This window comes from Stegodyphus dumicola, chromosome 3 (assembly GCF_044657685.1).
Source record: "Stegodyphus dumicola isolate Sdum_Otavi_A_Nest chromosome 3, ASM4465768v1".
Lineage (NCBI taxonomy): Eukaryota > Metazoa > Arthropoda > Arachnida > Araneae > Eresidae > Stegodyphus > Stegodyphus dumicola.
The window spans coordinates 135,659,898-135,792,801 of record NC_140770.1 but is presented as its reverse complement, the minus strand read 5'-3'; the positions used below and the strand labels follow the sequence as shown (position 1 = coordinate 135,792,801).

The 132,904-nt window shown below is 34.2% G+C and overlaps 1 protein-coding gene across 4 annotated transcripts; it reads left to right on the top strand.

Annotated features, from left to right (window-relative positions):
- Positions 1-39,982: 39,982 nt before the first annotated feature.
- On the top strand, positions 39,983-105,140 carry ari-2 (E3 ubiquitin-protein ligase ari-2). 4 transcript variants are annotated; one of them, XM_085813340.1, is made up of 15 exons: positions 39,985-40,452; positions 42,793-42,971; positions 45,652-45,855; positions 47,571-47,714; positions 52,548-52,698; positions 60,896-61,017; positions 61,110-61,219; positions 68,760-68,877; positions 73,187-73,237; positions 81,434-81,479; positions 84,231-84,358; positions 86,563-86,706; positions 91,614-91,679; positions 95,114-95,197; positions 99,984-105,140. In XM_085813340.1, exons 3-15 carry the CDS (start codon positions 45,652-45,654, stop codon positions 100,053-100,055), a joined length of 1,440 nt encoding a protein of 479 aa, XP_085669466.1. In that variant the 5' UTR covers positions 39,985-40,452; positions 42,793-42,971; the 3' UTR covers positions 100,056-105,140. The 4 variants fall into 4 exon arrangements, with proteins under 4 accessions (XP_085669467.1, XP_085669468.1, XP_085669466.1 ...); XM_085813341.1 differs by lacking the exon at positions 42,793-42,971 and having other exon boundaries at positions 39,983-40,452; positions 99,919-105,140; XM_085813342.1 differs by lacking the exon at positions 42,793-42,971 and having other exon boundaries at positions 39,984-40,452; positions 81,437-81,479.
- The last annotated feature ends 27,764 nt before the right edge of the window (positions 105,141-132,904 follow it).

Sequence of the window (132,904 nt, the reverse complement as noted above, 5' to 3'; positions counted from 1 at the left end):
TTGCCGTTCAACGTGCGTTCCGATTAAAGTTTAAATGTGACCCCATGTGACAGAAATATCCGCCGATAGTATCGACAATTCGAAACGATTGGATGTCTGTGTAAAGGTAAAAGCCCGGAAAGACCCAAAGTTTCTGTAGAGAATGTGGAACGTGTCGAAGAATCTTTCCGTCGTAGTCCGCAGAAATCTGTTCGAAAAGCAAGTCATGAACTACAGTTGCCAAAGACGACAGTCTGGACGATTTTAAAAAAACATTTACACTTGCGTCCATACCGATTACAGTTGGTACAGCAATTAAAGCCGAATGATTGTGCAGTACGATTTCGTTTTGCATGTGAAGTTCTTCAACGGCACAATGACTTTCTGCACCATGTGGTGTTCAGTGATGAGTCGACGTTTCATACAAGTGGGAAGTTAAATACCCATATTGTTCGTATATAGGGTTCAGAAAATCCTCATCAACTTGTACAACACGAAAGAGATTCTCCAAAAATAAACGTTTTCTGTGCTGTTTCACTACGACAAGTATAAGGTCCATTTTTTTTCGCTGAAGCTACAGTAACAGGGGTTTCTTATCTGCATATGCTACAACAATGGCTCTTTCCCCAATTAGTAGAAAGTGAACCTGCAAACTTTATTTGGCAACAAGATGAAGCCCCTCCTCATTGGAGTCTCTTTGTGCGAGACTGGTTAAACTTTGAAGTCCCTGACCGTTGGATTGGGAGTCACGGTCCAGACGACAGAGTTCTGTTACCCTGGCCGCCTCGTTCACCTGACATCACGCCTTGTGATTTCTTTCTTTGGGGCTTCGTAAAAGATCGGGTCTACGTTCCACCCCTACCCCACGATTTACCAACCTTGAAAGGCAGAATGGCACAGGCTGTTGCTTCCGTTACTCTGGACTTGCTGCAGACAGTATGGGAAGAATTGCATTTTCATTTGGATGTGTGCCGTATCACTGAGCACTTATAGAAAAAACTAGGTTAATTTTCCTTCAGTTTCATATTATGATTTGTTATATTTAGTATAAAATAAACTTCTGTTATATACCATTAAAACTCGAACATTCTTTTACGGACACCCAGTATGATAAATTAGAATCACATCTAAGAGCCTTGGAGTCCATACGCTTAATATCCGATACATATTCAGCTATACTTTTCCCTCTTGCAGAATTTGTATTTCGGAAGACATTTTTAGAGTTTGGTTAAGAAACCCTATAGTTAACAGCATATTCGATTCTTCTGAAGAAAATGCGTATGGGGAGAAATTAAGAAATTTATTATTGTTCCTGAAAGCTGAAGTTGAAGTGAAAGAACGCATTCGTTTAGCAAAGGGATTTGTTAGTAAAGAACACAGATTTTAGAAGGAAAAAATACAGCGTTCTGTTCCTAGTAATCCACCGATGCCAGCAGATTTGTTTGCGGGAACAACAGAGAATAAAAGAAAAAAATGTTTGTATATTTTGTGACAAATCCACGAAAGTAAAGATTGCTGCACGTAAACTCAAGTTTAAAAAAAAAAAACAAGAAATTTTAAAAAACAAAAAGGCCTGTTTTGTCTGTTTAAAAATTGGACATCGTTCTGAATTTTGCAAGTTGAACATCAAATGTGTTCTTTGCAATAAAAAACATTCGATTTTGATGTGCCCAGAAGTCCCTGGAAATAAGGTGAAAGGTGACGTACAAGAACTTGAGAAGACGTTGTCATCTGATGTTAGTTCGTCTAACTTATGCAGTTCTGATGAAGTAGTTTCAGATATAAAAAAGGCCTTTTTACAGATATCTGTGGCCAAAGAAAACCAAAATTTTCTTACATTCATATGGTGGGAAGATTATAAGGAAAGAAAACAAAAAATTTATCGTCACCAACGAGTAGTGTTTGGACTTACGAGCAGCCCTTTCTTGCTAGCTGCCGTTCTAGATTACCATTTGGGACAAAATGAAAGCCATTTTCCTGAAACCATATGGGGTTAGATATGGTTTCCTGAAACCATATAGAAAAGCTGAGGTGTCGTGAACATTGTGAGTTTAAGAGAAAATAATGAGCGGTTTGTTAAATTTAGATCAGATGAAAGATCTTTTAATATATAGCATTTTAATACTATTTAGCACAGTGTAATAGGTTCATTTTACAATACGCAACATCCACAAAAATGATCGTTACAACGCAGTTCGATCATCCATCTTTTTGAACAACAATCTCTCTCTCGTTGCCATTCCGTAACAGAGAAACTTACCTCTTTTGTAGTTTGATCGTGGCGCGACATTCTCCCCACCTTGAGTTTGGGGATACAAACTCAAAACAATAACATAATGATAATACATACATACAATTTCAGATAACAATAATGTACAAATAATAATAGAAATATTTCAAAATATTAGAATGCAAATTGAAAGCAATATTTTAGAGCTCAAACACAGAAAGTTCAAAAGTTTGTTTAGAAGTTTACAAATCCAGTCTTTTAACTGGTTTTATTTTTCGTCCTGAGCGAGACACGCGAACAGTTTCATTAGAGTCAGCATTAAGCTCAGGAATTTCAGCTACCACTTTTGGAACCTTCTGAGGTTCAGATACGACTTGCTCGTAATTTGGTGTCAATTCCAAAGGGTACAGTCGTTGGATCGGTCTTAATATGTTTCCCTTTTCAGTTCGCAGTTTCACAAGTCTGATGATTCCATCTTTTCCTGGAAAGAGTTCCAGTACTCTACCTAGCAGCCAATGGAGCCTTTTTTTATCATCTGTACCAATTAACACTGTGTCACCTACATGTATTTTATCTTCTTTTTTGTTAACTGAAGAACGAAGAAAACCTAGATACTTCCTTTTAAACCTTCGTTTTAGATTTTCACGAACCTTTTGAATATGTCTGCATCTCAAAGCAATATTAGTCCTTTCAATTTGATCCAAATCAGGAACATCATTTAATGGAATGTCCTGAAGAAACATTGAGGGGGTCCAGGTCTTCAGATCTTGTTCCTCGGATATGTAAGTTAACGGTCTGCTGTTCATGATAGATTCGCATTCACAGACGATAGTCTGCAATTCCTCGTAAGACAAACAGGAGCGTCCAAGATTTTTTTTAAAAAGATCTTTCAAAATCCCAATCAAGCGTTCCCAGAAGCCTCCCCACCATGAAGAGGAGGGTGGGTTAAACTTCCAACGAATTTCGTTGACTCTAAATTCTCTTTCAATTGTAGTCCAATCTAATTGTTTCAGAGCGTTGTTTAATCCTGTAAAATTAGCACCATTGTCTGAATACATCACAGAAATTCGTTCTCTTCTGGCTAACTGCAATGAAATTGACTCTAGCTCTGTGTTACTAGCAGAGATGACTGACTTTCGTTTCTCCATCTCTACTTCTTTCTTGTTAATATTTACAGCTAACTTTGGCCACTGCTCCTTCGAATTCTTCAATCAGGCTGGCCCTTGCCACCACTTGCGTTTCTGAAGTTCCTTAGGTCCACGATCTCTTGATAAAATGTCTGCTGGATTCTGGTCAGTTGCCATATGGAACCAATCTTCCGAAATTGTCAATTTTCTAATTTCACTTATTCTGTTTGTAACGAATACTGACCACTGTTCTCGACGAGTTATCTACACAAGAACTGTGGAAGAATCTGTCCAAAAGTAAGTCTTGATGTTGGGAAGTTTCAAAGCTTGCTTTACAGAACTAAACAGCGTAGCACCTATGGTAGCGTCCATTAATTCAAGACGTGGTATAGTAATAGTCTTCGTTGGAGTTATTCGGGATTTGGCTTGAAGTAATTGAACAGTCACTGAACCCATACTGGATTCACTTAAGAAAATGCATGCCGCATAAGCTGTCTTACTGGCATCGACAAAAGTATGGATACTTAAATTGGATTCCTTCATCACACCTAACCATCTTGGAATTTTTATATTTTTGAAGTATTTCAGCTGTTTTCCCCCACTTAAAAAATTTCTTCTTTATTTCATCATTCACTTCATCATCCCATGATTCTTTGCTCCTCCAAGCGGCCTGCAGCAAAATCTTAGGCTGAATCATAACAGGTGCAAGGAAACCTATGGGATCAAATACTCGACTAACTAGTGAAAGTATTTTCCTTTTGGTTACCTTTTCTCTTTCATCAAATTTCAAAGATTCGGTATCTATTTATAAGGTATCTAAATCTTTGTCCCAAATCAGTCCCAATACCGGTGATGTTGTACTTTCTGAAAATGAAGGAATGCCAGAACTTTCCCATCCTCTGAGATCAAACATTCCTTCTTTCATTACATTAGTTGCAGATTCGATGAATATTTCTAGTTCGGCATTATTTTGTACACTAGTTACGCAATTATCGACATAAAAACTATCTTGTAGTTTTTTAAGAAGCTCTTCAAGAATATTTTTCTTTCCACGATTCTTTGGTTAAATGATGGTCAATAACCGCCATTAGAAAAAATGGACTACAAGTAATGCCAAATACCACACGGATGTGAAAAAATGTCTTCATTCTACCTTCATCATCATACCAAAGAAATCGTAAAAAATCTCGATTTCTTTCATTTAGAGATATCTGTAAAATAGCTCTCCTGATGTCTGAAATCACACCAATTTCATGTAAGCTAAATTGTGTTAGAATAGAAGGAATAGTTTCAGTCAAATTAATTCCAGTCTCTAAGCAGTCATTTAGAGATGGCTGATTAGAAAGCTTTGCCGAAGCATCAAAAAACGGGTCTAATTTTCATGGAAGATAGTGAGGACGTTTCTTTAATGACTGGACGATGTGGGAGGTAATGAACAATGGGTAAAGACAACTCCTTTTGAGGAAATTCTTCAATCATTCCTTCCTGCAGCCATTCATTAAAGACTTCATGATACCTTTCACGATATCCAATTTTTTCCAACTTCTTCGTAGTAGATTCGAGTCTTTTCAAAGATAGGTCATAATTGTCAGGTAAGACTGCATGCTCAATCTTCCAAGGCATATCATCCTCGTATCTACCATTTTCTAATTGACGAACTGTTTCTTGGAAATGAATCATAATAGCTCTTCTTGACTCTTCTTTAGTTTTTTGTTGAACAGGATCTCGGATACCCAATAATTCTAAGTCCCACAGGGATGAAATAGGCAGGTCTTCTTGAGATAACATAGAAACTATAGTCATATTTACATTGTGCTGATGTTCGGATTGAAGTACTTTACCCATCAAAGTCCAACCCAATTTTGTTTCTACAGCCACTAAACCTGTTCTTAGTTCTTCTCGTTTGCCAGTAAATAACTTGCCTGCAACGTCTGCCCCTAACAGTACTTCAATAGGGCCTGGATTCCCTTGGGTATCAGTTAAGCGCATTCTTTTATTTCCTAATTCGCGAATCCACGAACCGTATCTTATGCTTGAAATAGCATTACAAATAATATCATGGTCCACAGCATCTAATTTACACGAATAATTATCATCAAGGCTACTCAAATAAATCTCGTAACATTTATGTTTATAAATTTCAGTTTTCGTTCCACCAAATAAAGAGTGACTAAATTCTTCCTCCCACTGCAAGTCAAAACCCATTTCTTCTGCGGTAGACTTTAAAACATAACTTTTTGAGCTTCCCGTATCAATCATTAATCTAACTTTACGCCTTTTATTCTTACCCTGTATGTTTACAACCAGGGTCTGAAGAAAAACTTCATTCGTAGCACGCGAATGCAAAGAATCGATTATTTTCTCTTTTTTCACATCATTTCCCTGGTTATGCATTTCACTAAACTTATTACATTCAAGACTAGGACAAAAAAATTTGAAATATCTTTTTGAACAGATCTGACACTTAACATTTGATCGACACTGGTTACTGAGGTCACCTTTAACCAAGCTGCATAAACCTTTCTTTTTTACCGCAGACATTTTTTCATCTAACGGAATATAAAACACCTTTTTACAATTACGCGTTTCATGATCTTTTAAACAAAGCGAACAAGAAGGAATTGCTACATGATTCACCAAATCCGACGCGGAAGGAATATTTTGGTTAGTTGCCAAGTGCTTACGATCAGACACAGAAAAAATATCCGCTCTGCTTAATTTTATTTTTTTCCTCTGACTGAACTTCGCTTTTCAGAAATTCAATTATTGCATCAAGACTCGAAACGTTTCGTTCAGATTCAATAATTTTTCGTTGTCTTTCAAATGATCGCAATACATTGTAAGGATCTTAAGTTTTACTAACGTTTATTTTATTTTAAATCTTTACTATCACTTCTTATTTTCTACTTCCGGCCGGAATTAAAAGCTTTAACTTATTTATGCAAATTTGTCTTGCGAACGCCAAGTACTTAAGTTGTGGCTTTTTGCCAAGCAGGAGAGAGGAAGGAGTGATTAGGAGCAGGCCGCTTGCCATAGCAGTTTTACTCTGTTGCTGGTTGCCTTCAAGGCCAGACGTTTAATACTCTTGAAAATTTTAAACGTATTGTAGTGTTAACAGTTCTCTGTACTACATACGGCCTTTCTGTTAATATACGGCCAGTCTTCAAGTAGGCAATTGTTTATTAATCCAAAGTTAGTTTAGTTAGAGTTTAATTAATATTTTTATATTCTTACGTTCAGACCACAAGTGGTTGGTCTCTGTATTCCGAAGTCCGGAAATCGTTGTAAAGAGAGAAAAATAAAGGGTTTCGTATACCCTTCCTGTGTATCTTGTCTACTTCCCACATTTATTGAACATAGCTTTAGTAAGCTCCCTGTTCGAGTCAGGTAATTTAATGTTCCCAAAGCAAGTAAGGAGGAACGCTGAACCTGATAGTGGCGCCCGACGAAGAAGAATAACCATGGCCGAGTTTCAAGAAGAACCTGTGCTGCCTGCAGAAGCGGCTCAGAATCCAGAAATGCCAGCTGCCGCCCTGGAAGGATTTGGTTACATCGTCCAGACCATGCGCGCATCGATGAAACCAGAAGCAACATTTAATGGAAACTCACCGGTAACCAGTTTTTTGGAAAAATTGGAGGACCACTTCATGCTGTATCCCGTGCATGAGTTCCAGAAAGTCACCTTATCTACCAGCGCTTTGAGGGGCCAAGCGCTTAATTGGTTCAAATGTATCGGCAGAAGCCTCTTGGGTCAAGCGGGAAGTCCCACCTATACTTACGAAATTTTCAAGACTGCCTTAGTAAAAGCCTTCCCGGTCGTAAGAGGTCGTGCAATATTAGAAGCGGAACTTTTCAGCATATATCAGCAACGAATCGAAAATCTCTCAAGCTTTATTTTAAGAAAAATTCACGTCTTCAAACTCTTGTATGGAAACCGTCCGGATCCTGAGATAATTCAAGTGATTTTGCCGAGGTTACTTCCCCAAGTACAAGACTTTATTGAATTAAGGAATCCGACTACACTGGAAAAGTTATTTGAGCTAGCAATCCAGTTTGAAAGTAGAAGAACTGCGGACATTGAAAGAAGACGCCAGTATGAACAACGAAACCAATTTGGTGCGCCAAGACCACAGCAAACTCAAGCACACGGCTACGGAAGCAAAGCGAATCAGTGGGCAAGGAAACCCGAGCATTCAAAAACAGCCGGCGAACGTCGACAGTTCAATAGCAATCCAGGAAAAAAACTCAAGGCCAGTGGAAAAAGAAGGAAAGCACGGAAATGAAAAATAATTTAAACTAAAACGGATTTCTACTGACGGGAGGGTGCGGAAATCCGAAGGCCAAGAAAACCCCTCTTCCTTCAAGTTAAATACAGTGATGGTGAAAAATTTGACTCTTCCAAAGATTGAAGTGTTGGTGAATAACATCCCAGCCACCGCACTCCTGGATACAGGCGCGCAGTGTTCCTGTGTGGCTGAAGATTTTTTAGGAAGTATTTTCGTAAATACCGCATATATAATTCGGATAATAGGGCAGTGTTAGCTGCGCAGGGAGAAAGATGCAAGTGCATAGGTAAATTACCGCTATACGTTCGTATCAAGGAGGAACAAGTAAAGATTATGTTTTTTATAGTAAAGAATTTGCAAGCACATATCATCTTAGGGATAGATTTTCTTTCAGAGGCAGAAGCAACGCTGGATTTTAACGAAGCGTCCCTTAAGCTGACGATGAAACCAGTTCGAGAAGAAAAAACAGAACCACCAATGTTAAACCTTGACCACCTGCCTAAGGAAGAGCAACAAAAAATTCGACAAGTGGTAAGTGAATTTGCTTCGTTATTTAGTGATATTCCCGGATTTACTCAAGTTACTAAGTTAGTATCGACACCGGAGATTCACTGCCAGTTCGCCACAAACCATACCGATATGATAAGAATAAAGAAAAAACTATAGAGTGGCACATTAGAGATATGTTACGTAAAAAGATCATAACGCCCATCTCAAGTAGTTATGCTAGCCCGGTTGTTTTATGTAAGAAAAACAATGACTATCCAGTAACACATCCAAAAAGGTGGCGTTTTGCGATTGACTATCGTAAATTAAACTCCATGACTAAATATCCGGTATATCCGTTACCTATTATTGAAGAAATTCTAAGGAACATAACGTCTACCAAATACATGACGACTTTAGACTTAACGACTGGTTATTTTCAAATAGGGGTTAGACCGCAAGATGTGCCTAAGACTGCTTTTATAACCAAGTCTGGCACTTATGCATTCCTGCGTATGCCGTTTGGCCTTTCATGGGCACCGGCAACATTTCAGCGATGTATGGACATCGTGCTAAGGCCTGTTCTTGGAAAGTCCACATTTATCTATTTAGACTATATCATTAATACTAGTGATAATCTGGACCAACATGTACAGGATTTAAGACAGGTGTTTTCATTATTAAATGAGGCCGGTCTAAAAGTTAATGTCGAAAAGTGCAAATTTGCAGCCCCTGAATTAAAATACTTAGGTTACAAAATATCTCAGAAAGGAATCGAGACAGACGAATCAAAAATAATTGCTGTGCAAAAGTATCCGCCGCCAAATACGGCGAAGAAGCTCTCTTCTTCTCTAGGACTTTGTTCATATTATAGATCCTTTATAAAAGATTTTGCAGCTATTGCTGAACCATTGTTAAAATTAAAAAGGAAAAAGGCAAAATTCTCGTGGACGGCCGAAGCCAATAGTGCTTTCGAAAAATTAAAGCAAGCATTAACGCAAGCCCTTGTTTTGAAATTTCCTGAAAAGGATGAGAATTTAGAAATTTCAGCGGATGCTTCGGATTATGCGGTAGGAGCGGTACTTTCGCAGCAGGCCGTGGCATTTTTTAGTCGAACTTTACATCAAACACAAAGAAATTATTCCGCGACCGAGAGAGAGGCACTTGCATTTCTGTTAGCAGTGCAAAAGTTCCGAATCTATTTTGGAAGGGCGCCAATAACAGTGCATTCTGATCATGCGGCGGTAACTAGATTGTACTCAGGGAAAAACTTATCCCCAAGGTTAATAAGATGGGCACTCAAGTTACAAGAGTGTAATCTGGTAATCAAGCACACCCCCGGAAAGGAAAATATCGTAGCAGATGCCCTATCCAGAATAAAAATAGATGAAGAAGGTAATACTGTAAAGGTGGCAATGCTCACAGCATGTACAATAAATTCCCGAGAAACTGTAATAACCGAACTGGGTAAGGATCCTGAATTTAGAAACATTTATGAGTATTTAAAGGATCCTGAAAATTTTAGCCACCAAGATATTGTGGCGATAAGAAATAGGGCGGCCCATTACGAACTAATAGATGGTCTATTATTTTATACAAAAACTACAAATTCCAATAACGAATTTCGACCTGTTATCCCAGCTAGTCTTAGATTAAATATCCTGCAGAAGTTACACGACTGCCCTTTAGCTTCTCATGCTGGTATTCGAAAAACTTTCCAACGCGTACGCGAAGCAGTCTATTTTCCTGAACTGCAAAAGTTAACAATGTCCAGTCCTGCCCAACATGTCAAGGCGTATGTCCAGTCCTGCCCAACATGTCAAGCAGTTAATTATATTAATTTCCGTCCGGCCGGGTTTTCAAATAGCATTAAATCGGAATTTCCAAATGAAATAACTGGCATCGATTTATTGGGCCCTTTCCCAAAAAGTCAGTTAAATAAAAGTCGGTATCTCTTTGTTATGGTTGATCATTTTAGTAAGTGGACCGAAATTGTTCCCTTAAAACGAGCCTCCGCGAAATTAGTTACTGATTCTATTTTAAACAAATATATTTTAAAATACGGGGCGCCCCTAAAAGTTATATCGGATAATGGTCCTCAATTTGTAAGTAATATATTTGAAGACATGTGCCAAAAACTGGGCATACGTCATTTAAAAATGGTCTCGTATCGGCCGCAATCAAATATAGCGGAACGGGTCAATAGAAATATAGTGAAAATTATCCGTAGTTATGTTAAAAATTTTCATAAAAGCTGGGGTAACTATGTCAATGAATTAGCTTTTGCCCTTAGGACCGCAAAACATGATACAGCGGGCAAAACTCCTGCTGAGTTATTTTTAGGCAGAAAGATTATAACGCCATTAGATAAATTATTTTATGTTCAACAAAAAGCCCCAGAATTTAAAATGGGTGATATAGAAAAATTAATTAAAGAAGCAAAAAAGAACACTGAAGTAGCACAAAGAAAACAGAAGCTCTGTTATGATTTGAAACGACGGGGAGTAACTTATAAAGTAGGAGATGCAGTATTAAAAATTAAGCATTCACTTTCTTCAGCACCAGAAGATAAAACCGCCAAATTTTTGCCACGATTTGAAGGACCATATGTCATAGAAAAAATAACTCAGGCTGTAGTGGTGTTAAAAGCCAGGAATGGTGAAACATGCTCCGCAAACATTGACCAGATAAAACCATTCTATGACCGTAATAAAATGCAAATACTTAAAGATCTTTTGCAGGATCCGGAACGGCAGGCACTGCAGGCACAAGCTCCAGAGGTGGAACAACGACAATCACAAGGGCAAGCCATTAGGAGGCAGGAGCAATTGAAAAGAAAGTTTCCCCGTTGGAAAATTGAAGGTAACAAGAAAAAGAAGCCGTTCCACCGACCAGAAAAGAGAGCGCACGACCACCCCCAGAATGAAGAAGGGAGAAGTACGACGAATGCAAAGAGAGCCAGGAGAAATAACGGCAACTATAACCCGGCTCACAAACGGAAGATCTACCCATCGGACAGGAGTCTAAGCAGCAAATGTCGACGAATTGATGAAGGAACACCAGCTGCGGAGGCAAAGAAACAAGGAAAATTTGAACAGCCAGCAACGAGATCCAAGCAGGAACGAGAGAGAGTTGTCCCGGTTCCGCCAAGACCAACTGCCATCAAACGGCCAAGACCACAGGCAGAGGCTAAAAAGAAGGTCTTCAAGGGTGACCGAACTGGAATGAAAAGAAAGCTCATAGAGGAAGGAACTGAAGGGCGAACCCGCACAAGAAGGAAGATAAACCAAACGCTAGTCTTTGCTACCTTGCAGGACTGGGCAGAAAAAAGAATGTCCGAATATCACAAAGATAATAAAACTTTATGTTACTTTGCAACCTTAAGTTAATCTTTCATTCTTACTGCAAGTGGCAGAATTCAAGACGTGAGGTCTACCTTTATCGCCAAAAAGGCGAGAAATGAGTTGTTACCTATTTTGGTATTATGTTTTTCAATTACTCGCGAGTAAAACTAAAATTAATATATAATAGGAATGTGTAAATACTTGAATATTGTAAAAGTTATTGTATAAAATTTTATTTAAAAGATTCTGGCAAGAAAGAAGTTTTAATCTGAAAGACTTTTGAAATGTAGTATTTCACTGTAGAAGAATTGGCACTTGCTTGGAAAAGAATAGAAGTTAACAATGTACTACTAATGTATGTTTTCAAATGTGTAAAATTAACGGCATGTTGATATGTTCTTATATACATGTGAACTGTTATTTTAAATGTTAAGAAATACCGTGATATGGTAAAAGTGAAAGTAATGTTAAAAATTTGTTATTCGTGTGACTGTAAAGATTAAATCATGGCGAATATGTGTTAAAGGTTGAATGATGTAGTTAGGCTCTCTGACGCTACACTTTAGAGTTAGCCACTTTTAGAATAGTACCTCAGGGTTTAGAGTTGAAATTAGGGTGTGTTAAGAGGTCTCGTTATGTTGAATTTTAACACGTTAGTGTTTTGATTGTAGGAGGAAGTGTTGAACACTTGTACATAAACACGTTCGTGTTTGGTGTTTTCTTTTACAACACATGTCAGAGAGCACGGGGAGAGAATTAAATAACGTCATGAATGAAATAAGAATGTTAAGAGAAATATAAATATTCATATTACTTGCCATTTAATTGTGTAACATTTCATTAAACTAGTTTTCCTTCCAGATCTCTGGAAGGAACCAGATTTCAACTAAGAGCTCCTGTTTAGATGCAGTACAGATGAAAAGTAATTGTCCATGAAGTTGATAATGTAAAAAACGATTTTTTTTTTAAATTTCTAGTTTCTAGTGAGAAATGTTTGTAAAAGATTGGCCTCGAGTTAGATTCTAGAGCTAAAGGTTTTCAACAAGGTCGTTTTAGACCTCAGTTTCAAACGAATTAACTCTGGCGGGAAGTATGTAAGAATCTTAAGTTTTACTAACGTTTATTTTATTTTAAATCTTTACTGTCACTTCTTATTTTCTACTTCCGGCCAGAATTAAAAGCTTTAACTTATTTATGCAAATTTGTCTTGCGAACGCCAAGTACTTAAGTTGTGGCTTTTTGCCAAGCAAGAGAGAGGAAGGAGTGATTAGGAGCAGGCCGCTTGCCATAGCAGTTTTACTCGGTTGCTGGTTGCTTTCAAGGCCAGAGGTTTAATCCTCTTGATAATTTTAAACGTATCGTAGTGTTAACAGTTCTCTGTACTACATACGGCCTTTCTGTTAATATACGGCCAATCTTCACGTAGACACTTGTTTATTAATCCAAAGTTAGTTTAGTTAGAATTTAGTTAATATTTTTATATTCTTACGTTCAGACCACAAGTGGTTGGTCTCTGTATTCCGAAGTCCGGAAATCATTGTAAAGAGAGAAAAATAAAGGGTTTCGTATACCCTTCCTGTGTATCTTGTCTACTTCCCACATTTATTGAACATAGCTTTAGTAAGCTCCCTGTTCCGAGTCAGGTCATTTAATGTTCCCAAAGCAAGTAAGGAGGAATACTGAACCTGATAACATGAATAGGAATAGCACTTTTCACAAAAGGATATAAAATTGTTCCACACTGATCAGTCGTTAAACCAAGACTGCTCAGGGCTCTAAGTTGTGTTGAAAGTTTATTATACAAACTACTCAAAGAATCCTGCTTCTTTTTCGCTGTGTTATCCAAAACAAGTTTTATTAACTCTCGAACATAAAAATCAATTAAAAGTTCTTTACGGCCATATATCTCAGTGAGGGTTTCTATAGCCAAAGAATAATTTTCGTTCGTGACAGGAAAAGATTCTACAATATCTCTAGCTTCTGATTTAATTTTTGTTGACTGTATCAAATAATGGAATTTGTCTGCATTCGTTAAGTTATTAATTTCATGTATGTTTTTAAACTGATTCCAGAACGTAAGCCAATTTTTTAAATCACCTGCGAACTTATAAAGTTCTACTTTCGGTAGGCGTTGGCACAAAGTTTTACATGTATTTTCATCAGTAACTAATTCCTGATTACTCTCTGATGCTGTATTTTGGATTTCGTTTAATTTTCTCTTAATATTATCGAGAAATCGTTCCGATTTTAACTGTATCCTAACAGCCTTTTCTCGATAATCCTCTGTTATTTCAAATTCTGTTTCGAATTCTTTATCATCAGTTATAGTATCTAAATAAGCACTGTGCGTCAATTCTAATGTTTCTGCCTTTTTCTTGAACAAATAAAAACACATTTCTGCTTCTTCATAATCAACATTATCATCATTTAAAAGTTCATCTAGTCTTTTATATGCTTTAGTAAAAGCTGAACGTTGCGCAGTTTTGTTTCTTTTCATCACTTCCATTTTGTCATAAAAGTTAAAAATATTCAGATAAAATTAGGCAAGAATAGTATTTTAAACTTCAGTAAAACAATAATCAATAACTTCAAAACGGAAGTATAAGGTAATCAACTTACCCTATCTATTCTTTCATCCAACATGTTTCCAACAAACACGCCCACCCGGGGGCGCCAGAAATGTCGTGAACATTGTAAGTTTAAGAGAAAATAATGAGCGGTTTGTTAAAATTTAGATCAGATGAAAGATCTTTTAATATATAGCATTTTAATACTATTTAGCACAGTGTAATAGGTTCATTTTACAATACGCAACATCCACAAAAATGATCGTTACAACGCAGTTCGATCATCCATCGTTTTGAACAACAATCTCTCTCTCGTTGCCATTCCGTAACAGAGAAACTTACCTTTCTTGTAGTTTGATCGTGGCGCGACATGAGGAATGCATTCTATGTGGATAACTGCATAACTTCAGTAACTAGTCAAGATAAACTTAAGAAATTCCTTTTTGAAGCAAAACAGATTCTTGCTATAGGTTGTTTCGATTTAAAAGATTGGGAACATGCCAGTCAAAAAGGTGAAGAATGTCAAAAAAAAAACTTGTTACCCTTCTTGGATTATTATGGGATAAAACTAAAGACGTTCTATTTTTCGATCTTGAAAAAATTTATTTCAAGCAAAAACCCATTACTAGAAGATATATTCTTTCGACAGTTCACAGCATCTTCGATCCTATAGGAATTCCGTGTCCAGTAACGATTCGTTTGAAACTGTTAATACAGAATAGCTGGAACCTGAAGATTGTTTGGGATGAAACCTGTGTAGAAGATATTCGCCTGGGGTTCAATAAATGGCTTGAAGATTTACATCTGTTGACAGAGAACAAAATTCCAAGATATGTCCAAAGCAATGTCCCGGAAGAAAAATTGAGTTTTCATACTTTTTGTGATGCGAGCAAGTCCGCCTATAGCGCAATCGTATTTCTACGAAGCGAATGTGAGAAAGGGGTAAAAGTTTATTTGATTGAAGCTAAAAGTAGAGTGGTTCCTTTAACAAAGATAACGATGCCGATGCCTCGATTAGAATTGTTAGCATGCTTGATCGGAGCTCGTCTCACTGCAACAGTGAAAGAAGCGATGGATTTAAAGGGAATATCAAGTATCTGTTGGACTGACTTCTCTACCGTTATGTTCTGGATCAAGCATGAAGATAACTGGGGAACATTTGTAAATAATCGAGTGAAGGAGATAAGAAATTTAACATCAAAGGAACAATGGAAACATATTCCAGGAAGAGACAATCCGGCTGATCTTCCATTCAGAGGATGTTCCGCTTGACTTTTGCTCAGATCCAGATGGTGGGAGGGTCCACCGTGGCTTAAACAGCCTGAAGATAATTGGCCCGTCTCTGAAATTAAATTAAACATGGAAGATGTTTCTAAAGAAAGAAAAAAGAGAATAACTGCCTTAGCTACCTCAAGTGCTCCTAACGAAAAATGGTACCTGCATCGCTTTTCTAAATATTCGAGAATCATTCGGCTGATAGCTTGGATTCTGCGATTCTTTCATAATTCTAGAAATTCCGGTCACAAACTGAAGGAAGAATTATCTGTTCAGGAAATAGAAGCAACAGAGCAAAGGCTTTACTTAATTGTTCAGAAAGAATCTTTCCAAAACGAATCTACAAAATCAAAGTTGAAAACTATTTGCATTTTCACTGATAAAGAAGGTTTAATGAGACTCAAGACAAAAATCCATCGAAGAAATGATACAGTTTATTTCGTGTCCCATACATTTACCTTCTGATCATCAAATTAGTTAATTTTCGAAAGACATACAGTACTTTCACACGCTGGAGTTCAAATGGTTTTGACGGATATTCGTCAACGGTTTTGGATTTTAAGAGGACGCAAAACAGTTCAAAGGGTAATCGCAAAATGCATTCGATGCAAAAGATATAATGAAAAAAAAAAAAAATCGGAACAGTTCCAGCCCCACTGCCTGAAGATAGGGTCCGAGACACTCTGGTTTTTGAAGTAACTGGAGTAGACATATCTGGACCTCTTTATCTAAAGGATGGAAAGAAAGTTGGATACTTTTATTCACCTGTGCTGTTTATAGGGCTATACATCTTGAACTGATACAAGGACTTTCCACCAACGATTTTTTGTTGGGCTTCAGAAGGTTCATAGCCAGACGTGGACGACCAAAAACTATGTATAGTGACACTGGTACAAACTTTGTCTGGACTAAAACCCCTTTCTTTCACTCAGTTGGAACAAAATTATGCAAGAGTGTTCTATTTTGAAGATTACATGGAAGTTCAATCCCCCCTGCAGCTTCGAGGTGGGGGGTGGGAGCGTATTATTCAGATGGTTGAGAAAATTTTGAGAAGAATATTAGGAAGAGCCTGCTTGAGATATGAGGAGCTGTGTACCATTCTCTGCGATACGGAAGCTATAATAAACGCAAGACCGTTAAATTATTTGTCTGAAGATCCTGAAGATTTAATGCCTTTAACACCCTCAATGTTCATTCAGGACATAAGAACGGTGGGAGTTCCGGACATGAACCATATAGATGAAGTCAATATCACTAAGAGATATAGATATCAACAGAAATTAGGACAAGATCTCAGAGAAAGATTTAGAGACGAATATTTGAGTCTCCTAATTTAGTCTCGAGATAATAAAGCTACTCGAAGACAAATATATTTAGGAGATGTGGTACTTGTGGGAAGTGACAACAAAAAAAGGATTGGACTGGCCATTGGGTCGAGTTATTGAAATATTCCAGAGTCGAGCAAAACCAATTTAACATTCCTGCGAGTAAAGAAATTAACTTTAAACCTCCTGATAAGATAATTTAAACTAGATGTGGTAGAACTATTGTAAAACCTTCGCGTTTTAATTAGTTTTTCCCTTTTTTGATTGTACTAAGTATTGGTTAGCCTCGATATTAAGTATATTGCATTTTGATTATGTTCCGCCACCATAAATCAAAAGGTGGGAGGAGATGTCGCGAGCATATTCACAAAGTCTACAGACAGTTTCTGCTACTGTTTGCTCCGATTGGTTAAAACAGGAAACGTAAGGTTACAGAATCTTGTACTTAGCGACTTTTGCTTCATCGCCTATAACATTTGTATATCAGCCTCGTGTACCGAAAAGTATGCGAAAGCCAACGGCGAAACCGCAGCTCAACGGTAACGAGAATGAAAAAATATCTTGGACTTCTAGATCTCCGGTTTTATCCCCGCTCGTGAACTTTTACGAACTCAGTCCTGGACAGATTTGTTTTTATCCTCACTTTATTGAATGATTTTGTCATTATTGGTCTTTTTGGCTTCGGATGCGGTGTTAAGAATTTAACACCTTCATTTTCTTTATTTTTGTTAATGCTAATTTTTCTTATTTTTATCTATTGGTTTGTACTGTTTGTAGTACGTACCAGTAGCAAGATTATGATCCAAGATCCCGAAAAGCGTTTCAATAGAAACAGTGCATGATGGCATAAATATAATTTTAGTTATACTTACTCATAATTTAGGTTAAAAGAATAGGTATTTGACGCCCTTAAATGTTTATTGAATTGATTGATTTTATTGATTGTAACTATTGATTGTAAACACTTTTTCTTGCAAAACAATTATCGTTAATACGGGTAGCTTCCCTTTAATTTTTAACAGTTTAAATTCAAATACAAATAAACTATTAATAAGATCAGTAGGTTATTTAAAATATATTCCACACAATTCCTCTTAACTTTCATTTATAAAATAAAATATTATCGAATGAAATAATAGCTGTTTCTCCTCGCTGTAGTTGAAAGCCTACAAGGTTTGTTTGGCGTTAATTACCACGCCTACAAGGCAATAACTAGCCATTCCAAATATGACCGACAAGCAGATGTTTCATCCAATGAGAGCAGACAGTAGTAGAAATGGTCTGTAGGCTTTGTGAATATGCATGTCGCGAGCAACTCGACGGCTGTATAAATGTAATTTCTTTAAAGGTTAAATTTTACGGTTTGGCAACATTGTATCGTTAATTTTTATGTTTTAGAATAAAAAAAATACACCATGCTTTTGCATTAAGGTGGATTGCCTGTTTTATATTGAATTAATTGGGTGGTATTACTTAATTATAAATCTCTCTTTATGTTTCTTTTAATAGAATACCGACTGAATGAACAAATTTCAGGTAGAGTCTAGTAACAACGTGTATACGAGCCAATTTTCTTAGAAAGTCCTCCACGAAGGCATTCTTCCCCTTAGGCAGATAGCCGTCGAGGCTTTGCCATAATCACACACTAAAAACATGTAAGTGCAAGTTTTATCCCCTTTATCCCGGCCGATGCTATTCGCACCAACATTCACCACGCATGCTCATTGAGTTGTCAGATCCGTCAATTGAACCCCATCGAAAGGAACGGATTCTACGTACGCGAACTGTTGTAGTGAATCTTTTTTTTTTTTTTTAAGGCGGGTTTCTATCTTGGCGTAGTTTATCATTTTTTAAGCGTTGGCGACTTTCAAAAGTTTAGAAAGGAAAATGGGTTCCTTTTCTTATAAAAAGAAGGAACACCTTTCCTTCTATTAAAGTATATATAAAAAAGGGCAGACTTTTATGTTCGCAATGTTTATCATTTTCCTGAACGGTTTGAATAGTTTAAATGTTTGATGGGGGGTGACAAAATCTTGTTTACATTTTGGTACTTCTTAGAATACATTTAGCTTTAAAGATGTGTTTTGCGCAATCAAGACTTCATTCCTCTTTGAAAATTTTCGTCCTATAAAAGATACTAAAAATTAGACAGAGGATTTCTGTGTAGAAAATTTAGACATGAAATAAGTTAAAAACGATTATATCAGCTATTAAATGAATTATTATGTATGCCTGCTTATTTTTTTTTATGGAAATACTTGGCATTTTCAGTACACAAAAAGTGCTTCAAAGAACTTTGAAATATTAGTACAAACACATTAATGAATTAAATTGAAATAAATAATGGGATGTAATTTAAAAGGCAGAAATAATATAATGTAAGAGATTTAGATTTAAAAATTTTTCGTACATAAAGGATTTATCAGATTTTGTAAGGTTTTATTTCATAAATAACTTTGATTTTGATATATGGCATTTGAACCTATAAACCTGTGGATACTGAAAAAGTGATGAATATATAAGAATATTGTTATTTTCAGCTGTGGCGTAGCTAGGGTGGGGCAAGGAGGGACATCTGTCTCCGGGCGCAGCATCCAAGGGACGCCAAATTGATGCTACGTAATTTTTTAATAAAATGGTTTTCATTCTTGACACACAGAAAGGGGCGCAGATTCTTCAGTTGTCCCCGGGCGCTGGAAACTCTAGTTACGCCCCTGATTTTCAGTAAGTTTTCTTATTGAATTATAAATTCTGACAGTCCTATGCTATAAAAATAGGGTCTCATAAAAATTCCTCTGTTAAATAAAATAATTTCAGTAATTTCTGTAGCCTTTTTGTCGATACACTAAAGAATTTTTTAACTACTTACTCGTCCTCGCTTGCAATTAGAACCATCATTAAATCCCTATTTTATCTAATCATTTCCTGAACATTATCATGTATATAGATTGACTTCGTCTTTAAAACTGATAATTATTACTTGCAAATTATTCTCTTGCTGGTGAACTATTACAACCCTTTCTATTGCTATTTTTCTATTAGGGTTAACAACCTTCGCTCTCACTACCGCCTACCTTATACGGAAATCGGAGTAAAATGGTGGTACTTGGGCTGATTGTGCGCATGCGCGAACGTAGGTGGTGTGAATAGCCTGTTGGCTATTCGCACCGTCGGTGTGATTAGACGGGCGGCTAAAACCCGCCGGGAACTGAAGAAATTTAACCAATCAGAGAGGACCGTTGCGTCAGGAACTTTTGGCATCATTTCTCTTTCGCCAAACGCAATTTTAGTGCAAAACTGGTATACCAGAAGGTGCTTGTTAATGTTATTGTAACTTGTTCTTTCTTCTTTCGTAGTAGATAGATCATTTGTTTCGCTTATTATTTTGAGGAAGCTGATGTGATTTAATATTTAATTTACCATAGAGGCGATAAGTAATGTACAATATTTATTGGGATTACTAAAAGTTTATTTATTGGGATTACTCGTTTCTAAAACAAATACAACTGTAAATTCTACTCAACTTGCTATCCCGATACCGAATAACTTTTCGATTTTCTAAGACCCTTTTAAATAAAGTAATAATTGATAAACATTACTGTATTGTAAAATTTCTTGGCTCTTTGTGTATTTGAAAATGTTTGGTGATATTTAGGTTTCTTATTATTTCATGTATTGTATGTACATAAAATTCGATAAAGAAAATATTTTAAGAATGTGTTTTTTTTTTTTTTAAACAACCTGATCTTAGAAATCTCTCTTTTGTGTATTTTTCTGTAAGCAAAACTATATTAACAAAAGCGCCTACTGAAATACATAAAATGGAGGGATTATTCAGAGAATCTACATATTAAAAGGGTATGGGATAGCTCATAAAATTTCAGCTGACCCAGTAATTCCCAAAAGAAAAAAACTAATAGATTATGCATTATTCTGTATCTAAATAATTCTGTTTCGTTTCATTGTGTTATATAAAGATGTAATTATTAATATAAAGATGTAATTTTTTACGTCTTGCAAAAACGCAGCATTAGCACATTCAAGTAAGTTTTATTCATGATAAATCCGTGGATAATTTTACACTATATGTGTTGGTTTGTACATTATTTTCTTTTATTGTCAAGACTTTTCTGAATAATATGAATTAATTTATCACCTTAAGTAGTCTTCAGAGTTTGTAATTATACATATTTAGAAATCACAGAATATTTAATCTGCAATTTTAATTTCATTTACTTATGATTGCTGTAAATGATTAAGATTTCGGATGTCATATAGTAATCCCTAGCACAAATTCTAAACAAATTTTCTTGAAATCCCATGCATTTTCTTTTTCTGTATAAATAAAATATTCCAATAAAACCTACCACCATTAGATGACTATAATTTTTTTTTTGTAAGCAGCAAGAAATTTTATACTATAGCCTACACATCTACTGCCTATGTGCCTATAATTTGCTATCATTTCTGATGGTGGAAATGTGATGAATTTCATAATTATGTAGTTTTTCAGTATAAATGTAAATAAGAAAAACTAAATTTGTTGTTTTTTGATAAATAATTTTTTTTGTTCTCTTAAACCAGAACATGCATAAAAATATTTCTGTTGATAAGAGATCGTACAATCCCCCCCCCCCGAGTTCTATACCGATGGTAGAAAATGAGAATGTTTTCTTATTTGCTTAACTGATTTTTGCAAATCATGAAAACAGTATCTTCTTGAGCGAAGAAGACTTTCATGAAGTATATTACAAGAAAATGACTTATGTTTCATGTGACACACAAGAAATATCCTAAAAAGCTAGCCTGTCTACCAGCGTTCAACCTGCCAGTGCACCTTAGCCTTATCCACTCGAACGAATACTAATCATGTGAATGAATACTAATCATGAAAGATGATAATAATTTTACTTGTAGGAATTTTATGTTCATTTTATAGAAGGTTTCTCAGTTTACTCTGCTGTAGAATCTTCGGATGAAGTTACCATTACATGATGTATCATCATTGTTTTTTCTTCATAGCAAAACTGATTTAGAAACCGCACTTTTTTTTCATTTTTAATAATTATGCCTAGTAACAGTGTAAGGATCTTAAGTTTTACTAACGTTTATTTTATTTTAAATCTTTACTATCACTTCTTATTTTCTACTTCCGGCCAGAATTATAAGCGTTAAGGTTTTTATGCAAAGTTTGTCTGGCGAACGCCAAGTATTTAGGTTGTGGCCTTTTGCCAAGCGAGAGAGAGGAAGCAGTGAGTCAACGCAGGCCGCTTACCTTAGAAGTTACGCAGTTGCTGTTTGCCTTCCAGGCCAGAGGTTTTAATCCTCTTGATAAATTAAAACGTATTGTAGTGTTCACAGTCTCTGTGCTACATACGCTTCCTGTTATTATAAGGCCAATCTTCCACGTGTATTATTCTAAAGTTAAATTAGAGTTTAGTTTTATTTTTATACTTTTACGTTAGACCCCAAGTGGCGGGTCAGTGTATTCCGAAGTACGGAAGTTATTGTATATAGAGAAAAATAAAGGGTTTTGTATACCCTTCGTCTGTATCCTGTCTACTTACCACAATTAGTGAACATAGCTTTAGTAAGCTCTCTGTTCCGAGTCAGGTCCTTGTATGTTTCCGAAGAAGGTTAGAAGGAACATTGACCCTGATAGTGGCACCCAACGAAGAAGAATAACCATGGCCGAGTTTCAAGAAGAAACTGTGCTGCCTTCAGAAACGGTTCAGAATCCAGAAATGCGAGCTGCCGCCCTGGAAGGATTTGGTTACATCGTCCAGACCATGCGCGCTTCGATGAAACCAGAAGCAACATTTAACGGAAATTCACCGGTAACCAGTTTTTTGGAAAAATTGGATTACCACTTCATGCTCTACCCCGTGCACGAGTTTCAAAAAGTTACCTTTGCTACCAGCGCTTTGAGGGGCCAAGCGCTTAACTGGTTCAAATGTATAGGCAGAAGTCTCTTGGGTCAAGCAGGAAGTCCCACCTGTACTTACGAAAATTTCAAGACTGCCCTACTAAAAGCCTTCCTTGTTGTAAGGGATCGTGCGAAATTAGAAACGGAACTTTTTAGTATATATCAACAATAATCGAAAACCTCTCGAGCTTTATTTTAAGAAAAATTCACGTTTTCAAGCTCTTGTATGGAAACCGTCCGGATCCTGAAATAATTCAAGTGATTTTGCCGAGGTTACTACCCCATGTGCAAGACTTTATTGAATTGAGAAATCCGACTACACTGGAAAAGTTATTTGAGCTAGCAATCCAGTTTGAAAGTAGAAGAACGGCGGACGTCGAAAGAAGACGCTAATATCAACAGCGAAACCAATTTGGTACGCCAAGACTACAGCAAACTCAAATAGACGGCTACGGAGAAAAAGCGAATCAGTGGGCAAGGAAACCCGACCATTCAAAAACAGCCGGCGAACGTCGACAGTTCAATAGCAACCCAGGAAAAAAGTCTCAAGGCCAGGGGAAAAAGAAGGAAAGCACGGAAAGGAAAAATAATTTAAACTAAAACGGATTTCTGCTGACGAGAGGGTGCGGAAATCCGAAGGCCACGAAAACCCCTCTTCCTACAAGTTAAATACAGTAATGGTGAAAAATTTGACTCTTCCAAAGATTGAAGTGTTGGTGAATAATATCCCAGCCACCGCACTCCTGGATACCGGCACGCAGTGTTCCTGTGTGGCAGAAGAGTTTTTTAGGAAGTATTTTCGCAAATACCGCATATATGATGCGGATAATACGACAGTGTTAGCGGCGCAAGGAGAAAAATGTAAGTGCGTAGGTAAAGTACCTTTGTATATCCGTATCAAGGACGAACAAATAAAGGTGATGTTTTTTATAGTAAAGAATCTGCAAGCACATTTAATTTTAGGAATAGATTTTCTTTCAGAATCCCAAGCTACGCTGGATTTTAATGAAGCGTCCCTTAAGCTGATAATGAAACCAGTTCGTACTGAAAACACTGAACCGCCGATGTTAAAACTTGACCACCTGCCTAATGACGAGCAAGATAGAATCCGACAAGTGGTAAGTGAATTTGCTTCGTTATTTAGTGATATTCCAGGATTTACTCAGGTTACTAACCATAGTATTGACACCGGAGATGCAATGCCAGTTCGCCAAAAACCATACCGGTATGATAAGAATAAGGAAAAAATTATAGAATGGCATATTACCGATATGCTACGTAAAAAGATCATAACGCCCATCTCAAGTAGTTATGCTAGACCGGTGGTTTTATGTAAGAAAAATAATGATTATCCTTTGGAGCATCCAAAAAGGTGGAGATTCGCTATTTATTACCGTAAATAAAATTCCATAACGATATATCCGGTATATCCGTTACCGATCATAGAAGAAATTTTAAGGAACATAAAATCAACCAAATTTATGACGACTTTAGACTTAACGACTGGTTATTTTCAAATAGGGGTTAGGCCTGAGGACGTGCCTAAGACTGCTTTTATAACCAAGTCTGGCACTTATGCATTTTTGCGTATGCCGTTTGGCTTTTCAAGGGCACCGGCAACATTTCAGCGATGTATGGACATTGCGTTAAGGCCTGTTCTTGGAAAGTCCACATTTATCTATTTAGACGATATCATTATTACTAGTGATAACCTCGACCAACATGTACAGGATTTAAGACAGGTGTTTTCTTTATTAAATGAGGCCGGTCTAAAAGTTAATGTTGAAATGTGCAAATTTGCAGCCCCTGAATTAAAATATTTAGGTTACAAAATATCTCAAAAAGGGATCGAGACAGATGAATCAAAAATAATCGCTGTACAAAAGTATCCGATTCCAAACACGGCAAAGAAGCTCTCTTCTTTTCTAGGACTTTGTTCATATTATAGGTCCTTTATGAAAGATTTTGCGGCTATCGCGGAGCCATTGTTAAAATTAAAAAGAAAAAAGGCAAGATTCTCGTGGACGGCCGAAGCCAATAGTGCTTTCGAAAAATTAAAACAAGCATTAACGCAAGCCCCTGTGTTGAAATTTCCTGAAAAGGATGAGAATTTAGAAATTTCAGCGGAAGCTTCGGATTATGCGGTAGGAGCGGTACTTTCGCAGCAGGCCGTGGCATTTTTTAGCCGAACTTTAAATCAAACACAAAGAAACTATTCCGCGACCGAGAGAGAGGCACTTGCAGTTCTGTTAGCAGTGCAGAAGTTCCGAGACTATTTTGGAAAGGCGCCGATAACAGTATACTCTGATCATGCGGCGGTAACTAGATTGTACTCAGGGAAAAATTTATCCCCAAGGTTAATAAGATGGGCACTCAAGCTGCAAGAATATAATCTGGTAATCAAGCATACCCCTGGAAAGGAAAATATCGTAGCAGATGCCCTATCAAGTATTAAAATAGACGAACAAGGCAATACCGTAAAGATGGCAATGCTCACAGCATGTACAATAAATTCCCGAGAAACTGTAATAACCGAACTGGGTAAGGATCCTGAGTTTGGAAGCATTTATGAGTATTTGAAGGATCCTGAAAATTTTAGCCACCAAGATATTGTGGCGATAAGAAATAGGGCGGCCCATTACGAACTAATAGATGGTCTATTATTTTATACAAAAACTACGAATTCCAACAACGAATTTCGACCTGTTATCCCAGCTAGTCTTAGATTAAATATCCTGCAGGAGCTCCATGACAGCCCTTTAGCTTCTCATGCTGGTATTCGAAAAACTATCCAACGCGTACGCGAGGCAGTCTACTTTCCTGAACTGCAAAAGTTAACAAGGGCGTATGTCCAGTCCTGCCCAACATGTCAAGCAGTTAATTATATTAATTTCCGCCCGACCGGGTTTCTAAATAGTATTAAATCTGAATTTCCAAATGAAATAATTGGCATCGATTTATTGGGCCCTTTCCCAAAAAGTCAGTTAAATAAAAGTCGCTATCTCCTTGTTATGGTTGATCATTTTAGTAAGTGGGCCGAAATTGTTCCCTTAAAATGAGCCTCCGCGAAATTAGTTACTGATTCTATTTTAAATAAATATATTTTAAAATACGGGGCGCCCCTAAAAGTTATATCGGATAATGGTCCTCAATTTGTAATATATTTGAAGACATGTGCCAAAAACTGGGCATACGTCATTTAAAAATGGTCCCGTATCGGCCGCAATCAAATATAGCGAAACGGGTCAATAGAAATATAGTGAAAATTATCCGTAGTTATGTTAAAAATTTTCATAAAAGCTGGGATAACTATGTCAATGAATTTGCTTTCGCCCTTAGGACCGCAAAACATGATACAACGGGCAAAAGTCCTGCTGAGTTATTTTTAGGCAGAAAGATTATAACGCCGTTAGATAAATTATTTTATGTGCAACAAAGAGCCCCAGAATTTAAAATGGGTGATGTAGAAAAATTAATTAAAGAAGCAAAAAAGAATACGGAAGTAGCACAAAGAAAACAGAAGCTCTATTATGATTTGAAACGACGGGGAGTAACATATAAAGTAGGGGATGAAGTTTTAAAAATTAAGCATTCACTTTCTTCAGCACCAGAAGATAAAACTGCCAAATTTTTTCCACGATTTGAAGGACCATATGTTATAGAAAAAATAACTCACGCTGTTGTAGTGTTAAAAGCCAGAAATGGTGAAACCTGTTCCGCAAACATTGATCAAATCAAGCCCTACTTCGATCGTAATAAAATGCAAATCTTTTCAGATCTTTTGCAGGATCCGGCACGGCAGACACCGCAGGTACAAGCTCCAGAGGTGGAAAAACGACAAGTACAAGGGCAGGCCAATAAGAGACAGAAGCAAGTGAAAAGAAAATTGCCCCGCGGAAAAATTGAAGGTAACAAGAAAAAGAAGCCGTTCCACCGTCCAGAAAAGAGAGTTCACGAACACCCCCAGAATGAAGAAGGGAGAAGGACGACGTATGTGAAGAGAACCACGAGAAATGACGGCAACTATAACCCGGCTCTAAAACGAAAGATCTATTCATCCGACAGAACTCTCCGCAGCAAAAGTCGCCGAACTGCGGAAGGGCCATCAGCGGCGGAGGAAAAAGTACAAGGAAAATTTGAACGGCCAGCAACGAGGTCCAAGCAAGAACATGGAAGAAGTTTCCCGGTTCCGCCAAGACCAGCTGCCATCAAACGGCCAAGACCACAAGCAGAGGAGAAAAGGAAGGTATTCAAGGGTGGCCGAACTGGTGAAAAAAGGAAGCTTCCAGAGGAAAGCACTGAAGGGCGAGCCCGTACAAGAAGGAGGATAAATCAAACTACTATCTGCCGTAGCTTTAAAGACTGGGCCCAGAAAAGGATGTCCGAATATTACAAAGATAAGTAAAATTTTATGTTACTTTGCAAACTTAAGTTAATCTTTCATTCTTACTGCAAGTGGCAGATTTCAAGAAGTTTTACCTCATGCGAGGTCTACCTTTATCGCCAAAAGGGCAAGAAATGAGTTGTGACCGATTTTCTTATTATGTTTTTCAATTACTCGCGCGTAAAACTAAAGTTGATGTATAATAGCGTTGTGTAAAGACTTAAATATTGTAAAAAGTTATTGTATAAATTTTATTTAAAACATTCTAGCAAGAGAGAAGTTTTTAGTCTGAAAGACTTTTTGAAATGTATTATTTCAATGTAGAAAGAATTGGCACTTGCTTTGAAAAGAATAGAAGTTAACAATGTACTACTAATGTATGTTTTCAAATGTGTAAAATTAACGGCATGTTGATATGTTCTGTTATTTTAAATGTTAAGAAATACCGTGATATGGTAAAAGTGAAAGTAATGTTAAAATTTGTTATTCGTGTGACTGTAAAGACTAAATCATGGTGAATATGTGTTAAAGGTTGAATGATGTAGTTAGGCTCTCTGACGCTACACTTTAGAGTTAGCCACTTTTAGAATAGTACCTCAGGGTTTAGAGTTGAAATTAGGGTGTGTTAAGAGGTCTCGTTATGTTGAATTTTAACACGTTAGTGTTTTGATTGTAGGAGGAAGTGTGGCACACGTAGACAGAAACACATTCGTGTTTGGTGTTCTTTTACAACACATGTCAGAGAGCACGGGGAGAGATAATTAAAATAGTCATGAATGAAATAAGAACGTTAAGAGAAGTATAATTGTATATGTTACTTGCCATTTCATTGTGTAACATTTCATTAAACTAGTTTTCCTTCCAGATCTCTGGAAGGAACCAGAATTGAATAAAAGCTCCTGTTTAGATGCAGTACAGATGAAAAAAGATTGTTGTATATCCTGGGAGCTGCTATTGTAACAAATTTCTTTCTTTTAAATTTCTAGTTTCTAGCGAAGTATGTTTGTAAAAGATTGGCCTCGCGTTAGATTCTAGAGCTAAAAGTTTTCAACAAGGTCGTTTTAGACCTCAGTTTCAAACTAATTAACTCTGGCGGGAAGTATGTAAGGATCTTAAGTTTTACTAACGTTTATTTTATTTTAAATCTTTACTATCACTTCTTATTTTCTACTTCCGGCCAGAATTATAAGCGTTACGGTTTTTATGCAAAGTTTGTCTGGCGAACGCCAAGTATTTAAGTTGTGGCCTTTTGCCAAGCGAGAGAGAGGAAGCAGTGAGTCAACGCAGGCCGCTTACCTTAGAAGTTACGCAGTTGTTGTTTGCCTTCCAGGCCAGAGGTTTTAATCCTCTTGATAAATTAAAACGTATTGTAGTGTTCACAGTCTCTGTGCTACATACGCTTCCTGTTATTATAAGGCCAATCTTCCACGTGTATTATTCTAAAGTTAAATTAGAGTTTAGTTTTATTTTTATACTTTTACGTTAGACCCCAAGTGGCGGGTCAGTGTATTCCGAAGTACGGAAGTTATTGTATATAGAGAAAAATAAAGGGTTTTGTATACCCTTCGTCTGTATCCTGTCTACTTACCACAATTAGTGAACATAGCTTTAGTAAGCTCTCTGTTCCAAGTCAGGTCCTTGTATGTTCCCGAAGAAGGTTAGAAGGAACATTGACCCTGATAGCAGAATAACTATATAAAAAGTGTTTATAATTGTTATTTTCCAAGCAAATTTAATAGTTTAACATCATTCAATTTATTATTACCATTGTTATATAAGAGTCAAAAATGGTTTATGTGCATTTAATTACATAATTAACATTCATTTATTGTTTTACAATGGTTTAAACTAATGTTATGTTTTCACAATATCTAATATATTAAACAGCAAGTCTATTTTGCTTGGTTTAATATTGGTTTCCTAGGGACCAATGCAATATTGTGTTAAGAAATTACTGATGAAATGTTAAATGGATAAAAACAACGCATTTGTATATAGAAAACAAACAATTGAAATATTCCAACTTCAAGTTATATTTTGTAATTATGCATATGATCCATGTGCAAAAAATATATTTGAATGCAGTACTAAAAAACTTAATATTTACAGATTTTAAGAATTTATAAAAATATTCATATTATGCAACATAATCTGATGTTTTTGGCAATATATATTAAATTGTAATTTATCAACCTAAATAAAATTTTGATTAAATATTAGCTACTAAAATATTAACAAAGAGCTCGCGCTTTATTCCATGAAACAAAATACCAAATTATAATTAAATGTTTTAATTTTTACAAACACAGAAAACAAATAACTGTGCATGAAAAAAAAAAAACCGAAATAAAGAATATTGTAGAAATTATCGAAAATATCGAATAAATTTCATGACATGCAAAATTTATGCCAGAAATTGCCACTCGCTATTTTGTTCTCTCACCTCAGTTGATCATTCGAAAAGTTTTAAGAACGAAGCTCAGATTTTTCAAAAAGTTTTTACATTCTGCTAGATGTTTCCACATTTACAATTGTCTTTAAATTTAAAATTTATTGCGAATGTTAAGAATCTTACTGTGGAAATACTATTCATCAAGCTTAAAGACTGTTTAACTTCACCTATAAGCAATAATCTCCATAATGACTGTAGCTTCCTTTACACAATTAGGAATTTCATTATGCAGTTTCCATGCTAAAGCCATCTCGATGAAAACGCCAAAATAATTAATTTTTATTTCATATTTTAATGCAAAATTTAATGTTTGTTAAAGTATGGTTACAACGTGTAAGACGTGTTTTTCCTGAGATAAATAATAAGCAACCAGAAAGAATACATGGTTTGCAATTTCGAGATAAATTTAACAAAGGACACATGCAAACTACCACTGAAGGTATCATAATGTACTTTTTTGTACCTCATTTTTAATGTTACAATAACCTAATATTACTACTAGTACTAAGAATAGACTAAAGAGATTTTACTTATATTAGGGCTGTATTTGAAGTCAAAGAGATTTTACTTATATTAGGGCTGTATTTGAAATCATTTTGAGAAACTTCAAGACACTTTCAACTAGAGGAATTTTCAAACAGGTTCCCATTATATAACTGATGGTAATGAAAAAGCTGATTTCCTCACACAGAAGGAACAATCTGGTTTGAGAGTATTAGTTTTCACTTTCTAAAGCTTTTGGCGAATTTAGTTTGTAGATTTTTCATGCAAAATCATTGCAAATATGTAATCAAAGAACTTGGAATGCTGTTTGAACAAATCCACCTGCAAGCATATTCTCAAAAACATATAGCTGTCACAAAATATAAAATTCTGACAGGTCATCAATTTAAATGTTAAAAATAAATCAAAAAAGCTTAGACTGAAGAAGAGTTTGAATAATTCTTATTAATTTTAGAGGGCTATCTCATATATTCACTTAAAACCCCAGGAATAAAAACCTTAAAATCCTTTTTTTAGTTTCTACTGAAGAAGCGGGACCTACGCCAGTTAACTCTTAAAACTGATACAAGATTTTATGTTAAGCTGCTGTTTTTGCCTTACTTTAATTTTACATGTTTTTGTCAGTTAAGTCTGACATACTTTTATCTGCTCTTGAATGTCAGCAATATTAATTTTTTAAACTATGGGTTGTATCAAAATAGAGTATTTTGAAAGTAGATTTATGCAAAATAAGTATGTTTCACAGAAGATTCATAAGTATGACAGAAATATAATTTCCAATCATATTATCAGTCTATAACTTTAAAACACATACCTATAAATGTTTGGTTATATGATACCTACCCTCATACTGCTTGAAAATCTAGCTGATCTATTTGTGTAATATCTACAACACCATATAACAGTTTCACTGGTATGTCAGTCTCCACAGCCACAGTAATCTTATTTTGCAGATCAGGTATTATATTGGGTACAAATACGACATTTTTCATTTAATATTTTACAGAAAACGTCAGACCAGATAAGCTGTGCAAAATGTGTCCAAAAGCATATTTTATAAACCTAACTATCAGTATTCAACAGTCTTACCACTCACGGGCCTCTTTTTCGAATGATTATAAACTGCATATGTATAGTACATTATAAAGAAAATCTTCACATTTTACATTCCTCATGTTATGCTACTGACATTTTTTCTAAAAATCTATTTGTTATGTGAATTAATCCTTCACACACGTAAAGTCTGTAAAAGTATTGCAACTAATCTTCTGTGAGAAAATACTATTGCGGAAATCAAATACTTTAATAGAACTGAGATTTACATATACAAATTGGAAGACTTTCCTAATATATTATTTAGTGTTGAAATTGGGAGAGAATTCCAAATTTTATTAGATAAATAAAACAATTTAAAAATTATATATTAAGCTTTTCAAAAATACAGTATATCTGAGAATTTTACTATCAATTTATACAATCTAATGTGTTACATTTCTTGAAAAACAAACATCACACAAAAATGCAATACATTTTAGAAAACGTTCAAATTATAATTTGTTAGTATTTAGAAACTTTCTGAAAAAAAAAAAAAGTATAAGCTTGTGACTTTGTGAGCTAAACTTAGCACCCAGTATTGAAGAAAAAAAAAAAAAAAAAAAAAAGCAACATATCTTTTGCGCACGAAAAAGTGAGAAAGCCTTTTTTATGTGCATTTTTTGCTTGGTGATAAAAAAAAATGCTGTCTGTAATTTTCAGCTGTAAAAATGAAGCGGAAAGTTCTATACGGCAAATAATTTTGCGATATACCACCTTAAAAAAGACACAGGTGATTCACTAACACACTGTTTTCGCTAGAAATTTTATTACACATTTCACATGAGAATCCACCGAATTTTCCACTCCGTTGCCTTTTATAAAAATAAAAGTTACAAATCTAAACAAAAAACATATCATCAAAAGATACGAAAAATGGAATATGAGGAGGAAATGAATCCAAAGCAAACTCTTCAATTATTGGCATAAAAATTGGCGGCCAAAAGCAGTCTCCGACGGTGGCTTATTCTGATTGGTTGAATTTCTTCAGTTCCCGGCGGGTTTTAGCCGCCCGTTGTGATTAGCCACTGCGCTTTACGCGACGTTAAATACAGACTTATTCCGTGCTTTTCCCAAGGAGGTTAGAATAGATGGAGTGAGCATGACGTCACAAAATTGAAGCCGAAGAAATGTCAGAAACGTGACGTCACGACTGATAACCATGTCCGCTGTGTAGCGTGGGGATAGACGAAAGTGTTGTTTATATTTGCATTGAAACTGCTCGCCCGCTTTGTAGCGTGGGGATAAGACGAAAGGTTTCGTTTATAATATTTGCATTGAAACTGCTCAGCGAAATAAAATGGATCAGTGCACTGCTCCAGGACGCAACAATCATTCCGGCTATTCACCATCTAATGTTACATTTCATAGGTAAATGCTATAAACTGATTATTTTACTATTTCTGCATATTCTTGAAATTCAAAATTTTGAAGGAAAAATATGCAATCGATCTTCGGAATACATACCAGATGATTTAGTTTTATGCATTAAAAGTGCATAAAACTGTTTTAAAGATAGCTCTTCAGAATACTTTATTGCTAATTCTTAACAAACCAGAAGTAGTGTAGATACTGTTTTCACTGTCACTATAAACTTAACCTTGTTAAAAAAAAATGACTTTTACATTAGCAATACAGCTTCAAAAAACTGATTACTGATTACATAAAATAATATGATTCATATAATATAATGTAAAGTTAATATATTAAGTAATTTAAGAATGAAAATCCATCTGCTGTGTTGTATGAAGAGAGAAAAAAATATTTTTGGAGCTTCCGAATCAAAAATAATAACTGCAAAGTATTCTATCAATTTTAAAGTCTATACTAAATATATACTACAGTTTTAAAGTATAAAGCTTAGTGAAATTTAAAAATAAAGCTTAACTTACAGAAATAGGAATGAATTGAATTACGGTGATCATTGTCTTGCGATCTAACACGATCCATCTTTATATATGATAAATTCTTCGAAGCTTCTAAAAGATTACCAGTACGACTGCTGATAGAATTCCTTCGCCGGCACGCGGGTTTGTTTACTTCTGAAGTCCGGTCGTATTTATCAGTCGTGACGTCACATTCGTGACGTTTCATGGCTTCATTTTCATTGCATGGGGATATACGGAGAAGGCTTACTCCATCTATTCTAACCTCCTTGGCTTTTCCCCACGATAACAGTTCACTTGCGCATGCGCAGAAATATGGGGTTACTTTAAATGTGTCATATTTGGCGCTTTATCTCGAAGAAAATACGTTTCAGTTTATTTAGGAAAAATGAGCAAAGCATTGCCGAGAGAATGAATGATCTATACTACGTTTATATAGCTTTTATTAATTTACGTTATTTATTCTCATTTTTAGAGCCTTTAATCCAAAAAATTGTTTGAAAATTTCAGGCTGTTTATGTCATAGAACATAAAATTTCGTTTCGGAAAGAAAAATAGAGAAAATTAACAAACTTTTGAAGATGCTTATTATTAATTTATGGTAACCATTAATTAATAATAAGCATCTTCAAAAGTTTGTTATTTTTCTAATTTTAATTAATAAACTCATATGAGAATAAAGTGAATTTTTATAAAAAAGGAATCGTTTGCCTAAAGAAAAAAATTACTCATGTATTTAGTAGTAAACTTGAGAAACTTTATTTTCAATCAAAATTTTATGTCAGTATGTATGTAAAAGTAAACCAAACAGAAAACGTAAAATACATTCAGAAAGTAAATATGCATGATTTGTATGTATAAATAAAAATATATTATCTATATTTCAGGGGCGTAGCTAGAGTTTCCAGCGCCCGGGGACAACTGAAGAATTTGCGCCCCTTTCTGTGTGCCAAGAATGGAAAACATTTCATTAAAAAAATTCGCAGCATCAATTAGGCGCCCCTTGGATGCTGCGCCCAGGGACAGATGTCCCCCTTTGCCCCACCCTAGCTACGCCACTACTATATTTTGTATATATACATTTCTGAATGTGATCCCAATAACAGAAGAGCACAACTCTGATTTCTATAAACACTGGAAATGTAGAACTCAAATTCAATATTAATTTTCCTCAGTTGAGCTTTACATTACTCTAATTTTTTAAACACTCTGTTTAGTTTCAGTTCATGAAAAACTGTATTTTTCTGTACAATTAAGCTTTTGATTGTAGATAATTTTGTCGTTTACTCTGATTTCCCCCCCCTACAGACAAATAAATATAAGTAGCCACACATATTTCCATAAGATTTCATTCTTTATATTTATATATTGCATAACATCTGAAAGTACCAAGAATAAGCTGTGTAAAGCAGAGTACTTTTTAAAAAATTTATAGTTTAAATTAAGGATTCCCAGGCTTTTTCTTTATTAACTCTTTTATATTTTTCTCTATAATATATAGCATACAACATATCAATACAAATAATTGTGCATACATAGCTTAAGTATTATTGAAGTAGATTAAGAATACGCATAACAGATTCGGGGAAAAAATGATTTTTTAGATCTATGCTTTATTATTATTTTGAACTTTAGAGATATAAACAAGATGCAAAATAAACTTGCAAAAGATCCAAAATCATAGATTTTAATTGCCCCAGAATTTGATTTTAATGAATGTAATGGCTGCACTTGATGTATTGTATGATTTTTTTAATATTTGGCATAAAATTGCTTAATTCTTAAATCAGCTCGTTTAGAAATATTAAGGTTGTTTCTTGCTTTCCGTAGTAAGTTGTTGACTTAACTAAAACTTCTTTCCAGTAAGTAAGAGGAAGAAATATTCTATAATATTGGTTTGGTAATGTCTTTAATTTTGGGATATTTCTCTCTGATGATTTACCAAACTTAATGCACTCGTATGTTTTGAATATAACTTGATTTATTTGTATAATAAGGTTTTATATCAGTGTACAATTACTTATCTTTTTTTATGAATCCTTTTTTTGACAGTCAGTGGAATCTTAATTGTGCTGATCAATTGTCATTGCATATTTGGGTATCGAGTTGTTGACCATCATAGAGACCCTTTAAAAATTTATCAAGCCAAATGACTTGGTCTAAAGTCTAACTAATAAAAATTATTTTAAAACGTTTTTAATATTAGAATTAATTTTAAATTGCTAAAGGTTTGCATAATATCTCTTCATAAAACATTTTTATAAAAACCTTTTAGTAATTATTTTATGTAAGATCAGATTGGATTGGATTATGGTAAAGCACTTAAAATTCCTATTGAGAATAAAAGTATTTGTGGAAGACTTTTTAAGTACAATGTAAAAAGGACAAAATTGAGCCAGCCTATTTATTTGCCAGAAATATAATTAATGCTGAACTACCAATATTTCAATACTTTAACCATTCCACCATTTAAATTTACATCAGCAAATATTGCTAAAGATAAAATTTAAAATAATTGCCCAACCTACTATACTTATCTCAGTATAAAATATGAAGAATGTATAATGAATTAAATTATTTACAGATTTGGATATTGTATTCTTCAAAGAATGAAACCAGTCTATACTGTTTATATGACAATTAATGCAGCCTGCAGTTTTTCTGTCATTGAATTTTCTTTGAATCTTCAATCTTACCTTCAGTTCTAGTATGGGCAGAGACCTGTTGCAGTTACAGGATTTCTTCAATTAACAAATGATGTCAGATATTACTTTACTTCATAGGCTGCTTTAGAAAACTGAATGTTATTATATATTTCCTTTATTGAAATGTGTTAGATAGAGATTTGAATAAGTTAACAGATGTAGATTGAGGCAATGTACAGTGCATCAGTTTTCTTATGTATTATTTTTACTTCTTTGTATGCAGTAAAGAAAGTACTGTAATCACAAAAAATGTCAAGTATTATATTTCAATAGAAATATCACTTTAGATAATTTTTTTACATATGGACAGAATAAAGGATTTTTCTCCTCCAAAACAGAAGGGAATGTTTCATGACATCTGTATGCACATACATGTCTGTCATAACCAGAGTCGTAGCTAGGGTTTTCAGCGCCTAGGGACAACCGAAGATTTCGCGTCCCCTACTGCTTGCCAAGGATGGAAAACATTTAATTCTAAAATGTCGTAACATCAGTTTGGCGCCCCTTGGATTCTGCGCCCGGGGACAGGTGCCCCCCTCTAGCTACGCCCCTGGGTATAACTAAAAAATTATTGGCCGTAGGACATTAAAATTCTGTATACAGGACTGCTATAACATCTACTTGTGCACATCTTTTTTACTGCAGTCGGTAAAACTGAAATTGCATCTCAGCTTCAGTCGGTAAAACTGAAATTGCACCTCAGCTGAATACACCATAACCGGTGGGTGTATATATATATATATTGAAAGATTTTGCAGAGCAATAATGAAAATTATAAATACGAACAAAGATAGAATTGTAATTCGGCACCGAGACTCATATTTTGGACTTAATTTTTTTTTCTGGCCAGTCCCATTTTTTTATCATACGGCTGGCTTGTGCTGGCTAGGAGGATCCGGGCTGTGCCCTTATAATAATAGTAATAATAATATATATTCTGAAAGCATATACCATACTGAAAGTGTATATATATCTACCTCTTACCGGGCTTAAAAGTACCTCCCCAGTCTATATTTTCACAGTCGTTGGTCATAGTCATAAACTTCCAATGACAGAAGTGTATATGACAAAAATGTTGATGTTTTAGCAATGTTAAACTAAAAAATTAATTTTCAACAAATAACGAAATCTAACTAAATTCATAACAGTTTATGCATGTTGTTAGTTTAACAATAATTAGCATCAGTTTATTGTTCTAAATATCTAACAATATTTAATAGCAATTTATTGTTGCAACAAAAAGTGTATATAATTAAATAGGACAAATTAAATAGTGTGTACAAGGGAGTGATGTGCTGTCCAAATCAGATTTTTTTAATTAAGTGACATGAAATGCATCCCATTTCATTAGTGCATGCCATTGTAATAATTATTCACTAAGACATCATTGCATTCACTAATGAGATTCCTATATCAACGAGTTTCATAATTTTGGTGTTTCAGGAAGAATGAAAATAAAATGTGCAGAAGATACATACTTACTGTACACATACACAATAAAAATGAGGAAATACCCTCTTGTCTGGATAGCATATGTTTTCACAAGAACTGAAGCCATGCTTTGTGTTCTTGTTTAAAATATTATTTAATTTCTAGACGATTTTAGCCAAATAAAATGTAAAAAATATATTGAATTTTTTTATACTGTAAGGCAAAGCTTCCTTGGTGATCCCAATTACTCGAGCAAATGTTTGCACACCTGAGTACAAAGCTATATATAAATTAGGAAAATTAATTAAAACATCTGGGGATGTTAAATCATTAAAAAAATTATTCCATAACACATGCAAATCTAATTTTAAAGGCAAAGTCAAATATTCATATTAATGAGTTTAAATTGATTGAAAATCAATTAAAGAGAAATAGAAACCAATAATATTGATGATTTTGTATAAATTCTTTCTGTTATGGAGAGCACAATGCATACTTATAGTCCAAAGAAAGGCGATCAGGTGTAACATTTCGATAATATATATTTAGATTTAAAATATTATTGAAATAGTCTCAAAATAATCCTAAGGTTATGTTAATACCCTCTGTACTTGTATCTGACACTGAATTCAAGAACAATTTTTATGAGACTGTTAATAAAATAGAAATTATTTTGCATAAAACAGCCTTATTTTAAATTATTTATTTGGTTTCTTAATGGTATATTTCATAAAATGTTTTCCGTGAAATACACGTCTTTCAAATTTCAGTGATAATATTCTGAATGTTCTACATATATTCCTTTTATTGCACGATACATATCCAAGCAGTACTCCAACTCAGCTTAGATGTATTGTAATATTTCCTAGCTGAAACTGTAACTACAGCTGTTGTAAGTAACAATAAGGCATACAGACTATCTCCCTATGTCAATAAAATGCCACCCAGATGGGAAAATGGTTAATGATGCTAACTGCTGTAACAAAGGTTCCAGTTTCAAATCCTAGGAAAGACATGAATGTTTGTAATCGTTTTGAATGCACCTGCACACAAAGGCACACTCAAAGTACATGGTAAGCTGAAGTCTTATCGAGAGGTTGATGTTGGAGACCCTCGGACTGCAACCTAGGATGCTGTCCCTCCAAACTCTATCCGGGAGAGAAACTTAGCAGTTAGCAACTGCCTAACTGTATGCACAGGTGCCAGCTTTGTTTCAGCCTGTACTTGTGTCAATAAGATGTTGCAGTAAGTAATTCTGAAGAAGGCATGGATTATTGTAAGCATATAGTGATTGTGTAGTAAGGGTACACTCAACACACACAGCAAGGATAAATCTCCTTAAGAAGTTGGTGAACGAAAGACCCTCGGAATTCCATTCACGGTGAAGCTCAGCAATTAGCAAGACCCCGCAATGCTTAATATGCCTACTTGGATGCAAAGTGCCAGTCTTGCTTCAACCTGTGTTAATAAGGTACTGCATTTTCTTACTGGAATATGAATTTTCAATCATCTTTTATTTGAGGAAACAGCCACAGTTATGATAAATAATAAAATAAACTTTTTCACCTCAAACTGCTGTGAGAAGCCATCAAAATAAATTATTAGTCTAGGCAGTTGATTTAATACGATTAAAAACTATAGTCTTATGTGATAAAGATACTGTATATATATATTTATTATGATAAGAGTATATGTACTTATGCACATGTAAGTATTTATTTATAATAAGAGTTATGTATTTTATGTATATATTTAGTTATATATGTATTTATATGATATGAGTTATGCATTTTGTGTACAAAATAAAATTTTTCAACTCAAGTTGCTGCGAGAAGCCATCAAAATACATTATTAGTCGCGGCAGTTGATTTATTAAAATTAAGAACAATAGTTTATGTGATAAAAGTACAGTACATATATATATATATATATTCATTAATACTACACATTCAGCTTTTGTGATAACAGTTATGTATACATTATTGCAGTAAATGGAGAAATCAATAAAAGTATCTCATTTACATTTCATACATTCAGTTTTTTTTCTGAAAGTACTATGAACTCAGAAAAAATTTACATTTATATTTTATTAGTATATTTATTGAAGTGCATATATGAAACTAAGCAGTTCAAAGGTTCACTTTTGGAATAATTTATTAATATTTATTAAATGATTAAAATGTCTTACAGATGATAATATATACAAAGCGTTCTGAAGAACAACGGTGTAGACTTATTCCTTACCAACCACGGGGCGAACCAACATCAATAAAAAGAAATTGAAAGGAAATCCATAAATTTATCAAAAAGCAGCAGTTAACACTTTTAAAATCTTAAATACGATGAGGAAGTTCATTTATGAAGACTTTATTTATAAAAAATGAGGAAGTTTATTTATGGTTCACACGTGAACGCACTGTCATTTTGAATGAAACGTTTTCAGATAATCTTGAAATACTACTTGAAGATTTCCCAGACAGTCTGTTTCCAAATTCCATATTCATTTCATTTAGATGAATTATAGCCGATTTATAATTTCTAGCTTTGCAAACGCAAAAATACGATTTATTTGCACGTAATTTCTCATATCAATCACGCTTCGCATCACACCGTAATACGAAACTGGCGGAAAAATGAGACTCTTTTGGCGCAATATATGGCGAAATTTCGTACAAGGGGAAAGCAAGGATCAAGTCTGTATTTAATGTGACCGCTGCGCTTTATCCCAGTCAAGGAGGTTCTCCTTGATCCCAGTGCACTATTTAGAGGACGAACCAGATTTCTTATATAAAAATATAAAAAATTTTCTAAGTTTGTTATATTTGGTTTTTTTAGGTTTATTTAACCTTAGAAAATATCATTCTTTTCAAATTTGGACAAAATAAATAAATTGGGATAAAATGGGTTAACTAAACTTTTTTTCCATTCTGCTAATATTAGGTATCACTTCCGGCATCGTAATTTTTAATGCATTGGCAACAGAGTTCTCATTGTCACCGTCCATTACATGTGAAATGTTTGAATATGTTGTGGATGTTTTAATTTTGAAATTAGGTTCTTTGTTCTGATTATTAAAGAATGATGCTAGTAATACCGAAGGCTTTCAGTGAAGATACGTTAACAGTTTAGGGTTTAGTATTAGTACGTGTGTAAATATTAGCAATAAAATATGCGTAAAGGAAATCATTCATGAGACGTTTGTGTGTAAATTCCAAATACGCATTCTGCTGGAAATTAAATTTTTAATTTATTGGTATTTATATTATTTTTTGTCTATTGACTACTTTTATGAGAGGCTACGTTTACTGCTAGGTTTTTATTATTAGAGTAGTTGTATGGCTGTGAGTTTCCGAACTTGAGTTAAGTGTTTTCTACAGCTATTTTTTAGTACTTATTTGCAGTTTTTGTGCTGATAAGTTTGTGCATTTCAACATTCTGTAGTTATTATTTACGGTATGTATAATATTTAGATTTTGTTCTAGATATCTGTGTATCTGTTTTCATATGCCTTAGATAAATTAGTAGTGTATATTGGGATATTCAGCAATTTCCATCGTTCCCCTTTTAATAGAATGCTTAATGAAGGGAAGTAATTCTGCTTAGATTGTAAATAAAAATAAGTAACTAGCGTGCACAATTTAATAATTTTGTTACGTATGTGTCTGGTTAAGTATTAAAAGAGGAAAAGATATGAAATTTTTAAATTGTTCACATGTAAAATTTATAAAGTTAAAATATGAAATAGCAATTTATGAAATAATGAAGCATTTATGACCTTAAGTAATCAAAATTTACAAAAAAAGAAAAATGTATTTTTAACTAAACAGTTATCTCATCAACTTTATGGCTTCAGTATTTCAACTAGAGAACAACTTGTCACAAACCAATACTTTCTCCCACTAAATACAACAACCCTATTACATTCCATCACTGAGTACATTTACAGCCATATCATTTCAAATTTTGTGAATAGGTAGGTTAATTTTGATTTCCTTTCTGGCATCAATTTACACCTAAATTTGTATTTAAATACATACTTTTGATTTTGCATTTAAATCTAAAAGAATGTATTAATTTGTACATATCTATTGTTTTCAAATATCTTCTTTTGTACATATTTTAATATTTAAAATTAATTTGTACGAGTCTCATTAGTGTTTTATTATTTTTACTATACCGTGAAAGTGTTGAGGAATGCTTTTTCAAAAGTGAGGGTCTCGCTTAATTCATTTCTTAAGAAGTACTTTAAAATAAAAAGAAAATCTATTTTTTTGGTTTTGTGTATAACAAGTATTTTAGTTCAAGAAGAATAATTATCTTTCTCTTCTTTGAATTTTGTTTGTAGCTTATGATTTAACTCTAGCAATATAACTAATTAGTTCCTGGTAAAATCCTAGTATACGGTGCAGCCTTGGCCCGACTTTGAAAATTATCGCACCAAAAATGATCCAAAGAACGTCTATATATATATATATATATACTATATACTATGTGTGTATATACATAGCATATATACTATATACATAGTATATACTATGTTTAAATATATATACATAGTATATACTATGTTTAACTATATATTTTCTTTGAATGACCTGTTAACTACTCATCGCAATGTCTGGTTTTTACTGCTCATCATAAAGTCGCCAAAAGTAGCCAAATCCCGTGTGCACCGGATACTAGGATTAAACCAGTTCCTTACTTGAAAAAAAGGCAAAACACTTTCACTTGACTTGGTTATTGTTATTTGATAGTGGATTGGTTTGTTTTCCTTGACATGTCAGTTAATCTACTGTCAATAACAATGGCTACTTTTTTAGTACTTTAAATTTTACATTTTAATATTACTCTTTATAATTTTTCTGATTTAAAATAATATTTCTATACAGCCTATTAAAATATTTTTACTACAATAGAAATCTAAATTACTTACTTGAAATACTGACTCAAATTTATTCCAATAATTAAATTTGTTTCTTGGAGGTGATATATAAAAAAACTTTTCTAATAATAAGTTATTGATTTATTACTTGGCTGCTTTAGTGCAAGTATTCAGCTTTTTAAATTACTCATTTACTTAGAATTTTCATTATACACACACACACATATATATAATAACAAAACAATTTTTTTTAAATAAAATATAAGTTTGCCTAGTATTTTCGCACATTAAGCTGCTGAAAAATTATCAGTAAAGACATAAAGTAAGAAATTTAGAACTAATTTTTCACAAAGACCAAAATTGAAATTCATAATTAATAAATTTCAAATAATCCTATAAATGCTACAAAAATTTTAAAAATGTTAAAACCAAAACTTTTCAAACAAGCAATACTCTAATTAAAAAAATTAATGAAATGTGAAGAAAAATGAATAAAATAGAAGAGAAATTCTATCAACTTCAATGCCACTTCGTTGGGAGAAGTAACACTGAAATCAATTGAAATTTCCCATCTACAAAAATCATTGCTTTTCTGTATCCAGAATTAGCCGATGAACCATTTCAATGTATTTATTATAATAATTTACCCGACAATTTTCTCTCTTCATATCTAATGATCTGATGTAGATGATTTGTTGATTCTCAGCTGTGTGTGTAGAATGACAAAGCTGTGACAGAGCTTGAGCATTAGAAGATGCATCTGATGACACAACAGTGGAGAAGAAAAACTTAAGTAGAAGTGGCATTGATTCATACATAGTTCTATTCTTATAATTAAAACAGATTCACATATCACCAATATAGGTGCTCTATGCACCCATACAATTTTGAAATTTTAACATCTTTTTTAGATAAAGGACAATGGTGGGTAAGAAAACTATATGTGGCTAACAGAAGCAAGACAAAGCAGGCAAAAAAGGATGTGGACTTTGTAGCAGTACAGTCAAAAGTCGTTAATCCGGACTCGTCGGGACTTCGGCGATTCCGGATTATCGATTTTTCCGGATTAAAGATCATCAGTTTAAATCTCGTAAGATGGCATGCTGAAATTCTAAAATTAAAAATATGAAACCGTAATTTATGAAATAAAAAACAATTATGATCTAAAGGGTATCAAAATTTGCAAAAAGAAAAAGCTTAATATTTATTTCTTTACTTTATTAAACATTTCTTTCAATGTAAGTTGTTTAAGTTTTGCTTTGTTTCATGTGATAATACTTTCTCCTTAATTCTATTAAACACATAATTTCTTGTTCAGTTACAAAGTTCCGCTGTTCAAGTCCTATAATTGCTGTGTCAAGAACACCGACTAATTTGTCAATCGAAATTTTTTCGTTTTCAATAACCTCTGTTACTTTTCTTCGCTATCGGAAGCGAATTATAATGACGAGGAACTTATTTTAAATCATATCAAAGACGGAGCATATCGAGATGAAATACTACATTTGGTAAGGAATTATAAGCCAAATAAAATAAAAACATCTGCACTGAAGATAAGGATAGTGCTGACAAATCAACTTACAATTCATTACGCGCCCGCCGCGGCGTTCCCCCCCGCCGAGCAGCGTGAAATTGATAAACAGATTTCGGATTTCAAAACATACTTTCGCTTTAGATCCTTTACATATTAACAAATATATATCGGAAATTCTATTTGATATAATCAAAAGTTTAAGCTTGCTTTTATAAAATTGCTCTTACAGTCTGCAAAAAATAATAAGCCGGATCCAATTCGAAAATTAAGGAACAACGCAATCATCAACATTAACTGAAATAGATAATTTTAGCTTATACGTCCATTATACATAAAACGCGCACGCAAAAACGTATTCTGCACTTGCGCACACTCATATGCGCTGTCGTAAAAGGTCTTATGCGCACGCGTAAACGCCTATGCGCATGTGTCAACGCAGCGCATGCGCAGAAAGTTTTTAGTTTTGAGGTCCGGATTATAGATCATTCCGAATTATGGGTGTCCGAATTAACGACTTTTGACTGTAGTATATTTTATCTTAGAAATTTCTTTATTCTTGTTGGCTGTGAGCTATACCGCATTGCCATGATTACATAAAGAAATGAATTTTGAAAAATGTAGTTTTGAGAAAGTTATTACTATTTTTAGTAATAACTTTCTCAAAAGAGAGAAAGTTCCTGAAATTAAAAGAGGGAATTAAGAGTCTGTTGCTAATTTAAAGTATAATTTATAGTTGCATGTTTTCATTAAAATATGGTAATTTTGAATATTGCATAAATGAGAGGATCACATAAATGAGAGGATATTGCATAAATGAGAGGATCGCAACATAGTTAGGTCTAAAACATAGCTATTAAATGATGAGATACGTAATCTGCATCCTAATTATTTGGAGAGACCCTCAGTATGTAAATTCACAAAAAGAAATAAGGGCGGCAGCTTTTACCAAAAGAATGCATTAGTTTATTTGTGAACTTTTTATGATATATCATTTTTGGTTCTGTGATGCCCCCAATACAGTTTGTATATAGCAGTTTATATCTTAACAGTGAACAAAGCGGAGCACTGTGAAGCATGTTTGTTAGCTACAAAAGCAAAGCAGAAAAAAAAAAGGCATGTACAATTAGTAGCAGCGTATTTATAATAAAAATTTATTTAACCTGATCGGCTGAAATTTCATCGCAATGTGGGCATGATTATATAAACAAATTAATTTTCAGATGATGCATTTAAGATTCAAAGAGAAGACGGAAACTTATTAAAAGGGCCCACTACCAAATTAAGTTACTAATTGTTATTAATTTACTTATTTTTATGATATATCAGTTCATAATTTTCATTTTGAATTCTTTTACATTAATTGTGTTTGAGGAAAATAATAAATTGGTTTTTATTTTCTTGAATTGATAGTAAATATAGCTCCTACGCAAATAGAAAATCGTGCTGATAGTACAGAAGTTGTGATGGCATTGTATGTAGCCCTCAGAAAGTTTTACAAAATTTATTATTCCTAAAGAGCATTAGGCCATGAATTATCAGGGTAAAATATAAACTTGTAATGTGGCGCCATTTACTGTCAAACTTGTTAGTGCAAAATCTAATGAGATCGCAGACCACCCTAACAAGTGCACGAAAGGAATGACTATTTTGTTAAATCCAAAAAAGATACAAAAGATAAAAGCAAATGTAAAACTGATTTCAACAAATTAATTTCATATTACACAGCAGGTATAAAACTACTAAAAATGTTTGCATTCTTTAGCGTGGTTTTCATTGTATAAATTTAATGAGATAGGAATCTAGATAATTGCAACCAGTGTAATGTTTATGTAAGGTTTATCATTCTATGCATGACATCTCGTATTAGGATTTATAAAGTTGTATTTACAATGTTGTTAAGTTGCAGGGGTTCATATGCAATAGCTGCTTGTTCATTCACTTAAGAACTGAAAATCTAGGCCAGAAAATTCCAAGATTGATGTTAATTTTTTTTTTTTTGCTTATTTGCAATATTGTGCAGCAATTCATGAGAAAATATACAACATTTAATGATTTGGACATTTGTCAGTTGACATTGTTCTAACAGAAAAACACCTGAAATTTTAGTTATCTTTAATTAAAAATTATTATTTTTGTAAATTGTTTTTCTTGGGAGTTAGCATTAAAATCTTGATTAAATATTACTACAAATCACTTAAAAAGCTGTACTATATATAATTTTTCTTTCATTAAATAGATGTCTGCTGGAAATTCTGATGTTGAGATGGATGAAGGGAGTGATGATGGAGGATATTCTGATTATTACAATTCATCAGATGATATGGAACCAACAGATCCTAGAAAGTCTGATCCTGAATATTTTGAATTTAGATGTCTTACTATTGAAGATGTAGGAAGGCTTTTGAATGAGTATGTCGAAACTCTGTGTGCCAGTCTGCCGGTAAGAAAAGAACAGATATATTGTTTCTTGTATTTTCTCCCCTCCCTGTATGAAATAGTGAATGATTTAAAATATTAAACAAAAAATCTATGTAATGTTTTAAGTAACTATTATTCTTGAAATTTATTTAAAGTTGAGATATATTTAAGTTTTTTTATACATTTATGTAAAATTATGGGTAAGAAAAGAAGGTGCTCATCTCTTATATATTCTGGATATATATTCTTGGCGACAAGTACCAAGGAAAAAATAGACAACAAAAATAATTCAGAAAAGCTCAGATTTTTTCTGAGGAATTACATGCTAGGCAGAAGAAGCAATGGAAAAGTTCTTTTAAAGTTTATATTTTTGCTATTTCATGTAATTGTACAAAATCGAAAAATCATGCTATATGGTTACAAGTTGGCAACATAAGATTTTCAAATATGTTTTGAGGTAATCTATGGCATGTAATTGATACGCCGGGATATCTGGAAACATTTTAATACAAAAGTCTCGTCAATGAAGCCTAGCAGTTAGTGACTTAACAAGGACATAATTCACCTTGGAGGTAATTATGGCCAAACTGGATTGCAGACAAAAGCATTTGAGCACCCACACTTAGGATGTGTTTTATTATCTATCTCTAGGCGAAACCGTGGATTAGGAAGTTAACAATGAACGCATGTTAAAGGTGCTAGAGGACCATAAAAGTCTATATGATATGAGCTGAACAAGAAAGAACTACAGCAGATTCAGAAGCATTAACAAAATAAGATTGTAGATATGTCTTCAGAGAAAGAAAAATGATCCTAGTTCTCTGGTTTGCAAAGTGGAGTAAGATAAAAAGTTTTCGCAAAATGACATCACCCTACAAAGTAAAGTTACAGTATAAATATTTACAATGACATTAGGTCTCAGTTTCGAAACATTTTAAAATATAGGTACAACAAATTAACATTAAGACAGATTTTGAGTGAAACAGAGGCCCTGTGATTCTCAACCAGAGTTGAGTCATGGTTAGAGACAAAGATTGTATTCATAAAATTTAATGAATTTGTCAGCCAACTCAGTGACATTTTTTTTTCATGCAAAGTAAAATCTCTTCATAGCAGGCTAATTTTTTTATTCTTTACTTTATAGCTAGAGCACATTTATCATAGCTTATGTTGTACAACATTTGTAATCTTTTTTGAGTTTGGCTAAATCTTTCTGTCCAGCCTACAGTTATATGATTTTCACGTGAATCTGGATCTGAGGTGCCTGTCAGCATCTTGAGTAGTGATTTGCTTGTGCAATTCCATAATTTCATGGATTGTGAGCTTTTTGTGATGTGAATCTTACAGTTTACTATTATGTTATTATGTTAGTGCTATCAGACCAAATCTAATTGCTTGGCAGTACTAATAATTTTTGTTACATGAATGATTTAATCATTTCTGGCAATGTTTTCCTTATGCTTTTAAAGAATGAACAACTTTTCTTCCAGGTACCGTTATTGATATTTTTAGAAATTTCATTCAAGATTTTTCAGTGAAAATAAAGAATGGCATAACTTTGCATTAGTCAGGATATTACTGTATTTCAAAAATGTTAAGTGCTCATATAAAATTTAACACCACTTAAATGTGATAATATTTATTTATACTATATTAAAAATGGAAACTGGAGAATTTTTCACACTGGTTAATAGTAAAGCTGTGAATTCCACTTTAACTCTTTTTGTTATTTTACAGGTGAAACCGTCTCTTGCTAAGCTACTTTTGCATATGCATAATTGGTCTACACCTGAAATAATTTCAAATTATAGGCAATGTGCATCAAAGCTTTTGATAAATTCAAGGATAAAACCGGCAAAGCCTCCTGAAGTTGATATTCAGGTAATATCTAATGTGGCTGTAAAATTCTTTATAGGTGTAACTTTAATTTTTGTTTCTGTAAAGTATCAGTGAAACGACTAATATTATTCAGGGTTCGTACGGTACTTAAGAGTCCTTAAAAGTCCTTAAGTTTTTTGGAATTGATTTTTGGTCCTTAAAAGTCCTTAATTTTGACCAAAATCAGCAGAAGGTCCTTAATTTTAATCATCTGAAATTTCTGTCTGTTTTTACGACTGCCATTTTGGGTGTGAATTAGCATTTTGCAGGAATATTTTTGGTGATTCACTGAAAAATATGGCTATTTTTTAATGGGTTCATGAGTTATAATTTGTTCCTGTTTGTAATATAAATAATGGGATACTTGAGTTGCTGAGGAAGAAGTGAAACATGAGCATTTCAAAATTATTTCATTTTTTGTAATGAAGAGGTCTCAAACAACTTTCCGCTTTTGGGGATGTGAATTCTTTTATTGAATGGTTCTAAACTTGGTGATTATCAACATTTTGGCGATTTTATGATCGGTTTCTATAGAAAATTTCTAATTCTGATATCTGGGAATTTTTTATGCTTTTTTAGAACTTTCTAACATTGATAAATTTTATTAAAGTAATGGTAATATACTGGAATTATATTTAAGAAATAACATTAAAATAAGGAATTTTTATTCTTCACTGTCATATTATAAAGTTCCATTTTGGCCACATATACAATTTTTTGAATCTGAAAAATAAGCAAGGAATAATGCTATAAAGCACAGTTTACGAAACAGTTTTTAGCAAAAGCAAAATAGCTATGTAAATTAAAAATGTCTTTTTAATTTTTTCATGGTAAGAATTTTTCTCATTTCTCAGAATGATCAGAATTCTCAGAATATGCATCAGTTTTCTCTATAAAATTAATTTCACACTTTTTTCCTCCGATTTTTTCTAAAAACACTTCTGGATTTTTGCTGTTGCAGAATTGGTAGGGTTAATTTTTCTTTAGGATTTTAGACATTAAAGCTTGGAAAGTTTAGAAAGATTTCAAGGCAAATTTATAGACCCACGATTCTAAAAGATTCCAGAAAAATGTGATAAAATGAAAAATGTCTCCATGGCAGTAACACGCAGTTTCTTACATTTTGGAGAACATCTGGAAGAACAATGAAAACATAATAGTTGAATGTTTTACTTCTGATTCTAGAATTGCTTTTTTAACATTTTTGTCTTCCCTTTATTTTCTCTACTTTTCACCGGATACAAGCGTGGAAAATATCAAAAGTACTAATCATATCATATGGACTGGCATTATAGAAAGGAATTCTTTTATTAATAAAGATATTGAGAATTTAAAATTTAAAAGATTCATCTAATATGTCTTAATGCATCACACACTGGGCTGGCACTAGGCATTTTCCCATCTGATGCCGTCTCTGTGGATTGTAAATTCTGCTGCCTGGTGCCTTTCTAAATTCTGCTTCCAATGCCTGTTCTAAATTCCAAACGTTTTACCATTTCTAGACTTTATTGCTCAGTGTGTCACTAAATTTAAAAATTATGCCACACCAGCACTGTGACCAGATCTTACCATATGTATTTCATATTTCTTCTGAATCTTCGTATGACTAAAAAAATAAAATTAGCAGCTTTTTCCATACATTCTAAATGCATTTAGTCTTTTAGAATAACAGAAGTCTTTAATTAAATCCCAAAAATTTAAAGTGAAAAGGAAATGTGTTGAAAAAGAAAACTAAATATGTAAAGTGAAAGAAAATTATTCTTCAAAGATATGTAGAGTTATTATGTAAATTACCCAGTTTACAGTTTCAGACTTTACTATAATTTCCCATTTCTCATCAGAATGCAAATCACTTAGACAGTTTTTAAACTGAGTTTTTTGGAGTGTAAGACGAATGTTTCTGAACTCCACTTGCTCCCTGCATCAGTTCCTGTCAGCTCTGATGATTTGTAATTATTAGTCTTTCCATTATTGCTGCTGACATTTGAGTTTGTTATGACAATAGAGTTACTGAACCAGATTAAATTGAAGTTAAGAGTTACTGAACTAGATTAAATTAAAATTAAGTTGTATAGTTTTTGACCACTAGTCCATATTTTTAGTTTGAATTTCACTCTTCTTGTTTAATTATATCACCACAAACTGTATTTTATTTTGTTAGCATAAGAACATGCCTATATGTTCCAAGTTCTTTTTGAATAAGAATCTTATTTAAACCTTTATTTAAATTTATTATTTGATTTATAGTTACTTTCAGACATAGAGATAATTTGTTTCACGTCTGTCGGGGGAGGGGTCGGACTATTTAACTTTTACCAGATCAATTAAACCCTCATAGGTAGTACATTGTAAAGAGTTTGGCAGTTAGGAGATAAAACGCGCAGAAACCAAAGAGAACATTGTTTTGCATATTGAGACAAATTTCTAATTGTTAGAAAACATGCTTAAGGAGAAAGAAATCGATATAAATTAGCCAAAATGTCTGGGCAGGCCTTCAAATTAAAAAGACGCATAATTATTTTGTTGAGTTTTATGTTTTGTAGCTTTAATGTGTAATTATCCTAATATTGTTTAAAAATCAGTGTCATAAATTGCATGTATTTTAAACTATGAAATTTTATGAGATTGTGATATTAATAGGGTTTTTTAACAAATATTATTAAAAAATAAATGTAATTTAATAGTGGCCACGTAAATCCATAATGACTAAGGTTATCTAAGACCTAATTTAATTATAACTAAATGTATAACTAAATGCATTCCCTTAAAAATGATCTCTCTATATTAAAGCAAGTTATTGCCTTTCATTAACACGCTGAGCCACTTTCGGTCCCTGGGGACCGGCACCAGAATTTTCGTTTGGCTGGCGTCGGTCCGCGGGACCGAAAGTCTTAAAGTTAAGAAATAAGTACAGTCTCAATGAAATGTGATCAAATGTAGTTTTAATGAAATTTATTGAAACATTCTAAACAAAAATACGGCTTAGCTTTACACATATTACAATACGAAACAACTATTTAGGTAACATTTTGGGCTATCTTGCATCCAAATAGTTTTGAATTGTCATCATAACATTTTGAACGATACTTTTGGACTTTATGTGCGTCTCCTTCCTTTTTGTATACTTTATGACTAATTTAAGTTGGCAATATTGCACCACTTGATCGCTTGCTGCCGGCTGAACGGAAAGGACAGCAAATTCGGCGCCGGGCTCAACGTGTTAACCTTTACCGTGGTCAACACAAAAATATAAAAATTCATGTGAAACTTATTCTTTGCATCTAATGAGACTTAATGCAAAACAACTTATCACCACTAATGCTTTAGTGGCTTAACCTTAAAGTATATTAACTAAGTTACAACCCCTGGAACTCTACACGAAGCTACGAGGCTAACAGCGTCAGACAGAGGTCAGCTAACTTTCAAAACTTGCTTAGCTGTGCCTACATCAGGCCTTTCAGGTTTGTTCTGATCAGCAGGTTTCTCTATAGGCAAGCAGAAGTGGTGACAACAGCCAGTCTTTTGTTATGAATCATGCTGATTATGATTTTAATGCTTATTTTAACCTATGCTGCTTGACATAAAATCTCTTGCTATTTATTAAACCTCTAGACTGAGCAAGTATGTGACAAAATGAGACATTAAAAAAAAAAAAGCTAACGGTTAGTAAAACGTAACTAAAATGTCACTTATCTTCTTTCAAATATGTCCAGTTATTATAAGTGTAAAATATTTAATGTTACTTGATAAATTTCATAAAATTAATTTTATTTTCAAACTTATTAATAATTATGTTAATTAAGTTATGTTTATTAATAATGTAGCCTACTCACGTTCAGGCATAGATATAATATTGTTGCGTTTTCTTCTTTTTCTGACACCAGTTACGTTATGTTATTAGAATTATGTTATTTTCTTCATACACGTTCGTACGGGGAATCGTAGATTTGGAGTGAATAACGACGACACTCGATGAAGTATCGAAACACACTTTATTTAGCCAATATTAATCAGGACAGCTCCAAAGTCACTTTTTACAGTCGTCGAAGATCTACTATAAACACGCTGGAACAATCAGCGACACACTGTCAGGCAATAACGGTGGAGACAGCTTCCTGCAAAGCACCCAACTCTGTTTTCCGGAGTACAGCTCCCGACTCTGCTTGGTCGTTCTCAGAACTTCACGTACTCTTGATACTCTCCACGCTACAATTCGCGATGTACTCGACGACACGCGAGCACATCTCCCGACTCTTCAGTTCAATCGTTCCCGGAGTTCAAAACGCTCTCTCGACGATACACTAACAGACTCCTTTGGTGCACTCGACGACCCACTCGGCACTCGCTGCCCGGCTGTCAACTCGATCGACTCCTCACGGACTGACTCGCTAGACGAGACACACTGTCAATACTACTACTCTCCACGTACCAGCAGGGTTTATATAGCTTTTGGCTGTTGTTCGAGAACATTCTGGCCTAAATCGGTAAGAATTCGCTCCAGAAGGTTCTCCATCCGTCCATGGTATATTGCCAATTTTCTCGCCAAATGGGCGATTTCTTGCGAAATGTGGCAGCCCTAAAACTGCTTTGCGGGGAAGCCATCTTACCGCGCATGTTCATTTCGTAACAATATTTTAAATTGAATTTACGCAGTTCCCATTTGCTAATAGGTCCTTAATTTTTTTCATTAATGATCCTTAAAAGTACTTAATTTCCATGTGCAGAAATGTGTATGAACCCTGCTATTGTGTGAATTCTGCTAATTCTGAAAGAATACTTCTTTATGTATGCTTCTTGATTTTTATTCATGTACTAATGTAAATTTTTCTGTTACAGCTTATTCGTAATTCTAAAACACTATCCTGTTCTGTTTGCCTTGTAACTACTTCTGTTGAACATTTCCGTGCATTAGCATGTGGCCATTATTTTTGTAAAGAATGTTGGTCTGCTCACTTTGAAATACAAATTTTTCAAGGTATAACTACAAGTAAGTTGATATTACTTTTAATAATTTAAATATTTAATTACATCTGTTTTCTTTCCTTGAGTAAAACAATTTGTCATTTGGTTAACTTATGTTTCATTCTGCAGACATACATATGAAAAAAAAAAAAAGGTAGCATACGTGCATGCTATACGAGAGAAAGTATTTGTGACATGCCTTTGAAGGATTTTGTCCCAGCAAATTGCTTATCCTTTTTTATGCAAAACTCTATTTGTATTTGCTTTGTCTGAAAAACTGGAATAGAAATTTTTATTTTGCATAGTTAAAGTGTGGGTAAATTCTTCTCAAAGGCATAACTATGCGTTTAAAAATTTATTTTGGCTTATTTCCTTGGCACCAAGTGTAACTTAGAGATTGAACACCAGTGATGATCACAACTTAATTAAAAGAAACTAAGTTGCCAGAATAATATCAATGAATGTAAGGTTATTACCATCATTAACTGATAACAAAATCTTCAGTTTTGTCATACTGCCTTAGACTAAATTTCTTTTGCAAATTGAGCAGATTTTCTCCCATATTTTGACGTTTATTTTCAAAAACCTTAACAACTCTGTTGTTTTGCATGTTGTAGTTTCATATATCATATATATATTTAATATATAAATACATGAAGAAACTTAATAAGAGGCAAAAATAAAAAGCAAATATATAATATATGTAATATATATATATATATTTAATATATATATATATATATATATATATATATATATTTAATATATAAATACATAAAGAAAATAAAAGGCAAAAATAAAAAGCAAAATTTTAATATATGAAATATATATATATTTATCAGTAAAGACATAAAGTAAGAAATTTAGAATGTAATTTTTCACAAAGTCCCAAAATTGAAATACTTAAGTAATAAATTTCAAATAATCCTATGAATGCAACAAACAATTTAAAAAATTTTAAAATCGAAACTCTTTAAACGAGCAATACCCCAATTAAAAAAAAATCAATGAAATATAAAGAAAAATGAACATAATAGAAAAACTATCAACTTCCCTTCGTCAGGAGGAGGAACATTGACATCAATTGAAATTTCTCTTCCACAAAAATCCTTGCTTTTCTGTATCTAGAATTAGCCGATGAACTATTTCAGTGTATTTTATTTATAATAGTTCACTAGAAAATTCTGGCCCCTTTCCCAAAGCAAGGAAAAAACGAAGTAAATTCTTAATTAGCACCTCGTACCTTAAATAAAGAGAATTCTATTTAAAAATTTGAAAACGTAGATAAATTTTTATAATGTGCCTACTTTGTTGTATTTTGTGATAAGCACATAAAATTATTCAGTTATTCATACTTAATTTGAAAATAATTTTTATATTTGCTTGTGGAAAATCAAAGAAATTAAAAGTTGAATTTCAGTGAGAATATCATATGCAATTTCTTCATAATTTATAATTACTCGGTTTTTGAATTGGGAACCTTTCACTTCCTGAATAATGGAGTAATTTTGTAATGTAGGTTTTATGCAGCTCTCCTAAAAAATGCAAATTAAATTTTATATGAATATGCTGCCCAAATGGGAAACTGTTTAGTGACTCTGACTGCCATTCCAAAAGGCCTGGGCTCGAATCCCGGAAAAGGCATGGATGTAAATTGTCTGTCCTTTCATGTGAAGTAACAGTGGCTGCATATGAGGTACCTACAATAATAAAATGACCACCCCATGTGGCCTTAGTAGTGGCATTAACCTAAAATGGCTAGTGCCAGCCATAAAACAAAGAAGAAAAGTTTTTAATGAATATTAAGGGATTTCTTAAAATCTTTTTAAATATACTTACAAAAGAGGAGTTATTAAATATACAGTACAAGGTCCTTGTCGGGACTTTGCCGATTCCGGATTTGGGATTTTTCCGGATATTAGGTCAACAGTTTAAATCTAATAAGATGGCACGTAGAAATTATAAAATTAAAAATATGAAATTGTGATTTATGAAATAATGAAGTATTTATGATCTAAAGGGTATCAAAATTTACAAAAAAAAAAAAAAAAAGCTTAATTTTTATTTGTTTACCTTATTAAACATTTCTTTCAATGCAAGTTGTTTAAGTTGCTTCGTTTTTTGTGCTGATACATTCTGTTTAATTCTGTAGACAGACATAATCTCTTGTTTAGTTACATTATTGAAGTCCTGTAACTGGTATTCTGAGAATTCCAACTAACTTGTCAATCAACATTTTTTTGTTTTTAGTAACTTCTGTGTCACTTTCTTCACAATTGGAAATGGTATTTTCTGGATCTAGAACCTTACTACAGATTTCACCATTTATTAATTAATTGATGATTGAGAAGCATTTTCATCACAATGAAAAACTTCTTTTATATCATCTTCATTTATTACCGCTTCTCCACATTTCTTTACAAGATCCGTTAATTGGAAAATTTCACCGCTGTTTTGCGATATCTGAAAACCTCTAAAATTAGCGGCATCATCATCAAATTTAGTATCCTTCACTATATATATGTATTTGGCTATGCATCATGAGCTTGGCAACAAATGACAAGTTGTTCCGTTAAATTCTGTCTTGCGTCTATTGCGCACTGAGACAATTAAGCTTGAATGGTATTAGTATAGTTATTTATTATACTTATATCTAATTCTTGCATATGCTTAAGGCCTATCAGAGTTCTGAATAAATAAATTCCCACATATACTTAAGCCTTATTGAGTGCCAATGCTAGATATCTTACCGACTGATGCAGTTTCCGTGGGTCCTAAATTCTACGGCCATACAAATCCTGGTGCTGGTTCTAGGTTTACTATGTGAATAACAAATCAGTTTTTCTTAATTCAAATAGTCCTAACTGTAATCTTTCGGTCTATGAATATCATCAACAAAATCTATTTTTAGCATATGAAAAAAAAATTTTGATAAATTTTTCCGTGGCAACATTTTTTAGCGCATTTAACTTAAGTCTCTAATCATCGGCAAGCGTAATGTCAACATAAAAGGTTTCCATAATCCTTTATTATTAAATTACTAACATAAAAAAATTGTTTAGGCATAACTACATGAGTCATTACTCAAGTTCTCATGTTTTGATAAACATACGGTGATGAACGGAAAGTATAATAAATAATGATTCTGTCGAAGTATAATGAGGTTGTCGTCAATTAAACAATGTATCTACGAGGAATGTTTCGGTTTGAGATGTGTGCGAAGCAGATACGCAGCTAAGAAGCCAAATTACTGATCGTGCACATTTGTGCTAAAATAATTGTTTCTTCAATAACAAGGCATTTTATTTAGTGTCGAAGTGAAATTAAGAATCGGACTCTCCAGATGTTTTATTATGCGTGGAGGGAGGGGAATTATATGCGCATGCGTAAAGCCTATGAGAAAATGGTGGTGGTGGTTTTGAGGTCCGGATTTTAGATCATTCCGGATAATGGATGTCCGGATTTCGAACTTTGTACTGTATATACATAAGCCGTATTGTGAATGATACATGATAGTTTAGTTGTAATATAATTTTGCAGGTGTACTATAGATTCGGAACATTTTATGAAATTATTTGAATGCGTCCTAATTATCTATAATCCTCACTGAAAAGCTGCCAGATTGTTATTGGCAACTAATTTTTTGCCAAGCCGAGAAGCGTAACAGCCATTTTGAAAATGGTGGTGCTCTAAGAAATTTGTAAAAGAGCAATAAATCGTTAAAATAAAATAAAAAAAAATACTTACCTTTTCAAGATATTGTTATATCTTTTTTTCGTTGCTGTTCTCCCCACATACACAGCAATCCGTTTTTTCTTAAAAAAAAAAAAAAAAAAAAAAAAAAAAATCAGAATTGTGCACAAACTTTGAACATTAAATTTGATTGTTTAAAAGTACAACTTCATGAAATATGAATTTTTGCATTCTCTAACTATTGAACAAAACATATTTTTGAAAAATTTAACACTTTCTTTTTCATCATCTGGCAAGCTCGACAGTAATATCATAATACGTAACTAGGGGGGATGTACTCAATGCAAGAACAAACACTAATTGCAAAAATTACTATTGAATTTAAAGCTGCAAGTATATGTACTTCTGTTGCATATGCATGCGTACCTAAGTTGCTTCATAAATATATTTTTGCTTATTTTGGCATTGTAATTCATTGCCTCATGAATACTTTCCAGTGGCTGGTAATCAGAAAGAGCCTTTTTTTTAAATCAGTAGTGAATCAGTTGTAATTTGGAGAGGTGGATTATAAATTTGTTGACTCTGTTTTCAGTCTATTTAACACGTTGTTGGGCACTTCGCGTCAGTGCGTTATGGCGGGAGTGGGCGATTTTTTTTGAAAAATCCTCGTGAATTTTGTCATTACGTAAAATCACTATAAATTGAAAACTACTTTGAGATTTTTTATAAAACTGATTTTCTTGACTTGGAATGTATTCTTCATCGTTTATGAAAGATACGGCACTTTTTATATAAATGAATATAGAATATATAGTTAAAAATACAAAAAAAGGAAAAATTTGATTTTTATCAATATTTATTACCAAAAGTTTTCAATAAACAAATAACTTTATGAAGCAAATAATGAAGACTGATAATGTTTTATAGTGTGATAGCGCTCAAAACATTTACCTCTATGATAAGGTAAGCTGCAAAATTTACACATAAAACAAGGTTCACTTTGCACTTTTTGAGATGCACACACTCTATGTTATCTTTGCGCAAATTTTTTCTTTCTGGTTTCAACAATTTTTTCTAGAATGTGTTTTTGTATATCCATCGACAATCTTCCGGGTAGATCTTGTTTAAGTGCCCTTTTCCTGATAGTAGATGGTCCTGGCTCTTGATTGTTATCTTCAGTTCATACCGAATCAGTAACCCAATGCAAAGCTCCTTCATATAAAAGTTTCTTATATTTTACTTTGTTGCTTTTTGTTGAATTATATACAACAATGGAATCAAACAATGCACAATTTATCATGTACATTGTTATTCATTTTGTCCATTTCGTCGTCTTTCGCAGTGTTGAATAGTAAGACAAATACTGATCTGCACTGTTGACACCTTTTCATAAATTTGTTATAATCAAGTGATGCATTTGGTTTAGTTATTTTTTGGCGTGTTGTTCTGTCAATATTGTGACTCTTTCGTTTCGGCCGAATGAATAGACGAAATAAGGCCCACTTCTTTTTTTGATTGCCAGATTTGAAGTAAAATATCCCCTTTACGGCAAAAGATTGTCTGTCCTTTTCTGAGATTTGAAACCTCTATTTTTTCTGATGGTTCCACATATCCTATTTTTTTCCAAAAAGGGCTTGAGTGTTATCAACACTATTATAATAATTATCCATATGCAGATAGTGCCAGACAATTGTATATGGAGATACAACTGTCTGCATTGTGTCTATCAGCCGTGATCCCTGACTAGAATAAATTGCAAAATTACAGATGTATCCTGTATTGCTCTCGCATAACATTCTCACTAATATGCCGTATTTTGTGAGTTTTCCCACATTATAAACTCTAAAAAATAATCATCCTCTCCAAGGTATAATGCCTTCATTCAAGGATACTTGCTGTTTAGGTTTGTATATGTTCACAAATTTCGGGACAAAATATTCAATTATGTGCCTGACTTTAGTCAGTCAGTCTGATTCATTGTTGATATTCTTGTTATTGTTGTAATGCCAAGCCTTTCGTATTTGCTGAAGTCTATCTCTAGGCATTGTTTTTGCAAAGAATGGTGTTTCTGTGCAAGGGTCTGTGGTCCAGTACTCGTCTCTTCCATCTTTTTGAACTTGCCCCATGAAAATAATTAGTCCACAAAACTTTTTCATTTCCGATATTATGATATCCTTCCATTTCACACTTTTATGAGGTATTTTGAAATTATTTATATTTTGGTAATAATACCTATTCAGTTCTTCTACAAAATGTGTGAACAAGTCATCTCCAATAAACAAGTTCAACTCATCGGTTATGGATTCGGGAACAGTATCCCAGGGCGATCAAAAAACTTTTCTAAGATTGGTGGATTATCAGTCGATGACCATTCTTCTTCATGTTCATCAGAACTTGATTCAGACTTGGATGGAATAGTTCGATAGATTAGTCTTCGAGGTCGTGGAATAATGTCTTCATCGTCACTCTCCTCCTTCCTCTGCCTATCGATATCACTATCACACGAATAATCTGAGAAATTGTCTGTACAAATTTCCTGGTCGCTTTTGTCATCACTGTATCTCATTTTATCAGTATTAGAGTATTTATATATAAGAAATAACTATACTACTTCCACAGGAAAAGCAATTATTGAAAGAGTTCAATAACAAATTTGACTCAAGATAATTATAAAAAACACAAAATATCACTAAAAAACTCGCTATTTTTGAAAATAATACAGGTTTGAAAATAATTAGGAGCTCCAGCATCGGAAATTCTATTTGACATAATCGAAAGTTCAAGCTTACTTTTATTAAATTGCTCTTACAGTCTGCAAAAAATAATAAGCCGGATCCAATTCGAAGATTAAGGAACAACGCAATCATCAACATTAACTGAAATAGATAATTAGATAATTTTAGCTTATACCGTCCGTTATACATTAAACGCGCACGTGAAAACGTATTCTGCGCTTGCGCAGATGCATATGCGCAGTCGTAAATGTCTTGCGCGCACGCGTAAAACGTCTATGAGCATGCGTCAACGCGGCGCATGCGCAGAAAGATTTTAGCTTTGAGGTCCGGATTATAGATCATTCCGGATCATGGGTGTCCGAATTAACGACTTTTGACTGTATAAAGTTATGCTTAGCTTTTGTTTGGCTAGAGAAGGAAGGAGCTACAGGGTGTTTTGTTACTGGATGTGTGAAAAATGGAATAATTGGTCTTATTTTTGCCTTTGAAAATCATAGTTGATAGATTTTTTTTCCTCCCAGATGGAAGGACTGGGAGAGAGTTCGTTTTGGGCTGCAATTAAAACTATCTTTTTGTGCAAGAGGATCTTTTTGTTTTCAGAAGAAAACTGGTTTTGAATCATTCGTTTGGGTGTTTGGTGTTAAGAGGATAGGCTTTGTGACAGGAGTTGCATTTCAGGTTTTTTGGGGAGGGGGATGAAAATAAAAAGAAGTAGAGTAAATTCATTCTGCATTGATCAGAGCTTAATTTTATGTTAATTTCAACTTGTAGTATTTAAGTGGGTATGGAATTTCTTTGAGGTTTGTGCGAGATTAGAATTCAGATCTGCTTGAAATTTCAATGAGGAAAACAGAAGTCAGCTTGCCTGTGCCGTGGAGTTCTGTGTAAAGCTGTGTTGATTTCTCTAGCAGATGTGAGATAAAAGAAAATTTTAATGGAAGATGGATCAGATGACTGAAATGTTTAGATCTTGATGAAGGAGATACACATGACTAATAAATCCAGTGAGAGGAAAAGTGAAAAGTTCATAAATATTTTAACAATTTTCATAATGAAAACAGGTGCATTCAACTCCTGAGATAACAATTTAGAATATCCGCTTTTGGGCTCCGAATGATGTAGATATTGATCATGACATTGATACCTGTTAGAACATCAGCTTCCTGTTCCAGCTGGGGGGACGATTATTCTTGTCGATGATTCATGTTTAGGAAATGTTGCCAAGAGTCTCTTCTGAACTAGTATTTAGCATAATGGATAGGATGGCTTCCTTCTCGAACACTACGAGCTAGTAAGGACAGGGTTTAGGGTAGGGTCCTTATGTAAATGTTCAATGTGAATTTAGTATGACATAATGTTATTATCCCTTAAGATAATACTGTAGGGATAGTCTGGCCAGCTATTTTAACTAGAAATAATTGTTTTTGTTTAATCTTGTATGTATTATTATTAATTTGTGGGTCTATTTTATCTTTCCAGTAGTTTGAACTTATGACAGCCTGGAGATGATTACCTGGGCTAATTTATAAAATACAACACAATAGTAATAAGAAATTTTGATCATATGAGTTGCTGAGGAAATCGTAAAACAGTTATTGTATTTATTGATACATTTTTTGTGTGAACTGGTGATTTGTCCAAAAGTGGTAAATTATTTCATGTGTGGGTATTTCTTCTCTGCTGTTTTGAGGATTTTTTTTTATTTGCATTTCATTCAAATGTGTGTAGTCTTCTTTAATGTATATTTGGTGTTTAATTTCTTTCTGTTTTTTAAAACTGTTAATAATTTTTCAGATATGGAATGCATGGGTCAAAACTGTAATCTTTTGGTTCCAGAAGATTTTGTTTTGAATATATTAAATAAAACTTCCCTCACAGAAAAATATCAAAAGTTTGCATTTGCAGATTATGTTAAAGTAAGTTTTAATTGCTTCTCACAGTGTTTCTTTCTCAATTAAATGAGTACTGGTAATTAAACTTTACTTAATAATTGTATTTTTCATTACAGAGCCATCCCAATCTGCGATTTTGCCCTGGTCCTAATTGTAATATAATTATTTATGCCAAAGAATGCCAGAGTAAACGAGTGATATGTAAAAACTGCAAGACATCTTTCTGGTAATGCTTTCTTCCCTCATGTTCCTTAATTTTTGTATTTCTGTAATTTTCCCCATTTCTATTTATAAATATTATTGAAAAAAAAAATATTTTAAATTTATGCCTAGAAATGTAATCATTAGCCACGCATAAAGTAGGTAGATATTTTTCTGTTAAGGCATACACAAGCACATAAACTTTTGTGGAGGATCCAAAAAACATTCCACCATATTATATTGGTGCTTCCTTAAAGAGGTACTTAGAGTTTATACAGCTTGCATCATAAATTCATGCAAATTAAAAAAATTCTTAATAAAAGAAGTAATTAAGACACAATAACACACCGAACAAATACTAATTCACAAGTCAAGCAACAAAAATCAGCATTATGTTTTCAAATTTTCACAGAAAAAACCATCGAAACTAGCTGCAAAAGCGCAAATGAATGAGATAGGATATAATGATAAGATAAGAAAGCCTGGACAGAAAATAAACTATTGGCGCCATCTAATGATATAACTAGAATTAAAATATAATTTCTTTAAGGGATGAAAGCAAAGATTGATTGGAATTAGGATCATTAACTAGAACCGAAAGATTTTTTTTTGAATGTGAAATGCTTCTAAAAAATCAAGTTCTCCAATGGAAGATGTTTTTTGAATAATTTTGGCAGCAGAAAAATTTAAAGTGTGATTTTCGGACCAACAATGCTGGGCAACAGAAGACTTTTGTGTTTCCTTTTTTCTAACACATGCCTCATGTTCCTTGATGCAAAATTTTAAGGCTCTCTTAGTTTGGGCAATGTAAATTAAACCACACTGGCAAGGAATCCTATAAATACCCCAGGATTTTATATCCGGAGTGGGGTCTTTGAGTATGGAACTCGGAATTTTATTGATGGGAGAATAAACAACCCGAAAGTTAAATTTTTGCAAAATATGTGCAACTTTATAGCTAATTGATGGAAAGAAGGGAATGACAGCAGAATTTTTATATTCTCCTAAAACAAGAGTGTGCCTTTTATTGTGTTGAGATGAGTGTTGAGATTTCTAGATTTTCAACTCTATTAGACAATAACATTTACACCATAAAAATTTCAATAGAGTTTGTAAAAAAGGTTAAAAGCATTTTTCCTAGAAATTTACTCATGGTTTCTTTTGATGTAAAATCATTATTCACCAGTGTTCCAGTGCATTAAGATGTCTAGAAACCAGACTTCACGAATTTCATTTCTCTTGCATCCAAATTGATGAGCTAATTTCTATCACTCAACTTTGTTTGAAACAAACACATTTTGTTTTCCAAAATAAATATTACAATCAAACTGAGGGATTAGCCATAGGAAGCCCCCTCAGTCCCATCCTGACTGATATCTGCATGCATTATTATGAATCAAAATTGTTTGAAACTTTAAACTTCTCGGTATGGTTCCGCTATGTAGACGATACTTTTACCCTGTTTGAAGGTAATAAAGATGATTTAAATAAAGTTCTTTCAACAATGAATTCTATTGCTATTCAGATCCCTTTTGAACTTGAGACTTGCAATTCTCTTCTATTTCTCGACATTCTGGTCACACGTAACACATCCAACTTCAGTACTACAGTTTACCATAAAACTTCATTGGTTGGCCTTCCACCACACTTTAAAATCATGTCATCCAACTAAGCAAAAGTTAGCTTCATTTTATTCCTATGTTTTCCATGCTCTTCAAGTTTGCTCCTCCAAACTATCCCTTGAAGAACTATATTATTTAAAAGCAATAGCTGTTGACAGGGGCTTTTCACCCAACATTAATCAAGCAGTTAAAAAATTCTCATCTCAACACACTAAAAGGCGCACTCTCGTTTTAGGAGATTATAAAAATTCTGTTGTCATTCCCTTCTTTCCATCAATTAGCTATAAAGTTGCACATATTTTACAGAAATTAACTTTCAGGTCGTTTATTCTCCCATCAAAAAAATTCCGAGTTCCATACTCAAGGACCCCATTCCGGATATGAATTCCTGGGGGTATTTATAGGATTCCTTGCCAGTGTGGCTTAATTTACTTTGGCCAAACTAAGAGAGCCTTAAAATTTCGCATCAAGGAACATGAAGCATATGTTAGAAAAAAGGAAACACAGAAGTCTTCTGTTGCCCAACATTGTTGGTCTTAAAATCACACTTTAAATTTTTCTGCTGCCAAAATTATTCAAAAAATATCTTCCATTGGAGAACTGGATTTTCTAGAGGCTTCACATTCAAAAAAATCTTTCTGTTCTAGTTAACGATCCTAATTCCAATCCATCTATGCCTTCGGCCTTTAAAGAAATTATGTTTTAGTTCTGGTTTCATCAACAGATGGTGCCACTAGATTATTTTCTGTCCAGGCTTTCTTATCTTATCATTATATCCTATCTCGTTCATTTGCAGCCATCGAAGCTAGTCTTGTGAAAATTTGAAAATATATTCTGATTTTTGTTGTTTGACTTCTGAATTAGTAAAAGAAGTAATGCTTGGAAAAAATTTTGGTTTGCATGAATATGATCAGATGGACATAATTTTTTTGCCCGTGTGTGTTTTAGAACTTTGTATGCTTATAGAAAATGTTACGTTTTGCAAAATGCAAACTTGTATATATCATTTTAAAGAGAATTTATTACTGAATTCAATACAAAACACAAAATTCAATTATTTGCAATACAAAAAAAAAGTTATATGTGTTTTAATATAAATAAAAAACACAGTTATGAAGTAGTTTGTAATGTCTAGCTTTCCTGGCCATTCACTGTTCTTGTTCTGAAAACCAATGAAATGTTAGTAACTGCCAGTAGAAACTGACATCATGTTTACACTTGAAACACTTCATTATTTTGCTTTGTTCTGTAGAAGGAGGACCTGTTTCTTATACACTGCAATTACAAGTAGAAATTTTTGTAAAAATTTTTATATTTAGTCAAGAAGCAATGACATCAAATAAAGGAGTAGATTGGACACCTAGAAAGAGATGTAATATTACAAGAAAGTGGTCTTTCCTATGCTGAAATTGCAAGACAGGTGGGTGGTTCAGTGACTACATCTGGAGTCCGAAAGTTTTGTTTATGATATCAGGAGACAAATTCAATAAAAAACATAGAAGGAAAAGTCTGAAAAAGGTGCGCCACATCTATTGATGACAGAAGAATAAAAAGTCTATGTCTCCAAGATAGAAAAATGTCATCAGCAGCCATCAGAAGTGATCTGAATGATGCTGGTGTTTCTGTCAATTCAAGAACAATCAGGAGAAGATTAACAGATGTTGGACTGAGAGGTAGAATTCCACGAAAAAAGCCTTATCTTAATTTTCAGCAACGAAAAAAAAGACTACAGTGGGCAAAGGAACACATTAATTGGACAGATGATCAGTGGTCACAAGTTATATGGAGTGATGATATCGTTATTCCGTAGTGATGGGTGAAAATATGTAAGACGTAGAATAGGAGAAGAGCTACATCTTGACTGCATTCAAGCAACTGTGAAGAACCCAGTTAGTGTTATGATTTGGTCATGCATGTCAGCAGATGGTATTGGTTGTCTTCATGTCATAGATGGGACACTGAATGCCAGAAAATACATTGACACTATTCTAGAACCAAAACTTCTACCTTCCATCAGAGATCTCTTTTCCAACAATGCTTCGTTTATTTTTCAGCAGTATTCTGCTCCTTGCCACACGACCAAAATATCGAAAGAATGGTTTCGTACAAAGAGCATTAAATTGTTATTGTGGCCAGGAAACAGTCCTGACCTCAGTCCTATCAAAAATTTGTGGCTCGGTTTGAAAACTCTTGTCCAAATGATGTGCCCATCAAATAAAAGGGAACTAATTGAGGCTATAATTGTTTCCTGGCATCATGTAATACGAAAGAAGAGCTTAAAACTCTTGTCAGCTCAATGAAACGTCAATATGAAGCTGTAATAAAAAATAAAGGGTACCCTACTAAGTATTGATAACTCACTGCAATCATCACTATCTAATGTATATCGATAACTATTATCGTTTAACTTTTTTTGTATTGCAAATAATTGAATTTTGTGTTTTGCATTGAATTCAGTAATAAATTCTCTTTAAAATGATGTATACAAGTTTGCATTTTGTGAAACGTAATGTTTTCTATAAGCATACAAAGTTCAAAAACATAAAAATTTCCAAAAGTGTCCACAATTTTGGCCACCACTGTATATATATATATAGAGAGAGAGAGAGAGGATTCCAAAAGTAACCAAAAGGTAACTCACACATCATACTGAAACGTTTTCTGCAAATCAGGCCAACAGTAAAACACTTGTATAGAAATCGATTGATCACTCTGTGCCGGCAGCATGCTATCTTTAACAGACAGCACTGGTGGTTAAACTTTTATACAAGAATTGTGAATGCACAAGTATTGCATTGCAAACGTTTTGCATAGAAAAAGGATTTAAGACATTAAAAAGCTCCATTTTATTTAATGTGATACTGAATTTAGTATGACGTTTGAGGAAATGGGAAGTTTGGAAGTTTGAGGAAACAGGGAGTCCACGAAATGGCAGGCCATCCTCGAGTGTGGATCGCATCCATGTTGTAGAAAATGTCTTAAAAGAAATGACTTTCGAGATATCAACGGTATGTAGTAGTGCATCTGAAATTGGGAGATTAATGGGAATTCTGGAACCATTGATTCAGTGTATTCTGTATAGAATCTTGAATCTGTACAAAATACAGGCACTTCACCATTTAATTTAATTGCAGACATAGATGAAAGACAAAACTTTGCTATGTGGGCACTGGCACAAATGGAACAAGGTTGATAAATGTTAATTTGGATGGATGAAGCTCACTTTTCACAGCATGGTGATATCAGTATGCAAAACAATCACATCTGTGTGGTGGCAAACCCTCATTTTGACTAGCTGACAAAGCCGCTGCATTTTCTTCATGTGACTGCCATGGTTTCACCACGTCTTTCATTCTGGGCCTTTTCTTTTTTAAACATTAACCTGTATCTCACTGGAAAAACCTGTACACTTATTACAGAATGGTATGTTATGCTATTGTGTGACTATGTCGCGCGTGCATTGCAGAAAAGACAGGTTACCTGTCGTCACCTTTATACAAAATGGTGCCCCAGCCCATGCTGTATGTGAAATCAAGAATTTCCTGTTGGAAACCTTCACTGAAGACCAAATCATAGTTCAGGTTATAAGTTAAAGGGGCTGCCATGATCACCAGACTTGACTGTGGCAGATTTTTGTTTGTAGGGATACTTAAAGTCGTGTGACTGGGGCTCCCCACTCACTTGGTGCAAATGAAGGATATAATTTGACAGACCGTCGATGGCATCAGTGCTAACATGCTATACTGAGTTGTAAGTAGTCGTAGGGACTTGCTTCATTTGCCTAATATCTTATGCTTGTGGTCATGTTGAATATCTTGTATTCTCTACATATAATAAAACAAAGAGTCTGTGTGTGTGTGTCTGTGTCTTTCGTTTGCGCTGCGTATAAGCTAATAGACCCACGGCTACGAAATTTGCTACATAGGTGCATCTAGACAAGAGCCAGTGCACCTCGAAGCGATTTTTTTCGAAATTCGAATTAGAATTTTTTAAATTTTATGTTTTGTGATGAAATCACGTCATTTTGAGACATAATGGGCTATAGGAAAGCGAGATTTTACTCTACGCACTCCATTTTCACATCGTTGTGAAACGTAGGCACTTACCTATTTTACAAACTTAAAATAAATTTCGTGTTTCAATAAATCGATTAAATATGAATTTATTTAACAAAGTGAGCTTAACACCTTTTCAACAGGATTTTTTCTAAAAAAGTTTGTTTTTAAAAATGTACAGTTTATTTTTCTTTGATTTTTGGACACATTAAACTTTCATCCTTGCGACTGCCTTTACAAAAAGAATTTTGGAAAAATGATAATATTTTGTATTTTTAAGAAATTTTTTAAATGAAGCTTCCGAGTACACTTTCTCACATCTCACATCTTTAAGAATGTGATTTTGGCAACAATTTTTCTTTCTTATTGTTGTTGATAGATTTTTGATGAAATTGCATCATTTTGAATAGTTTCATTCTTTTAGAAATATGGGTTTGGCAACAATTTTTCATCGTATTTCTTATGTCACTGTTTTTAAGAGATTGGCATATTTCATTGTCATTTTTTTATATATGTAATACATTTATTTTTTATTTTATTTTATTTATTTATTTATTTTTTTGATAAAGTTCTGCAGAGCGGAATTTTTTGTTTTTTGAGGTTCTTTCATGTTATTTTTTGCTAATTTCATTATTTGTAAGGATTTTTTTTTCTTCAACGGAAAGTTAGTTAATTTTTTTATTAGGATATATTTGCATTAAGGAATATACCTTATTTCATTGTAATTTTTTTCTCTTGAAAATATATCATTAATTATACTTTGCTTTTCAGAATTTTTTGTTTTTGTATTCTTTTATGTTATTTATTGCTCATTTCACTGTTTTTAAGATATTGAAAAGTTTTGAGTAATTTTTTTTTTTAGGAAACAAAATTCTTAACCTCCTTTATACCATTTGAGTTCTTAAGATTTTGCAAAGGGAAGTTGGTTAATTTATTTATTAGGATAATTAATATTTGTATTAAGGGATATTGCTTATTTTATTGTAATTTTGTTATACTAATAACTTTTTTTATGAAGTTGTTCTGTAGAGTAAAATTCTACGCAAATTTTAAATTTAACGCTTGGTGTTTCCTTCAACCATTTTTTACAGTAGATTTAAAAGCCAGACGAAGGCTGGCAGCAAAGCTGCTAGTTTAAAATAAATGCATAATGCCATGTTATTGTGATCTGTTTCATTGTCTGATTTGCATAAAATGTCTCAGTATGACATGCGAGTGTCCTTTTTTGGTGACTTTTGTAATAATATATATATGTATGTCCCCTGCTTATGTCAAAGATTACAGGACATTATCCAGGAGATGCAAAATGGATTTTTGGCCATAAGATCAACTCTTTAGTACTTCTCCCCCCTTAAAAATATTCTACTATTTTTAAAATACTGATGATGAGATTTCAATTTTGCATATAGGGAATTACTTCAAAACAATTGTTGTCGATATAATCACAGTATTTTCTATGCAAATGGTATATTTCATGTTTTAAACTTGAAGCATGTATAGCTCCCTCCATATTCATATTAGCCAGTACTGACTAGTGGATTCAGTGAGCTACTCATGTATAAATAAGGATGCAGTTGGTCATTTGTACAGGTTTAGAGGGTGTCTAGTTGCAGGGCAGTTGAGTAAAATATTGCAAATAAGGTTTGTATCTATTATTGGTGTCAGTGATTTTATTATGCTGAATATTTTATATTGTGTGTCTTTTGCTATAATATCTAAATAAACATTTATTTATGGTCCAACAGAACCTCTGAAGTTATTTATCTCAGATCAGAAATAAAACCTTGCTGTCCTAAAAATGCAGCTAGTTATGTTGTTGTTATTATTATTTTATTTATTTATTTATTTATTGGTAAATTGCAATCACCTGATAAAATTTTTGTTACAGCTTCAAGTGTGGGACAGATTATCATGCGCCAACAGACTGTGAAACAATTAAGAAATGGCTAACAAAATGTGCAGATGATTCGGAAACTGCAAATTATATTTCTGCACATACAAAAGATGTAAGGTTTCTTTGCATTCTTTATTTTTAAAAGGTGTTTTCCTGTGCCAAAATTTTATCAATATTGAAATTCTTGTGTTTAAATTTCAAGCTTCTAAGAGTTAAAATATTGTGTGATTTCCACATTGTCTTGTTTTTCAAGAGATTCAGTTTACACATTTTTGTAAGTAAATTTCTGTTGCATATATGTGCTCTTTTGTAAAACATTTAAAGCATCAACCAAGCCTTATTTTTGTTTGCAAGTTTATCTCTTGGGATTCAGTTCAGTGAGTTAATGCATCTGAGTTAAACATTCCATGGTAATAATATTTGATGATTCCAACACTCTATGACCATGATACATATGTATCTCAAAAGTAAGGGGAGGGGAACATGGGTAAACAAAGAAAGGAAAATGTGAGTTGAGGCAGATAGAATTAAAACCCAGGTAAAAATTTCACCTTTCTTGGCTGAATCTCTACTTTTGTAGCTGTTGTAAAACTTTGGTCAAAAACAAATAAGAAACCCACAAATTCAAGTCGTCGAATTTCCATCTCCATGGTAACGCAAGAATATTTTTTGCAGTGCTTTGCTGAATAGGTAATCTCATAAAGCATGTAAGCATACATTGCAGCACAAATACATAAATTTTAAATAGTGGCAGACAGCTGTGTAATTCTTATGTTTTATCACAAACAAAAATGCAACAGAATCTAAAGGAGGATTGGTTCCTGCTAGCTGAGCTTCACTAGCTGAGAGCTTGAGGCCACTGAATACAGGTAGTTTGAACCCAAGTAAATGGATTGGCTGTATGGTTGGTTTTCATGGTTTTCCTCATGTGTAATGTAAATATAAGCCAGTTTCTGTAGAAACTTCTCCACAAAGACATTCCTTCCTTTAGTGTGGGGTTTCTTAAACTTTTTTCAGTCGCGACCCCTTTCTATCATGGAGATTTTTTCGCGACTCCCAGGACCCCATAATATTTACAAAAATTTTATGGGGCCCCGATAAGTATTGCGCAAGTCTGACACACACGTGAGTGAAACTCTCAAATTTTTTCACTTGTACTGTAATATACTATTTCAGGTCATTAACTTTAATTTCTAGTTTTAAGACAGAGCAGTGTGAAAATTTTAAATAAGTAACAAACAAAATGACAGCGTCACGTGCAAAGCAAGGAAAATGAACATTTATATTATAAAAAGAATGCGTCGAAACGTTTTCATTTTTTTCGTTGTCTGTATTGTCTTATCTTTATCTATTTTCAGATACATTGTGTAAAAATATTTGGTAATTGTAAAATTATTATAATTAAAGAAATATCAAAACTGAGACTCCCCCTGCTGCAGATCATGACTCACAGTTTAAGAAACTCTGCTTTAGAGTGTTAGCCCTCGTGAGGTTTGCCATATTCAAATAACTTATCTGAGTTCAAGCAGGATTACACCGATGAAAGTTTGCATGAGACTTGGAAAAATCTTACTATGAAATGTTGAACAACTCATTGCTATGCTGTTTTGTTTTCAAACAGTGTATTTGTATGAAAGTGAGAGCATTGAAGATAAATAGTGTATAAAATGTGTTTCAACTTCAAGAAGCAAGAGCGATATGGCCATTTCAAGTACTGAGAGGTAATCAAATGTTTAAGAAAAAGTAATTGTTCACTGCTGTTTTAAAATTACAAGCACATTGTTCTGAAGGTAATGTAATGCTGATTGCCATACCAAAGAGCCCAGGTTCAAATCTGTGATAAGGCAGGGATAAGGGGGTGATCAAAAAATACATGGCAGGCTGAAATCTTATTGAAGAGTTTGTTTTAGGGAAAGATGGAGGGAGACCCCTCAGGGGTATTCTTCCTTGGAATCTGACTGGGTTGGAGACTTGCAAGGCCCGGCAATACCTGATGTTCCTAGATGGATGCACGGGTGCCAGACTTTCTTCAACCTGACCTGCACTAAGGCAATGAGTAGTTCTTTTATAGACTGGCTGTTGTTCTTTTTATGTTGATAATGACCTTCCTCTTTTTCATTTAGTGGTTTTTAGGAGAAATGACTGTAATATGTTTTGAAAAAAAAAAGATATTAAGTTGATGAGAGTGGTAATGGAATTTTCAAAACTGCAGGGGGGTGGGAAAAGCATCAATTGATAATTTTAACTTTTTAAACTTCAATTTAAAATTAATGTAAAATCACTACTAACACAAACAAAATTACTTAACCAGTTAAACTGTAATTGACGAGTATACTCGTCATCCGTATAATGAAATGGAAAGATAAGTGAGGTTTATTTAGTAGGTACTGTACATAATGACAACATAACAGAAACAGAGAAAAGAGAAATAATAACAAAGAAACCGGAGCTAGTGATTGATTATAATAAAAAAATGGGTGGAGTGTATATGAGCGATGGAATTATCATAGCGTACTCCACAGAAAAAAAAAAAAAAAGACTTAAAAAGTACTACAAAAAGATATTTCTCCAAATGGGTGGATATTAAAAAAAAAAAAAAAAGGGTGGAGTGGATATGAGCGATGGAATTATCATAGCATACTCCACAGCAAAAAAAAGGACTCAGAAAGTACTACAAAAAGATTTCTCCATTTTAGACATTATGTGTCTGAATGCATTCATATTATATAAAAAGAATAATGGAACATTATCGCATATCAACTTTTTGCTCAAATTTATTGAAGACACTTTTGCGACGTATCCAATTGAAAGAAATAAATCGACACAAACTTGGCCATTTAGACCTAATATAAGCCAATTAGGCAGGAATCGTGTTCCGGATTATATACTCAGTTCCGAATTATATACTCAGAGCATCGGAAAAACCAACCCTATGCGAAGGTGTTCGCATTGCTACAAATGTAAGATCAGGAAGGAATCGCGTTACTGGTGTTCGATTTGCAAAATCCCATTGTGTATTATACCGTCTTTTTCTGAAAATAAGACATCCTCCAAAAATAAGCCCTATCGTGATTTTCGGAACTTTTTGTAAAATAAGACATCTGCCGAAAATAATCCCTAGTTAAAATAATGTGACAAAAAGAATTCGTTAAAAAATGCTGCTGATTTATTAAGTATAGGTAAAATATGTTTAGCTTTCCTAATACTCGTATTTCAGAGAAATGTTTGAAACAAAATATTCCGAGAAATTAATTGTTTACCTCTACAGTTCGTTTAAAATTAATTCTTGGAATTTATTTTAACCAGTTCACCGTTTGCCCCGAGAGAGGTACGTTCACAGGAAAGGCATCGTCATCCGTTAGCGTCGGCAGACTCTCATCGGGGGGAAATTTGGGCTAAACCATAACCCCCGAGACACATACGACGCCGCGACGATAGCTATATCGCAAGACATGAGAGAATCGGACCAATGATTCAACAGGAAATGGATTTGGAAGAAAGTCAGAATATAATTCAGAATTTTATTTATGACGATGTTCCAGAAGAAGATGACATGACTGTAATTGAATAAATTTAAATTTCTGTATTCTGTGTAAAATAAATATTAAATAAAAATATATAAATATACTTTTATTTTTGCCCTCCCCCGAAAATAAGCCCTAGCACGTATTTTGGACCAAAAAAGAAAGTAAGACAGTGTCTTATTTTCGGAAAAAGATGGTAGTACCCCGTTTCGCTCAACAGTAGGAATTTAAATTCTTACTTTAATATGTATAATATTTAATTTATTGCGTTTTTAGTTTAATGTATATGTAATATATGCTTATTTAATCAAATAAGTAAATATTAGTAATACTATATTCAATTTTATAAAATAAATTTTTTTTCATCCAATATCTTACCAGTGCCACTTACTTTGTGATTGACGAACATATTCTTCATGGCTCGATTCTGGCGACACAAACAGTGCACACTCCTAAACGAGAGCGCCACAGTTAACTGGTTAAAATATTCAAATCTACTGATTATATGTAAACTGTAAGATGTGCAGGTATATTCATAATTGTTGACACAGATTGAGTTCAGTGAATGATTTCATTAGACGTTACAAAAGCTATTGTATCATTGCATAGGCAGAGTGCGAAATCATGTTATAGGACTTCATATTATATTATTAAAACAATTTATTTATTTTCCTAGACATTCCCACCCAGAATAAGGGTTGGGAAAACATGCCAGTATTATAACACGAGTTGAATAAATCTTTATTGTTCAACAGTGATTTTATTCTCTGAGTTCAGGAGAATGAGTAATTATAAATTTTTACTTTTTCTGGAAACGCTACATGATATATGTGTTAATCTCTTGCTATAACATTTCTGATGTTTGTAATAGAAATTAATATTTTTTTCTGTTTTTAGTGCCCAAAGTGCAATATCTGTATAGAAAAAAATGGAGGGTGCAATCACATGGTAATTTCATCTGTTTCCTTATTTTATTTTTACATTTGTTTATTTTAAGTACCTTGGCAGTTGAGCATTTTAAAATAACTTACAACACATTAATAAAAAAAATCATATAAGAAAAATATTTCTATTAATAAATATATTATGTTTTAGTAATAAATTAACTGTATTGATAAGCTTTTAGAAATTGAAGCATAAATTTTTATTTTCACTTTTCAGGAAAGGTGTGTTTTAATATTATTTATCTTATTTATATGGCCTACTAACAGTCAAACAGATAAGAACACTGAACATTGGTAGCTTACTGAGTTTAATTCCCAATGAATAAGATGATTATGTGAGAATTTCCATGTTTATCTGCATGTATGAAGTCAATTTCTTTTAGAAAAGTCTTCCATTAAGGCATATTTTTCCTTAGGCAGGTAGCCCTGTAATCAGTTAACCTGACTTTATTTAAGCATTATTAATTTATATCGATTTCCTGTATATGTAAGCACATTATAATTTGGGACTGAAAAATTCATCTATTTTAATTTATAATTTAGTTAGAATCACTTCCAAACAAATTATATAAAATATTTTCCATGTAATAAAAATATGCATTTTTTGTTGAATTTATTTAAATTTAAACCAGTTAACTGATGGTATAATAACTAATCCAGCAGTACTGTGATTGATTAAAATTAACTTATTAACTTAAGGAATTCCTCAGAAATTTTTCCATTTGATAACATATATATTTTTGATGAAAGTGATTACAATGCATTTAATTTTTACCAGTTATTAACTAAGACAGCAGTTAAGTATTTAAAGTAAGCTTTTATATAATCCACAATATTTTGCTAAATAATAATATCAGGTTCAATGTTTCTTCTAACCTTCTTCGGAAACATACAATGACCTGACTAGAACAGAGAGCTTACTAAAGCTATGTTCACTAATTGTAGTAAGTAGACAGGATACAGACGAAGGGTATACAAAACCCTTTATTTTTTTCTTTATATACAATGACTTCCGTACTTCGGAATACAATGACCCTCCACTCGGGGTCTAACTTAAAAGATATCAAAATAAAACTAAACTCTAATTTAACTTTAGAATAAGATTGGCCTTATAATAACAGAAAGCGTATGTAGCACAGAGACTGTGAACACTACAATACGTTTAATTTATCAAGAGGATTAAAACCTCTGGCCTGGAAGGCAAAGTAGCAACTGCGTAACTTCTAAGGTAAGCGGCCTGCTTCGAACTCACGGCTTCCTCTCTTCTGCTTGGCAAAAAGGCCACACTTAAATACTTGGCGTTCGCCAGACAACTTTGCATAAACTCCTTCACGCTTATAATTCTGGCCGGAAGTAGAAAATAAGAAGTGATAGTAAAGATTTAAAATAAAATAAACGTTAGTAAAACTTAAGATCCTTACATACTTCCCGCCAGAGTTAATTAGTTTGAAACTGAGGTCTAAAACGACCTTGTTGAAAACTTTTAGCTCTAGAAACTAACGCGAGGCCAACCTTTAACAAAAAAATGCTTCGCTAGAAACTAGAAAAATTTAAAAGAAAGAAATTTGTTACAATAGCAGCTCCCGGAATATACAACAATCTTTTTTCTTTTTCATCTGTACTGCATCAAAACAGGAGCTTTATTCAATTCTGGTTCCTTCCAGAGATCTGGAAGGAAAACTAGTTTAATGAAATGTTACAGAATGACATTGCAAATAACATATAGAATATACTTTTCTTAACATTCTTATTTCATTCATGACTATTTTAATTATCTCTCCCCGTGCTCTCTGACATGTGTTGTAAAAACACCAAACACGAATGTGTTTCTGTCTATGTGTTCAACACTTCCTCCTACAATCAAAACACTAACGTGTTAAAATTCAACATACGAGACCTCTTAACACACCCTAATTTCAACTCTAGACCCTGAGGTACTATTCTGAAAGTGGCTAACTCTAAAGTGTAGCGTCAGAGAGCCTAACTACATCATTCAACCTTTAACACATATTCACCATGATTTAATCTTTACAGTCACACGAATAACAAATTTTTTAACATTACTTTCACATTTACCATATCACGGTATTTCTAAACATTCAAAATAACAGTTCACATGTATACAAGAACATATCAAGATGCCGTTAATTTTACACATTTGAAAACATACATTAGTAGTACATTGTTAACTTCTATTCTTTTCAAAGCAAGTGCCAATTCTTTCTACATTGAAATAATACTACATTTCAAAAAGTCTTTCAGACTAAAACTTCTTTCTTGTTAGAATGTTTTAAATAAAATTTATATAATAACTTTTTACAATATTTAAGTCTTTATACAACGCTATTATACATCAACTTTAGTTTTACGCGCGAGTAATTGAAAAACATAATAAGAAAATCGGTCACAACTCATTTCTCGCCCTTTTGGCGATAAAGGTAGACCTCGCATGAGGTAAAACTTCTTCAAATCTGCCACTTGCAGTAAGAATGAAAGATTAACTTAAGTTTGTAAAGTAACACAAAATTTTACTTATCTTTGTAATATTCAGACATCCTTTTCTGGGCCCAGTCTTTAAAGGTGCTGCAGACCGTTGCTTGGTTGATCCTCCTTCTTGTACGGGCTCGCCCTTCAGTGCTTTCCTCTGGAAGCTTCCGTTTTTCACCACTACGGCCACCCTTGAACATCTTCCTTCTGTCCTCTGCTTGTGGTCTTGGCCGTTTGAAGGCAGCTGGTCTTGGTGGAACCGGGAAACTTCTGTCGTGATCCTGCTTGGACCTCGTTGTTGGCCGTTCAAATTTTTCTTGTACTTTTTCCTCCGCCGCTGATGGCCCTTCCGCAGTTCGGCGACTTTTGCTGCGGAGAGTTCTGTCGGATGAGTCAATCTTCCGTTTCACAGCCGGGTTATAGTTGCCGTCCTTTCTCCCGGTCTTTTCCACATACGTCGTCCTTCTCCCTTCTTCATTCTGGGGGTGTTCGTGAACTCTGTTTTTTGGACGGTGGAACGACTTCTTTTTCTTTGTACCTTCAATTTTTCCGCGGGGCAATTTTCTTTTCACTTGCTTCTGTCTCTCATTGGCTTGCCCTTGTACTTGTCGTTTTCCCACCTCTGGAACTTGTACCTGCGGTGTCTGCCGTACCGGATCCTGCAAAAGATCTGAAAAGATTTGCATTTTATTACGGTCATAGAATGGTTTTATCTGGTCAATGTTTGCGGAACAGGTTTCGCCATTTCTTGCCTTTAATACTACAACAGCGTGAGTTATTTTTTCTATAACATATGGTCCTTCAAAGCGTGGGAAAAATTTGGCAGTTTTATCTTCTGGTGCTGAAGAAAGTGAATGCTTAATTTTTAGTACTTCATCCCCTACTTTATAAGTTACTCCCCGTCGTTTCAAATCATAATAGAGCTTCTGTTTTCTTTGTGCTACTTCCGTATTCTTCTTTGCTTCCTTAATTAGTTTTTCTATATCACCCATTTTAAATTCTGGGGCTCTTTGTTGCACATAAAATAATTTATCTAACGGTGTTATAATCTTTCTGCCTAGAAATAACTCAGCAGGAGTTTTGCCCGTTGTATCATGTTTTGCGGTCCTAAGGGCGAAAGCAAATTCATTGACATAGTTATCCCAGCTTTTATGAAAATTTTTAACATAACTACGGATAATTTTCACTATATTTCTGTTGACCCGTTCCGCTATATTTGATTGCGGCCGATACGGGACCATTTTTAAATGACGTATGCCCAGTTTTTGGCACATGTCTTCAAATATATTACTTACAAATTGAGGACCATTATCCGATATAACTTTTAGGGGCGCCCCGTATTTTAAAATATATTTATTTAAAATAGAATCGGTAACTAATTTCGCGGAGGCTCGTTTTAAGGGAACAATTTCGGTCCATTTACTAAAATGATCAACTATAACAAGGAGATAGCGACTTTTGTTTAACTGACTTTTTGGGAAAGGGCCCAATAAATCGATACCGATTATTTCATTTGGAAATTCGGATTTAATACTATTTAGAAACCCGGCCGGGCGGAAATTAATATAATTAACGGCTTGACATGTTGGGCAGGACTGGACATACGCCCTTGTTAACTTTTGCAGTTCAGGAAAGTAGACTGCCTCGCGTACGCGTTGAGTAGTTTTTCGAATACCAGCATGAGAAGCTAAAGGGCTGTCATGGAGCTCTTGCAGGATATTTAATCTAAGACTAGCTGGGATAACAGGTCGAAATTCGTTGTTGGAATTCGTAGTTTTTGTATAAAATAATAGACCATCTATTAGTTCGTAATGGGCCGCCCTATTTCTTATCGCCACAATATCTTGGTGGCTAAAATTTTCAGGATCCTTCAAATACTCATAAATACTTCCAAACTCAGGATCCTTACCCAGTTCGGTTATTACAGTTTCTCGGGAATTTATTGTACACGCTGTCAGCATTGCAACTTTTACGGTATTACCCTGTTCGTCTAATTTAATTCGTGACAGGGCATCTGCTACGATATTTTCCTTTCCGGGGGTATGCTTGATTACCAGATTATATTCTTGCAGCTTGAGTGCCCATCTTATTAACCTTGGGGATAAATTTTTTCCAGAGTACAATCTAGTTACCGCCGCATGATCAGAATATACTGTTATCGGCGCCTTTCCAAAATAGACTCGGAACTTTTGCACTGCTAACAGAACTGCAAGTGCCTCTCTCTCGGTCGCGGAATAGTTTCTTTGTGTTTGATTTAAAGTTCGGCTAAAAAATGCTACTGGCTGCTGATTTTGCGAAAGTACCGCTCCTACCGCATAATCCGAAGCATCCGCTGAAATTTCTAAATTTTCATCCTTTTCAGGAAATTTCAACACAGGGGCTTGCGTTAATGCTTGTTTTAATTTTTCGAAAGCACTATTGGCTTCGGCCGTCCACGAGAATCTTGCCTTTTTCCTTTTTAATTTTAACAATGGCTCAGCGATAGCCGCAAAATCTTTTATAAAGGACCTATAATATGAACAAAGTCCTAGAAAAGAAGAGAGCTTCTTTGCCGTGTTTGGAGTGGGATACTTTTGTACAGCGATTATTTTTGATTCATCTGTCTCGATCCCTTTTTGCGATATTTTGTAACCTAAATATTTTAATTCAGGGGCTGCAAATTTGCATTTTTCGACATTAACTTTTAGACCGGCCTCATTTAATAAAGAAAACACCTGTCTTAAATCCTGTACATGTTGGTCTAGATTATCACTAGTAATAATGATATCGTCTAAATAGATAAATGTGGACTTTCCGAGAACAGGTCTTAACACAATGTCCATGCATCGCTGAAATGTTGCTGGGGCGCCTGAAAGGCCAAACGGCATTCGCAAAAATGCATAAGTGCCAGACTTGGTTATAAAAGCAGTCTTAGGCACGTCCTCAGGCCTGATCCCTATTTGAAAATAACCATTCGTTAAGTCTAAAGTTGTCATAAATTTGGTTGATTTTATGTTCCTTAAAATTTCTTCTATAATCGGTAACGGATATACCGGATATTTCGTTATGGAATTTAATTTACGGTAATCAATAGCGAATCTCCACCTTTTTGGATGCTCCAAAGGATAATCATTATTTTTCTTACATAAAACCACCGGACTAGCATAACTACTTGAGATAGGCGTTACGATCTTTTTACGTAGCATATCGGTAATATGCCATTCTATAATTTTTTCCTTATTCTTATCATACCGGTATGGTTTTTGACGAACCGGCAATGCATCTCCGGTGTCAATACTATGGTTAGTAACCTGGGTAAATCCTGGAATATCACTAAATAAGGAAGCAAATTCACTTACCACTTGTCGGATTCTATCTTGCTCGTCATTAGGCAGGTGGTCGAGATTTACCCTTGGCGGTTCAACCTTTTCTACACACACTGGTTGCATCGTCAGCTTAAGAGACGCTTCATTAAAATCCAGTGTAGCTTGTGCGTCTGAAAGAAAGTCTATTCCTAGTATTAAGTGTGCTTGCAAATTCTTTACTATAAAAAACATCACCTTTACTTGTTCGTCCTTGATACGGATGTACAAAGGTACTTTACCTACGCACTTACATTGTTCTCCTTGCGCCGCTAATACTGTTGTATTATCCGCATTATATATGCGGTATTTGCGAAAATACTTTCTAAAAAAGACTTCTGCCACACAGGAACACTGCGCGCCGGTATCCAGGAGTGCGGTGGCCGGGATATTATTTACCAAGACTTCAATCTTCGGAAGAGTTAAATTTTTCACCATTACTGTATTTAACTTGTAGGAAGAGGGGTTTTCGTGGCCTTCGGATTTCCGCACCCTCTCGTCAGCAGAAATCCGTTTTAGTTTAAATTATTTTTTCTTTCGGTGCTTTCCTTCTTTCTCCACTGGCCTTGAGACTTTTTTCCTGGGTTGCTATTGAACTGTCGACGTTCGCCGGCTGTTTTTGAATGCTCGGGTTTCCTTGCCCACTGATTCGCTTTTTCTCCGTAGCCATGTGCTTGAGTTTGCTGTAGTCTTGGCGTACCAAATTGGTTTCGCTGTTGATATTGGCGTCTTCTTTCGACGTCCGCCGTTCTTCTACTTTCAAACTGGATTGCTAGCTCAAATAATTTTTCCAGTGTAGTCGGATTTCTCAATTCAATAAAGTCTTGCACTTGGGGTAGTAACCTCGGCAAAATCACTTGAATTATTTCAGGATCCGGACGGTTTCCATACAAGAGCTTGAAAACGTGAATTTTTCTTAAAATAAACCTGGAGAGGTTTTCCATTCTTTGTTGATATATACTGAACAGTTCTGTTTCTAATTTCGCACGATCCCTTACAACAGGGAAGGCTTTTAGTAGGGCAGTCTTGAAATTTTCGTAGGTATAGGTGGGACTTCCTGCTTGACCCAAGAGACTTCTGCCGATACATTTGAACCAGTTAAGCGCTTGGCCCCTCAAAGCGCTGGTAGCTAAGGTAACTTTTTGAAACTCGTGCACGGGGTAGAGCATGAAGTGGTCATCCAATTTTTCCAAAAAACTGGTTACCTGTGAGTTTCCATTAAACGTTGCTTCCGGTTTCATCGAAGCGCGCATGGTCTGGACAATATACCCAAATCCTTCCAGGGCGGCAGCTGGCATTTCTGGATTCTGAGCTGTTTCTGCAGGCAGCACAGGTTCTTCTTGAAACTCGGCCATGGTTATTCTTCGTCGGGCGCCACTATCAGGTTCAATGTTTCTTCTAACCTTCTTCGGAAACATACAATGACCTGACTAGAACAGAGAGCTTACTAAAGCTATGTTCACTAATTGTAGTAAGTAGACAGGATACAGACGAAGGGTATACAAAACCCTTTATTTTTTTCTTTATATACAATGACTTCCGTACTTCGGAATACAATGACCCTCCACTCGGGGTCTAACTTAAAAGATATCAAAATAAAACTAAACTCTAATTTAACTTTAGAATAAGATTGGCCTTATAATAACAGAAAGCGTATGTAGCACAGAGACTGTGAACACTACAATACGTTTAATTTATCAAGAGGATTAAAACCTCTGGCCTGGAAGGCAAAGTAGCAACTGCGTAACTTCTAAGGTAAGCGGCCTGCTTCGAACTCACGGCTTCCTCTCTTCTGCTTGGCAAAAAGGCCACACTTAAATACTTGGCGTTCGCCAGACAACTTTGCATAAACTCCTTCACGCTTATAATTCTGGCCGGAAGTAGAAAATAAGAAGTGATAGTAAAGATTTAAAATAAAATAAACGTTAGTAAAACTTAAGATCCTTACAATAAAAGGAAAAAACTATTTTGCTCTTTGATATAAAAAATTGGCCTCTCAAAGAGCATATAGCTGTTTTATAATTTTTTGCACATTGAATTTCATCTTAATTAATAGGGTTTAATGTATGTAATAACCATTTTTTGTGAGTAAACTTGTAATCTTTTTGTGCAAATGAATATTATAATTCAAAGTAAAGGTGTATTTTATTTTAATATTCGTAAATGTGGCAACATATGAATAAAAAATATCAACTTTACATAAACATTGCATTTTGTTTTGATTTATAGTATATTTATATTCTGATTTTTATTCCCTGTAATTATATATATTTTTTATAAATTATGTTTCCTCTTTTAGTTTGAGTAAGTGTCTGAGAAGCTTGTTGAATTTTAGTGATAAAGAATAAAGTTATAAATTTATATTTTTATAGCAGTGTTATGGTTGCAAATTTGACTTTTGCTGGATGTGCTTAGGAGGTGAGAACTCTTTATATATAGTAATTTTACTGCATCAGTTTTAAGATCTAAAAAATGTAGTTAATATAAAATGGTATAGTGCTGCAATTTCGCATAACAACATGATGACAGGTACACAAAATTGTTTGTAGTAGTAGAAAGCAACAAGGTATTTTAATAAATGCCAATAAAAAAAGCAAAATATTCAGAAATGAGGCTTGATTAATTCAAGGCACTATGTTTATAGTGCATAGATTGTTATTAAATGTTTTTAGTAATTAGATAAACAATATGTTGTGTTATTCATTTAATGCATAAATAAGCATATACTTACAGATCAAATTGGAATTTTCTCATAAGTGTGGTAGGAATGAATTTATATATTAAATCACTTTAGATTGTGATAGACTTACTTTAGATTGTTATAGACTGTTAGATGTGGTTAAAATACAGTTTTAAGAATGTTTGTGATTTTTAGCTATTAAATTCTTGAATTCACTCATTTTCTTGCTTTGTGACAGCTGATACAGAAAATAAAAAAAAAAAATTATGGTGTAAAAAAAGGGTTGCTATTATATTTATTTAAAATAGGTATAAAATAATTGATCTTTCTTTAAATTTTTCAAACCTTTTCTATTACAATTTTACAATACAAAAAAAAAAAAAAAAAAAAAAAAAAAAAAAAAAAAAAAAAAAAAGAGAGAGAGAGAGAGAGAGCAAGCTTTTAGATTTTGCATTACTCTCAGAGGGGCGTTCTTTTAACGTTTCGTATGGTACCTTTATTTATTAAATATCACATTCTTGTGCACTTAAAAAATAAAATTCAGTTCAACAGCAATATTGCAAAATAATTTTAAAATTAGCATATCTTTAGAATTTCCAATGCACATTCTGCTGGAGATAAAAAAAATTTTTTTTTTTGTTTGTACAATGTCGCCGTTGCTCGCTTTGAAATTGTCGAGTTTGTTAATCAAAAATTCATTGAAGTTTTACAAAATATTAAATATATAATAAAACAAATTCCAAATTTGGGCTTCCAGATGCCCATATTCTGGTGAAAACATATGTTATTCAAAATATTTATGGATTCGATGTATTTCCATCTGTTTCTAGCCAGTGACAAGAGTATGCTTATGCAGCTCTAAGTTTACATGAAGTATGTCTCACCTTATTAAACTTTAATTTTTAATGCAAGATCTCATCATATTAAATCTTTTTTAAGATAATCATTTTGAGGGTTCACATGATTTCAAATTTCATTGTAATCATAATGTCTAAGCATTCTTTTAGGCATCTATTTTTAAAATTGTTTTGATTCATGAATAATTATTCTTTTAATGTGCAGTTTTTTAAAAATATCTTCAATTGCAGTGTAAATGCAATTAGTCAGTTGCTTTATTTTTATGATAGATATTGACATTTGATTGATAATAATTTTTTATTTTATAGTTGTATAATTTTCAGAGTTTTATGTGATATTTATTTTGTTTTAATTAATTGTTATGATTTGTTGCCAATATCAAAGTATTTTAAGTTCCTTACTGTACCACAATTATGCAGTATAATTTACAAAATCTTATACAGAGAGACAGTTTTTATAAATTATACTATTTTTAGAAATTACATTGTTTATGCACATAAGCATACAACAAGATTAGTAACAAGGCTAATTTTCAAGAAGACTACATAATATATGAAGTGTAAACATGGGACGATTTAAAATAGCATTTGTCATGGGTTGAAGTTAGCCTAATTTTAACTTCATATTAAAAAAAAGTACTAGCAAATTTGTGATAGAGGCCTGCTTGATCTGATTTCTAGGAGCTGTTTTCTTAAGACACAAGGTGCTGTTTCTTTTTTGAATTAATATTTCTATCAGCAAAGATTTTTTAAAAAAACTTAGTTTTGATGTAGATCGTCTGCCTGTGGTTGAGGATTCTTTACTGTAAACGAATCTAGAGAATTCTTGAAATCCATTGTTAGGCATCACATTCTATTAAGAAAATTAACTGTGTATTTATAACTTTGCATGTCTGTTATTCTACATCACTTATGTAGAAAGTCTTCTATACACAGCAAGTGCCAGAAAGCAGCTGTTTTAAAGTTATTAGTTTCTGCCATGTGTGTCACTGTTCCAAAATTTGGCAGTTCGTAATTCATGGTACATTACTTTTTAAAAATTAATTAATGTTTTAAAGACTTAAAATACAGGATCCCTTGCAACTGTGATTTTCATTTTGTGCATTAAATGAGAAGGAAACTTAAGATTAACTTGAAATATTTAAATGGAAGGGTCAAACTTAAAACAGATGGAAGTAATTAAAAAAAAAAAAAAAATGATAAAATCCAATGTTAGTTTGCGAGGTGTTGCGAGGAAGCTGTAATTTTTTCATAAATGCCAAATGAAATAGTTAAACCATTGGTAAAATATGTTTATAAGCTATATTGTTGAAATATGCTTATAAGTAGTGTTATGAAGTCATAATTTAAAAATTTATCTGTATATGTACAATAGATAGGAATTCAAATATCAATTTAACAATACATGTGAAATATTTTTTTTTTGAAATTTTATTTGACTTTTGAAACTCAATGTGTCCAAACTAAACTGATATATCATTCAAAAATTCATTAGTGAAAATGTCTCTTGTCACTTTATAATTTTTCTAGCTCAAAAAAAATTTCTTATAGTTATATACATAAAAGAAGCTATTAACAGTTGATCTCTTTTGTTTAAGATGTTCAATTAAGTATAAAGTATTTATCTTACAGATTGGAATGCTCATGGAAGTGAATATTACGAATGTAGTAGGTATAAAGAAAATCCAAACATTGCTAATGAATCTGCTCATGCTCAAGCTCGAGAAGCTTTAAAAAAGTACCTTTTTTACTTCGAAAGGGTAAAAATATATAAATATTTTTTCATTAGGGAGAAATGATTAATGTAACTTGTTCATAATCTCTGTATTCAATAATATGTGCCATATAATGCTATTTTAAAATCTTATCTTTTTCTCTATATATATTTTAAATTTCATATTATGCACTTGATGTATATGTATTTTGAATTCTTTATTGTTAAGAAAGGTTTATTTCATCAGAAACAGATAGGGGATTTAACTTCTTAATTTCCCCCCTGTTTATATTAGGTTTTATGAAACTTTTATAAATAACATTGTTCGTGTAGATATCGGTAATCTTTTATCTACATTTCCATGGAAATTTAATCGTTATTATTCATTTCCTGAAGTTTGTTTTTAAAAAGAAATATAGTTTGGAAGAGTTTGATAAAATTGTTTTGTGTAAAATATTTCAAAAACGAAAGGCAGTGTGGGAAAATTTATATTTAATTAGTTGTATAGGTTGCACTAGTTTATTCTAGCCATTTTCATAAGAGTTGTAATTATTGAGACTAATTTGCTATTACTTTTGCTTAATTGCCAATTTTTCCGTTGTGATCATATATGTCAGTTTGAAAGTGTGTCTATATAAGAAATGTATATGTCAGTAATTCCAGAATTTTTGAATAGAAAATTTACCCTAGGTGTTGCACTGAAAGAGATACTAACTTGTAATCATCAAATCTATATTCCTGTATGTTTTTCCAGCTTGATACAAAGCTTGGAAATTCTCACTCAAAAATTGAGATACTATAAAAATAAAATGCTCAATAGCATATTGAACATTCTATAATTAATTAGATATTTGTGTATAATTAATTGGAAATTAATTAATTGGAAGTTTCCTATGTCAGAGGTTTTCTAAATGAGATTGACAAAAAATTTTGTGTTGTAAATCAAAATGAGGTTCACTATTATGATAATTTTAACTATAAAAGTTTATTGGAAGATCATTCACTCCAACCATCTACAGCCTATCTCTTCTAGAATTAATGTAGAGTACGTAAATTAATTACTATGGTTACCTCTCATGTACATTTTGTAAATATTTTCATTGTTCTTAACTTTTGCTTGCACTGTGTTCACTATTTTGATAATTTTGGTTGCCATGGTTATTTTCTTCTGACTGCAGTTCAGTATGATTTGATGTTGCCACCTTTTCTCTATAAGTTACTTCTTTTTATCCAGTTTGGGCATTTTCTGATGTCATGTAATATATTGTTACTGTATTATATATCAAGTGAAAACACCTCTGTAGTATTAACACATATATTTATGAAGTGTTAATTTCTAACATAATCACTATAATCAACACTAATACAAATTCCACCCATGTATTTTCTTTTCTGTGCCTATTAATATTAATATCATCATTGAACTAGGAATAAAAAACCTCAGATCTAGCAGCCAAATACTTGAATTTAAAATATTTTGTAGGCTTGCTAGTGCAGAAAGTAATTACGAATAACACCACCAGATCTGATAGCCCCATTACTTGGATTTAAGGTATTTTGTCGACTTGCCAGTGCATCAAGAAATTAGAAATAAAAACCGAAATCTAGCAGTTACAGTATTTGGATATAATGTCATTTATAGACCTACAAGTGCATCATAGAATTCAGAATAAAGCCCCAAGTCTAACAGTTACAATACTTGGTCTTTGTAGACTTATCAATCAATGAATTAGGAATAAAATACTTAGTAGTCATAATGTTTGGATATAAGGTATTTTATAGTCCTCACAGTGTATCAAGGAATCAGGAAAACACCATTTCCTAGTTACAGTACATGGATATAAGGTCTCCAAGTTGATAAAACATCAGAACACTGGTATTTTTGTTCAATGTTTCATCAGTTATGATGGGATTGACTGCGGTGTTTCTCATGCCTGAACCAGTTTCTCTCAGAAATTTCTTCCATTATATCCTAATAGAGATATGTTTGAGTGCTTTACAAAAATGAGCTATATTATCATGTCAGATATGGGCTGCTATGTCTGTGTGTTGCGATGATATGTAGCAATCGATTAATCAAAGGACATAGCAAATTGCACCTGGTATTGTAGTTCTTACATATATCATGTCATTCTTTCTTCTTTTGTTATTTTCCTTGATATCGTGTTTTTGAATTCTGATTTCAAAGCAAGTTTGGATTTCTAGTAGGAGTATAACTTCTTTTAGGGTAATTTAAAACATTTATTTTAGTGGGAAAATCATGCAAGAAGTTTGAGATTAGAAGAGCAGACCCTTCAAAAAATAAAAGATAGAATAAATGAAAAAGTAATGGCAAATGAAGGAACATGGATAGATTGGCAATATTTAAGAAACGCAGCTGCCTTATTAGCAAAGGTAAGAACAAGAATTTTTTATTTCAAAATGTGTGTTTATCAGTTTTTCAGAATTCTTAATTGTTCAAAAACTGTTTTTTTAACATCCCTCTGAAAAATAACTTGCATATTTTAAGTAAACCTATTTCCTTTCTCTTGTATGATATAGGGTGAAGCATTTTTGAGTACCCATTTTGAAACTACTATATTTGGCCATAGAGACAATGAAACTATATATACACTGACTACCAATAAGTATTTGGACACCTGTGATAGAAAAGAAAAACTAACTTTATTCAAAATCAATAGTTGATAGAGCCTTCATGAGAGGTAATTACATTGTGGACCCTCCAGGCATACTTTCCACAAGTCTTTGTATGACAGCTAGTGGTATTTTCTTCCACTCGGATTGGAGAAGACATAGAAGTTCCTTCACCGATTTTGCACGGGTAGTGCACCCCTGAATTCAGCGATGCAACTCGTCCCAGAGGTTCTCAATAGGGTTCAGGTCTGGACTCTGGGCAGGCCAGTTCATTCGATGAACTCCATTTGCACCATACTAAGCCTTGATTAACATCAAAACATGACAACTGGCATTGTCGTCCTGAAAGTAACAGGGGTCCAACCCTTAAAACTGTCACAGCGTAGGAAGCACATTGTCATCCAAAATAGTGCAGTAGGCATTGGAGTTGAGCTTACCATGAATGGGGACCTAGGGCCCCAGCCCATACCAGGAGAAATACCCCCAGACCATAATTCCACCTCCGCCGAACTTGACTGTTGGCACAGTGCATTCTGGCAGGAGACGTTCTCCAGGTAGACGCCAGACCCAGACCCTGCCATCCGAACGGTAAAGAGTGAACCTTGATTCGTCATTCCAAAGAACCCGTTTCCACTGATCTACGGTCCAATTTTGATGGTCTTTGCGCCACATTAACCGAGCAGCGCGGTTGGACTTTGTGATCAAAGACCTATGGGCAGTAGCATGATCATGAAAACCAAGCAGATGTGCTTCCTTACGGATGGTATTCATTGAAACAATACTCCCGGATGCCTGTTGAAGCTCCTCGTGGATGAGGGCCATCGGTTGGGTGCGGTTCTTCCGAATTTCTCAGGACGGCACTCATCGGTCTCTATCGCCCAGTTTCGTTGGTCTGCCGACTCGAGGCACATTCCGACAATCACCGCTCACCTTCCACTTCTTAATCACATAGGCCAATGTCGATTTTGGGTACTTCAGATCGCTAGATATGTCCCTTAAGGATCAGCCACATTTGTGATACCCGATAATTATACCTTTCTCGAAATCAGAGAGCTTCGAACTGCGAGGCATCTTGCATGCGACTAAAGCCGATGCTGTTTCCTACACAATATACACCGGCGGAGTCCGTGACGTACCTTAGGACCGCATATATCGTCATTTGCATAGTTGTCCAAATATATATTGGTAGTCAGTGTATATATTTTTGCTACACTTCTTTTTAAATGCATGCCGTATAGACTTTACAACTGCAATTTGTATGCATTTGGTACAGTTATTTGTGAAGCACTGCATCTGCCAAATGAATACTTTTTAGAAATTTTTGGAAAGGGAGAGTGGACTACATTGTATGCATGGAAATGTAGAGTTTGCTACACTGTGTGAATAGATGACAGCAGACGATTTTTCCAAACAGTCTCTGTGTTTTGTTGACATTCATTGGCTGGTCAGATCCCCCTACATAAATGCTCCAAACTTCTGTTTTGGTGGACACTTGAATGATAAGGTTAATCAGAGTAAGAAGTGTGGAAAAGCTGAAGGAATGAATCAGGGAGGAAATTGAGTGCATAATCCTGGATATCTTTGAGCGTGTTAAGCGAATTGTACATAATTATCTTGTGCAGTGCATTTCTAAATGAGGTGGGCATATGGCAGACGTACGTTTCTAAAGATGATATGAAGTATTTGGAGCTTCGTTGTCTCTAGCATTGAGTATGTTACTTTGAGAATCATACCTTATGTTACTATACAAATAATAGTACTAAATACAGTATAATTGCTGTGTAAAAGAAATTCATAAACTTTAAGTGTGTAAAAATTACATAATTAGATTTGTTACAGAAATAACTAAAGTTTAGCAAAACACACTATTTTACACTGAAATATCAACATTTCCTTCTCTTTCAACTAAATGCTGATTAGTGATGTCCATGATTCCAGGTTTTCTAAAACTCTAGCATACATTTCTAAATTTCCAATACAGTTCGCTGACGGCAAAATATTTCTTTTCTTTTAGAGGCAATGTATTAACTCTTGATTAACAGTTCTCTGTTGGGATCAGGACTTAGAAGAGAAGGGCTAGCTCATAGAGCTTTTCCCCCTGAAGCAGAAAGTGAGAAGTGATGACGTAGCCATGATGACACTGAGCGCGCCAATATAATTCACAGCTTGGAAATTAGCGTTTTTGAATCAGCGTTTAAAATGAGCTGTGTGTGAAAGATAGCTATAATTTGGAAGAAGCAATGTTACTGCTTTATGCATTTTAGACTGAACCATTAAAAAATTTAATAATGCTTACTCAATTTTAAAATAATAGATAAAATGTGCTACTCTTTTAATATAAAGTTCTGTGTTTTTTTTTTTTTTATTTTATTTAATGCACGTTTATTTCTAATCATTTCTTTATTTGCATGCTAACTGAGAGAATTTTTATACTGCTTCTAAGATAACTATAATAGCAGCTATTTAAATTTACTCAAAAAACAACTTTACATTGACATAGATTTAAACATATATCACATATATGGCAACATTTCTGCTAACCTACGTTTGATTTTTTGCCTAATTGTAAACTTTACATTGTTATAATTCTCTTCAATATAATAGATATTTTTTAAATAATTTTGTAATTTATACTTATATCTATATTACAATTAAATAAATGTATATAAAATTGTTACCTTAATTTTGACAAAATAGCTTTATTCAGAGTACCTAAAACAGTTATTTAATTTTTCAAAAGTGTGAGTAAAGGAAGCAGGTCTTTTTATGCCAATTACTTTGTTTTATACTATTATATTTTGTCTAGAATGCTAATCTAGCACAAAATCTAATCAATAATTAGTTACAAAGGATACAATAAGAATAACTTTAACAAGTACTTAACAAAATTAGTTTGTTAAATACTTGTTATTCTTGTTGGTACTATTCATAATACCGAAGATATTATCGATTAACTCATAGAAGTCAGATGCTTTCTGATTTCCTGTGCGGTAGAGTATACCTTTTGCGGTACTTCTCTGGAGCGACTTTTTGTCTCTCGTTTCCCTTGACCATTAAATAATTTGGTTTTAGTTTGTGCGAAACTGAGAACGCATATTTTTTCTACAGAATACAAATATTCGCCTCTTTCCTTCTTTAGAGTAAGAACATTACTTTGAATTCTTGGACTACACTAAAATTTAGAAAACACTATAAAATAAAATAAACACCATTTCTTTAATTTGATAATACTAGGTAAAGATATTCCAATTTTTTTCTTAATTTTTTTTCTTTCCAAAAATCATAGCTTTAAGATGACATAGCTCTTATGACAGTGCAACGTGAAATATTTTCACTAGTCCACCTGATTTTTTTCTTATTTTTCAGTAATGCAATTTCTGTCTAGATGTCGTCCACCCTCTTTGTCGCTGAACAAACATTCTAAAATTTTTCTTTTCTCTATTTTTCAATATTTTAATACAATTTTCTAAGGATATTATTTTGTTCTTCAAATTATCAATGCATTCTTGTTTATCCTTAAACATTCAGGATGATCTACATTTTCATTTGTGAGTTTTATTTCAAAATCATTAAAATTTGATTTATTATTGTCATCATCAATTTCGATTTATTATTGTCATCATGATTTACCTTCGGCACAGCATTCCATTTCAACAGTTTCTTTTTGTGGCTATCCAAACAAGCGATTTTTCATATCATCTTCATAAATACTGCATAGAAAATGTTCGCTGCAGATTTTTCCGCTCTTCACATTAATAGAATCTTCTCTTTGACATTTGTGTATCCATTCTTTCGTCAAAAGCAAACTCTCATTTGGATCCTTTGGTCCCATGAAATAAAATATCTCATCCTTTCATGCTTCTGTAAGTGCTACGGCACGTTACTGCAGCACAAAAAGCCATATTACGTAAACGATACTTTACAATATAGAATTTAAAATAAAAACTGACTAAAATTACATATATATAAATTATTTTAAATATATACATTATTAGAAAACAGATATATATATTATTAAAATTAATTTGGTATATGTAACCTCTAGAAAATCGTCTCGCAGCTCAATGAAACTACTGTTTTAAACGCGGGAAATCAGGACAGGTGGCATCACAGTGACGTCAGATTATTGCCTGTTACGTCCCCCCATTAGGCTCGCGTCGGCGAGGAGTCGAACAAAGAAATGAGCTAGCCCTTCTATTTATCCCTGGTTGGGATGGCCCTGAGGCCATATAAATAGAGAGCTTGGAAAAATCACGAAAAACTTGTACAATTTTTTAAAAATTAGTTACTATTAACATCCATTGACAGAAGTGACAATGCTAATCATTCTTTCTGTGTGATTCATGAATAATTTTTTTCTTGTCAGATGAAATAAAGCAAACCACCATATATAGGAAACCAAGGTTTTCACCCTTTGAAGCTTGAATGCAATAAATTAAAAATCCATTCTGTCATTATTATTGAGACATCAACATGTATTTCATTCTGTAATGTATTCCTGTAGTTTAGTATGATTTGATTTCATGTAATTCATTTTGATATTTAACATATTTCTTTTATCTGATAAGTAATCTGAGTGGTTATTTAATCTTATTAAAAGTGCATTTATTATGATTTTCAGACTAAAAAAATGGCTTTCTGCTAATAAATATTCTTTTTGCATTTAGTGTCGATATACTTTGCAATATACTTATCCATATGCATATTACATGGAAAGTGACAGGAAAGAATTGGTGAGTTTATTATACTATAAGGTATTATAAACTTAAAATAGTTTTAATCTCTTATTTGTTTTTAACTTTATTTATGTAATATTACCTGGTGTGCTTTTCATTACATTTTGTATTATATTAGTATGTTAATTATTTAATATCATCTAATGATCAAAGAAATTTTGGGAAAAAATTTTTGTTTATAAACATTTTACAGTATTAATGTTGCCTTTATGCAGTCATTCTTTGTGTGTTTTATAGAGCCATATGAAAGTTATACAATTTTTATGCTCTCTCTACTAATCAAATTGTAGTTTGTCTTGAAGTTGTATCTAATTGTAGTTTATCTTGAAGTATATGTGATAATGGTTTTAAATCATTTTGAAATTTTTATAATTAAAAAAATAGACCCCTTTTTTTGTTAAGATGCTTTTAAAAAGCTTATTAAATGTGTACAAATATATAGGATATTTGTAATTTAAAACAGTGAGTAAATTAATACTGTAATGCTTTTCATAAAACTTGCCTTGAACTTTTTTAAGCTTTTGCCATACTTAATTAAAAAAGTGCAGAGATCTGGAACCATCAGGACTTTTTCAATTCTGTATTTTAGAAACTTGCAGATATTATACCATTAATTTAAATCTAGTAAGACAACATGTAGAAAATTATAAGATGAAAAATATTTAATGATTGTTATTGTAAATAATTAAGCATTCATAATCAAAATTTCGTCGAAAAGCGAAAGGGGCGTCGAGGATAACTTAGGGAAGATAACTTTCTCCTGAAAATAACCTTATGTTAACATTTGTTTTGTTGAACATTTCTTTCGTGATTCGTTATTTCAGCAGTTTTTTTAATTAACTTCTTTCTTTTTAATTTTCATGAGAGAGATAATTTCTTATTCTGGTCCAAAGTTCCATAAATTCTTTAATTCTTGAGTAAAGAATTTTCTTCTTAAATTGTCAAGTGAAATCTTGTAATTTTCTATTACTTTATCACTTCTTCTTTACTTATAATTATATTTTCTGGATTTGAAACCATGCTTCACATTTTGCTGGCTGTTAATTGATTGATAATTGCACATTATCAATGTAGTGAAGATTTCAATAACAGCATCCTCATTTAGCATTTCTTCACATATTCCACTAATTGTCAAATGTTAATTTCCATAGTGCTAGACATTACGCTAGTTTTGTTTGACTGTTTATTCTCAGACGCAAAGACTTTTTCATCTAACCATTGTTTATTTTATTTTATTTATATATTTTTGTAAACTGAAATGTATTTTTACAATTTGTGATTTTGCCAAGAGATGAACACATGGCAATTCTATTTCTTCAAGAAGGAGGATATCTTCATAAAGAAAGACTATTTGAATAATCACTTCATGAAATTAAAATGAGACTTGAAATGGTGGTATTTTCTACCATTTTGGCGTATTACTGATTTTGCCATCCATTAACCTGTTCCTGACTGGCAAAAGGAGAAAGAAGTGCCCCTTTAGTCCAGTATATGTCCATATTATATTGGACTGGGTAATTTTTCTCCATTAAGCCTAATTTTGCTTAAAAATTCATGTCAAATCTTTAATTAAATATGCTAAAATTTACAGTTTGTTATTATTAATAGTATCTGAATATACTGCAATAACATTTTCATGATATTTAAAAAAAGAATTGTGAATTTTAAAGAAAACGGTTTCCATTTTAAACTGTCAAGGAAAAAAAATGGACACTTAAAAAAATTGAACAAATTGCTACTAAAACTACTTGATATATCAAAACAGATTTCATAAATATAACGAAATGAATAAACTATTCTCATTTATAAAGTACTATTAGGGTCTATCCTTCTGAAAGAATCAAACAGATGCAGTTGTTTAAATGTTCTTTCCTGATTTAACAAACAAAACTTGGAAACGAAATCTCATATTAAAAGTTAGTGCTCCATGGCATATTATTTGAAAATACAATTGACTTCAACACCATTTAATGGCACTTAAAAACTTCCATTTTGAAATAAAAAGTTGTGATTTGAAATCACACTAATGTGAGCATTGGCATCCAGGCTTGGAAAGTCTCGTCACATCTATAATACCATGGGGTAATTTCATGATCATGGTCCTGAATGGTTTAATAGATGGGTGGTTCAAGTATTGTCATTACAGCAGCAGACTTCAGTTTTATAATTTGCATTTAGAATTCTTGGTATTGCTTTCGGGGTGATTGTGGTCTGGATATAGCCAGAATTCGGGTGGGAGGAGGCTATTTTCTCAAATCCGGAATCTCAGGATTTGAGAAATGTAAACTTTGTAATCAGTCAATCTGTGACACCAAAATCTTTTTCAAATTTTGTTTTAGAACAAATATATCATTTAAAGATTACATGAATTTAAAACTTTTAGACTATATAAAGCTCAATTAGAAATCAAATTTCTTGTCTGAGCAGGCCACCAGCAGCCGAGCGGTAAAGATGCTGAACACTGGTAGTTCGGTCCGAGGTTTGAATCCCGCGAACGGGCTGGCTGCATAGGCGTTTTCGGGGTTTTTCCCATGTGTATATGAGCCAGTTTCCCTGTCCTGCACGGAGGCATCCCTACCTTTAGGCAGATAGCCCTCGTGTCCTTTGCCATAATTAAATAATCCAATCCAATCTTGTCTGAGCAAAATTAAGTTTGTCTTTTTGCTGTCTTATAAAGCAACAAAAAACTTGATGTTGGGTAATTTTGCACAGGGGTTTATTCAGACAGAAGAATATAGGAAAACAGAAATATCTAATATTGACAAAAAAGAATAATCTATTTTAACTTGCCTTCATGGACTGATTTCATTTAATTATTCATGTGATATGATGTTAGAATGAAGAACATCCTTAAACAGTAATAGTTTAGATGCTGCACAAAATGAAATATTTATTCTCATACACAAGACTGCAATGGAACTTTTGGTTAGATAATCCTCCTTATGACTGTTGGAAAATGTTTCACAGGTAATATAGATTATTTATTGCATGTCTAAACAGTTTTCCGAAATTCTTTAAACTCTATGAACCATTTTCTTCTTTCTAGCAGTAATGTATCTAATAGCTCTAGTATTTGTTATTATGCAGAATGTGTTTTGATATGATAACAGTAATATTAAGACTAAACAAAATAATGAGCTGCATCAGATCGGAAAGTTAAGGAATAGCATAATTCACAGTGTTAAACTGAAATTAATCAGAATGTAATAGTTTCTCTATAATATAATTTCTTGAAATTAAAACTACAACTTGAAACTGTAAACTTGAAATTAAACTCATAATATTTTACTATAATTTTATAATTATTTGAATGTTTTATTTTCAGATTGCCATGTAATTATTGATTTTAGATTTCAGACTGTTATTCTTTGCAGTAATTATGATCGTATAATTTTTAATCATTAAATTTTAACAAATTTTTCATATTTCAGTTTGAATATCAGCAGGCCCAACTAGAAGCTGAAATTGAAAATTTATCATGGAAAATCGAGCGGGCAGAAACAACAGACAGAGGGGTAAGTCTAATATAATATTTGATAATAACAAAAAAAGTTCATTGGAATGAAATTAGAATTACAACTGTATATTTGATGGAGATGCATAAATTGAATATACAGATATATTTGCACTATTATGCAACAGATTTGTGATTTTATGAACTATGATGTTTGTCTTGTAGTGTTTACAGCCTTTTAGACCAATTTCCATGTGCAAACTTTCAGTTTCAGAATTTGTTTTCAATCATTTGAAGTTTGTGAAGTCAAAAATTCACTTATATATATGTTATTCTGAGTACATTTAATAATATATCATTAATTAATATGAAGTTTTTAATAATATTACAGTAACCCCTTGCTGAATGCCAGGGGGGTTATGTCATTTATACGTAGTGTGTATGGTACAGTCACGTTTTCTAAAGTTAACTACCTATGGAAAAAAGTGTGCTGAGTATAATTAAGATTAAGAAAGCATGTAAAATTTGACCAAACGTAAATATTGTTGTAATTAAAAGGAAAAAACAAAACAAATGTTAATTGAAAGGATTGGTATTCATGCTTAAGGAGTGTATGATCGAATTATTATTTTTTTAAAAAATAAAATGGTGTGGAACAATGAATAACACAACTCTTTTTCAAGTTTGCAGTAATAAATGCAGAGCTTTTCAATGCCTCTCATGAAATGGCCTTTTCTTTCTTCATTTGGGTCAATCTCCATTGCAAACTGAGTTCTGTGCTGTTTTATCTTCATTATCATTGCTTTCTTTGTCAGCTGGTGTTACAGGATCATTAAATTCATTCATTATTTCTTAATTTTTTTTGGCTTCTCTTTCATCCCTTTCTGAAAATCCTTAGCCACCAGTTGTTTTTATAGTTTGTATGATTTCTTAGATTTCATTTTTAATCTATGGAAATCCTTTAAAATTGTTGATAACTTCTAGCCAGAGCTAATGTCAGCAACAGGGTTCATATGGTCCTTAAAATTCCTTAGATTTTTTTTGAATCGATTTTTAGTCCTTAAAAGTCCTTAATTTTGGCCAAAATCAGCAGAAGGTCCTTAATTTTAATCATCTGAAATTTCTGTCTGTTTTTATGACTGCCATTTTGAGTGTGAATTAGCATTTTGGAGAAATATTTTTGGCGATGGACTGATTTCTAATATAAATGATGGGATACTTGAGTTTCTAAGCAAGAAATGAAACACACACATTTTGAAATTCATTTTCTTTAATAAAGAGCTCTTAAACAACTTTTCGCTTTTGGGGATGTGAATTCTTTTATTAAACAGTTCTAAATTTGGCGACTTTTCAACATTTTAGTGATTTTGAGATCAGTTTCTATAGATAATTTTTAATTCCGAGATTTAGGAATTTTTCAACGATTTTTTTAAACATCTTAGCATTAATTAATTTCATTAAAATAATGGTAATATATTAAAATTATATTTAAAAAATAACAATAAAATAAAACATTTTTTTTCGCTGTCATAAGTTTTATTTTGGCAACTTATTATACAATATTTTGAATCTGAAAAATAAACAAGGTATAATGCTATAAAGCACAATTTACAAAACACCTTTTGGCAAAAGCAAAATGAGCTATGTAATTAATTAAAAATGTTTTCTTTTTAATTTTTTCATAGTAAGAGCATTTCCCATGTGATTGTCTCAGAATATTCAAAATTCTCAGAATATGCATCAGTTTTCTCTATAAAATTAATTTTACACTTTTTCCCACCTTCTTTTTTTCCAAAATATTTCTGCCTTTTTGCTTTTACAGAATTGGTACGGATAATTTTTCTTTAGGATTTTAGACATTGCAGCTTGGAAAGTTTAGAAGGATTTGAAGGCAAGATTTATAGACCCACGATTCTAGGAGATTCGAGAAATATGTGACAAAATGAAAAATGTCTCCATGGTATCAACATGTAATGGATGTATTTTACAGAAAGTTTGCAATGAATTTCTTACTTTTTGGAGAACGTCTGGAAGAACAATGAAAACATAATATTTGAATGTTTTACTTCTGATACTAGAATCTTAACATGTTAATCTTCCCTTTATTTTCTCTACTTTTCACTAGACACAAGCATGGAAAATATCAAAAATGCTTGTAATCTTATTACATGGGCACGCATTATAAAAAGGGATTTTTTTATTAATAAAGAATTTGAAAACCTGTAATTTAAAACATTCATCTAATATGTCTTAATGCATCATACACATAGCACATAGGCATTTCCCACCTGATGCAAACTCTGTGGATCTTAAATTCTGCTGCCTAGTGCTCTTCTAAATTCTGCTTCCAATGCCTGCTCTAAATTCTAAAAGTATTGCCATTTCTAGATTTTGTTGTTCAGTGTGTCACTAAATTCTAAAAATTCTGCCACATCAGCTCTGTAACCAGCCTTTACCATATATATTTCATATTTCTTCTGAGTGTTCATATTACTAAAATAAATTTAGCCACATTTTCTGAATATTCTAAATTCATTTAGTGTTTTTTAGGATATCAGAAATCCTTAATTAAATCCAAAAATTCTAAAATGAAAAGGAAACATGTTGAAGAAAGAAACTGAGTATATAAAGAAATTATTCTTCAAAGATATATGCAGTTATTATTATGTAAATTACCCAATTGTCTATGATTTCAGCCTTTACTTCTATTTCCTCATATGATAAAATTACTGAGTCAGATTAAATTAAAATTAAATTGTATAATCTTTGACCTCTATACATTTTTAGTTTGAATTAGACTGCTGTTGTTTAATTTCGTCACCGTGAGCTGTAATTTATTTTGTTAGCATCAGAACATGCCTTTATGTTCTAAGTTCTTTTTAAATAAGAAGCTTATTTAAACCTTTGTCTGATATTGTAGTTACTTTTAGACATAGCAATAATATGCTTCATGTCTGTCGGCACTTTTGAACTATATAACTTTTATCAGATCAAGTAAACCCTAATAGGTACATTGTGGAGAGGTTGACAAGTTAGGAGATAAAGCACGCAGAAACTAGGGAGAGCAATGGTTTACATATTGAAACAAATCTCTTATTGTTAGAAAAGATGCTTAAAGAGAAGGAAATTGATATAAACTAGCCAAAATGTCTGGGAAGGCTTCGAATTAAAATGACGGATAAATATTTTATTGAGTGTTGTTGTTACAAAACATAAACGTTTTGTAGCTTTTAATGTGTAATTATTCTAATATCGTTTAAGAATCAATATCGTAAATTACATGTATTTTAAATTGTGAAATTTTATTAGATTTTGATTTTAATAGGGCTTTTTTTTAACAAATATTGTTAAAAATAAAATTTAATAGTGTCATGTAAATCCATAATGACTAAGATTATCAAATACCTAATTTAATTATTTATAACTAACTGCATACCCTTAAAAATTATCTATACATGTGAAAGCCAGTTATTGCCTTTCAATAATACTCACTGTGGTCACAAGATAAAATACGAAAATATAACAATTCAAGTAAAACTTATTCTTTTCATCTACTGGGACTTAAAATAATACAAAACAACTTATCACCTCTGGTGCTTTAATGCCTTATAAAGTATATTAACTGGGTTACAACCCCTCAAACTCTACATGAAGCTACAACACTAACTGCATCAAACGGAGCCTGACTAACTTTCAACACTTGCCAACCATGCCTACATCAGGCCTTTCAGATTTGTTCTAATCAGCAGGTCTCTCTCTAGACAAGCAGCAGCAGTGACAACATTCAGTCTTTTGTTCTGAATCATGCTGATTATGATCTTACTTCTCATTTTAACCTATGCCGTTTGACATAAAATCTACCTGCTAAACCTCTAGACTGACCAAGTATGTGACAAAATGAGACATAAAAAAATCAACATAAAGCTAACTGTTAGTAAAACGTAAATGCCACCTATCTTCTTTCAAATATGACCAACTATTATAAGTGTAAAATATTTAATGGTACTTGATAAATTGCATAAAGTTTATTTTATGCTCAAACTTATTAAATAGTTATGTTCATTAATTCAGATTTAGTAATACTGCATACTACTTAGGGATCTATTTTATTTTTAGGATGATGTTACAAAAGTGAAATTCAGGCTTAGATAATATTTTTAATTAAATTTATTCAGTTCCCATTTGCTCATAGGTCCTTAATTTTTTTCATTCATGGTCCTTAAAAGTACTTAATTTCTGTGTGCAGAAATGTGTACGAACCCTGCAGCAAGCATTGGATGTTGGTGGATGAAGGTTGAACTATGTATGAGGGAAATTCTAGTATTGGACAAATTAAATGGAAATAATTAAGATAATGCTCATATGCAAAATCATGTTCTAAGAGCCTGCATATGGCAATGGTTTACTGTAGATTCATAAATGTTTTTTTAATTTTCACTATTGTTTTACATGTTTCATTTCATAAATGCAGTTCGAGCCCTTGAAGAAAAAAGGCCTGGGAATTGCTTAATTTTAGTTTTTAGTTAATTTTAGAATAATCAGATTTGTAGTTTGAAAATTGACAAGAGTATGATCTTCATAGAGATCTTCTAATTATTTTTCTAACTAAAATTTGATTTAATTTCATTATGAAAAATATTATAAAATTAGTATTGTAGTGAATGGATAGGGAGAGTATACTATACATCACATAAAAAGGATCTCAGTGGAATATCTTGTGTTTGTTTATTAGCTTAAGTAGTATTAAGTTTCGTTCTTTTTTTTTTTTTTTTTCTTTTTCAGGAGATTGAAAATCAAATGGATGTTGCTGAAAAAAGGAGGATGACACTTTTTATTTCTTTTTTCAGGATCTAGAAAACCAAATGGATGTTGCTGAAAAACGAAGGACTACACTTTTAAAAGATTTCTTAGCTGTGTGACATTTTTTGCCTTAAACTGGGGGTGACCATAATGTACAGCATTCTGCATCATCATTATTGCATTTACTAATATATCTGTCAAGTTTTAAATTTTTTGGTTACTAAAAAAATATATTTATTTCACAAATTTAACCAGGCTTTTGTTACATCAGATGTTTTTATGCTTTGTTTTAACGTCGCATATAAAGGGGCTTTGTGCATTTGACAAAAGCATTTGTGTAATATAAAATTTATATTAATGCAATTTCACTAGAAATTTTATCCAACAGTTACCATCATTCACATAATACTGAGACAGATTATCCTAATTTCCATCTTAACATTTTAGCTTGTGATTTTTTAAAGTAAAACTTATAAGACAAATTATTTCATAAACATTTATATGCATGTATACACTTAACACTTACATATATAGTTACAGATTTTTTGTTACTTAATTAAAAAAAATCCCTTTGGAAATTTATTTTAAAATGCATAAATAACACTTTTAAGGAAAGTCCTGGAAGATGTAGGAAAACCTTTTGGATTTTGCAGGGGGGTGATAGATTAGAAAATGCAGTTTTAATTTTTTTTAATGCAAAAAAGTTATAATAGTGAGGTAATTATTCTCTTTTGCAATATTACTTGGTAAAGTACTTGTATAATATTATTACAAAAGTCATGAGAAATAAAAGTCCATTACATCAAGAATTAAAAAAAAAAAACTTTTTTTTTAAACCATGAGAAGCACTTTTAATAATAAATTTGCTTTGGAAAATTTGAAATCTAATTCTGCAATTAGTTATATTAACTTACTTTCATTATTACTTCAGCTATTTTTCTGTGTTGTTATCTTATAGTAGAGCATTTTTAGGGCGAGGGTTGAATTTGCTTACTGTATTTACTTAAAAATTAGACCCGTCCCCCTTTTTATTGCTATAATTTTGTTGCAAAATTTGGAAGGGTCTAATAAGTGGGTATAATGATATATAAAGAAAAGAAGGAGCGTAATTGTCATATTGTATAAAATAATTACACCATTTAAATACTAAATAAACCACAAAGACAAGTTACTATATATATATATATATATATATATATTCAAGATAAAAAGTACATAAATGTTAATTATAATTTAAGTTAGCAGTAGCCTTTTAATGCTTAATTTTAATTTAGGTATTTCTGTCTTTATTCTAAAAATACTAATAAGCTTTTCTGAACTGTATGATTTCAAGATTATCCATAGTGCATCTTTATGGGATAGTCTTGAAATGACATAAATGGAACTGAAACTCAGACAGCCTATAATAATTTTACAGCTTTATTAATTATCCAGTCAAATACATTTAAACTGAAACTAACTTATTCCGTAGTTGGATTTCATCCTAAACATGAGACTTTTGCTTATATAACTGTTGCCACAAAGACTGCTGCTTATTGCTTTCCTTTTTTCTGGAAAACAATATTAAAAAAATATAACTGTTCTGGAACAAGTATGATTAAAGTGTGTATGGCTGTAAATATCAAGCAGTCATATACTAAGAATTACAAATTGTTTTAAATGATGCAAATAGTTCTGTTTTGGAATTTTTAAGTTAAAAAACAACTTTGTAAAATTGCAAAATTTGTCTTGGTACTTTCTACTGGTTCCTAAACTTACTTATATTTAAGAAAATATTATACACAGCATGAAAAATAAAATATTAAAAATGTGACTTTTGTACGAGAAAAATTGATTGACATGTTTCATTTTAAATTTGGACATCATATTTAGTGGCTGTGGAGAGCAAATTTCGTTTGTATGTGAACTGTTGCTAAAAATATCAGTTTAGAAAGGTTTCTGATATTAATAGATTGATTGGGAACAATTTTGTGCAGATTTTTGTAAAATTGATCAATTAAAATTTTTTGAAAAGGAAATGTATATTAGTGTTATAGAACACTGGCAAGTTTTAATAGTGGCAGTGCATCTTACAGTCAACTTATAGCATTTATTTGCATAAGTTAAAAATTAAAACCATTTCTGGTTTAATGAAATTTTTGTGTGATTATGAGGTTGTATTTCTAAAGTAGTAAAACTTTATGAGAATATTAATAATATATTTATAGCAATTGGAAATTTATAAATTGTGTAAAAATTCTTTCAGCAGACCAAGTGTAATAAAATTATAAATTAAAGAATATTACACATTATAAAATAGCATTTAAAAAGGGAAACCGACTTCCAAATTATTTGAGAGGCAAATTGTAAATGATGTTAAATATCTCTAATTTTTTTTTAATTATCTTGGCCAGTTTTTGTCGTATGGAAACTAAACATTTTCAATTTTCATAATGAGTAAAATTTTTGTAAATGTAACTGTAGGGACTGGGTTATTGTGTAAAAGTTTATACTGTGTAATTTGTATCAAATTGACTTTTCAAGGGTAAAAATGCCAAAATGTGATTATTTGCATCATTTAAAATATTTTTTAACTGGAAGAAAAGAGCCTCAGTAAGGACTTTTGTGGACATTTTATATGTAAACTACATAATTACCATTAATTGTAATTGCCATGTCTAGTGGAGTGTTTTCAGTTTATGTCTGCATCTATAATGCTGATCACTGGCATGCGTGAAACAACAATGTGTCACAAACTTTTTCCAACTTTTTTTCTATAACATAGTAAAAAGTTGTATTTAATTATGTTACCTGCTCTTCATTCTAATCAGAATCACGGCTATCTCTTCAAATATTTTTTATTTCTTTTATCTTAAAGAAAGAAATAAAAATATTTGAAATAAAAATATATTAAAAATATTAACCCTTCGTATCTTTTTTTATATGAAAGGTTTTATTTTCTAGTAAATACAGTATGCTTTATCTCGGATATTTCAAATCCTTATAGATATAACTTAAAATATGTCTTTCCCCCAAAAAATCCTGTAATGTTTTTAGGAAATAGAGAATGTAACCATCTTTAACAAGACTTTCAAAATAAAAATTATTGTAAGCTTTCCTTAGTTTGAATGTTTTATAATTAAATAGGAATTTTAAAATCGTTACAAGTTTTTTTTTAAGTTTTATGTTTTGCGGTTTTCTTAAATTTAATTTATTTTTGTTTATTATTCCTGTGAATAATCTTTTTATATGTACTTTTGATTATTGCAACTATTTTCATAAGTTCATGTGAAGAGTTCTTATATATTTTAGAGAATCTTCCTCTGAGGTATGGCAGAAGTATCAAATTATAATTCAAACTTAAGTTCATTTTTGGAATTCATGCAATTACTTTGATTTATATGTAATTTTCCTTTAGCTGCTTTATGCTTGAATGTAGTTATTGCAGTATTGTTTTGTATATGTAGTGTGTATTTCATTTTAATGTTTAGTTTGCTTCCAAAAGTGTCTAGATTATGTGTCACATATATATTGGGTCATTTGGACAATTCTGTGGTTTCTTCAAAAACAATTTTTTTATGTATGTGGTATGGCAACAGCTGAAAACTTTATTGAATGACATATTATGCTTAGTGGCTTTTTGCCATCTCACTGACAGCTAGAAAATTCTCCTTTCAAAGAATATTTTAGGTGTAATAAAAAAAAAAAAAATATTTGATGGTTGCCTAAGAACTGAACTTGTTGCATAGACAATTTTTAACTAATTGAAGCAGTTATAGAAAGGCAAGTTGAGTTGACTAAGGAGAATGAACTATAAAACATGCTAGCTATACTCAATAAATTCCCATCTGACATTGATTAAAATATAACACCTAACATTGTAACATAACACATTGGCAGTTGGTCACTTGGACAATTCTGTGGTTTCTTCAAAAACAATTTTTTTATGTATGTGGTATGGCAACAGCTGAAAACTTTATTGAATGACATATTATGCTTAGTGGCTTTTTGCCATCTCACTGACAGCTAGAAAATTCTCCTTTCAAAGAATATTTTAGGTGTAATAAAAAAAAAAAAAAATATTTGATGGTTGCCTAAGAACTGAACTTGTTGCATAGACAATTTTTAACTAATTGAAGCAGTTATAGAAAGGCAAGTTGAGTTGACTAAGGAGAATGAACTATAAAACATGCTAGCTATACTCAATAAATTCCCATCTGACATTGATTAAAATATAACACCTAACATTGTAACATAACACATTGGCAGTTGGTCACTTTGCAACAATTTTTGCTTTCAGAATTACCACTTGAAAAACAATATTTTTTAGACTTACTAATATGGTTAGGCGACAGTAGTTCCAAATAAATTATTCTATCATTTTCTTACCACAGTGTTCATATTTATGGGCCATTGCAGAAGTTATGTTCGGCTTTGGCAAAATATGGCATACCATATCCTACAGCAGTTTATTTAGCTTTCTTAAAATAATCCATGTACAGTACTTTTAGAAATATTTAGTCTGTCTGATAGCTTCTGAAAGGTATAAGAGGTTTTCCTTCAGTGCCTACCTTTCAATTGTCTTTATTTGAAGTAAAGGCCATACAGATCAAGTGTCATCTTTGAGCATGTTTCTGTATTTAATTTTCTAAAAACAATGCCATTAGCAATTATGAGCCTTCTGATCAGCAGAGTTTAAACAAAGAACATAATATGACAAAAATGAAATGTGCTCCATCCATGAAGTTGTACTCGGGGGGAGGGGGGGAAATAAAAATGCCATAGCATGTATGAGAATGCTACTCTAGAAAATATGTTTTTCAGAATAGTATTCTTGTACGTGTAACATTATTTTAGTACTAACCTGGAAAAAGAGATAATACAGTGGAACCAGGAAATATCAGTGTTTATTATTAACTAGAATTAAGAATTTGCCATAGCAGTAATAATGAAAATGAGCAGAAGATTCACACAGATTTTAATAAAAATGCCATATTTAATAAAAATTTAATAAAAATGCCATAGCATGTATGAGAATGCTACTCTAGAAAATATGTTTTTCAGAATAGTATTCTTGTACGTGTAACATTATTTTAGTACTAACCTGGAAAAAGAGATAATACAGTGGAACCAGGAAATATCAGTGTTTATTATTAACTAGAATTAAGAATTTGCCATAGCAGTAATAATGAAAATGAGCAGAAGATTCACACAGATTTTAAAAATTGCAGTACTTTTCAAATTACCCAATATCAACAGAGTAGTTGACTGTGATTTTTCAGAATTGTTACATTAAGCTATTGTCACTGAAAGAAGCTTCTTTTCTGTAACTGATTGTCTTTTCATGTGTATTTTCAAAACAAGCTAATAATAATTTATAGGCAGATAATTTAAAATGTGATGTAAAGTACATATGTATCTACTGCTAAAATTTGGGACATATACTTGTAAATACCAGCTTGGCTAAATATATTTTAAAAACTTTTTTAATACTGTTAATTTATATCAACTGCCAGTTTTTTAGTAATATATACTGTAGCCAATTGGTGCAAAACAAGATTTTTTTATTGTAATCATTTTTATCAAGTCATTATGGATTTTGTAATGTGAATCCATATTTATTAAATAACCAAATACATCTTAGTGGTTTATTTGTTGCCATTGTAATATAAATTGCTGCAGAATGTTGTTTCATGGTTTAGCCAGGTTTAATTGTGCTACATTTGTATGTATGTAGCCATCTCTTACTGAAATTTGAAGAGAAAAATGTAAATATATGTTGTACAGTGCTCAAACATTTTCTTAAGCATAAATTAAAAAGAAAAAGAAAAAAAAAGTTAAGAAAAGAAAAAAAAAGTGTCTGATAATTTTGTTTGAATTTCAAATAACAGCTCATACATGTACATAGTCCGTAAATAAGCAGTGGTACCTGAAAGGTACGGCTAAGTTTATAGAGTTTTGTCACAATTGAAATTAGTGCCCAACTTTGGATATGAATTGAAGTGAAACTTGAAAACTCGTTTCTTATCGATTCAAAATTTATTTAATGATTATATCAAAATAGTTTCAGTGAAGCTGAGAGAAGTATTACTCAAGTGGTTCCATATTAATAGTATTTTTTATTAGTTCTATTAACCCTTGAAATGTTTATTGTAAAATACTAAATCTTTTACTGACACAAGTCCTAACTAATTTACAGTTTTTTTAACTATCATTTTTCTTAAGATTATATTTAAAACAATAGATTAACCATTGAAAATGAAAGAATTTACTTTCATGTAAAAGAATGTGATTATACCATTTTTATTGATTATTTTTAACATGTTTTAAATTTCTATATTTTCTTTTAATTAAAAATAAAATGAATTGTTATAGTTAGTACACTGGTGAGAAAAATTAAAGGAACATTTATAAAAAGGTGCTTTATATTAATTATACTACGTATAAAGTCCAATGAAAGGCAGTTGCTTGGTAGGTCAATTTCAGTATTGCATAACATCTAGTGAGATTCATTTTGACTATACAAAGATATGTAAATTTTTGCAATTCCCCCCCCCCCAACCTGTTTGGAAAGGTGTGCAAGGAGATGCTTTAAATTCTAGTTTTTAAAATTGTACAAGTAGTGGAATAAAAGTTTGTGTATGAAAGATGAAATATATTATTGAGAAGACTTTTAATAAAATTGGAGTAGGGTGTGACTGGGAGAATGGAATATTCAATTTCTGATAAAATGTCAAACACTTAATAAAGAGGTTATGTGTTTTATAAATGTAAGGCAAGGAAATTCTTGATTTAAACCTGTAGAATAGGTGAAGGAGATAGATGCTAAACAAATATAATAATATAATAAGGACAAATGCTGAAATTAGGAGGAATATTGTGCAACTGGAAAAGTGGAAGCAGGACAGATGCTAAAATTGGGAAGAATAGTGTGCAGCTATTCTTCCCAATTTTAGGGAGAATGGAAGCAGGACAGATGCTGACTCTGATTATTAAAAGTTTAAAAGTGTATCTGAAAATTTCAACTTTTCCATACTCAACATTATATCATAGTTCCTGTGTTTTAAACATTAGATTTTTGCAGGAACAGGCAGTTATGTATTTTGAAGCTATGCCAGACTTGAGAAAACAAAGATGTGAGGACCATGCTCTTAGCTGAAAAATCACTTGGAATTACATGAGTTTTTATTAATTGTTTTTTAATATTTCCTGCCAGTGTATTGAACTCTTAGGTCACATTTTATGCATTCAAAACTTACAAATTTGTATTTTCATAACCGTGTTGGAGAAGGTATTATTAAAAAAAAAGGAAGGAAAAAAAAAAAAAGATTCCATTATTTGTACTATAGTTGTAAATAACAAAAGGAATTGAATGGCGAATGGACAAAAGAAGTATACAAATTGGTCGTAAAGATTTAATTAACAATCATTTTAGTCCAGTTAGGATTGCTTAAAGTTTATTGTGCGGTTATTTTAGTTTAGTGTGCGGAAATATGAGCACAAAAGCATGTCATGCATTTCTGGTATGCTTGATTCATTATCACTACATAAATGAAGCAGTGACCTAAAATATAAATGTAATAGTTACAGCCATGCAGTGACAACTTTTATTTGTATATTTTTCACACTAATAAGAGCCTTGCAATTTTTTAACCCAAAGAGCCCAGAAGGGCTATTAATCTCAAAACTGCATTTTGTGTATAATCACTAAATGCATTAAATCACTTTTAAAATTGTTGCCCTGTATTATATTTAAAGAAATTAAATAATGAAAGATGTGCGATGAATGTATGTATATTTCTCGCACTGTGAAAAAACAATAGTACTGAGAGCCAAGAAATTCTGAATAACGTAGTTCTCCACCTGAATATGGGTACCTTGAAACCCAAATTTTGAATTTGTTTCATCTGTTTCATATTTTATAAAATTTTAATGAAGTTTTGATTAAAAAACTCGATTTCAAAGCTAGCAGTAGCAACACTGTACAGAATAAAACATTTTTATCTCAAATGCGCTATACTGTCTATCGGAAATTCTAAAGATATGCTGTTTTTAAATATTTTTAGTCCAAATTAATATAAAATCTGAAAGCTTTCAGTTTTTTCCCCACACCGAAAAAATAAAATATGCCCTTTATCTTTTTAGTGCAATGCAAGCGAGTGAATATAAAAAAACATGCGTAGAGTTAATGCTTAGAAATTGTGCAAAATCTTATTGAAAATTCCACAATTTAATTGTGTGCTTGTTAAAGATATTGGCTATTGGAGGTAAACAATGATAAAAATTTACCAACTTCAGCATTTGTCTGTACAAAGGCTGTTTGCACATTTTTCTAGACGTTTTTCAGTGTATTTACAGAAATATTTCCCGAAAAGTTTGTGTTTTAAATATTCTACTCGACAACTCTCATTCTTCACTATCTTTCTCACCGTAATTTCCAAGACAGCCTTTTGTATCGGTAGAGGTATTTTATCTCATTCTTATTGAACAGCTTTCCAAAGTCCAAGGAGGGTTGTAGGTCAACGTAAGATCAATCTGTATTTTAAAAGTGCAAAAACCCATGAGTGACACATCAGGAGATTTAGTAGTGATATGAGTGAAGAGTGTGGCCTTAATATTTGTTTCTTGTCCCATTTTATCTAAGCAATTAACAGTAGATTTTGACGTGTAGCTGCTTCTTTGTCTTGATGCAATTCTATTGATTGATGGCACTGTGAGTAGAGAAGGTTTTTTTATATTTGGGAAAATAGGGTATCAAATACGTTCCTGATGATAATATGTACTTAACATTTTTCTCAATTCTCTTTCAAATTGCCATCATATGAAAAAACAGCAACCATTATAAATCCGTTTGAAGAACTTTAGATTTTTTGAACTGTCTTTTAAGATTTTGTACTCCTCTCTGATGGTAATTAATGAATCTCTTTTTTATTGGAGTTATTTAAATACACCCAAGATTCGTCTGTTGTGACAATGTTTTTCCATTTTTGTCCGGATAAATGTGTCTCATAAAGAACTCTACGTTTGGCGATATGTAGTGCAGAAAGACCATGCACATTATGGTTTTTCACCTTTTTAAGATTCAAATCAGCAGTAATCATTGTTTACAGTTGACACTGAGCATTTTAATGATTTTGCAACAGTCCTTTGATTTGATAGATTTTCTTTTAACATTACAGATCTTAACTTTGCAACATTCAAAGCATTCCTGTTTTTACTTGAATATATATTTAGAACAATATTTCCACTGGAAGCCAATCTTTGACGTTTTTTTCCTTTCTTGTTGACAATATTACCTATCGTAGCTTCAGATATTGAGAAACCATGGCCTTGTTAGTGTTTTTTCATAACTAAGATATGAATAATGTTCTTTAGAAAGAGGATAGACGCAGCCTTCCACCCCTCTGCTTCTTTAAAATCACCATTTTTCATGAACACAAAACTGTCAGGTAGCAAGCGATTCTTCTTGAAGCTTGGCTTCCCTTTGGCGCCTTATGCTCCAACTCAAATACACTGGTTATCATAAATTAAGGAAAAATCACAAAAACAGTGATAACTCCCTCAAAATTAAGCCAAACCGTGTGTTGGCGCCATCTGTGGAAAATATGTAACATTTATGTTCTAAAACGATGACGCTGATGTTTTTTATAGCGCCATCTTGCGGCCACTTGTATTGAGTGTGTTCTGAGACGCCGCCGAAAGATGTGAACTGACTGTGCGTCTTCTTGAGTAATTAATAAATTTTAGTATATGGTCCATTTTTTGGGTTTTGTGTAAAGTGATTTATTTAATTATGAGTTTTACTGAGCTACTGACGGGCCCATTGTTGGTCCTTACCATTCCGGAGCTCGAATTGTGTGTCAAAGTTATGGAAGAAAACTTGTGGATTACTCTTAAATAGAAGGTAGTTCGTGGCCTTAATTGTAATAACTGTGTAATTGAAAAAGTAGATTCAAAATGTTTAAAAGGGAAAAAAAAGAAGATTATCAGCGTATTGCTGTAGAACTGAATTTAGACATTTCAGAAGCGAAAACTATATCAGATTTAACTGATATAATAAAAAACGGTGAAAGCTATAAGAAGGATCCTTATTAGAGTTGAAGGTATAGCTAATAATATTATCGACGAAAGGAAAAGTGACGAGAGCCGATTGAAAAATTGAAAACGGAACGAGCGAAATCGGAACTAGAACTCGCGAAGTTGCGAGCAGAATCAAAAAGTGAAAACCTCATAGAAAATGAGAAAAGAGAAAATGTAGAATCTTCTGACTCTCTTATTAAAAGTATACGCACATTAACAACTAAAATTCCAATTAGACCGAAAGGTTGGGATTATTTCTTTTCATCGTTAGAAAGGGCGTTCATTTCAAAAAGTGTTCCAGAGAAATTTAAATCCGAAATTCTTCTAAATTTGTTGGGAGATAAAGCCACAAATGTTATTACATACATTAAAGACGACGAATAGGAGATTATTCGAAGGTTAAAGAAATAGTGCTAAGAGAATTCGAACCATTCCCCAAATTTGTTTAGAAAATTTTAAGAAGACACAACGAATGAAACTTGTGCAGTTCGCGTCTAGATTAAGCACGAGTTGGGATTATTGTTTGAAACTGAGAAAGGTAAATGACTTTGAAACATTAAAACAATTAATAGTTTCTGATAAAATATGTCAAACACTTAATAAAGACGTTATGTGTTTTATAAATGTAAGGCAAGGAAATTCTTGATTTAAACCTGTAGAATAGGTGAAGGAGATATATTTATATTATATATCAAAGGGAAAACCTGTAGTGGATAATTCTAGGTTAAGTAATAAAAATAGTTATTCTAAAAATATGTGAAAGTTTTTTCTAACTGATATAAAAAATTCGAAATGTATTTTATCATGCAATGAAATTCATCCTTTGTACAAATGCCATGTTTATAAAAACATGACAGTTAGCGATAGAGTTGGGCTAGTGAAATCGAAACAGCTATGTTTCAACTGTTTAGGAAATCATAAGGTGATTAATAGCAGCAATAAATTCTCTTGCGGTATTTGCAAAAAGAAACATCACGTGACTCTACATTTCCCTCGCGAACAAAAAATAAACAAAGACATAGTTGCGCGGCTGGTGAGTCATGAAAATAAAAATATTCCTTCGAATTTGGACGCTGTGTTGTATTTTATATGTGTTGGGTACGTGCTCAGTGATGATTACAAGATGTACACAAACATCGTTTATTCTACATTACTCATCTACTATTCTATATTACAGTTACAGTTTAAGATAATAATAGATACAGTTACAGTTACATATATAACATCTCCCTTTTTTATAAAAAATAATAATAGTAGTAAAATTAAACATATTCTTTTAAATAATAAGGTTTCTTAACAGTCCTACCAGATCGAGTGACGTAGTTATGTCCATTTGAAAAATTTGATGATACTATACCTCTTTCACTATTTGGTGACACAACACTTCTGTTAGATTTTGAAGGACTTAGTGGCACATCTAAATTTGTAGTGCTCCTACTATTTTCATGTATCTCGGGTTCATCTATAACTTCATTCTCATAGTTGTTTTGTATTGCAAACTCTTCCTGATTAGTTCCTTTAAGAAGGTCTCTTCTGTTCCTTTCTACAATTCTTCCATCTCTTCTTATAATCCTATATGAACGTGGTCTTTCTGCTTCTTCTATAATTTTCCCTCTTTCAGTTAGTTTTTTCCCTTTCTCTTTTATGTAAACATGATCTCGTGGTTTTAATGGTCTTGCATTCCTATCATAATAACTTTTTTGTAAGGTTTGTCTCTTCAGTAAATGTTGTTTATGGTCTTCATATTGTTTAGCTTGGACAAAATTCTCTTTTATAGGCATCAATCCATTTACTTTTCTTCCAAACATCAATTCTGAAGGTGACTTGAAGTTCTGGTTTCAAAATTCCATCTTCTTGCAAAATCTTTATATTTCCTGCAATTATATTGTGGACCATTATCCGAATATACTATTTTCGGAATACCATGTCTTGCAAAAATTGATTTCAATTGCTTTATCACTGCTACACTTGACAAATCTTCCAAATGTCCAATTTCAACATATTTGCTAAAATAATCTATAACTATTAGATAATCCCTTCCTTGAAAGTAAAAGAGGTCTGTTCCCAATACTTCCCATGGACCATTAGGTATTTCTTTAGATATCATTGGTTCTTTAGTATTAGCTTTTTGTAAACTTAAACATGTTTGACAATTCAGTACCAAATCTTCAATTTCTTTGGACATTCCTGGCCAATATAATATTTCTCTTGCTTTGATCTTGCATTTTACTACTCCTAAATGACCATAATGAATTCTGCTTAACATATCTTTTCGTAAACTTCTTGGTACAACAACACAGGAATTTTTAAATATTAATCCATTTGCTTCTGATAGTTCTTCTCTGAAGTTAAAATATGGTTTTGGCAGTTCTGGAACCAAACATTTTTCATCTGGCCATCCAGTTTTAATTAATTTTCTTAAAACTTGTAGTTCTTCATCTTTTTCTGTTTCCAGTTGAAAAACTTCCATTTTACCATTAGACATTGGTATACATTCTACAACTAATCCAACATGAGCTTCTATTTCTCCTTCAAAGAAATCAGATCCTTCATCAGTGAATGATCTTGATAATGCATCCGCTATAAAAAGTTCTTTTCCTGGTTTATATTTTATCTCAAACTGATATGGCTGTAATCTTATACGCATTCTTTGTAGTCTTCTAAATGCTTTTTCATGTGTTGCATTCCAGTTCCAGATAACTTGTTTTTTCAACAAATCTCTTAAACATGATGTCAATTCTGATACATTAGGTATAAATCTAGAAACATATGTAATCATTCCTAGGAAAGTTTCTAATTCTTTCACATTTTTTGGTGGTTTTATATCTAGAATAGCCTTAATTTTGTCTTCATCTGGTTTTAAACCATCTTTAGAAAATATATGTCCCATATATTTCACTTCATTCAGCCCAAATTTACATTTATTTAAATTAAATTTAACATTCTTTTCTCTGGCTCTGTCCAACAACTTCTTTAATCTTGAATCATGTTCTTTTTTATCTTTACCCCAAACTAATAAGTCATCTATATATATTTGAACTCCTTCTAAATCACTAAAAATTTCAGAAAAACTTCTGTGGAAAACTTCTGGTGATGAACTCAGTCCATATGGCAACCTCAAAAAACAATATCTACCAAACGGAGTGTTAAATGTAGTAAATTCACAACTTGAATCTGACAGTTTAATTTGCCAAAATGCTTTGTTTGCATCTAAAATACTAAAGACCTTTGCATTTGTCATTTGAGATGAAATTTCTTCAAAGGTTGGTATGTGATAATGTTCTCTCAGTATATTTTGTTAAGGTGCTGAGGATCTAAACACACTCTTAAATTTCCATCCTTTTTCCTTACTACCACTAATGAATTCACGAATTCTGTTGGTTGGTTAACATTCTTTATAATACCATCTTTTTCCATTCTTGCTAATTCCTTTTTTAATGGATTTAATAAGCTAAGTGAAATTTTCCTACAGGGTTCTATTTTACCAACAGCTCCTGGTTTTAATTTAATATGATATGTATATCCAGTTAAATTCTCAGTTCCTTTAAACAAATCTTGATATTGTTGCGTGCGTACGGGTTCGTTATGAAATGAATGCACAAGTCCGATGAAAAATGAACAAAAATTTATTATTATCACAACAAAAATGCTTAAATTTTCTCAGATTATCATGCAGTATTACAATATCTCACAGTAGTTATCTTTTAACTACTCAAATGTCCAATAGAACGTCATTCAAAACAGCTAAAGAACGCTAATCCGCGAATTCGCTACAATCAACAAGAGCAGTTTTCTAAACAACAACAAACTAAGCAACTACTACAAACTGAGATGTTTTGCTCCTTTTATAAGATTTTAAAATCACGCGCTAGAATTTTCCAGCACTTTCTCGAAATCAAAAAGAGATATTTATTTATTTAACGCACGCGCTCTTGTATTTTTAATTTTTCCGGCTTAGCTTTCTTTTAATATTCGTCACGCGTTGCACTGCGCGAGAAATAAAACCATTTAATTTATAATTGAACTAAAATTAGCTTTTTAAATACCAAATTCGTAACACTGCCCCCTTTCCAAGGACTGCACGTCCCGGGCAGTACAATCCCTGGACAGGAAGCTAAACTTAAACTGTGGCATAAATGCAACTGAGGCATAAACATTACATTACAATATCAAACAGTATAAACAATAAATGCAATAACTAACTTAAACAAATCAAATGCTATCAAATACTAAATACAAAACAAATACTAAATACAAATCAAATACTAAATGCAAATCAAATACTAAATACAAATCAAATACTAAATGCAAATCAAATACTAAATACAAATCAAATCAAATACACATTTATAAACAAAAAGGACCATGGTCTGATACTATTTACAATTATTTACATTACGTACTATGGCCATAGTAATGAGCTAACCTGTCGTAATGAACGACTTTAGGTTTAGAGTTCGAAGACTTACGAATCCGAACCACGACGTCATTCAGACTTTTTAGGACTGTATACGGGCCATCCCAAGGTGACTGTAATGTCGGACAAAGTCCTTTCCGTCGAGTCGGATTCCACAACCACACCTTGTCTCCTTCGTGGAACTGATGTTCAGTAGCTCTTGTGTCGTAGCGGGTCTTTATCTTCTCCGTCGCCAAGTTGACTCGCTCTCGTGCAAAGTTGTGCATCACTTCAAACCGGGCCTGGAGATCTTGAATATATTCCTCAGACGATGAAGGAGCATCCGGAGGGCGGCCAAACAATAGATCACAAGGCAGACGAAGGTCACGACCGAAGAGCATCTGTGATGGAGAATAGCCGGTAGTCTCGTGGACAGCACTGCGGTAAGCCAGTAAAAAGAGTGGTAATTTCTTGTCCCAGTCCTGTTGGTTTCTGGAAACCACTAATGAGAGGTTATTAAGGATGGTTCGATTGAACCTCTCTACCATGGCGTCCGACTGGGGATGCAATGGCGTCGTTTGAGTTTTGTCAATGCCGAGTAGTTTGCATAGTTCTTTGATTACTGCCGAGGCAAAATTCCTTCCCTGATCGGAATGTAACTGAAGAGGCACTCCGAACCTGGAAATCCAGTGCTGTATCATTACCTCAGTTACTGTGACAGCCTCTTGATCAGGAATAGGATAAGCTTCAGGCCACTTGGTGAAGTAATCAATGACAACGAGTATGTATTTGTTGCCATCAGCAGTTCGTGGCAGAGGTCCCAGGATATCAAAGGCGATACGTTCAAAAGGCGCCCCTACGTTGTAACGTTGCAGCTGCGTCGGCTGCGTCTCCTCGGTCCTTTCCGACCTGCAGAGGCATCGCAAGATCGGCACCACTTTTGCACGTCATCCTTTGCATTATTCCAGTAAAAGCGCTCACGAACTCTCTGCAAGGTCTTCATTATTCCAAAGTGACCTCCAGTAGGGGTGCTATGTAACTCTTTAAGGACATCAGGAATGCGGGATCTTGGAAGTATAAGTTGCCATCGGAACGTCTTCCCATCATCCGATTCGAATTTCCGGTATAAGACGCCGTTTCGAATGTGAAGTGAATCCCAGAGTGCCCAATATTGTTTGGTTGTAGGACTACAGATAGAAATGTCCTGCCAGGTAGGTTTTCTGTTTGATGACTCCATTAAATCAATTATGGGTTTAATGTCGCGGTCTTCCAGCTGGTCTTTCCTGACTTCATCATCACTCCACGGTTCTCGATCAGCCGATGTTGATGTTGTAATTTGTCTTGCGACCGGAGTCAGCAGCTCGTATTTCGCTTCCACCCTGGAACAATATCGGCAGCTTTCTTGGCAAGGTCTTCTAGACAGGGCGTCGGCGTTTCCGTGTGTTGATCCCTTACGATGACGGATAGTGATGTCATATTCTTGGAGTCTCTGTATCCACCTGGCTATTTGACCCTCAGGATTCTTGAAATTTAAAAGCCAGGTCAATGATGCATGATCGGTGCGGAGCAGGAATTTTCTGCCGTATAGATAGTGATGGAACTGTTCTACAGCTTTGACTATGGCGAGCAACTCTTTCCTGGTGACACAATAATTCCTCTCCGGTTCAGACAGGCACTTGCTCCAGTATGCCACTACACGTTCTTGGCCGTCTATTTCTTGGGACAAAACAGCACCAACACTTCCATTACTCGCGTCGGTGTCGAGAATAGATGGTCGATCAAGCTGAGGATACGTCAGGATTGGAGCAGATGTTAAAGCCTCCTTTAAGTTGTTAAATGCATCCTCGCATTCTTTTGTCCACAAGAACTTTTGGTTGCTCTCTGTCAGCTTGTGTAGGGGTCTTGCGATGGAAGAAAAGTCCTTCACGAATCTCCTATAGTAGGTGCAAAGCCCTAGGAAGCTTCTCAGCTGATGGACATTTTCGGGACGTTTCCAGGATTTAACGGCTGATACCTTTTCAGGATCCGTGCGCACACCTTCTGCAGAGATGACATGTCCAAGGTAAGTCACTTCCTTTCGGAACAATTTGCATTTAGCGGTACTCAGCTTCAGATTGGCTTCTTTCAGTTTCTGAAGCACCTTCCTAAGATTTTCTAAATGTTCTTCAAAACTCTTTCCGACGATGATGATGTCGTCCAGGTATATGAGGCAGGCTTCGTAGGAAAGGCCTTTCAAAACAGTTTCCATAAGACGTTCGAATGTTGCCGGCGCACTACATAGTCCAAACGGCATCACCTTGAATTGCCAAAGCCCTTGTCCCGTAGTAAATGCCGTCTTTTCTCGGTCTTCAGGCTGTATTTCTACCTGCCAATACCCACTCTTTAAATCAAGTGTTGAGAACCACTTGCTGCCAGAAAGAGTGTCTAGAATGTCGTCAATTCTAGGAAGAGGGTAACTGTTTCTTCGTAACCTCATTCAACCGGCAATAGTCGACGCAAAATCTTGTTGAGCCGTCTTTCTTTCTGACTAGGACGATGGGAGATGCCCATGGACTTACTGAAGGCTCGATGACATCGCTTTCTTCCATATCTTTTAACAGTGTTCGCACCTCTTCCTGTTTAGCAAACGGTAGACGTCTTGGTTGTTGCTTGATCGGGGGATGATCGCCGGTATCTATTCTATGTTGTGTCAAACTAGTTCGACCCACGTCAGAAGACGAGCGGGAGAAAACAACTTGAAGATCTTTAATGACGCGATCGGCAGCATTCCTCTCTTTATCGTTTAATTGCGCATTCTGCAATAACTCCGATGTAATTCTCTCTGAGGACACGGATTCTTGGATGTTACTCTTTCTTTCAACGGTGGTTACTGGAGTACATGCTGCAACCACTTCACCTTTCTTAATAATTCTCCCCTTCTCAGTTACATTGGCAACTCTCACCGGGATAACCGTTCTGGATAGGTCGACGAGTGTTGAGGCTACTAGTACTCCTTTTGGGCTATTACAGTTATTGGGATATTCTATGATGCCGTAGCGGAAATTTCTGTTTTCGGCTATGGATCCAGGAAGTAAAATTTCTGTTCTTGTCGGTATTGTGATATTGTCTTGTGCTATGATTTTATGGACAGATTTAACTTCATCATTGACTCCAAATAACGCTATGTCCTCAGATGTAGAATGTAATTCGTTATTTTTAAAGTCCAAGGAAAAATTGTATTTCCTTAGAAAGTCCAATCCGAGTATGCAAGAATCAGTGATCTCTGCTACATATGCCGTGTGATGGTAAGCGGCACTTCCAAACGTGATGTTAGCATTTACTTTTCCATCGATGTTGATCTTCTCACCGGACACAGTCTGTAGGGTAACGCAGGGCGGCGTCCAGATAAGTTCGCTTCCCAGTTGTTGAGCCAAATCTTTTCGGATGATAGTAACGTTGGCTCCTGTATCTATCGTCATATTGCAGGGAACTCCATTAATATGTCCTATTAAGAAAAGTCCATTACTGCCGCCTCTCACTGCAGAAATCTGAAGCGCTTTAAACTGGGGCTTTTCATGATCTGGCAACCTCCGCCCCGCGAGATGGCCACTAATTAGTTTCCCTGCTGTTTGTTAGGAGCGGTCTTAGCATCCGTGCCCTGGGGTGTTCTGCAGTTTCGTCGGATGTGTCCTTCAGCACCGCAGTTCCAGCACTTTACGGTCGGTTTCTTGTCACCAATATTCTGTCTCAAGGCGTTCAGTTGTCTAGTTAAATCGTCTAGACGAGCAGTGACTTGATCCCCTGGCTCCTGGACTTGAGCAGCTCTGACTGGATGGCGGTCTCGACGGGTGGCTTGCTGGGCTGCCTCAAATTTCATGGCATACACTAAAGCGCTTTTCAGATCTTTAACATCCGCCATTCGCAGTGCTTTCTGTATTTCAGGGTCCCGGATGCCATCGATGAAATATTGCAGGGACAGGATTTCCCTTGTTTCTGTCAGGCACTCCGAAAAGGCGTGATGTGACAGCCTTTCAACATCCGTGGCGAGTTCCTGAAGTGTTTCGGTGAGCTTCTGTTGACGGGATTTTAATTGGAGCCTTCTGGAGTCTTTTAAACATTTCTCCCCGAAGCGCAGCTCCAAGGCGCCGGACAGAGCTTCGAAATCTGACCTTTTGTTTTCGGGAAGAGTCTGAAGGATATCCGCTGCGTCGGCTCTTAAAGAAGCGGCGAGATGACAGGCCTTAGCTTAGGAATCCCATCCATTCGCATCCGCCACGAATGAAAATTGTGTCTTATACACCTGCCAGGAGGTCTTCCCATCATATGTCGATAGCTTCAGAGAGGGACGAGCAGGCATGGGTAGAAATTTTAAACCATCCGAAGTGCTCCCTGCCGTCGCTACGAATTTCTTTAAAGTGTCAACTTCTTTGGCGACGACAGCAGAAATTCTGTCTTCGATTTGTTGTTCAATATGTCCTTGGACGGCAGAAACTCTTTCTTCAATTTGTTGTTGGAAGGCCGAAACTCTTCCTTCGACTTGTCGCTCCGCAGCCGATACTCTATCTTCTATTTCATCTTTGACAGAAGAAACCTTTTCTTCAATTTGCCCAACTTTATTTTCAACCACATCTATTCTACCTTCCATAGCATCGAATTTGGTTTCTATTATGCAGGCAATTTCCCTTTTCATTTCGTATTGACTTTCTTCAATCTTTACTTGTACGGCTTTTATTTCGTCTTTAAAAGTTAATTGACCAGCTTGAATGGCTTGCATATCTTCCTTAACGGATTCTTGGCCCAATTTCATCTCGCCTTTTATTTCTTCTTTAACGGAGTTGACGGCTCCTTCCATCTTTTCTTGGAAAGCAGCAAATGCAGTCATCATTTGCCTGAATTGTTCTTCCATCGCTCTTGTTATTGGCATTCAAACCCCACTTCTGACACCAAAAATTGTTGCGTGCGTACGGGTTCGTTATGAAATGAATGCACAAGTCCGATGAAAAATGAACAAAAATTTATTATTATCACAACAAAAATGCTTAAATTTTCTCAAATTATCATGCAGTATTACAATATCTCACAGTAGTTATCTTTTAACTACTCAAATGTCCAATAGAACGTCATTCAAAACAGCTAAAGAACGCTAATCCGCGAATTCGCTACAATCAACAAGAGCAGTTTTCTAAACAACAACAAACTAAGCAACTACTACAAACTGAGATGTTTTGCTCCTTTTATAAGATTTTAAAATCACGCGCTAGAATTTTCCAGCACTTTCTCGAAATCAAAAAGAGATATTTATTTATTTAACGCACGCGCTCTTGTATTTTTAATTTTTCCGGCTTAGCTTTCTTTTAATATTCGTCACGCGCTGCACTGCGCGAGAAATAAAACCATTTAATTTATAACTGAACTAAAATTAGCTTTTTAAATACCAAATTCGTAACACTGCCCCCTTTCCAAGGACTGCACGTCCCGGGCAGTACAATCCCTGGACAGGAAGCTAAACTTACAACTGTGGCATAAATGCAACTGAGGCATAAACATTACATTACAATATCAAACAATATAAACAATAAATGCAATAACTAACTTAAACAAATCAAATGCTATCAAATACTAAACACAAAACAAATACTAAATACAAATCAAATACTAAATGCAAATCAAATACTAAATACAAATCAAATACTAAATGCAAATCAAATACTAAATACAAATCAAATCAAATACACATTTATAAACAAAAAGGACCATGGTCTGATACTATTTACAATTATTTACATTACGTACTATGGCCATAGTAATGAGCTAACCTGTCGTAATGAACGACTTTAGGTTTAGAGTTCGAAGACTTACGAATCCGAACCACGACGTCATTCAGCCTTTTTAGGACTGTATACGGGCCATCCCAAGGTGACTGTAATGTCGGACAAAGTCCTTTCCGTCGAGTCGGATTCCACAACCACACCTTGTCTCCTTCGTGGAACTGATGTTCAGTAGCTCTTGTGTCGTAGCGGGTCTTCATCTTCTCCGTCGCCAAGTTGACTCGCTCTCGTGCAAAGTTGTGCATCACTTCAAACCGGGCCTGGAGATCTTGAATATATTCCTCAGACGATGAAGGAGCATCCGGAGGGCGGCCAAACAATAGATCACAAGGCAGACGAAGGTCACGACCGAAGAGCATCTGTGATGGAGAATAGCCGGTAGTTTCGTGGACAGCACTGCGGTAAGCCAGTAAAAAGAGTGGTAATTTCTTGTCCCAGTCCTGTTGGTTTCTGGAAACCACTAATGAGAGGTTATTAAGGATGGTTCGATTGAACCTCTCTACCATGCCGTCCGACTGGGGATGCAATGGCGTCGTTTGAGTTTTGTCAATGCCGAGTAGTTTGCATAGTTCTTTGATTACTGCCGAGGCAAAATTCCTTCCCTGATCGGAATGTAACTGAAGAGGCACTCCGAACCTGGAAATCCAGTGCTGTATCATTATCTCAGTTACTGTGACAGCCTCTTGATCAGGAATAGGATAAGCTTCAGGCCACTTGGTGAAGTAATCAATGACAACGAGTATGTATTTGTTGCCATCAGCAGTTCGTGGCAGAGGTCCCAGGATATCAAAGGCGATACGTTCAAAAGGCGCCCCTACGTTGTAACGTTGCAGCTTGCCTCGGCTGCGTCTCCTCGGTCCTTTCCGACCTGCACAGGCATCGCAAGATCGGCACCACTTTTGCACGTCATCCTTTGCATTATTCCAGTAAAAGCGCTCACGAACTCTCTGCAAGGTCTTCATTATTCCAAAGTGACCTCCAGTAGGGGTGCTATGTAACTCTTTAAGGACATCAGGAATGCGGGATCTTGGAAGTATAAGTTGCCATCGGAACGTCTTCCCATCATCCGATTCGAATTTCCGGTATAAGACGCCGTTTCGAATGTGAAGTGAATCCCAGAGTGCCCAATATTGTTTGGTTGTAGGACTACAGATAGAAATGTCCTGCCAGGTAGGTTTTCTGTTTGATGACTCCATTAAATCAATTATGGGTTTAATGTCGCGGTCTTCCAGCTGGTCTTTCCTGACTTCATCATCACTCCACGGTTCTCGATCAGCCGATGTTGATGTTGTAATTTGTCTTGCGACCGGAGTCAGCAGCTCGTATTTCGCTTCCACCCTGGAACAATATCGGCAGCTTTCTTGGCAAGGTCTTCTAGACAGGGCGTCGGCATTTCCGTGTGATGATCCCTTACGATGACGGATAGTGATGTCATATTCTTGGAGTCTCTGTATCCACCTGGCTATTTGACCCTCAGGATTCTTGAAATTTAAAAGCCAGGTCAATGATGCATGATCGGTGCGAAGCAGGAATTTTCTGCCGTATAGATAGTGATGGAACTGTTCTACAGCTTTGACTATGGCGAGCAACTCTTTCCTGGTGACACAATAATTCCTCTCCGGTTTAGACAGGTACTTGCTCCAGTATGCCACTACACGTTCTTGGCCGTCTATTTCTTGGGACAAAACAGCACCAAAACTTTCATTACTCGCGTCGGTGTCGAGAATAAATGGTCGATCAAGCTGAGAATAGTCAGGATTGGAGCAGATGTTAAAGCCTCCTTTAAGTTGTTAAATGCATCCTCGCATTTTTTTGTCCACAAGAACTTTTGGTTGCTCTCTGTCAGCTTGTGTAGGGGTCTTGCGATGGAAGAAAAGTCCTTCACGAATCTCTTATAGTAGGTGCAAAGCCCTAGGAAGCTTCTCAGCTGATGGACATTTTCGGGACGTTCCCAGGATTTAACGGCTGATACCTTTTCAGGAATCGTGCGCACACCTTCTGCAGAGATGACATGTCCCAGGTAAGTCACTTCCTTTCGGAACAATTTGCATTTAGCGGGACTCAGCTTCAGATTGGCTTCTTTCAGTTTCTGAAGCACCTTCCTAAGATTTTCTAAATGTTCTTCAAAACTCTTTCCGACGATGATGATGTCGTCCAGGTATATGAGGCAGGCTTCGTAGTAAAGGCCTTTCAAAACAATTTCCATAAGACGTTCGAATGTTGCCGGCGCACTACATAGTCCAAACGGCATCACCTTGAATTGCCAAAGCCATTGTCCCGTAGTAAATGCCGTCTTTTCTCGGTCTTCAGGCTGTATTTCTACCTGCCAATACCCACTCTTTAAATCAAGTGTTGAGAACCACTTGCTGCCAGAAAGAGTGTCTAGAATGTCGTCAATTCTAGGAAGAGGGTAACTGTTTCTTCGTAACCTCATTCAACCGGCAATAGTCGACGCAAAATCTTGTTGAGCCGTCTTTCTTTCTGACTAGGACGATGGGAGATGCCCATGGACTTACTGAAGGCTCGATGACATCGCTTTCTTCCATATCTTTTAACAGTGTTCGCACCTCTTCCTGTTTAGCAAACGGTAGACGTCTTGGTTGTTGCTTGATCGGGGGATGATCGCCGGTATCTATTCTATGTTGTGTCAAACTAGTTCGACCCACGTCAGAAGACGAGCGGGAGAAAACAACTTGAAGATCTTTAATGACGCGATCGGCAGCATTCCTCTCTTTATCGTTTAATTGCGCATTCTGCAATAACTCCGATGTAATTCTCTCTGAGGACACGGATTCTTGGATGTTACTCTTTCTTTCAACGGTGGTTACTGGAGTACATGCTGCAACCACTTCACCTTTCTTAATAATTCTCCCCTTCTCAGTTACATTGGCAACTCTCACCGGGATAACCGTTCTGGATAGGTCGACGAGTGTTGAGGCTACTAGTACTCCTTTTGGGCTATTACAGTTATTGGGATATTCTATGATGCCGTAGCGGAAATTTCTGTTTTCGGCTATGGATCCAGGAAGTAAAATTTCTGTTCTTGCCGGTATTGTGATATTGTCTTGTGCTATGATTTTATGGACAGATTTAACTTCATCATCGACTCCAAATAACGCTATGTCCTCAGATGTAGAATGTAATTCGTTTTTTTTAAAGTCCAAGGAAAAATTGTATTTCCTTAGAAAGTCCAATCCGAGTATGCAAGAATCAGTGATCTCTGCTACATATGCCGTGTGATGGTAAGCGGCACTTCCAAACGTGATGTTAGCATTTACTTTTCCATCGATGTTGATCTTCTCACCGGACACAGTCTGTAGGGTAACGCAGGGCGGCGTCCAGATAAGTTCGCTTCCCAGTTGTTGAGCCAAATCTTTTCGGATGATAGTAACGTTGGCTCCTGTATCTATCGTCATATTGCAGGGAACTCCATTAATATGTCCTATTAAGAAAAGTCCATTACTGCCGCCTCTCACTGCAGAAATCTGAAGCGCTTTAAACTGGGGCTTTTCATGATCTGGCAACCTCCGCCCCGCGAGATGGCCACTAATTAGTTTCCCTGCTGTTTGTTAGGAGCGGTCTTAGCATCCGTGCCCTGGGGTGTTCTGCAGTTTCGTCGGATGTGTCCTTCAGCACCGCAGTTCCAGCACTTTACGGTCGGTTTCTTGTCACCAATATTCTGTCTCAAGGCGTTCAGTTGTCTAGTTAAATCGTCTAGACGAGCAGTGACTTGATCCCCTGGCTCCTGGACTTGAGCAGCTCTGACTGGATGGCGGTCTCGACGGGTGGCTTGCTGGGCTGCCTCAAATTTCATGGCATACACTAAAGCGCTTTTCAGATCTTTAACATCCGCCATTCGCAGTGCTTTCTGTATTTCAGGGTCCCGGATGCCATCGATGAAATATTGCAGGGACAGGATTTCCCTTGTTTCTGTCAGGCACTCCGAAAAGGCGTGATGTGACAGCCTTTCAACATCCGTGGCGAGTTCCTGAAGTGTTTCGGTGAGCTTCTGTTGACGGGATTTTAATTGGAGCCTTCTGGAGTCTTTTAAACATTTCTCCCCGAAGCGCAGCTCCAAGGCGCCGGACAGAGCTTCGAAATCTGACCTTTTGTTTTCGGGAAGAGTCTGAAGGATATCCGCTGCGTCGGCTCTTAAAGAAGCGGCGAGATGACAGGCCTTAGCTTAGGAATCCCATCCATTCGCATCCGCCACGAATGAAAATTGTGTCTTATACACCTGCCAGGAGGTCTTCCCATCATATGTCGATAGCTTCAGAGAGGGACGAGCAGGCATGGGTAGAAATTTTAAACCATCCGAAGTGCTCCCTGCCGTCGCTACGAATTTCTTTAAAGTGTCAACTTCTTTGGCGACGACAGCAGAAATTCTGTCTTCGATTTGTTGTTCAATATGTCCTTGGACGGCAGAAACTCTTTCTTCAATTTGTTGTTGGAAGGCCGAAACTCTTCCTTCGACTTGTCGCTCCAGAGCCGATACTCTATCTTCTATTTCATCTTTGACAGAAGAAACCTTTTCTTCAATTTGCCCAACTTTATTTTCAACCACATCTATTCTACCTTCCATAGCATCGAATTTGGTTTCTATTATGCAGGCAATTTCCCTTTTCATTTCGTATTGACTTTCTTCAATCTTTACTTGTACGGCTTTTATTTCGTCTTTAAAAGTTAATTGACCAGCTTGAATGGCTTTCATATCTTCCTTAACGGATTCTTGGCCCAATTTCATCTCGCCTTTTATTTCTTCTTTAACGGAGTTGACGGCTCCTTCCATCTTTTCTTGGAAAGCAGCAAATGCAGTCATCATTTGCCTGAATTGTTCTTCCATCGCTCTTGTTATTGGCATTCAAACCCCACTTCTGACACCAAAAATTGTTGCGTGCGTACGGGTTCGTTATGAAATGAATGCACAAGTCCGATGAAAAATGAACAAAAATTTATTATTATCACAACAAAAATGCTTAAATTTTCTCAAATTATCATGCAGTATTACAATATCTCACAGTAGTTATCTTTTAACTACTCAAATGTCCAATAGAACGTCATTCAAAACAGCTAAAGAACGCTAATCCGCGAATTCGCTACAATCAACAAGAACAGTTTTCTAAACAACAACAAACTAAGCAACTACTACAAACTGAGATGTTTTGCTCCTTTTAGAAGATTTTAAAATCACGCGCTAGAATTTTCCAGCACTTTCTCGAAATCAAAAAGAGATATTTATTTATTTAACGCACGCGCTCTTGTATTTTTAATTTTTCCGGCTTAGCTTTCTTTTAATATTCGTCACGCGCTGCACTGCGCGAGAAATAAAACCATTTAATTTATAACTGAACTAAAATTAGCTTTTTAAATACCAAATTCGTAACACTGCCCCCTTTCCAAGGACTGCACGTCCCGGGCAGTACAATCCCTGGACAGGAAGCTAAACTTACAACTGTGGCATAAATGCAACTGAGGCATAAACATTACATTACAATATCAAACAATATAAACAATAAATGCAATAACTAACTTAAACAAATCAAATGCTATCAAATACTAAATACAAAACAAATACTAAATACAAATCAAATACTAAATGCAAATCAAATACTAAATACAAATCAAATACTAAATGCAAATCAAATACTAAATACAAATCAAATCAAATACACATTTATAAACAAAAAGGACCATGGTCTGATACTATTTACAATTATTTACATTACGTACTATGGCCATAGTAATGAGCTAACCTGTCGTAATGAACGACTTTAGGTTTAGAGTTCGAAGACTTACGAATCCGAACCACGACGTCATTCAGCCTTTTTAGGACTGTATACGGGCCATCCCAAGGTGACTGTAATGTCGGACAAAGTCCTTTCCGTCGAGTCGGATTCCACAACCACACCTTGTCTCCTTCGTGGAACTGATGTTCAGTAGCTCTTGTGTCGTAGCGGGTCTTCATCTTCTCCGTCGCCAAGTTGACTCGCTCTCGTGCAAAGTTGTGCATCACTTCAAACCGGGCCTGGAGATCTTGAATATATTCCTCAGACGATGAAGGAGCATCCGGAGGGCGGCCAAACAATAGATCACAAGGCAGACGAAGGTCACGACCGAAGAGCATCTGTGATGGAGAATAGCCGGTAGTTTCGTGGACAGCACTGCGGTAAGCCAGTAAAAAGAGTGGTAATTTCTTGTCCCAGTCCTGTTGGTTTCTGGAAACCACTAATGAGAGGTTATTAAGGATGGTTCGATTGAACCTCTCTACCATGCCGTCCGACTGGGGATGCAATGGCGTCGTTTGAGTTTTGTCAATGCCGAGTAGTTTGCATAGTTCTTTGATTACTGCCGAGGCAAAATTCCTTCCCTGATCGGAATGTAACTGAAGAGGCACTCCGAACCTGGAAATCCAGTGCTGTATCATTATCTCAGTTACTGTGACAGCCTCTTGATCAGGAATAGGATAAGCTTCAGGCCACTTGGTGAAGTAATCAATGACAACGAGTATGTATTTGTTGCCATCAGCAGTTCGTGGCAGAGGTCCCAGGATATCAAAGGCGATACGTTCAAAAGGCGCCCCTACGTTGTAACGTTGCAGCTTGCCTCGGCTGCGTCTCCTCGGTCCTTTCCGACCTGCACAGGCATCGCAAGATCGGCACCACTTTTGCACGTCATCCTTTGCATTATTCCAGTAAAAGCGCTCACGAACTCTCTGCAAGGTCTTCATTATTCCAAAGTGACCTCCAGTAGGGGTGCTATGTAACTCTTTAAGGACATCAGGAATGCGGGATCTTGGAAGTATAAGTTGCCATCGGAACGTCTTCCCATCATCCGATTCGAATTTCCGGTATAAGACGCCGTTTCGAATGTGAAGTGAATCCCAGAGTGCCCAATATTGTTTGGTTGTAGGACTACAGATAGAAATGTCCTGCCAGGTAGGTTTTCTGTTTGATGACTCCATTAAATCAATTATGGGTTTAATGTCGCGGTCTTCCAGCTGGTCTTTCCTGACTTCATCATCACTCCACGGTTCTCGATCAGCCGATGTTGATGTTGTAATTTGTCTTGCGACCGGAGTCAGCAGCTCGTATTTCGCTTCCACCCTGGAACAATATCGGCAGCTTTCTTGGCAAGGTCTTCTAGACAGGGCGTCGGCATTTCCGTGTGATGATCCCTTACGATGACGGATAGTGATGTCATATTCTTGGAGTCTCTGTATCCACCTGGCTATTTGACCCTCAGGATTCTTGAAATTTAAAAGCCAGGTCAATGATGCATGATCGGTGCGAAGCAGGAATTTTCTGCCGTATAGATAGTGATGGAACTGTTCTACAGCTTTGACTATGGCGAGCAACTCTTTCCTGGTGACACAATAATTCCTCTCCGGTTTAGACAGGTACTTGCTCCAGTATGCCACTACACGTTCTTGGCCGTCTATTTCTTGGGACAAAACAGCACCAAAACTTTCATTACTCGCGTCGGTGTCGAGAATAAATGGTCGATCAAGCTGAGAATAGTCAGGATTGGAGCAGATGTTAAAGCCTCCTTTAAGTTGTTAAATGCATCCTCGCATTTTTTTGTCCACAAGAACTTTTGGTTGCTCTCTGTCAGCTTGTGTAGGGGTCTTGCGATGGAAGAAAAGTCCTTCACGAATCTCTTATAGTAGGTGCAAAGCCCTAGGAAGCTTCTCAGCTGATGGACATTTTCGGGACGTTCCCAGGATTTAACGGCTGATACCTTTTCAGGAATCGTGCGCACACCTTCTGCAGAGATGACATGTCCCAGGTAAGTCACTTCCTTTCGGAACAATTTGCATTTAGCGGGACTCAGCTTCAGATTGGCTTCTTTCAGTTTCTGAAGCACCTTCCTAAGATTTTCTAAATGTTCTTCAAAACTCTTTCCGACGATGATGATGTCGTCCAGGTATATGAGGCAGGCTTCGTAGTAAAGGCCTTTCAAAACAATTTCCATAAGACGTTCGAATGTTGCCGGCGCACTACATAGTCCAAACGGCATCACCTTGAATTGCCAAAGCCATTGTCCCGTAGTAAATGCCGTCTTTTCTCGGTCTTCAGGCTGTATTTCTACCTGCCAATACCCACTCTTTAAATCAAGTGTTGAGAACCACTTGCTGCCAGAAAGAGTGTCTAGAATGTCGTCAATTCTAGGAAGAGGGTAACTGTTTCTTCGTAACCTCATTCAACCGGCAATAGTCGACGCAAAATCTTGTTGAGCCGTCTTTCTTTCTGACTAGGACGATGGGAGATGCCCATGGACTTACTGAAGGCTCGATGACATCGCTTTCTTCCATATCTTTTAACAGTGTTCGCACCTCTTCCTGTTTAGCAAACGGTAGACGTCTTGGTTGTTGCTTGATCGGGGGATGATCGCCGGTATCTATTCTATGTTGTGTCAAACTAGTTCGACCCACGTCAGAAGACGAGCGGGAGAAAACAACTTGAAGATCTTTAATGACGCGATCGGCAGCATTCCTCTCTTTATCGTTTAATTGCGCATTCTGCAATAACTCCGATGTAATTCTCTCTGAGGACACGGATTCTTGGATGTTACTCTTTCTTTCAACGGTGGTTACTGGAGTACATGCTGCAACCACTTCACCTTTCTTAATAATTCTCCCCTTCTCAGTTACATTGGCAACTCTCACCGGGATAACCGTTCTGGATAGGTCGACGAGTGTTGAGGCTACTAGTACTCCTTTTGGGCTATTACAGTTATTGGGATATTCTATGATGCCGTAGCGGAAATTTCTGTTTTCGGCTATGGATCCAGGAAGTAAAATTTCTGTTCTTGCCGGTATTGTGATATTGTCTTGTGCTATGATTTTATGGACAGATTTAACTTCATCATCGACTCCAAATAACGCTATGTCCTCAGATGTAGAATGTAATTCGTTTTTTTTAAAGTCCAAGGAAAAATTGTATTTCCTTAGAAAGTCCAATCCGAGTATGCAAGAATCAGTGATCTCTGCTACATATGCCGTGTGATGGTAAGCGGCACTTCCAAACGTGATGTTAGCATTTACTTTTCCATCGATGTTGATCTTCTCACCGGACACAGTCTGTAGGGTAACGCAGGGCGGCGTCCAGATAAGTTCGCTTCCCAGTTGTTGAGCCAAATCTTTTCGGATGATAGTAACGTTGGCTCCTGTATCTATCGTCATATTGCAGGGAACTCCATTAATATGTCCTATTAAGAAAAGTCCATTACTGCCGCCTCTCACTGCAGAAATCTGAAGCGCTTTAAACTGGGGCTTTTCATGATCTGGCAACCTCCGCCCCGCGAGATGGCCACTAATTAGTTTCCCTGCTGTTTGTTAGGAGCGGTCTTAGCATCCGTGCCCTGGGGTGTTCTGCAGTTTCGTCGGATGTGTCCTTCAGCACCGCAGTTCCAGCACTTTACGGTCGGTTTCTTGTCACCAATATTCTGTCTCAAGGCGTTCAGTTGTCTAGTTAAATCGTCTAGACGAGCAGTGACTTGATCCCCTGGCTCCTGGACTTGAGCAGCTCTGACTGGATGGCGGTCTCGACGGGTGGCTTGCTGGGCTGCCTCAAATTTCATGGCATACACTAAAGCGCTTTTCAGATCTTTAACATCCGCCATTCGCAGTGCTTTCTGTATTTCAGGGTCCCGGATGCCATCGATGAAATATTGCAGGGACAGGATTTCCCTTGTTTCTGTCAGGCACTCCGAAAAGGCGTGATGTGACAGCCTTTCAACATCCGTGGCGAGTTCCTGAAGTGTTTCGGTGAGCTTCTGTTGACGGGATTTTAATTGGAGCCTTCTGGAGTCTTTTAAACATTTCTCCCCGAAGCGCAGCTCCAAGGCGCCGGACAGAGCTTCGAAATCTGACCTTTTGTTTTCGGGAAGAGTCTGAAGGATATCCGCTGCGTCGGCTCTTAAAGAAGCGGCGAGATGACAGGCCTTAGCTTAGGAATCCCATCCATTCGCATCCGCCACGAATGAAAATTGTGTCTTATACACCTGCCAGGAGGTCTTCCCATCATATGTCGATAGCTTCAGAGAGGGACGAGCAGGCATGGGTAGAAATTTTAAACCATCCGAAGTGCTCCCTGCCGTCGCTACGAATTTCTTTAAAGTGTCAACTTCTTTGGCGACGACAGCAGAAATTCTGTCTTCGATTTGTTGTTCAATATGTCCTTGGACGGCAGAAACTCTTTCTTCAATTTGTTGTTGGAAGGCCGAAACTCTTCCTTCGACTTGTCGCTCCAGAGCCGATACTCTATCTTCTATTTCATCTTTGACAGAAGAAACCTTTTCTTCAATTTGCCCAACTTTATTTTCAACCACATCTATTCTACCTTCCATAGCATCGAATTTGGTTTCTATTATGCAGGCAATTTCCCTTTTCATTTCGTATTGACTTTCTTCAATCTTTACTTGTACGGCTTTTATTTCGTCTTTAAAAGTTAATTGACCAGCTTGAATGGCTTTCATATCTTCCTTAACGGATTCTTGGCCCAATTTCATCTCGCCTTTTATTTCTTCTTTAACGGAGTTGACGGCTCCTTCCATCTTTTCTTGGAAAGCAGCAAATGCAGTCATCATTTGCCTGAATTGTTCTTCCATCGCTCTTGTTATTGGCATTCAAACCCCACTTCTGACACCAAAAATTGTTGCGTGCGTACGGGTTCGTTATGAAATGAATGCACAAGTCCGATGAAAAATGAACAAAAATTTATTATTATCACAACAAAAATGCTTAAATTTTCTCAAATTATCATGCAGTATTACAATATCTCACAGTAGTTATCTTTTAACTACTCAAATGTCCAATAGAACGTCATTCAAAACAGCTAAAGAACGCTAATCCGCGAATTCGCTACAATCAACAAGAACAGTTTTCTAAACAACAACAAACTAAGCAACTACTACAAACTGAGATGTTTTGCTCCTTTTAGAAGATTTTAAAATCACGCGCTAGAATTTTCCAGCACTTTCTCGAAATCAAAAAGAGATATTTATTTATTTAACGCACGCGCTCTTGTATTTTTAATTTTTCCGGCTTAGCTTTCTTTTAATATTCGTCACGCGCTGCACTGCGCGAGAAATAAAACCATTTAATTTATAACTGAACTAAAATTAGCTTTTTAAATACCAAATTCGTAACACTGCCCCCTTTCCAAGGACTGCACGTCCCGGGCAGTACAATCCCTGGACAGGAAGCTAAACTTACAACTGTGGCATAAATGCAACTGAGGCATAAACATTACATTACAATATCAAACAATATAAACAATAAATGCAATAACTAACTTAAACAAATCAAATGCTATCAAATACTAAATACAAAACAAATACTAAATACAAATCAAATACTAAATGCAAATCAAATACTAAATACAAATCAAATACTAAATGCAAATCAAATACTAAATACAAATCAAATCAAATACACATTTATAAACAAAAAGGACCATGGTCTGATACTATTTACAATTATTTACATTACGTACTATGGCCATAGTAATGAGCTAACCTGTCGTAATGAACGACTTTAGGTTTAGAGTTCGAAGACTTACGAATCCGAACCACGACGTCATTCAGCCTTTTTAGGACTGTATACGGGCCATCCCAAGGTGACTGTAATGTCGGACAAAGTCCTTTCCGTCGAGTCGGATTCCACAACCACACCTTGTCTCCTTCGTGGAACTGATGTTCAGTAGCTCTTGTGTCGTAGCGGGTCTTCATCTTCTCCGTCGCCAAGTTGACTCGCTCTCGTGCAAAGTTGTGCATCACTTCAAACCGGGCCTGGAGATCTTGAATATATTCCTCAGACGATGAAGGAGCATCCGGAGGGCGGCCAAACAATAGATCACAAGGCAGACGAAGGTCACGACCGAAGAGCATCTGTGATGGAGAATAGCCGGTAGTTTCGTGGACAGCACTGCGGTAAGCCAGTAAAAAGAGTGGTAATTTCTTGTCCCAGTCCTGTTGGTTTCTGGAAACCACTAATGAGAGGTTATTAAGGATGGTTCGATTGAACCTCTCTACCATGCCGTCCGACTGGGGATGCAATGGCGTCGTTTGAGTTTTGTCAATGCCGAGTAGTTTGCATAGTTCTTTGATTACTGCCGAGGCAAAATTCCTTCCCTGATCGGAATGTAACTGAAGAGGCACTCCGAACCTGGAAATCCAGTGCTGTATCATTATCTCAGTTACTGTGACAGCCTCTTGATCAGGAATAGGATAAGCTTCAGGCCACTTGGTGAAGTAATCAATGACAACGAGTATGTATTTGTTGCCATCAGCAGTTCGTGGCAGAGGTCCCAGGATATCAAAGGCGATACGTTCAAAAGGCGCCCCTACGTTGTAACGTTGCAGCTTGCCTCGGCTGCGTCTCCTCGGTCCTTTCCGACCTGCACAGGCATCGCAAGATCGGCACCACTTTTGCACGTCATCCTTTGCATTATTCCAGTAAAAGCGCTCACGAACTCTCTGCAAGGTCTTCATTATTCCAAAGTGACCTCCAGTAGGGGTGCTATGTAACTCTTTAAGGACATCAGGAATGCGGGATCTTGGAAGTATAAGTTGCCATCGGAACGTCTTCCCATCATCCGATTCGAATTTCCGGTATAAGACGCCGTTTCGAATGTGAAGTGAATCCCAGAGTGCCCAATATTGTTTGGTTGTAGGACTACAGATAGAAATGTCCTGCCAGGTAGGT

What these genes read in the sequence shown, in the direction of transcription:
- ari-2 (XM_085813341.1), top strand. Translation starts at nt 45,652, where the DNA reads ATGTCTGCTGGAAATTCTGATGTTGAGATGGATGAAGGGAGTGATGAT. An exon ending in ATGGAGGGTGCAATCACATG is followed by an intron (nt 73,238 to 81,433) that starts GTAATTTCATCT and finishes ATATTTTTATAG; the next exon opens with CAGTGTTATGGTTGCAAATT. An exon ending in CAGCTGCCTTATTAGCAAAG is followed by an intron (nt 86,707 to 91,613) that starts GTAAGAACAAGA and finishes TTTTGCATTTAG; the next exon opens with TGTCGATATACTTTGCAATA.